This window comes from Cornus florida, unplaced genomic scaffold (genome assembly GCF_030987335.1).
Source record: "Cornus florida cultivar Cherokee Brave unplaced genomic scaffold, ASM3098733v1 CherokeeBrave_3.0.0_Hap2_Chr03, whole genome shotgun sequence".
Classification (NCBI taxonomy): domain Eukaryota; kingdom Viridiplantae; phylum Streptophyta; class Magnoliopsida; order Cornales; family Cornaceae; genus Cornus; species Cornus florida.
The window spans coordinates 56,482,282-56,626,460 of record NW_026775573.1 but is presented as its reverse complement, the minus strand read 5'-3'; the positions used below and the strand labels follow the sequence as shown (position 1 = coordinate 56,626,460).

Sequence of the window (144,179 nt, the reverse complement as noted above, 5' to 3'; positions counted from 1 at the left end):
TGTGCACAAAATAATGCACAACACTTTAGGTTTAGAAATAATATCAAGCGGGCACCATATTTTAAAATTTATAAACCGTTAGACACTTATACTATGTAGTATGAAGTGAGAAGGGATCGAACCCAAGAGATCTAAACAATTATAGGTCTTTCATAATTGAATTCTACTTTAGTGCTTATGTGATTGCTAAAAGGGTTTTGTTTGTGATTAAAACTAATTTTAAACTAAATGATTGCAATAAAGAAATAGAGTTTAAGAGATTGGAAAGAGACTTAGGGTGTAGGATTCACCACTAAGCACATTCCCTAACTCACTCACTTTCAACTAATTGGGGAAATAATACTATGTAATCTATATGTGGCTAACAAGTGCAATGAAAAGTGTGAACCATCAATTTCAAGCATGAATCAACTACCTAATGACAATTAAACTAAGTGTAGTGCAATTCACCCATTCAAAGCATGATTTATCAATCCAAGTTACAAATTTAACACACATTAATCTAGAAGATAATGCAATTGTGACAAAAAGTATGGAATTCAAACATAAGTATGGATGGTCTACTTACCTAATAATTGAATTGCAATTAAATTAATTGAACTTAAATTAAACTAATTAAACATGAATTTAAAACTAATTAGACAACAAATTAACCTAAACATGTAGTACCATCCATCAAATGGAAGCATTTTTCATCAATTTGAAACACAATTACAACTAAGCAATACCATGCATAGCCATCACAAGAATCAATTAACAAAGAATTCATGTGTAAAATTTGTTTATCAATCAACCATACATAAGACAATATGAGATTAATACAGATAATCAATTGGAAGAATTTAATTCATAATATTCAAGACTATACACTAATTACATAAATTAATCCCCAAAAAGTATGAAAAGAGAGAGAGAATAGGTTACATGCTTAGGGTTTATCCAACCCTAAGTAGAAGAATCAGCCACTCATGGTTGATGGAGTCGAAGACAGGACAATCCCCATCATCTACTTCATCTTCTCTGAACTTTTCTTCCAAACCCTAGCCTGTTCTTGCTTTTTCTCTTTTTTCGCGTGTTTTTCCAGAGAGAAAATACGATACTACGATACAGAAAAAAATAATAAAATAAAACTTAATTTCATTTCTCTAATAATCTTTACCTAAATAAAAACTAAAACTAACCCTAATCTAATGGCTCACTGGGCCTTAAGTAACAATCTCATTAAAGCCCAACAGTTCCCAAAATGAGCCCAAAAATTAAATAAAAACTGTAATGTTGCTAAGTCCTGGGGGATCGATCCCCCACCCTGGGGATCGATCCCCCCAGAGTTGACAAATTCTTTTAATTTCAAGAATGGGATTGATCTCCCAGTGTTTTTTTTTTTTTTTTTTTTTTTTTTTTTTTTTTTTTACAAAGGAAAAGAACATGTATATACAACCAACAAAATAAAATAAGAAAAATGGGCTAAGTTTAACGTCTCTAGCAAGACAGAATGTTACTGAAATTTTATTTTATTTTAATATTTTTTTATTTTTATCAAAAATAAATAAAGAAATAAATAACTAAAAACACTACTACAAATTCTACTTAGCTTTTTTTTTTTTTTTTCAAACATCAATGCTACTCTTTTTTTATTATTTTTTTTATTTTTTATCTACCTTTTTTTTTAATAAATCAATTCAAAAAAAAAAAAAATATATATATATATATATATACTTTTTAATTATTAAAATTTTTATGTTATGTTTTTATTTTTTTTATTTTTTATTTTTTTATTATTTTAATTTTTTTCTTTTCTTTTTTTATTTTTATTTTTATTTTATGTATCAATTGGAACGGCGAAGCCAAAAGCTCGCCGGAGAAGGATGAACAGCCGTGACCGCTGTTGGAAGAACCAACCGCCGCAAGAATTTGGCGATCCAAAAATTCGCCGGAAAGACGACGCCGATGCAGCCGTAAACCAGCCGCGATCGCTAGAAGAAAAGGGACGCCGATGAAGCCGAGATCGCTGGAATATGATACCGATGCAGCCGCAACCTCGCTGGAGAATAACGAGCTGCGAACCAACCAGCCGGAATTACTGGCTAACGAACCCAGAAAACGGCAAACGGCGTCGGAAAGACGAACCCAGATGCGACGCTGGAAAGCAACGAACAGTCGCGTCGAAAAATAAAAGGCGAAGCCAACGGCGAACTCAAACCGTCGGCGGAGAAGAACTCAGAACCATGGCGCCATTTTTAACAGCCGCGACACCGTGGAAGAGGAGAATAGATCAGCGGAAGATTGTGGGTTCCTGTACACCGTGAACGCCAAGAGGAAATTTAGAGTGGCGACTCGAAACTGGGAGAATAGAGAGGAATGTATTTTGGAGATTGAAGGTAGGGCACAGCAAAGCTAAGGGGCGATCGATCTGCTTTGATGGGGGATCAACAATTTTAGGCAAAAAATGTCCCCTTCACTGTTTAATGAGAAGGGAGAAACATAAGTAAAATGGGATCGATCCCTTTGGACGGGGGATCAATCCACTTGGCCTATTTTTTTGTTGCTCTCTGCCAAGAAAATGGGATCGATCTCCTACCCATTTTGGGGATCGATCTTTCTTTTTTCCTTTTTTTCAATTTTTCAATTTTTTTTAAAAAAATAAAATAAATAAATAAATAAATAATAATAATAAAAATAAATAAATAAATAAAATAAACAAAAAATAAATAAAACAAAGCAAAACTAAAAAGAATATATACACTAAAATGAAAAATAGATAAAAAATAAAATAAAAATAATAATAAATAAAATTGAAATAAGATCACTTATCAACCTATACTAATTAATACTTTTTAAAAAAAAAAAATTATGTTTTTGAATAAATCAAAACTAACATGAAATATATACAAAAATAATAAAAATAATAATAATAAAATAGAAATAAAATCAAACACCAACCTACATTACTCATCTACAATTTTTTTTTTTTTAAATTTTTTTTAAATTTAAAAATGCATAAATATACAAAAGGAAAAATAATAATATAATAATAATAAAATGAAAATTAAAATGCAACGAAGGAGAAACTCGATACAACTAGTGTTTAACGTCGCTAGAAAGACGTGAGATATTCTCAATCTTCAAAGTAAATGGGATCTACCAAGAGGGCAGATTCCACATTTCTTTGAAAATTTTGTCCATCAATGTATGGTTTAAGCCTTTGACCATTAACTTTGAAGGTCCCTTCATCTTTTAGATTTTTAAGTTCAACTGCCCCATGAGGTGAGACGGAGATAATTTGATAAGGGCCTTCCCATTTGGTTCGAAGCTTTCCAGGGAAAAATTTGAGCCCAGAGTTGAATAACCAAGCCTTTTGACCGGCTTCAAAGGACTTTTTCACAATATGTTTATCATGAAATGCTTTTGTCCTTACCTTGTAAATTTTTGAACTATCATAGGCATCATTTATTAATTCCTCTAGCTCATTGAGTTGGAGTAAACGGTCCTTTCCAGCCTTATCAAGATCAAAGTTGAGCCTTTTTATTGCCCAAAGTGCTTTGTGTTCTAGCTCAACCGGAAGATGACAAGGCTTCCCATAAACAAGTCTATATGGAGACATGCCTATTGGAGTCTTGTAAGCTATCCAGTAAGCCCACAAAGCATCGTTCAATTTTCTTGACCAATCTTTTCGGGTCGGATTGACAGTTTTCTCAAGAATATGCTTGATTTCCCTATTTGACACCTCGACTTGCCCACTTGTTTGGGGATGGTAGGGAGTGGCCACTTTATGTGTGACGAAGTATTTCAAGAAAAGTTGCTTCAAGAATTGATTACAGAAATGTTTTCCTCCATTACTTATCATAGCCTTTGGCATACCAAAACGAGCAAAGATATTTGATTTAACGAATGCAATTACCACGGAGTGGTCATTCGTTTTGGTAGCACAAGCCTCAACCCACTTTGAAACATAATCAACGGCAACGAGGATATATTGAAAGCCATAAGACATTGGGAATGGTCCCATAAAGTCTATGCCCGATACATCGAAGATTTCAACTACAAAGATTGAAGTTAAGGGCATCATGTCTCTCTTTGACATTGATCCCAACTTTTGACACCGAACACACACCTAACAAAAGTTATAGGCATCTCAGTGGATAGTGGGCCAGAAGAGCCCACTTTGAAGAACCTTCAAAGCGGTCTTTTTTTCCATTAAAATGCCTACCACAAGCAAGTGTGTGACAAAATGCAAGGACGCTCGGAACTTCACTTTCCGGCACACATCTCCTGATGATTTGATCTAGGCAATAACGAAATAGAATGGGATCTTCCCAATAGTATTTCCGGATGTTAGCAAAGAATCGATCCTTTTCTTGTTTTGACCAATTAATGGGAAGTTTGCTGGTTGCAAGATAGTTAACAATGTCGGCGAACCAAGGCAACGTCCCATTTGAGATTTGAAAGAGTTGTTCATCCGGAAATGATTCATGAATTTCAAGATTTGGAGAAGATTCAACCATTAATCTAGACAGATGATCAGCAACGACATTGTCGGAGCCCTTTTTATCCTTGATTTCAAAGTCAAATTCTTGAAGAAGTAGAATCCATCTTATCAAGCGAGGTTTGGTTTCCTTTTTCATTAAAAGATGCCTAAGAGCAGCATGATTGGAAAACACAATTACCTTGGATCCTAAGAGATATGATCGAAATTTATCAAGGGCATATACTACGGCAAATAACTCTTTCTCGGTGGTAGAATAGTTCAATTGGGCACCTGAGAAAGTCTTACTCGCATAGTATATAACATATGGTAGTTTACCTACCCTTTGCCCCAAAACAGCACCCATTGCGAAGTCGGAAGCATCACACATAATCTCAAATGGTAAGGACCAATTTGGAGGTTGCATGATAGGAACAGATGATAGAAGAGTGCGAAGTTGATGAAAAGCATTTAGGCATGCTTCATCAAAGACAAATGGAGTCTCCTTGGCAAGAAGGTTACACAAGGGTCTTGCAATTTTGCTAAAGTCTTTGATGAATCGGCGATAAAAACCGGCATGTCCTAGAAAGGAGCGGATTTCTCTCACCGTAGTAGGTGGAGACAATTCAGAAATTAGCTCAACTTTCGCTCTATCTACTTCTATTCCTCTTTTAGAGATGACATGTCCAAGCACGATTCCTTCTTGAACCATGAAATGGCTCTTTTCCCAACTTAACACAAGATTAGTCTCACGACATCTTTGAAGCACTTTTTTGAGATTTTGGAGACACGAATCAAATGAGGACCCAAAAACCGAGAAGTCATCCATGAAGACTTCTAAATACTTCTCCACCATGTCCGAAAAAATTGACATCATACACATTTGGAAAGTGGCAGGAGCATTACACAATCCGAAAGGCATCCGTCGATAAGCAAATGTACCAAAAGGACGTGTGAATGTGGTCTTTTCTTGATCCAATGGATCTAAGGCCACTTGATTGTACCCCGAATAACCATCTAGGAAGCAATAGTATTGTTGCCCAGCCAATCTTTCCAAGATTTGGTCAATGAAAGGTAATGGAAAATGGTCTTTCCCAGTGGCAGAATTCAGCTTTCGGTAATCTATGCAAACACGCCATGAAGTGGCGGTGCGTTTCGAGATGAGATTACCCTTAGCATTTTCAACAACTGTGATTCCTGACTTTTTGGGAACCACTTGAGTTGGACTAACCCATTTGGAATCAGAGATAGGATAAATGATTCCTGCATCTAGAAGTTTCACAACCTCCTTCATGACAACTTCCTTCATATTTGGGTTCAATCTCCTTTGAGCATCCCTAAATGGCCTTTCATCCTCTTCCATGTGTATGCGATGCATACAAATAGAAGGGTCAATGCCTTTTAGGTCAGCCACACTCCATCCAATGGCTTCTTTGTTAGCTTTAAGCACTTCCAAAAGATCATTCTCTTGGTCATTTTTAAGATTGGAAGCAATGATGACCGGAAGAGTCTCTTTTGGGCCTAAGAAGGCGTATTTCAGATTTTATGGAAGAGGCTTAAGCTCAAGAATAGGAGGAGAGATGAGAGATAGAACTGGTGGAGTACTAGAGAGTGAAGGAAGAGGTTCTTTCTTGCTTTTCCAAGGTGGGTAATCCAAAGTGGCCACAAAGTCCATCAAAGCATTCGCTTCACTTATGGATCCTTCTGTGTCAAAACCATAACTTTCAAACATTTCACAAAGGCACACCTCAAGAGGGTCCTTAGATAGAATAGAGGGAAGAGTCTCCTCTATGGTTTCATCTAAGACATCTACTAGGAAAGACTCGTCTTCATCTGTGGGATGTTGACTTGCATTGAAAACATTAAGTTTAACCATCATGTTGCCAAATGAGATATCCATAATGCCAGATCTGCAATTAATGGTGGCATTGGCGGTGGCAAGAAATGGTCTTCCTAGGATAACTGGAATGTGATTGGTAAGATTAGGGATTGGCTCAGTATCTAGTACCATAAAATCAACCAGGAAATAAAATTTATCAACCTTAATTAGAATGTCCTCAACAATTCCCCTTGGTTTTTTAATTGATCTATCGGCTAGTTAGATGACTACCGATGTTGGCTTCAAGTCCCCTAATCCTAATTGCAAGTAAACAGAGTATGGAATGAGATTGATACTTGCACCTAAATCAAGGAGAGCTCTACGAACCTCTTGGTTTCTAATAACACAAGAAATAGTCAGAGCACCCGGATCCTTGAACTTAGGAGGAATGTTAGAAAGAATGATGGAACTCACTTGTTCTGTTAAAAGCACTTTCTTAAGGTCCCTTCCCTTGCTCTTCCTCTTTTGTGTGCACAAGTTTTTCAAGAACTTTGCATATGGTGGAATTTGCCTAATTGCATCTAGAAGAGGAAGATTGATTTTCACTTGTTTAAACACTTCCATCATATCATGAATTTTTCCTTCTTGTCTCCTAAATGATGAAGTCTCTCTCAAAGCTTGAGGAAATGGAGCTTTTGGCTCATAAGGCTTCTCTAATTGGGGAGATGATGATGAAGATGATGGAATGTCCTTTTTGGAACCACTAGCATCCAAGGAAATTGGAATAGAATTTGGAATGGGATGGATGCAACCACTTGGTTGTGCCAATTCATTATCCTCCTTAGGTACCTCTACCTTATTATCCACTTTCCTACCACTCCTCAAGGTAGTAATTGCTTGAACTTACTCATTTCCAGAAAATTCTGATGAAGGACTTGCTTGCGCCATAAATTGCCCTTTAGGATTGGTCTCAGTTTGACTAGGCAACTTACCTTTCTCTCTCACATTTAAAGAATTAGCTAATTGCCCAATTTGAGCTTCAAGCTTTGCAATTGATTGAGAGTGAGAATGAAACAGTTGATTATCTTTTTGAAGATTACCTAAAGCTTGCAAGACTTTGTCCTCAAAAGCGGAACTCTTAGGAGGCGCTTGATTTGGATTAGAGTAAGATTGAGAATTTGATGCTTGAGGATGAGAGTAGGACTGAGGATTTGATGCTTGTGGATGAGAATATTGATTCACATTTTGAGGATAAAATGAAGGACGGTAACCTTGAGAATTCTAATTTTGATTTTGGAGATGTGGGGGAACATACTTTGCTTGGTAACCTTGAGTTTGAGGAGGGTTTGCACCGTCTCCTTGATTTCTCCATGCAAAGTTTGGATGATTTTTCCACCCCGGATTGTAAGTATTGGAATAAGGGTTGTTCCCTTGATGAATGAAAGCAGCATTTGCTTGTTCTTGAGACTCACTTGGTATAATTTGTCCAAGAGGGCAATTTGAAGTATGGTGAGTGTAACTAGAACAAGTCATGCACATTTCATTGGAATGGTGAGGATATAATTGAGTTGTCGGACCTTGATTCAAAAGGAATGTATCAAACCTTTGAGTAAGATTTTTGACCTCAGCGGCAATTTCCATGGAAGAGTCTATTTGATTTATAGCTTTCTTTCCTCCCATATGTGCTAGGTGACTACCCCTAGAAGATGAAGATCTATGCATTGAGTTTTCACTCATTTTTTTGAAAAGTTGCCAAATTTCATCTTCATTTCTTTCAATGTAGCTTCCGCCACAAGAAGCATTAACAATGCCCTTATTGGCATCGGATAAACTTGAAAAGAAACATTGAACTAATTGCCACTTAGGAATGTCATGATGTGGACACTTCCGTAGCAAGTCATTCAAACGTTCCCATGCTTCATGAAGGGGTTCTCCTTCTTGTTGTTTAAATTCACGAATGGAAGTTCTCATGGCATCAGTTCGACTTCCGGGGTAATACTTCTTTAAGAACTCTTGTTACAATTGTGCCCAAGAGGTAATTGTATTCGGCCGCAAGTTATTAAACCAATATTTAGCTTTATCCCGAAGAGTGAAAGGGAAAAGCTTCATTTTTAGGACTTCTTCCAGAACATCCGTGATTTTCACGGTGGAGCAGACTTCCAAAAACTCATCTAAATGTTTATAAGGCTCTTCATTGCTCAACCCATAGAAAAGGGGGCACATGTTAATGGTGGAAGCCTTAATCTCATAATGATGAGCACGGAAATTTGGCAATTGAATGCAAGTAGGTGCATTATATGGATTTGGAGTGTAACGATCCCTAAGGACCATTAGAGGATTGAGAGGATTGAGAGGAGGATATGGCATTTGACCTTGTTGATGATATGCCATTTGACCTTGTTGAGGGTATGCCATTTGAACATATTGTTATTGTTGCTCACCAATTGGGGGAACAACATTTGGCCTTGGCATCCCCAGATTAGGTTGTTGCACCGTATGATTAACTGGTTGTGGCATTCCCAAGGGTGGATGCACACCTTGAGGATCCACAATATGAACTTGTGGTGGGTGGTGCACACCATTATGATCCACATGACCAAGATCTACAATGGGATCTTCAATTGGATCTTCCATTAAAGGTGATGGAAGATCAAAATTTGAAAGATTAAGATGACTATCCCTAGTACTACTTCTTAAACGCTGAAGAAAAACTTCGAGATTTTGATTTACAGGAGCAAGAGGATGATTAAGTGATCTACGACCATGCATGCACTAGAACAAGTCAACACACCAAAATTTCAAAATTTCAACCCCCACATACGATGTTCCCAAACTCCTCAATAATATCAATGCACTTAAAACAAATAAATACCTCCACACGGGCCGATGCCTTCTACAAGAAGTTATGCTTGGACTTAAAAATAAAACAATTCAATTTAAGCCTCCACTTGGGCTGTCCACAGCATGCAAATTGGTATACAATTAAAGTACTAAAATTAAAGAGAACTTACAGATGGTCCTTAAGCAACTTCAAATTTTTTTAATTGCTTCTAAGTCTAGCGTTTGCTCCACTTTGCTTCAAGTACCTAATTGACAAATCAAATAAATAAATAAAAAATTAAAAATTAAAATGACTTAAAAGTAGACAATAAACAAAGAACTAATGTTTAATTCAATTCTTCAAAACCGTTAGATCCCCGGCAACGGCGCCAAAACTATGGTGCAACCAAGCGTGTGCACAAAATAATGCACAACACTTTAGGTTTAGAAATAATATCAAGCGGGCACCATATTTTAAAATTTATAAACCGCTAGACACTTATACTATGTAGTATGAAGTGAGAAGGGATCGAACCCAAGAGATCTAAACAATTATAGGTCTTTCAGAATTGAATTCTACTTTAGTGCTTATGTGATTGCTAAAAGGGTTTTGTTTGTGATTAAAACTAATTTTAAACTAAATGATTGCAATAAAGAAATAGAGTTTAAGAGATTGGAAAGAGACTTAGGGTGTAGGATTCATCACTAAGCACATTCCCTAACTCACTCACTTTCAACTAATTGGGGAAATAATACTATGTAATCTATATGTGGCTAACAAGTGCAATGAAAAGTGTAAACCATTAATTTCAAGCATGAATCAACTACCTAATGACAATTAAACTAAGTGTAGTGCAATTCACCCATTCAAAGCATGATTTATCAATCCAAGTTACAAATTTAGCACACATTAATCTAGAAGATAATGTAATTGTGACAAAAAGTATGGAATTCAAACATAAGTATGGATGGTCTACTTACCTAATAATTGAATTGCAATTAAATTAATTAAACTTAAATTAAACTAATTAAACATGAATTTAAAACTAATTAGACAACAAATTAACCTAAACATGTAGTACAATCCATCAAATGGAAGCATTTTTCATCAATTTGAAACACAATTACAACTAAGCAATACCATACATAGCCATCACAAGAATCAATTAACAAAGAATTCATGTGTAAAATTTGTTTATCAATCAACCACACATAAGACAATATGAGATTAATACAGATAATCAATTGGAAGAATTTAATTCATAATATTCAAGACTATACACTAATTACATAAATTAATCCCCAAAAAGTATGAAAAGAGAGAGAATAGGTTACATGCTTAGGGTTTATCCAACCCTAAGTAGAAAAATCAGCCACTCATGGTTGATGGAGTCAAAGACAGGACAATCCCCATCATCTACTTCATCTTCTCTGAACTTTTCTTCCAAACCCTAGCCTGTTCTTGCTTTTTCTCTTTTTTCGCGTGTTTTTCCAGAGAGAAAATACGATACTACGATACAGAAAAAAAATAATAAAATAAAACTTAATTTCATTTCTCTAATAATCTTTACCTAAATAAAAATTAAAACTAACCCTAATCTAATGGCTCACTGGGCCTTAAGTAACAATCTCATTAAAGCCCAACAGTTCCCAAAATGAGCCCAAAAATTAAATAAAAACTGTAATGTTGCTAAGTCCTGGGGGATCGATCCCCCACCCTGGGGATCGATCCCCCCAGAGTTGACAAATTCCTTTAAGCCTTATTCAGCTCCATTTTTGCCCCGGGCTATTTGGTTTGCTTCTCTATCTTTGGGAACATCATCAAAGGCCCGAAATTGACCGCTTTGTGCCATTATCTGAAAATCTTTGCTTAACTCCAAAAAGGCTTAATTGGACCGTTCTTAGCTCATTTTAACTTTATTGCCCTGAAATACACATAAACATAAATTAGGACTAAAACATAAAATTAAGATAGATGCAAAGACTGAAATACCTTAGCTTAGGTGCTGAAATGTGCAACATTTAAGCACTTATCAATGACTTCTCTGTTTTTGGGTCCACATTCGAAAACTATCTCCAACATCTGTCCCTAGTACTTCAGCGTTATAGGGAAACTAATCTTATTCTTAGTTGGGAGAAGAGCCATTTTATGGTTTAAGAGGGGATTGTTTTAAGACATATCATTTCAGAGAGAGGTATTGAAGTTGATAGAGTTAAAGTAGATTTGATCTCATAAATGCCTCCTCCTACCTCCGTAAGGGAAGTACGATCATTTCTTGGGCACGCTGGGTTCTATTGACGTTTCATTAAAGATTTTAGCAAAATTTCTCATCCCTTGTGTAATCTACTTGCAAAGGACGCTCCTTTTATCTTTGATGAATCATGCCTAGTAGCTTTCCATAAGTTTTGCTCTCTTCTTTCTTCAGCTCCTATCATGAATCCTCCAAACTGGGCTCTTCCATTTGAGATCATGTGTGACGCATCTGATTATGCTATGGGTGTTGTCTTGGGACAACGAGTAGATAAACTTCCTCATGTTATCTACTATGCAAGTAAAACTCTTTTAGATGTATAATTGAATTATACCACTACTGAAAAAGAATCATTTGCAGTTGTCTTTGCTTTGGACAAATTTAGGTCTTATCTGTTGGGTTCCAAAGTATTGGTCTATTCTGATCATTCTGCTTTGAAACATCTTCTCTCCAAAAAGGAAACCAAACCCAATTTGATTCGATGGATCCTCTTATTTCAAGAGTTTGATTATGAAATCCGGGATAAAAAAGGGTCAGAGAATGTGGCAGCTGACTATCTTTCTAAATCTTGATTGCGTATACCTCAACTTCACTTCTAGTTTGTGATTCCTTTCTGGATGAACAACTATTTGGGGTTTCCCAGATGGATTTGCGTTGGTTTGTTGATATTGTGAATTACCTCGCAATAGGCAAAATTCCTTTGTCTTAGTCAAAGCAGGAAAAAGATATTTTTTCCTTAGATTAAGATGTACTATTGGGAAGATCCTCGCCTCTTCAAGTATTGTACTGATCAAATAATTCGTAGATGTGTTCCTAAGAGTGAGTTTCATAATATTCTGACCTTTTGTCATACCTTGGCATGTCGAGGTCATTTCAGTGCAAAGAAAACTACAGCTAAAATTCTTCAGTGTGGTTTCTTTTGGCCTTCACTCTTTCGTGATGCATATTTATTTTACAGGTCATGCCTTCGATGTCAGTAGTTAGGATCAATTTCCAGAAGAAACATGATGCCCTTAACTCCGATCTTAGTCATTGAGGTTTTTGATGTATGGAGTATTGATTTCATGGGTCCTTTTGTTCAGTTAAATAAAAATGAATATATTCTTGTGGCTGTTGATTATGTGTCTAAATGAGTTGAAGCAGTGGCTACTAAAACTGCCGATTACGCATTCTGGTTGAGTTCATTCAAATGAACATTTTTAGTCGATTTGGTATGCCACAACCAACTATTAATGATGGGGGTGCTTACTTCTGTAATAAGTATTTTCATACTTTGGTACAAAAATACTCCATCACTCATAAAGTTGCTACTCCCTACCATCCCCAAACAAGTGGCCAAGTTGAAATATCAAATCGAGAGATTAAGAGAATTCTTGAAAAAACGGTTAAGCCAGATCGTAAGGATTGGTCATTAAGACTAAACGATGCTTTATGGGATTACCGGACAGCTTTTAAGACTCCGATTGGTATGTCACCTTACCGTCTCGTCTATGGTAAACGGTGTCATCTTCCTGTAGAATTAGAACACAGAGCTTTCTGGGTCATAAAAAAACTCAATTTTGATATGAACTCTGCTTGGTCTAACAGGAAGCTTTAACTCACTCAACTCGAAGAATTACATAATGATACTTATGAGAGTGATAAGGTTTACAAATCAAAGACTAAAGCATTTCATGACAAGCATATCTTGCATAAGACTTTTGAGCCCGGGAAAAAGGTTTAGTTGTTTAATACACGACTGAAACTTTTTCCTGACAAGCTAAAGTCATGTTGGGAAGGCCCCTACCTGGTTATTTCTATTACACCTTATTGTGCAATAGAGATACAGGATTGCAAGACTGGACAGGTGTCCAAAGTCAATGGACAGAGATTTAAACCCTAGATAGAGGGTAATGTGCAGAGAGGCACAATGGAGGCAGTAGAACATCATGATCATATTTACTTGGACTAGAGAGGTCAGTTTTCGTCCAGCTATCGACGTTAAACTTAGCATGCTGTCGAGCTATCGACATTAAACTTAGCATTTGTATATTATACTGTAGTTTCTTTTTGTTTTAGCTTTTTATTTAATTTTTAGGTTTTAGTTATTTTTATTGGTATTTTATTTCTAGTTTAGTTTAGGTTTAGATTAAATAAGAAAAAAAAATAAAAATTAAATAATTAGAAAAATACAAAAAACTGTCTCAAAGCTCAAGCTTGCACTTTGAAGCTCGAGCATCAACTATCAAAAGCTCGAGCTTGACCATGCTAAGCTCGAGCCCTACATTATCGCTAAAATTAGGGTTTTCAGCGGCTAAGCTGGAGCCTTATTGATAAGCGCCGAATATTGCATATTCAAGCGCCCTTAGCTGCATTAGTTAAATCCATTTTTTCGATTATTCGTTATAAATTATCTTTATTTGCACGCTTTTATTTATTTTCAGGTTCATTGGCCAAAAAGGAGCAAAAATGGTGTTTTATTCAATCTTTGAATAGCAATGCGCTCAGGGCTAAGTTCTAGCAGCAGCGGAATCTGACTTTGGTCACCATTTTTGACTGATCAAACTCGAGAACTGGACTTCCATTTAAGCATGACATATTTAGAGCTTCGATTTAACTTTCAAAATCTTCAAACGGTTTGTCATTCGGAGTTCGGAGCAGAAAGTTATGGCTGTTCTATCAAAGTTGTGCAAAGCAGGTCAAGAAGAAGGAGCTCACTGGACTAACTTCGAGCACTCGAAGTCCTTAGTTCGAGCGCTCGAAGTGCTAGTTCGAGCGCTCGAAGTCCTTAGTTCGAGCACTCTAACTCCGGGCAGATTCCTCTCCGGGAACCATCACTTCAGCTCACTTGTGCCTTGTTTCTCCCATCTCTGATTTCCATCTTTATGGGTTGGTTGGAGATGTCTTTTGGTGGTTTTCTGTGCCTTGTTTGGTGGAGAGAGATGTCTATACAAAGGAGGGGAACCACACAAACAAAATATATCTCATCTTTGCAAGATTTTTGGAGAGAGAAAGAGGAGGAGAAGATAGAGTTCTTGAAGCCAAGGAAAGGGAGCTCGAAAATGGAGGTTCCAACCAAGCTTCTTCCTTCTTCTAAAGCTTCTATAGGTAACTAAACCTCCATTTAGGGTGGTGATGAAGCCCCTCCCTTGTAAGCATGTCCTAGTATAGTTCTATTTTGGGGATTGCAATGTATAATCTTTGGTCTTTTCATGGTCTAGAGCATCTTGCCTCTTGTAATGGATCTTCATGTATTTAAATGATTAATGTTGAGTCAATTATCTATCTTTGATGGTTTTTTCTTTTAATCATGTTACTTGCACTCTCATGGTGACAATGGTAGTGAGATCATGAAATGGTTTAATGGCATGTTGATAAAGACTTTGATAGATCATTGCTTAGGTGAAACCTTTGATGATTTATGTTTATTTCTTACCTTCATGTGCTTCATCATTTTATCTAGGGCTTGATAGTCTTTCATTCAAGTAAATGTGGTTAAGCTACACCTTAGTTAGGTAGTCTAAACATGTTCACCTTTGATGGATCATGCTTGCTTGAGATTTAATGAACTTCTTGAGGATATTATAGCAACCAAGCGTGCTATGTATCATGACCATATATATATATTGTTTTTCCCCAATTTAGCTCTAGTCTAGCATGTGTATAGGGATGGAGGCGGATTCATTTCCCTAGTCCTCTTTACTTGTATTTCATCTCCCTTAAACTCTTGCAAACTTTTAATTTATGCACCTTAATTTCATAGCTTAAGTGACAACCAACAAATCCTCTATGAACACCCCTATCACTCTAAAAAGACACTAGACACTTAGGTTGCCATAGATTAGCGCAGTCCCAGTGGTTCGACTTACCCGACCAATAGCCCTATTTTACAATGATTGGTGCTATTGCGAAGGTTGATTTATAATTGTAATCGACTCAACCGATCAATTTTTGGCGCCGTTGCCGGGGACTGCAAACGGTTTAGCAACCGAAGTTCTAGGGTTAACTTTGGTTTGATTGTTAATATTGTGTTTTGTGAATATTTCCTTGTGTGGTTTTGACAATTGTTGTATTGTAAGTTATTGTGAGATTCCAGGGACTTAAGGCTCACTGAGGGAATGCTAGCAAATTGGTAAGTCTAGAGGACTCCCGGTAAGTTTTTCAGCTCTCTAGTTTCAAGTTTGTTAATATCGTGCATGTGTTAAATTTAGCGATAGTTAAGTCTTAAAGCCCTGGTTGAGGCTCTTATCTTGTTTAAATTTCGTGTACAAGCATCGGTCCTTGTCGTGGCCATTTAAATTCTGTCTTGATAATTGAGGAGAATGGAAACATTGTATGTGGAGTTGGGAATGATGAATAGTAGCATTGATAGCATTATATATTGTTGATGTTTGGCCGTAGATCGCTCTCCCTACCAACTCTTGACTCGCCAGTTGACATAAATTCACTTGAAAGAACGCTTAGACGAAACCTTAGGGAATTTTCTAGCGTAAGAGAGCTTGAAACTGAATTTAACACAATGGCTGAAAATGTAAGAGATGCCAGAAATGAGGGAATTAGGGCCGAAATTCCAAATGAAGAGCCAATGACTCTCAGGGACCATTTCATCCCTACTACATATGCTTCACCTTCATGCATAGTGATGCCAAACATTGATGTGGCTCAATATGAGATCAAATCAAGTACCATTCAAATGTTTCCATCTTTCCATGGCCTTGATAATGAAGATCCGTATAAGCATCTTGATGAATTCCTTGAAATCTGTTCGACCATCCGATTGAGAGGTTTTCCCTGAAAATGCACTCCATCTGCATCTTTTCCCATTTTCTTTAAAAGATAGGGCAAAGTATTGGTTAAACTCACTCACTCCAAATTCTATCACTTCTTAGGCTCAATTACAGCAAGAATTCCTTAAGAAGTATTATCCGGTGAGTAAAACCAACCAAATGAGGCATTCCATTCTTAGCTTTTCTCAAACGGATGGAGAACAACTCTACGAGACTTGGGAAAGGCTACAAAACCTTCTTAGAAAATGTCCGCATCATTTGATTCCAAAATGGCAATTAGTGCAAGCTTTCTATGCTGGCTTAACCGAACCCTATAGATTCATGGTTGACTCTTCTTGTGGCGGGATGTTCATATCCAAGAATGCAGATGAGGCTTGGACCCTACTAGAGAATTTAAGCGAAAATTCACTTCAACATAATTCTCGTAGGGCTCCGACCTCAACTAATGCAAAGAACACCAACCCGTGTTAACTAAAATCAATATGGGAGGAATCATCCCAAGTGGATGCCATAGCTCATAAATTCTATCAATTGATGGCACCACATCTCTCTCCTTCATTATCTCAAAATTCGGCAAGTTCGATATGCTCATCATGTACTAGTCCATTCCATCTCACGGAAGATTGTCCCACACCGGAGAAATATTCGAATCCAAATGAAGAACAAACTCATGCCATGTTCTCAAGATCGGGGAATAATCCCTATTCCAATACCTACAATCTGGGATGGCGAGATCACCCTAATTTTTCGTGGAGACAACAATCCTCACAAAATTCCCAATTCCAAAATCAAGGGCATCAAAATCAGCCCCCTCCTCAATTTCAAAATAGGCAATTTCCAGCCTCCTCAAGCTACCGTCCTCTATATAATCCAAATGTCTCTAATCAACCTCCAGTTTACCCAACTGATGAAATTGTGGCTACAAACAAGCAAATGATGGAGTCATTAAACAAGCAAATCATGGACTCCAACAAGTAACTCTTAACATCTTTGCAACCTACTCTTCAAATGGTTCACTCTTATACTCAATCCATAGCTAAGCTCGAAAATCAAGTGGGCCAAATAGCTAACTCTGTGAACCAATTGCTTCAAAAGGATAAGGGTAAGCTTCCCGCTCAACCATTTGAGAATCCTAGAGGGATGCATGCGATTGATGAAACCCTTCCATCGAGTGGGCCGAGTCATGAGCATGTTCAAGCTATTACCACCCTTAGGAGTGGTAGAGTGGTTGACAACAAGGTTGATGGAGACAAAAATGGAAAAGAACCTCCTTTGAGAAATCCAAATTCAAGCTCTTCCAATCAAATTCCAAGCTCTTCTTGTCCAAATACCATTCACGGAAATCCCACACATGTTAACCCAAATATAGAAACTACTTATGAGCCAAAAGCTCCGTTTCCGCAACGTCTTCAAGAGTCAACACACATTGGGAACAAGAATTGTAAAATTCAAGACATGTGGGAAGTTTTCAAGCAAGTGAAGATCAACTTGCCCCTCTTGGATGCTATTAAGCAGATTCCTCCTTATGCGAAATTTCTCAAAGACTTGTGTACTCAAAAGCGCACTTCTAAAAGTCATTTGCCAAAGAAAGTGAGGTTAACTGAAAATGTTAGTGCTATCATTCAGCACAGCACTCCTCCAAAGTATAAGGATCCGGGTGCCCCCACAATCTCTTGTGTCATTGGTGACAACAAAATCGAGAGGGCCCTCCTTGACTTAGGAGCTAGTGTGAATTTAATTCCATACTCAGTTTACTTACAGCTTGGCCTGGGAGATTTAAAGCCGACTTCCGTGGTTTTGCAACTTGCCAATAGATCGGTCAAGCATCCACGAGGCATTTTTGAGAATGTTATCATCCAAGTGGACAAATTCTACTTCCCAGTAGACTTTGTGGTTGTTGACACGGAACCGATCCACGATCCAAAAAAGCATATTCCAGTGATCCTTGGTAGGCCATTCTTAGCTACGGCTAATGCATCAATTAATTGCCGAACCGGGGTGATGGACATTGCTTTTGGAAACATGCAAGTCAAACTCCATATCTTTCATGCAACTGAACATCCTTCTAATGAGGATGATTGTTTTCTTGTTGATGTCATTGATGAAGTGGTTGAAGAATCTCTCCCCTTCATTCTAAGTAAGGACCCCCTTGAGACTTACATGTCTCATTTCGACTTCTTAAACTTTGATATTGACCAATCCATCCAAGAAGTTAATTCTCTGCTTGATGTCGACGCTATCATGGATTTTCCCCCTTGGAAAATTCCAAGAAAGCCGCTTCCCCAGCTTTCCACTACTCCTCCGGTTCCGTCTTTGAAATCTCCACCGCTACTCGAGCTTAAGCCGCTCCCGGCCTATCTCAAGTATGTATTCCTTGGTTCAAATCAAACTCTCCTGATCATCATTGCATCGGATCTTCTAAAGGACCAAGAAACCAACCTTTTAGCGGTGCTACAAGAGCACAAATAAGCTATTGGTTGGGCAGTGGCTGACTTGAAGGGAATTGACCCCTCCATCTGTATACACCGCATTCATATGGAGGATGATGTAAAGCCTACTAGAGAGGTTCAGCGCCGATTAAATCCTAACATGAAGGAAGTGGTAATGAAGGAAGTAATAAAATTGTTAGATGCGGGAATCATCTACCCCATCTCTGATAGCAAGTGGGTAAGCCCCACACAAGTTGTTCCCAAGAAATCCGATCTCACCGTTGTTGAAAATTCAGCGGGTGAGCTCATGCCACAACGAACCACCACTGGGTGGCGTGTGTGTATTGATTACCGAAAGCTTAACTCGTCAACTAGGAAAGATCATTTTCCATTACCATTTATTGATCAAATCCTAGAAAGGCTAGCCAGCCAAAGTTACTATTGTTTTCTCGACGGTTATTCCGGCTATAACCAAGTAGCAATCGCCCCTCAAGATCAAGAGAAAACAACATTCACATGTCCCTTTGGAACTTTTGCATATTGACGCATGCCTTTTGTGCTATGCAATGCTCCCGCAACGTTTCAAAGATGTATGATGTCCATATTTTCCGATATGGTTGAAAAATTCTTGGAAGTTTTCATGGACGATTTTTCTGTCTTTGGCTCCTCTTTTGATTCTTGTCTCAACAACTTATCTCTTGTACTCCAAAGATGTAAGGAGACAAATCTAATTCTAAGCTGGGCGAAGAGCCATTTCATGGTCCAAGAAGGCATTGTTCTAGGTCATGTCATCTCTAAACGGGGAATCGAGGTAGACAAGGCAAAAGTTGAGTTAATTTCTAATCTTCCTCCTCCGAATTATGTCCGTCAAATCCGTTTTTTTCTTGGCCATGCTGTTTTTTATCGCCGCTTCATCAAAGACTTTAGCAAAGTCTCACGGCCCTTGTGCAACCTCTTAGCCAAGGATGTTCCATTCGATTTTGATGAAGCTTGTATGGAAGATTTCATTAAACTTCGCACTCTCCTCTCATCTGCCCCAATAATGAAACCACCTAATTGGTCTCTTCCTTTTGAGATCATGTGTGATGCATCCGACTATGCCTTAGGCGCGGTTTTGGGCCAACGTATGGACAAGCTCCCATATGTCATTTATTACGCTAGTCAAACTCTTTCTGATGCTCAATTAAATTATACAACTACTGAAAAAGAGTTGCTAGCTGTAGTTTATGCCTTGGACAAATTCCGCTCCTATCTTCTAGGTTCCAAGGTCATAGTTTTCTCGGATCATGCCGCCCTTCGGCATTTGCTATCAAAAAAAGAGACCAAACCCCGCTTGATTCGAAGGATACTCTTACTTCAAGAGTTCGACATCGAAATTCGGGATAAAAAAGGGGCAGACAATGTTGTCACCGATCATCTCTCTCGCTTACTCATTGAAAAATCGTCCGATTTCGCTGTTGTCCGTGATTCTTTTCCGGATGAGCAACTCTTCCAGATCTCCCATGCAAATCTTCCATGGTTTGCGGATATTGTTAACTACCTTGCGGTAGGTAAAATTCCAACTCATTGGTCCAAACAAGAGAAGGACCGGTTCTTTTCCCAAGTCAAGCATTTCTTTTGGGAAGATCCGGAGCTATTCAAATACTGCCCGGACCAAATCATCCGGTGATGTATTCCCGAAGTTGAAACTACAAGCATTCTTAATTTCTCTCATACTCTTGCTTGTGGAGGCCATTTCAGTGCCAAAAAGACCGCTCACAAAGTTCTTCAAAGTTGATTCTATTGGCCCTCCTTGTTCCGAGATGCATACAATTTCTGTAAATCATGTGAAAGATGCTAAAGGCTCGGATCCACGTCCCAAAGGGACATGATGCCCCTCAATTCCATATTAATAATTAAAAATTTTGATGTGTGGGGAATCGACTTTATGGGACCATTTCTATCTTCTTATGGCTACGAGTACATCTTTGTAGCGGTGGATTATGTTTCCAAATGGGTGGAAGCCGCGGCCACCAGAACCAGTGATCATAAAGTTGTGATCGAGTTCATTTAATCTAACATCTTTAGTCGTTTTGGTACGCCCCGAGCAATCATCAGCGATGGCGGATCACATTTCAGAAATCGTTATCTTAAATCCGTCCTTTCTAAGTATTCCGTCATCCATAAGGTTGCTACACCTTACCATCCTCAAACGAGTGGTCAAGTAGAGGTGTCTAACCGGCAGATAAAGCATATTTTGGAAAAAACGGTTCGCCCGGACAGCAAGGATTGGTCACTAAGACTAGATGATGCACTTTGGGCTTACCGGATGGCTTATAAAACACCCATTGGCATGTCGCCATATCGACTTATCTTTGGCAAAGCGTGTCATCTTCCAGTAGAATTAGAGCACCGCGCTTTTTGGGCCATCAAAAGGCTAAATTTTGATCTCAAATAGGCTGGCTTTAATCGTGCTTTGCAACTGAATAAACTTGAGGAAATCTGAAATGATGCATACGAAAATGCCAAAATCTATAAGGCAAAGACTAAAGCTTTTCATGACAAGTACATTGTTAGCAAGTCTTTCACCCCGGGACAAAAGGTTTGGCTTTTCAATTCCCGCTTGAAACTCTTTCCCGGTAAACTCCGGTCAAGATGGGATGGTCCATACATCATCACTACTGTCTTCCCTCATGGAGCAATCGAACTCCAAGATCCGGCAAGAGGATCACTCTTTCAAGTTAATGGCCAACGGCTTAAGCCTTGCATTGACAGCATAGTCCCAACCCGAAAAATTGAGGAAGTCCTCTTGACAGACCCAATTTACGAGGATTGATGCCTGTTCTAGCTTCGTCTAGCTATCGACTTTAAACTTAGCACAGCAAGAGAAGCACTTCTTTCTATTTCCAAACTTCTCTACATTTTCATTGACTGGTCTTTGAAATTTTCTGGGAAATTGCTAAGGAAAGCCAAAATTTAACCTTATCTGGAATTATCTTAAATTGAGTCCAACAATTCAAACTGGTTCTCTTAGGCCTTCTTCAACCCTTGTTTTCATACTTGGAAATTTTCAGCTCCATCCGGCAATTTTATTGGATTGTTGGAATGTTTCACATGTGTATGACCTCTATTTTTTTTTTATGCATCATTGGAAAATTTTCTCCAAATTCCATTCATGCATTGAAAAGATGTTGGCAAATCGGCAATTTCAGTCATATCACCCAAGCTTTGCTCCCTGGTCAAATTTCAAGCACTCAAAGTCCAAGCTTCGAGCCCTTGCAACTTCCATTTTTCAGTTAATAGCCTACTGTCTCAAGTTCGAGCGCTCGAAGTGCACACTTTGAGCGCTCGAAAGTCCATCGAAGCTTACTGCCTCAACTTCGAGGCTCGAAGTGCACACTTCGAGCGCTCGAACCTCACTGCCTCAAGTTCGAGCGCTCGACGGCCTAACTTCAAGCGCTCGAACCCCCCTTTCCCTAGTTTTTAAATCTGATCTCTCCCTCTCCCGCGTCTTTCTAGCTCCCTAACCCACGACCTCCTCCCTCCATTTCCACCTTTTCTCTCTCCCATTACTTCTCTCCTACCTCCCCCACTCCCTCCATCACCCACAACCACAACCTTTCCACTTTCCTCTCTTCCTCCATTAACTCCTACCCCCCCGCCCCACTCCCTCCATCACCCACAACCTCCACCTTTCCACCTTCCTCTCTTCCTCCATTAAATCCTAACCACATCCCACTCCTCTCCTTCTTCTTCATCCATCCTTTTATATATGACCATCACCCCCATTATTCCTCCTCATTCCACCGGTGCCTTTCTCTACTCTTCTTCCAAGGTATGTCTCTTCCCTCTTTCTCTTCAATCTTTGTGTTTTCTTATTACATTTGAGGAGTATGGGCATTAAATCTTTGGAGTTTAATTGTGCTTGTTGCTATGCTCTATCATAGAGAGCATTGTGTCTATAATTTTTTGGGTTTCTTCATAGATTCCTCTCCTTCTCACATCCTTTCTTTCTTTATGCATACCAGGTGCTCGCTAAAATTCCCCAACCAAGTTCGCCTCTCCACATGTCTCGTGCCGGCCCTTCCCGTCGTCCTAGACCCTCTGAGGATGTTCCCGTCGTTCCTTATGAACAGCCCCGAGCCCCTTGGCTCGACAAAGAGCTCAATTATGAGCTTCTCTTTCCGCTCACGGGTGTCTTTGACACTCTTCCCACCACTTCATGGGCTATCGCGGAGCTAGTTAACCGGCGTCTTCAGCACATTTGCCAACCCGTTTCCAAGGTCACCTACCCCCGTGTGGTGCGGCTCTTCTTCCAGAATCTTAATTGCCCCAAAGAGCCGCCGGTCACTCTCACCATATCCATTGATGGCATCCCTTTTTCCTTCACTCTTGCGGACATGGTGGCAGTCTCTGGCTGTCCTCTGGAGTGTCCCGATGACATTGTCAATCGGGAGAATCTCCCTTTATATGAGGAGCCGGATACTTTAACTGTGGAACAGGTTGTTGCTGCCATTTGCAACGTGGATGACCCTCATCGCCCTCGGAGCTTTACCCTCAAATCCACCCTTCCGGAGTGAGTGTGGTTCCTTGACTCCGTTCTCAAGCATAATGTTTACCCTTTGGCGCACAGCACCGAGCGCCGAGGCCTGATGTTGTAAGCCTTGTATGCCATGGACCAAGGCAAATGGTTCTCTGTCCCCGAACTCATTTAGGACACATTTATGTGGTTTTGGGACGAGTGTATCAACGCACGGCAGCAGCGTCTTAAAAATCGGCCATTGCCATTGCCATTGCCATTCTTTGTTATCAAGCTCTTGAAGTACAAGGGCTTCATGGTTCCTCCTCATGAACCACGAGGTAAAAAGATTCAAACATTTACTCTCCGCCGGTGGACCAATGTTCTAAGCCATTCTCGAAACCCTCGGCTCGCTGCTCCTCCTTTGTCCCACTCTCCATCTCCTCCTTTTTCTGAGGATGACCCCATGGCGGAGGACGCTGAAAGGGACGAGCCTCCTGTTGATCTTCCGCCCAACTAAGCCTTCTTCCGGGCTAGTCTTGCCCGTCTTCATGAGCGGATGGATCGTTTTGAGATTTCTTTAGCCGACTACATTCGGACTGTGCGGGAGGACTACTTCCGTGCCGAAGAAGACCGTCGCCTTGCTGCCGACGACCGCCGTGTTGCGACGGAGGACCATCGCATGGCACAGGAGGACCGGCGTGAGACTCAATCCCTCCTCAATGCCATCCTCGCCCGTTTTCCCCCGGCCCCGTAGATAGCTGCCCGTGTTGGACTTTTTTATTTTGTTTCGTAATTGTGAATGTTTCCTTTCTGTTTTTCTTTTACTTTTCAACTTTAGGATTGTGCTATGCACAAGTTGCTCTGGTTCAACATGTTTGACTCTCAGTTCCTTTTGTAATCCTGTTTTTATGAATAAAAATCCTTTAGCATTTCTGTTATCTGTTTTTTTTCGACATTTTCTGTCCATATTTTACTGTTTGTTACTATTTTTGTCGTTATTCTGCTTTTTCTTCATGTCCCATTACAGGTGGCGCATTTCAAGTTTGGGGGACGCATTTTGCGCTTTTATATAGCTGGAAACCTTTGCATTCGTCACTCCACTGGGTATTTTTGTTCCTTTTATCCCCTTTGCCCTTTATTTTTTTCCATCTTTGTCTCCCACATTGAGGACAATGTGTCCTTCCAGTTTGGGTGTGCAACTTGCATTGTTAGTTCCATATTTTTGCTAAGCAATGACAGTATAATTTGAAACTGGGCGGAGATAAAGCATATGTTTAATACCGTAGATATAGAAGCAATTGTGAATTTTTGAAAAAAAAATATATATATGATTTTAAAATGATCATGTGATTTCAAATTAGTCTGTATAAATGTCTCAATTAGATTCTCGTTGGATTTTCCACTCCTTTATGATTCACAATGCACAGATGCACATTGGAAACTTAACCGTGAGGCATGTAACTTGATTAACCGTGATCTTGACCTAGTCAATCTGAACTGATGAACCTAATAGATGGATACCTTTGGTGTGAAAATATATATATATATATATATATATATATATATATATATATATATATATATATATATATATATATTTGACCAGTTTGAGTTTGTAGCCTTTCCAACTTAAGTTATTAAGCCCTAGGAGTGCCTCTACACTCAACACCCTAAAGCCATCTAGTTTGGGAGTTGTTGGCCTAACGCTTGCTATATGGGTTGGTCAGAAAGCTTAAAAGACTTAGACATTGCACGGTCATTCAAAAATATTTTTTTAAAACATGGTTCGTTGGAGTTCGTAGCCTTACCAATTCGAGCTATTAAGCCCTAGGAGTATCTCTACACTCAGCACCCTAAAGCCATCTGGTTTGGGAGTTGTTGGCCTAACGCTTGCTATACGGGTTGGTTAGAAAGCTTAAAGGATTTCAGCATTGCACAACCATTTTATGTATCATTTTTGAGTTAAAATAAACTGTCAACAAGCAACAAATTTGTTTGTAATTTAATTCATGCCTTAGGGACTCCATTTAAAAGGGAATTCAATGATTTGCAGACTGGTGTCTTGAAACTGGAAAAAGAAAGTAAAAGCCGCATGTTGTGAATCCAATCCACTTTCACTGAAGCTAAAGTTGATTTCCAGTCAAGAGATGACAATTGAGTTATTTATATAGACTAGGATGTTGATGCGTGTTTATTGAAATGTGTTTAACCATTTTTTTTGTTTCAATGCTTCATATATGCATGGTAGTCTCCTCAATGACCCCGTCTCCAGTCCTGTGTCTGTTTCGAGTTATATTCGAGCTATGTATATATTTCATTTTGCCATAGTTGATTTTGTGGTAGCATTTCCATTGTTGTCATTTCATTGAGTTTTTCATTTTAGTTTTGCTAAGGGACTAGCAAAATGTAAGTTTGGGGGTGTGATAAGCGCCGAATATTGCATATTCAAGCGCCCTTAGCTGCATTAGTTAAATCCATTTTTTCGATTATTCTTTATAAATTATCTTTATTTGCATGCTTTTATTTATTTTCAGGTTCATTGGCCAAAAAGGAGCAAAAATGGTGTTTTATTCAATCTTTGAATAGCAATGCGCTCAAGGCTAAGTTTTGGTAGCAGCGGAATCTGACTTTGCTCACCATTTTTGACTGATCAAACTCGAGAACTGGACTTCTATTTAAACATGACATATTTAGAGCTTCGATTTAACTTTCAAAATCTTCAAACGGTTCATCATTTGGAGTTCGGAGCAAAAAGTTATGGCTATTCTATCAAAGTTGTGCAAAGTAGGTCAAGAGGAAGGAGCTCACTGGACTAACTTCGAGCACTCGAAGTCCTTAGTTCGAGCGCTCGAAGTGCTAGTTCGAGCGCTTGAACTCCGGGCAGATTCCTCTTCGGGAACCATCACTTCAACCCACTTGTGCCTTGTTTCTCTCATCTCTGATTTCCATCTTTATGGGTTGGTTGGAGATGTCTTTTGGTGGTTTTCTGTGCCTTGTTTGGTGGAGAGAGATGTCTATACAAAGGAGGGGAACCACACAAACAAAATATATCTCATCTTTACAAGATTTTTGGAGAGAGAAAGAGGAGGAGAAGATAGAGTTCTTGAAGCCAAGGAAAGGGAGCTCGAAAATGGAGGTTCCAACCAAGCTTCTTCCTTCTTCTAAAGCTTCTATGGGTAACTAAACCTCCATCTAGGGAGGTGATGAAGCCCCTCCCTTGTAAGCATGTCCTAGTATAGTTCTATTTTGGGGATTGCAATGTATAATCTTTGGTCTTTTCATGGTCTAGAGCATCTTGCCTCTTGTAATGGATCTTCATGTATTTAAATGATTAATGTTGAGTCAATTATCTATCTTTGATGGTTTTTTCTTTTAATCATGTTGCTTGCACTCTCATGGTGACAATGGTAGTGAGATCATGAAATGGTTTAATGGCATGTTGATAAAGACTTTGAGAGATCATTGCTTAGGTGAAACCTTTGATGATTTATGCTTATTTCTTACCTTCATGTGCTTCATCATTTTATCTAGGGCTTGATAGTCTTTCATTCAAGTAAATGTGGTTAAGCTACACCTTAGTTAGGTAGTCTAAACATGTTCACCTTTGATGGATCATGCTTGCTTGAGATTTAATGAACTTCTTGAGGATATTATAGTAACCAAGTGTGCTATGTATCATGACCATATATATATATTGTTTTTCCCCAATTTAGCTCTAGTCTAGCATGTGTATAGGGATGGAGGCGGATTCATTTCCCTAGTCCTCTTTACTTGTATTTCATCTCCCTTAAACTCTTGCAAACTTTTAATTTATGCACCTTAATTTCATAGCTTAAGTGACAACCAACAAATCCTCTATGAACACCCCTATCACTCTAAAAAGACACTAGACACTTAGGTTGCCATAGATTAGCGCAGTCCCAGTGGTTCGACTTACCTGACCAATAGCCCTATTTTACAATGATTCGTGCTATTGCGAAGGTTGATTTATAATTGTAATCGACTTAACCGATCACTTATTCTTAGGGCTCGAGCCCTTGTACTTTAGTTTATATGAAACCCTCGTGTCTTCATCGTTCTAGCTTCCAAATCTTGGATGCCGAGGAGCGGGGGGTGCCATACGAGCTCGATTGACCACCTTATCCACCTCCACCTACTATTTTTTCAGCTGACCATGCAGATTCAGCGATGGCGGAGGAGGAGGAAGATGAGATTGATGATGAGGCCATAGAGGATGAAATGGATCACTCTGATGGCCGAGCCCCACTAGGAGGAGGCCAGTTCCTACAGCACAGCCTATTCTTCTCAGGCTGAGATTAGAGTTTTACAAGCCCAGGTGGCAGAGCTGCAGGATGGTTATACAGTGCTGAGACAGATACTGACTGCACAGCAGAGCATTCTTGAGGAGCTATTACGTCGTACTCCGTCTGGCGCTTCTACTTCTACTGATACTCTTCCACCTCATATGGATTAGCTATCTATGGCTATTCTGTATTTCTTTTGATATACAGGAAATTTAGTTGACTAGGGCAATATTTTTTATTATGTATTTCTTTATGCAGTATTTCTGCCCTAAGTCTATTATTTCAAAAGCATTGTACTGATCTTTATCATTTATATATATGTTTTTTGCCTGTCTTATAATTGTGTTGATATTCCATATACTATTACTCCATATACTTGATACTCTGATGTGTGTTGGACTTTGTTGATTTTGCCAAGTACTACAGATTAAGTATGGGGGTGATTTCTTTATTTTGCCCTTCTAAGCTTCAAATTTGGTATATCTTTGCTGGTCTGGTTGTATGTTAATATCTTTCTAACTCTATTCTGTTTTCACATATTGAGGACAATATGCACACTAAGTTTAGGGGTAAGGGAATTTAAAATTTTTGCTAGCACAAGGTCATGATTTTTTATGTTATAAGCATGAGTTTAAGTTTGTTAATTGTTATATATTCTGTTTGCAATCTGATGTTGGTTAGACATAGTTTGTATGCCAAAATACTGTGAAAAGGAATTCTTGAAAATTTTTGAAATCAGTTGATGGTTTGTGATCCACTTTGTTAGGATGATTATTATTTGATGATATTAATCTCTGAAATGCTACACTTTGCACATATTCACACTTGCATGAATTATGTGGGGTAAAAATTAGAAGTCTTATTTTGTTTTGAGTTAAACTGAGATGAGTAGGTGAATTTGATAATTTTGATAACCAAGGCGTAAAAATAAATAAATAAATAAATAAAAGAAAAGAAAGCAAAGGTATGTATGCTAAAAAAAAAAAAAAAAAGTAGAAAAGGGTCAAGTTCAAGTCTGTACCTAGATTGCTTGAGCAATTAAGTCTTTAGGGGTGTGTTCTGACACCTAATGCCTTAAGACCATCTGGTTTGGGAGTCATTGGCTGAAAGTTAGTTACATAAGGGGTTTAGATTGCCTATATTACTTGAACAATTAGGTCCAAAGGGGTGCTTTATCACTTAATGCCCTAAGATCGTCTGGTCTGGGAGTTATTGGCTGAAAGTTCATTACATGGGTGATTTAAAAAGCTTAATAGACCTGAACATTGCATAGTATCCTTTTTGAAAAATGCATACCAGTAGAAAACAAAAATAATAATGCCTTGGGAATTGGAATTTGAAAAGTTTGCATGTGAGTTGAGTAATAACAAAGAATAAATGTAAGTATAGACAGTAAGCCACATATTTGACTGTAAGTTCACTATTAAAGAGTTTTGGAGATTGAGATTGTTGAATAAATAATTAAATTGACATATGGGGACCATGACTGTTAAATTAAAATTAGACGTTGAAAGTTTTTCTGATTAATATGATTGGTTGTACTTGCGATATTTGACTGATTGATGAACTGCAGGGATGGTATGATTTGGAAACAGCTTGAATAAATTGATTGTGCAATTAAGGCACTGTTGAGATGTTTGTAAGTACCATCACTGGAAACCCTCACGAGACTACAACTCGTCCACTATGGGTAACCTAGGGGTTTAAAGGCTTGTTGCATAGGCTAAATGCAACAGTGATTCCCACAAAAGTGGCTCTTTAGTTCTGTATTGATAAGGGACTAGCAATATGTAAGTTTGGGGGTGTGATAAGCGCTGAATATTACATATTCGAGCCCCTAAATATACATATGTTAAGATCTAAAGTGATAGTTTTATCCATTGTTAGACTGATTTATGTTAAATGTGTGTTTATAGGTACTTTCCCAGAAAAACAGTTAAAATTGGGACTTTATGATGATATTGAAGCTTACAGAGTCGTTGCCGGTCATTCAAAGCAAGCCGAGAGCTTAAATGGTGAAGTTTAGAAGAATTTAGGAACCAAAGCTCGAGCCCAAGTCTTGAGGCTCGAGCCCTGCAAGAAAAAGAAGAAAAAATTAACAAGGCATTGAAGCTCGAGCCTTGTACCTTCAAAGCTCAAGCCCTACTCAGGGTGCTCGAGCCTGACCTTAGGGTGCTCAAGCCATGGCCCTCAAGCTCGAGCATAAGGCATCAGAATTTGAAGAGTTGATTTAAAAGAAGAACCAAGCTCCCAAGTCCTCGTGCCAGACCTCAAGGATCAAACATCATTATCCAAAGCTCGAGCCTTGAGTACCTAAAGCTCGAGCCTAGTACCTAGAGCTCGAGCCCATGAAGCTTGGATCTAACAATGTTAAAAGAGATGAATCCCAAAAATATTCTAAGTGTTGAAGGAAAAGACGTTTTGGAAAATAGTTAAAGAAATTTAGCTAAGTGTAAAAGTGAAGATCGAGCATCATTCCTTGAAGCTCGAGCAATAAATCAATGAAGCTCGAGCCTTGTTCCAAAAGCTCTAACCTGAACCTCAAAGCTCAAGCTCTACTTCCTTAAGCTCGAGCCTTCCATGACAGATCAGATATAAGTTACAGGATTATTCTTTTTACAGCCGTATCTCATTCCAGATGGGCCAAAAGACCTAAAAGCCCACTAGACCTTTATTTTCTTCTATAAAAGAAGGTGTAGACCTTGATAGAAGAAGTTCATTTTTCTTGTATTATTCAGAAGGCTAGTATTGTGGTGGCTGCTTTTAGGGTTTCCACAACCTTGAAAGGTGAAGATCCTGAGAAGAGAAGTGTCGTCCGTAATGATGAAAACAATAATAACATAGATGATATTCTGCATTGTCATGAGTATCTAATTCCTCTCTTAGGGCACTGATATAACCCATCTGATTACTATAGTTTGATTGTTTTAACTCAGGGATATTTTAATATATATTATATTTCTTGATTATATGATTATGAGCAATTGAGACAACTCGATTGGTTCTTTACAGTTTTAATAGTTATTAAATTGTTATTACCTTGTCTCAGATATAACTGATTCACTAACTAGACCCAACCCATTCTTATCAGACGGTATCTGGCGGAGCCCTACCGGTCATAAGAATGGAGATCATGTAATGGTGCTCCAATGTTTTTTATAAATGAATATTTTCATAATCTATGCTTAGGAAAGATGGATTATTTACAAATTAGTTAAAGTAGGTAGGGGGATAATCTTTGCTAACCGCAGATAGGTTATACTTAACTGCAATTTATAAAACATCCTTCTTTAAACCCTCGAATTGAATGAATGTCATTGAGTTTAATTCATTTGAAATATAATTTGTTAAATCCCCAGAGTTGAAATAATTAACCATGGTATGAAAGTTGTGGTGAAGTCAAGGCCCTAAGACCTCTCTTTCTCTGATCACTTTAGTATAACTTAGTTTAATTTTATTTTATGTTCGTGACAACCAACCAATCAACCAATTCAACCAGTTACTTGTAAACTAATAAAGATTAGTTAAAAACAAAACATAATAACTCATCTCCCTATGGGTTCGACACCTCTCTATAGTGCTATCCTACAAAGATTCGTGCTATTGTGACTGGTTATTTTTATTATTGACACACATCAGTCATCCATAAAAATCTCGAGAAACTTTTCAACCATGTCCGAAAAGATCGACATCATACACCTCTGGAATGTTGCTGGCGCATTACACAATCCGAAAGGCATCTGTCTATATGCAAAAGTACCAAATGGATAAGTGAAAGTAGTTTTCTCTTGATCCTTAGGATTAATGGCCACCTGATTATAGCCGGAATATCCATCTAAGAAGCAATAATAGCTCTGGCCAGCCAACCGCTCTAGGATCTGATCAATGAATGGTAGTGGAAAATGATCTTTCCTAGTAGCGGAGTTAAGTTTTAGGTAATCAATATACACACGCCATCCAGTGGTGGTGCGTTGTGGAACTAATTCTCCATCAGAACTCTCAACTACTGTAATACCTGACTTTTTGGTACTACTTGAGTTGGACTCACCCACTTGCTATTTGAGATGGGTAGATTATTCCCGCATCTAGCAACTTCATAACTTCATTCATAACCACCTCCTTCATATTGGGATTCAATCTTCTTTGAAGTTCCCAAGATGTTCGGGAATGGACGAGGCCGTTTATATACGCCAAAATAATGTAGTGAATGTGTGGTTCAAGAAAAGCCTTTTAGGTCAAGTTTAAATTTATAAAAACCACTACTACTAACGTAGCAAGAGTGAGTAAGGATCGTCCCTAGTGATTATACATGTTGGAATTTAACTTCGACTCTAGTGGATCGCAAGATTGCAAAGGAGAGATTGATTATTTGATTACACTAAAATGCAAACAAATTAAAATCCAATTAAAATAAACTAAGTTGAGTTAGGGATTTAAGAGATGAGAAGTGAGGTCTTAGGGTATATTGGAATTGCTACCAAGCTCGTTCACCAAACCACACACTTTCAACTAATTTAGGGAAAACCTTCTTGTGAACAAAATGTGACTACCAATTGCAATATTAAGCATAGACCATCAAATTCATGTATGAATTTGACCCATCAAACTAGTCACAATTGTAGCACACATCAATCTAGAGAATTATGGAATTTGCAATAATAAGTCATGGAATATCAAATCATGTAAAGATTGTCTACCTACCTACAAGTATGAATTAAATTATAGAACAACCCATCAAGTATAAGAATAATCTATCAAATTAATTGACAAACCCATCTAATAAAAACCATGTTTAGCCATCACTAGATTCTCAATCAACCACACATAGACATGCAATTAATATAGAAAAACTAGTGTAGAGATCAATTCCCAAATAATCACACATAAGACAACATGTAATCACAAAGAGAATCAATATGAAGAATTAAACCATATGAATCATGTAAGACATAATTCCTAATTTAATCACACATAGACATATAAATAAACTAGAGAATTAATAGGAAGAATTAAACCATAGAAATCATAGAAATATACCAAAATTCATTTTATTCACAAGGCTAAAACATTAATCACAAGATATTATTCCCAAAAAAGTATGAAAGAGATAGAGGTTTAGATTACAAACTTGGGGCTCATCCAAGCACCAAGGAGAAGTCTAGCCAATCATGGAGGAGGTGGATGTGATCTTGGAACCCTCAAGGGCAATCCTCAAACATGGCTCCATCTTTTTACTCTTCTTCTTTGTTGAATTCTAGAGAGAGAGAGTACGTAGAAGTTGAGATGTGTTCTTGGAGCCTCCACTCTTCTCTTTTTTTCTAACCCTAATCTATAATTTTCTAGAGAGAGAAAATAAAAATTACAATAAAATAAAATTGAAGACTAAAGATATTAAGATTTATTACAAAATGGTTCAATTCCCTTTAATATACAAAGCTCTTGGAGTAGGAACCAAGTCAAAAATATAGCCTATGATTGGTGGAAATTCGCAACTATACAAGTTAGGTAGAGATCGGCGCACTCAGGAATTAGACAGCACACTGCCAGCAGGCACTTCGATAGATCGAAAATTGTCGATCGATCCAACACTTAGCTTTGATCGATCGAAGCTGATATGGCATCAAAAATATCTTCTGGGCCTTGTCCACTTTGCTGAGCTGGCACCACCTTATTTTGATCGATTGTAAACATCTTCGATCGATCGAAACTCCTCTGGTGCATTTTTCTGGCTTCTTTCCAACCTTGCTCCTTAGCTCACTTAGCTCTAAAATTGAGCTAAATGGCTCTTATTAGCCTGTTTGAACTTTATTGATCTAAAATATGCAAAAACACAAATAAGTACTTAAGACATGAAAGTAAAATAGATGAATGGACTAAAATACCCTCACTTAGGTGCTAAAATGCATCATATTTGAGCATTCATCACACCCCCAAACTTAGATATTGCTAGTCCCTAGCAATAAACTACAAGGAAAATAAAGAAATAAGCAACTAAATAACTATGAACTAGGAAGCATTAAAATGATAGCGCCACTTTTTTAGGGAACACGATTGCATTTAACGTATGCAACAAGCCTTTTAAACCCCTAGGTTACCCCTAGTGGACTAGTGAAGTCTCGTGAGGGTTTCCAGAAATGATACCTACAAACATTGAGCTCTTTTTCACTAAAGAGGCACCAATATACAAAACAAGCATTGGGAGAAAATTACCTCAAATATGTAATTTTTCAACCCTTTTCAAGCAATCTCCCTAAATCTCAACTTCAAGCAAGCAAGTATGGTCCTCCACATATCAAGACAATGATCATGCAAATCAAAACATCTCTAGAATTCTTTTAAATGAACCAGCATCAAATATGTTACTATCTAAGCTAACTAAAGAAATGAGCACATTCTTACCCTCAAATTAGTACACAAATCTAGTCCCGATCATCAAAACAAATAGTGGACCTTTTATTAAAACTTTATTCATCTAGGTGCGCTTATTCTTTTTACTCAAATTTTTTTTTTTTTTTTACTATCCTAGAGGATCAAAGATGGAAGCATGGTCCAATGTGTTGATCTATTAAGCTTTCTAACGATCCATAAGGTCGAGCGTTAGGTCAATGACTCCCAAACCAGACGGCTTTACGGCATTAGGTGTTTAAACACCCCTAAGGACTTACAAGCTCAAATCAATTAGGCTACAAATCAAAACAACCTCCATCTAATCATTTCCCACTTCTCACCTTTTGGGAGAAGTTCTCACTTTTTTTTATTTCCTTTTGCAACTTCTTCTTCTTCTTCTTTTTTTTTTTTTTTCAAGTTCAATTATTAACCTAGAGTTTGGGCCCTCCACCTTTCGGTGCGAGAAATTCAGTGCTTAATGAGGTTAGAATCCCGGTTACTCAATGAAAAGGGTTTGTTATCCACCTTTGTCAAGATGAAAACTTTTAATGCACTAGTAGCTCAATTAGGATGTAACCAAATCAATAGTCAACAAAGCATGTACCCTACAAATGAATGCTAGTGTGCGCCTGTGCTAGTGTAGAATCCTAGAGTGAATCTTAAAACAATCACAAAATCAAGATGATGTGGACCACAAATGCAAGCAAGATACCAATCTTCCAAAAAATTTACTCCTAAATTATATCCATAAAGCATACAAGGAGTATTGAACTCCCAAGTCAAGCAATTTTTAAATTCTAAGTATTATGGTCCTCAAAAGATCAAAATCATAGCCCAAGAATTTCACATTTCAATCATGCAATTAAAGCTCCAACTTTAAATAGAATGCAACAAAGTCACCTTACCCCCAAACTTAAACCGCATATTGTCCGCAATGTGCAATGAGAACAATGGAAAAGATAGAAAGAATATACCGTGGTGGCAAAGACATGAAGCCCGGTAGTGATCCATTAGGAAAGAGTGCACCCACAAACTTGGAATAAACAACCTACTTGAATAACCACACTAGCAAAGTCACATCAAATATCAAATGGGATAAGATAAGTAAATCAAGCATTCTAAGACAATATAGCACAAGATGAAAGAGAGATATAAGATCAAGTCCAATAGAAAATATGAAAATGGCATGACTACACATAAGGGAACAATGGTGAATTTTTTTTTTTTTTTTCATTTAATGAAAGCAAGTATATACAAAATGCAAGAAATAAAATGCAAAGATGTATAAACAAAATGAAAAAGAAAAATAAAGAATGTAAAATGTAATGAAAGAATATGTACAATGAAAGAATATGTACAATGCAAGAAATGACAAACAAAAAGTAAGAAATGATGCAAGAATAAAATAAAGAAAAATGAAAATAAAAAATCTTTTTTATTTTTTTATTTTTTTTAGACATAACAAGTATGTACACACACAAAAAAAAAAAAAAAAAAAAAAAAAAAAAAAAAAAAAAAAAAAAACATACAAGGAAATAAGGGATGCAAAAAGTTTGCTTTTTTTTTTTTAATTTTTTTTTATTTTTATGAACAGTGCTCGATTGATCGAAATTTACTTCAATCGATCGAGCTGGGCCATGATCGATCGAAAACATGAACATTATTGCCCTAAGATCAAAAATTTTCCGACGCAATTCCGATCGATCGAAATTATTTTCGATCGATTGAGACCATGTTCGACCGATCGGAATAAGCGTTGATCAATCGAAAAAGTCTTCGATCAATTGAACTGCCTAGGCACAAATTGCTAAATTTTGAAAAAAAATCAAAGGCAGAAATTTTCTAGGGCCCAAAATGTATGAATATGGTCTAAAACCTGATTTTTGACAATGAAGTGCAATGGAACATATCTAGACGCCACAAGAAATGAAAAGGAAAAAGAAATGGGAGAGGAATAGAGTTGAAAACTCTACGAATGCTAGTATTTAATGTCTCTAGCAAGACGTTGGGTTGACTCACTAGGCGAAAGTATTAAAGACTGGATATGAAACATCCTTATTAACCCTCTTTTCCATTTTCTCATTTAATGCCTCACTTATAACAATGAAATCATCCTCCAAAAGAATGACTTGAAAAGAAATCAAAGAGATGATTTCATTCCTTTCATCCACGGTCTTGAAAATAAAATCAATGATGAGCGGCCTTGCACTTGGCAAGGCAAAGTCTTTCAAAGACTCAATTGGATAATCAAGAAACACCTTCTCTTCATCCTTTTTCTCTTCCTTAAAAGTCACCATCTTCTCATCTTCCAAGTTAGCTAAGGAGTCCATTAGAGAGTTCACTTCATTCAAAATCACAATTTTTATACATTTCAAAAAGACATGTCTCAAGAGGATCATTGGAGATAATAGAAGAAAGGCTCTCTTCAACAAATTCTTCCTCCTCCTCTCCTACCTCTATAGTGGTCAACATCTCCTCACTCTCTAAAGTATCAACGGCCAAGATAAAATCATGATCAAAACAAGGAAAGTCTTCATTAATCATGTTGTGCTCTATTAGATTAGACACTAACTCACTTGCCACTTCCTCCTCTATACAAGATAGAGTGTTAGGCATTAGCTCACTTGTTTCATCCTTCTCTTCACTCTCATCATCCTCATCTATATAAATTGAAGTTCTTGTAATTTTTTCATTTGCCTCTTCCTCCTCCTCTTGACGAGAAAGAGTACTTGCAATTTGCTCAACTTGAGCTTCAAGCTTGGCTAAAACTTGAGAATGTGAAAGGATAAGTTGAGTTTGTGAATTAAGCTCATCAAGTAGAGCTAACACTTTTTCTTGAAACTCGGGTGAATAAGGTGATAGAGGTGGTTCTTCATAAAATGGTGGGGGAGGGTAATAGTCATAATGAAGATTAAAAGAGTGATCAAGTCCATGATAAAATGATGCATGTTGAACATTGGACTCAATCTCATAAGGATTAAAATATGATGGAGGGGCATAAGGTGAAGGGATGTAATTTTCCCCCAAACTTGGATCAAACAATTCCTCCATTCACAGTTAAAATCCAAATGCAAGAAAATATTGGCCTTCACACGAGCCGATGCTTGGACAAAAATTTAAGCAATGAAATGAGCCTCAACAAGGGCTATCACAAGCATGTAAAGAAATGCACAATTAAAATACAAGAATTCCAAGAATTGCTCACAATGGTCCTTAAGCAACTTCAAATTCTAATGCTAGTTTTAAGCTCCAATGATTGCTTTAAGATCCAAAGTTCGCCTTTCTTGTAGTCAAGTACCTAATTGACAAATAATATCAAGAGTAAGAAAAGAATATACAATGGAAAATAAAATAAAAATAGAAGCAATCAAATGAACACTATTGTTTAGTCGAATTCCAAAAAAACCGTTAATCCCTGGCAACGGGGCCAAAATTTGACGAGGTCGCTTGTATACGCCAAAATAATGTAATGAATGTGCGGTTCAAGAAAAACCTTTTAGGTCAAGTTTAAATTTATAAAAAGCACTACTACTAATATAGCAAGAGTGAATATGGATCATCCCAATGGATTATACGTGTTGGAATTTAACGTCGACTCTAGTGGATCACAAGATTGCAAATGAGAGATTGATTGTTTGATTATACTAAAATGTAAACAAATTAAAATGCAATTAAAATAAACTAAGTTGAGTTAGGGATTTAAGAGATGAGAAGTGAGGTCTTGGGGTGCATTGGAATAGCCACCAAGCTCATTCACCAAACCATATACTTTCAACTAATTTGGGGAAAACCTTCTTGTGAACAAAATGCGACTACCAATTGCAATATTAAGCATGAACTATAAATTCATGTATGAATCGTCTACCTAACAGACAAATAATAACAAACAACTAAATTAAGTATAGCATAACCGATCAATTCTAAGCATGACCCATCAAACTAGTCACAATTGTAGCACACATCAATATAGAGAATCATGGAATTTGCAATAATAAGCCATGGAATATCAAATCAAATAAAGATTGTCTACGTACCTACAAGCATGAATTAAATTGTAAAACAACACATCAAGCATAAGAATAATCATCAAATTAATTAACAAACTCATCTAATAAAAACCATGTCTAGCCATTACTAGATTCTCAATCAACCACACATAGACATGCAATTAATATAGAAAAACTAGTGTAGAGATCAATTCACAAATAATCACACATAAGACAACATAGAATCACAAAGAGAATCAATAGGAAGAATTAAACCATTGAATCATGTAAGACATAATTCCCAATTTAATCACACATAGACATATAAATAAACTAGAGAATTAATAGGAAGAATTAAACCATAGAAATCATAAAAATATACCAAGATTCATTTTATTAACAAGGTTAAAACATTAATCACAAGATATCATTCCCTAAAAAGTATGAAAGAGATAGAGATTTAGATTACAAACTTGGGGCTCATCCAAGCCCCAAGGAGAAGTCTAGCCAATCATGGAGGAGGTGGATATGGTCTTGGAACCCTCAAGGGTAATCCCCAAACATGGCTCCATCTTCTTACTTTTCTTCTTTGTTGAATTCTAAAGAGAGAGAGTGTGTAGATGTTGAGATGTGTTCTTGGAGCCTCCACTCTTCTTCTTTTTTCTAACCCTAATCTCTAACTTTTCTATAGAAAGAAAATAAAAATTACAATAAAATAAAATTGAAGACTAAAGATATAAAAATATATTACAAAATGGTTCAATTCCCTTTAATATACAAAGCTCTCGGAGTAAGCACCAAGTCAGAAATATAGCCTATGATTGGAGGAAATTTGCAGCTACACAAGTTAAGTAGAGATCGGCGCACTCAGGAATTAGACAGCACACTACCAGTAGGCACTTCGATCGATCGAAGATTCTCGATAAATCCAACACTTAACTTCGATCGATCGAAGCTGACGTGGCATCAAAAATATCTTCTGGGCCTTATCCACTTTGCTGAGCTGGCACTGCCTCATTTCGATGAATTGTAAACATTTTTGATTGATCAGGATTCCCTTCGATAGATCGAAGCTCCTCTGGTGCATTTTCTGGCTTCTTTCCAACCTTGCTCCTTAGCTCCAAAATTGAGCTAAATGGCTCTTATTAGCCTATTTGAACTTTATTGACCTGAAATAGGCAAAAACATAAATAAGTACTTAAGACATGAAAGTAAGATAGATGAATGAACTAAAATACCCTCGCTTAAGTGCTAAAATGCGTCACATTTGAGCACTCATCAGGAATCCTCCTCCAAATGAATCTGATGCATGCAAATTGTGGCTCTAATTCGTTTCAAATCAGCCACACTCCACCCAATAGCCTCTTTATTTTGCACAAGAACTTTTAAAAGACTACTTTCTTAGGAACTTGTAAGATTAGAAGCAATGATCACCGGGAGGGTGTCATTTAAACCCAAGAAAGTATACTTAAGCTTGTCCGGTAATGGCTTAAGCTCAAGCTTAAGTGGAGACTCTAAAGAAAGAATAGACGGAGTACTAGAAAGTGGAGGAACAGGCTCAAGTCTAGATTTCCTTAGAGGAAAATCTGTGATAGGAGTGGAGTTGAGCAATAAATTCACTTCAGCTATTAAAGATTTGATATCGAAGTCTTCATAATTGAAGTGATTCAAACAAGCTTCTAAAGGATCATTGGATAGAATAATTGGGAGTGATTCCTCAACCAACTCATCAATGACATCAAGGAATAAGCATTTACTATCATCGTGGGGATGATGAATAGCATTGAAGATGTTAAGATTGACTTTTATATTTCCAAAAGATTAATCCATGGCTCTAGTCTTACAGTTAGCGCAAGCATTTGTTATGGCTAGAAAAGGATATCCAAGAATGACTATAATATACTTTTTGGAATCGTAGACCAGTTCTGTATCAATAACTAAGAAATCGACTGAAAAATAGAACTTGTCCATTTTTATGAGTACATCTTCAATAATACCTCGTGGTTGTTTGATAGATTGGTCAGCAAGCTGTAGAACAACCAACGTAGGTTTTAACTCTCCCAAACCTAACTTCTCATATACCAAGTAAGGAATAAGATTCACACTTGCTCTAAGATCAAGAAGTGCTCGCTCTATCACATTGTTTCCAATGATGTAAGAAATTGTAGGAGCACCAGGATCTTTAACCTTTAGAGGAGTGTTGTACTTAAGAATAGCACTGACTTGCTCGATGAGACAAATTTTCTTAGAAACTTAGCTTTTAGATTTTCTCTTAAGAGTACACAAGTCCTTTAGAAATTTGGAGTAGGCTAGAATTTGCTTTATAGCATCAAGTAGAGGAAGATTAATTTTGACCTGTTTAAAGACCTCCATCATATCTTGAATTTTCTCCCCTTGTTTACCAAAGTGGGAGGGTTCTTTGAGACATTCAGGATAAGGCACTCTTGGCTCATAAGCTGTCTCAAGGTTAGGAGCAGATGAAGAAATGACTCCACCTTCAACTCCTGTTGTTGTTTATGGAATAGAATTTGAGGAAACAGGATGTGGATTATGAATGATAGGAACAATGGGAACCCTAAGCCTCTCTTTTTCTTCCTTTCCTTTTTCAACTTAATTATCAACCACTTTACCACTCCTCAATGTAGTGATAACCTGAACTTGCTCATGATAAATACCTGAGGAATTGGTTTCATCAATTATGTAAGTCTGCCCTTTCGGGTTGGCTAATGGCTGACTAGGTAGCTTTCCATCCTCTCTTCGAGATAGAGTACTTGCTATTTGCCCAACTTGTGCCTCTAGCTTTACTATGGCTTGTGAATGAGAATTAAGAAGTTGGGTATTAGCTTTAAGATCAACAAGAGCATTGAGTACTTGATCCTCAAAAGCAGAATTTCTAGGAGGAAGTGAAAGATTAAGAGTTTGAGTGGGTTGATTCCTAAACTGAGGTGGACAATAAATAGCAGATTGGTTAAAAGAATTATTTTATGGCAGAGGGTTGGATGAATTTTGGTACTGTCCTTGTGATTATGGAATAGTGACTCATTGACTTTGATTACGCCATGATAGATTAGGATGATCTCTCCAGCCAAGATTATATGTAGAAACATATGGATTATAAGCTGGTTTGGAGAATGCAATATTCACTTGTTCCTGTGGGATCTCAGATGATTATCCCATAATAGGGCAAGTGTCAGTAAAATGGGAAGGATTAGCACAGATTGAACAAACTTCCTTTAACAAGGTAGTTTGTGGATTAGCAATAGGAACATAGCCAAATGATAAGACTTGATCAAACCTACGGTTCAAAGCTTCTATTTGAGTGGCTAACTCACTAGATTTTTCTAGCTCATAAAGTTTTTCAACCTTATGCATTCCAGGTGAAGACCTAGACCTAGAGGAAGAAGCATGTTGCATTAAATTTTCACTTCAGGCCTCAAACAGTTCCTAAGCGTCAGCCGGACTCTTTCAAAGAAAAGCTCCATTACTGGATGCATCAACCATATTCCTATGAGAATCAGAAAGACTATTATAGAAAATCTGTACTAAGTGCCATTTAGCAATATTATGGTGTGGACACTTTCTTAAAAGATCATTATATCTTTCCTATGAATCATGGAACTGTTCTCCCAGGATTTGGGAAAACGCCATGATATCTCTTCTCATTTGTGAGGTTTTACCCACTGTGTAGTACTTTTTCAAGAACTTTTCTTGCAATATGTCCCATGTAGATATGAAATTTGTTGGAAGGGACTGCAACCAAGTTCTTGCTTTGTCCTTGAGAGAGAATTGGAAAAGTTGCATCCTGAATGAATCATTGGTAAGAGTAGTTAACTTGGTAGTTGAACACAATTCCAAAAATACATTCAGGTACGTATAAGGATCCTCTGTTGCAAACCTATGGAAAGTAGGAAGCATTTGGATCATAGCAGGCTTGATCTTATAATGGGTTGCATCAGTATCAGGGAACACAAAGCACGAAAGGGAGGTATATGTGGTTGGAATAAAATGATCCCTCAATTGTGGTTGTGGAGGAACAGGTGGGACTCGTTCTCTATTAACATTACCATTACCATTGCCATTACCCAGTGTATCACGATTATCAGTCATGTTATTAGAGGAACTTCCTATTGAATTTAAATGCTTTTTAAGTTTTCTTAATTAACTAAGAGTTCTCTCTATTTCAGGATCATGCACTAAAGGTTTTGACTGAGTATGGCGAGTTAACATGCATTAAATCCACTAACCCTAATAGTAACAAAATAAAATTTTCCAAGTAAAAGAAAACAGCAAAAACTCACAGAAGGTTTTGTAAACTGAAACTTTTTATCCCTTAAGCGTCTTTGTCTTCACTGTTAATTTCCTGCACTTGAAAAGAAGAAGAATTAAGGTGAGATATCAGAAAGTCCGAAGACTGGTAAACCAAAAATAAACTAATTAAAAACTAAACAAATAAACAAATCTCCCCGGCAACCGTGCCAAAAATTGATGTGTCCTCAATTTTTTACCACTCGCAATAGCACGAATCTTTGTAGGATAGTACTATATAGAGGGTGTCGATCCCATAGGGAGAGGAGTTTTCTTTGATTTGTTTTTAACTAATATTTGGTTTACAAGTAAATGGTTGAATCGATTGATTGGTTGGTTGTCATGAGCATAAAATAAAATTAAATTAAATTAAATTAAACTAAAGTGATCAGAGAGAGAGTGGTCTTAGGGCTTTGACTTCACCACAACTTTCATACTATGGTTAACTATTTCAACTCTGGGATTTAATAAATTATATTTCAAATGAATTAAACTCAATAACATTCGTTCAATTCGAGTTTTAAAGAAAAATGTTTTATAAATTGCAGCTAACTATAACCTATCTGCGGTTAGCAAAGACTATCCACCTACCTACTTTAACTAATTTTGTAAATAATCCATCTTTCCTAAGCATAGACTATGAAAACATTCATTTAAAAAAAAACATTGGAATACCATTACATGATGTCCATTCTTATGTTCTGCAGGGCTCCGCCAGATACCGTCCAATAAGAATGGATTGATTATAGTTAATGAATAGTTATATCTAAGACAAGGTAATAACAATTCAAAAACTATTAAAACTTTAAAGAACCAATTGAGTTGTCTAAATTGCTCATAATCATGTAATCAAGAAATATAATATATATTAAAATTATCCCAGAGTTAAAACAATCAAACCATAGTAATCAGATGGGTTACATCAGTGCCCTAAGAGAGGATTTAGCTACTTATGACGATGTAGAATATCATCTGTGTTGTTGTCGTCTTCATCGTCACGGACGGCACTTCTCTTCTAAGGATCTTCACCTTTTAAGGTTATGGAAACCCTAAAAGCCGCCACCACAATACCAGCCTTCTGAATAATATGAGAATAAGGAACTCCTTCTATCAAGGCCTATGCCTTCTTTTATAGAAGAAGATAAAAGTCTGGTGGACTTTTAGGTCTTCTGGCCCATTTGGAGTGAGATACGAGTTAGAAAAGAATAATCCTGTAACTTTAAATCTGATCTGTCCTGGAAGGCTCGAGCTTAAGAAGTGGAGCTCGAGCTTAATAATCCTGTAATATTTTGGGATTCTCTTTTTTTAACATTGCTCGATCTCTGCTTCATAGGGCTTGAGCTTTGGGTCCTAAGCTCGAGCTTTTGGTGCTCAAGGCTCGAGCTTTGAATGATGGTGCTCGATCCTTGAGGTCTGGCACGAGGCCCTGGAAGCTTGGTTTTCTATTAAAATCAACTCTTCAAATTCTGACTCCTCATGCTCGAGCTTAAAGGCCAAGGCTCGAGCACCATTGGTTAGGGCTCGAGCTCTAAAGGTACAAGGCTCGAGCTTCAATGCCTTGTTGATTTTCTTCTTTTTCTTTACAGGGCTCGAGCCTCAGGACTTAGGCTCAAGCTTTGGTACTTGAATTCTTCCAAACTTCACCATTTAAGCTCTCAGCTTGCTTTGAATGACCGGCAACGACTCTGTAAGCTTCGATATCAGTCTTTTCATTATAAGGTCTCGGTTTTAACCGTTTCTCTAGAAAAGTACCTATAAACACACAATAAACATAAATCAATCTAACAATGGATAGAACTATCATTTTAGGCCTTAATATATGTATATTTAGGGGCTCAAATATACAATATTTATCGCTCATCAGTACTGTTATGATGATGATGTTGACGGTGAGTCAGCGTTTTTGTTTAGTTTTGTGGCTCAGCCCACTCTTGTCGGACGAGTGATTGAGTTACAGAGACAAGATCCGAAGTTAAATACCATTCACACTTTGATCTCCAGTGGTGAGATAGTGAATGATTGGACCTTACATACAGATGGAGGTCTACAGTTCAGGAGTTTGTTGGTTGTTCCCACAGTTTGTCATGAGGACGTCTTACGGGAGTTTTATATTTCCCGATTTGTAGTACATGCAGGTGATACCAAGATGTATCACAACTTGAGGCGTCAGTATTGGTGGAATGGTATAAAAAAGGATGTTATGCAATTTGTGGCCAGATACCTTACATGTCAGCAGGTGAAGGCCGAACACCAGAGACTAGCTGGTTTGTTACAGCCACTGCTGGTAGCGTAGTGGAAATGGGAGCAGATTGTTATAGATTTCGTGACAGGTCTCCCTAGATCACAAAGAAGGAATTAGGCCGTATGGGTCATTATTGATAGATTGACCAAGACGGCTAACTTACAGATGACGCAGAGGCACTTGGTGTGCTATATGTAAAGGAGATTGTGAGGTTTCTTGGAGTTCCGGTGTCTATTGTTTCAGATAAGGATGCCAAGTTCACTTCGAAGTTCTGGGAAGGACTTCATGCAGCGTTTGGCTTACCGTTCCATTTCAGTACGGCATTTCATCCACAGACGAACGGCCAGTCGGAGCGTACCATCCAGATCTTGGAGGATATGCTTCAGGCCTGTGTTTTTGTTTTGGGAGGTAGTTGGGAGAATCACCTTCCCCTTATTGAGTTTGCCTACTACAATAGTTATCCGGCGAGCATTTAGATGGCTCCATTTGAGGCGTTGTTTGGTAGACCTTGTAAGTGTCCTATTTGTTGGACTGAGGTAGGCGAGACAGCCGCCTTAGGACCCGACATCATACTTGAGACTACCGAAAAGATTAAGTTGAACAGACAGAGATTGCTTACAGCTCAGAGTCAACAGAAGAGTTATGCGGATAGGCTGAGATGGCCACTATCCTTTGAGGTGGGTGACCACGTCTTTCTTCGAGTTTCTTCACGGAAGAGATTAATGAGGTTCAGAAAAAGTGGCAAGTTGTCGCTATGCTTTGTTGGATCTTTTAAGATCTTGGACTAGGTAAGAAAGGTTACCTACAGACTTGCTTTGCCACCACAAATGGATAGAGTCCGCAATGTTTTTCATGTGTCGATGTTATGGAAGTACAAGCCAAATCCGTCTCATGTTTTGAATTGGGTTGACGTGGAGTTGGCCACCTTATATACCACATAATCATAAAACCAAACATTACATATTCAGTTCATGCCTTCAATCGATTTATGCAACAACCGCGAAAGCCACACCTTTTCATCGGCTTTTGCGTTATTTAAAGGGAGCTTTGGGCCAAGGTCTGTTATTTCTATCTAAAGGCTTATTAACTAGTTTCTGTGATGTACACTAGGGTGGCTGCCCCACCATAACGAGGTCAATTATAAGTTATTGCATTTTTCTTAGAGGTGCACTTGTATCTTGGAAATCCAAGAAATAGTCAACTATCTCTCGGTCTACCGCTGAAGCTGAGTATCGATCCATGGCATCAATCACAAACGAGCTTACTTGGATAAGATATCTCTTACAGGATTTGAAGGTTCGCCATTCGAAACCTACAAATTTACATTGTGATAACAAATCAACTTTACACATAGCTGTCAATCCTGTATACCATGAGGGCACCAAACATATTGAGCTAGATTGCCATACGGTTTGTGAACAAATTCAATCTGGTGCTATCAAAACAACCTATGTACCAACTAGACAACAGATTGCTAACATGTTTACCAAACCACTTGGACAAGCTGTGTTTCATTCTCATCTGAGTAAGTTGGGCATTCTTGACATTCACGCTCCAATTTGGGGGGAGTATTAAATGATAGAATATCTATGATATTCCAGCCCATCTAATGCCATGATTGCAGGATCGGATTTTTGTATATTAAACAAGAAATCCCTGGCTGGAGTCAAGGCTTAACTTTAGGATCAAGCATATTGATTTTACTTGTATAGCTTTCAAAATTTAGCATATATACCATTGTACAGAAACATATAGAAAAAAAAGATGTTTTCTCTACAATTTCATCTTTCCCATCTTATATTTTTACAGTTTCAATGTCAAAGGAGAAGGAGTGTTCTCCTATTTGACTATTAATTAATCATCCAAATATATGAATTTCTTTTAAAGATTCTTGAGGTGATAAAAGATCACGTTGTTAAAGATCATGGAATTTTTTATGACCTCTTCCGTTTTGCCTTCAACAACATATTCTGGTTTCAGAAAAAGTTGTTTCTAGGTGTGATCATTTTTGTCCGTCATTCAGATCAACAGTAAGAAATGATCATTAATTCGACATTCTTACCGGATATTACGAGAAGTTTTTTCTTAGATATATATTTTTTTCATTGGCAAAAAATACACAAACCACTCACACATTCACTATGTTCCTTTGTGGACTGAAGCTCTTATCATCCACTTTTGGAGGTAGAATAGATATCACTAGGCCACAAAAGCCTTTGATAAGTTTTTCCTTAGATCATGGAGCTAGAATTGCTTAAATTGATATCAATGGAAGTGTACGAGTGGAGATAGAAGGTGATGTATTTGGTGAGAGAAAGGGTGATTACTAACGGGGGATAAATATGAATTTTTATAATTTTTTTTTAAACCACTAAAATAATTAATTCAAAGGTTATGAAGTATAATCTACATTGTGGCTACTAGATGATTTTGTGACCTAGGGCAAATTAATTATTATTGCAAGTAAATGTATCAACTTTATTTATTTATTTTTATATGTCACTTAAGTGATTGAAGGAGACCATATAACCCGTAAACATCTAATAATTTATTCATTAATTATTAAGTTATAATATTCAAACCGTGAAAAAAAAAAATACATCTAATAATTTATTCATTAATTATTAAGTTAAAATATTCAAACCCTGCAAAAAAAAAAAAAAAAAAAAAAAAAAAAAATTCAAACCAACACTTCGTCTCAATTGGATGCATGCAACCTATGGCGATGCATTTGGCCCAATCTTGTAACACTCTTATGACATTGGAGACCGGCAAATAGGGCTCACTCTGGTGATAGCATTTCTCTAGCCTAACATCACATACCATTTTTGTCTTCCATAGGAGAGAGTACGTTCGCCCAGAGAAGCGGGAATGAAGATGGAAACGAAAGCGCATTGTGCGGGTACCAGAAATATGAAGCGTTTCTCTGTATCAATTCTGAACCTCCCACAGAACGAACGGTACGTCTCTTGATCGATCGATGGATTGAAGGATACACGCAAAAATACACACACAACAATGTAGTCAATTGTCCCCTAACAAACAAAAAAAACAACGCAGTCAATTGTCTTTTGTTTTGTAGCTTTTGTAGTATTGTGAATCAATAATGCCTGTTGTTTTTGGGTAAATGTATGTTATGTGTTTGAATAAATGTCCAGGTTCACCACTTGTTTCATTTTTGTAATTTTCTGCATAATAATGATTGACGTGATTGGTTTGGTCCCTCGCCTTTTGTCAGTTGCTGTTATAATCCGGCATACGTGGGCAATGATGCAATTGAATTTGTAGTTGGGTCCAATGAGTGTAAAGAACCAGAGCTGTTGTATCTTGTTGTTATACCCAGAAGATTTTGAAGTTCTCATTTTCCAGTATTTGATCTATCCTAAGCATTTTGAGCTGAATTTGTAGTTGGGTTCGGATAAAATGGCCAATGAGGGTAAAGAACCACTGCTGAAGAAATATTACTATGAGAACTGCCCTGGTTGTAAAGTCGAACAGCTTAAAGAGATGCATACAGGTTTACCTATTAAGGAATTGGTTTCTATATGGATTGTGGTGCTTGGCACAGGTGAGCAATTTCTTCTCATGCTAGTATCACTTGAATTTCTACAGCATTTCTTATTGCCTTACCAATTATTATGGCTGCATAGTTTTCAGTTGGATTTGGTTTTCTGTTGTTGTTGTTTTTATTTATATGTGTGGAGCGGATCTCTGTGCTTGTTTGTGTATGTTTAGGAGGTGGGGTGTTTGAAAACTACAATTTTCAATAAGAAGTAACTACTATTGAAATGCTGAAATGGCGGTAGTATTACAATAGAGGTGTATAAGAGAGTTGATATGATGACACATCAGTAAATAGTTCACCATGTGACTTGCATTTTATAAGATTTACAAATAAAATATGTTTTTGAGCAGTGATGGAGCCAAGAATTTATTTGGCGGGCATATTTGACATAATAAAGTTTTTTTATTTATTTTTTCTGCAACTAACATGACAACTAACAGTACAGCAAAACCGTAAGCTGATAGGTAGAAGTGCAGAAACGGTGCAATAATAAGATTTAAATAGTGTTTCACTATTTGCAAAAATTTATAGGAAAGAAAATTTCAAATTCTAAAATACAGACATTAATTTCATAAATTTGTTTAAATAAGAAGAAGAGAGGAAAAAAGAATAAGAAGAGAAAAAAAAAAAAAAAATGTTACAACACCTACATCATACTTGAGTACAACAAGAAGAAATTTTAAGAAGAGAAAAAAAAAAAAAAAAAAGAGAATTCTGAAGGGGAAAAAATAGGGGTTTGATTGAAGAAGAGGAATACAATTTTTATTTTTATTTTTTAGGGAATCAAAGGAATTTGAAGAGTAAAAGAAAAAACAAAGAATTAGAAATGTTTTTAGAAAGGGGAATATAATTTTTTTTTTTTTTGGGGGGGGGGGGGGGGGGGGATTTTGTAAAATATCACAAATATATATACATAAAGGTATGGGAAAAAAAAATTGTTGAGGCAGAGCCTGGGCAGCTGCTCTGATGGCCGTCCATGTTTTTGAGACCAGTAAACATATGAGAAATTTATCTTTGATGTGTCCAAAAAAAAATGGAACTTGATCAATTGGTGCCATAAAGATGAAAAATGGTATGGGCGTGAAAGAACAACAATCTGGTATGGTTCAAAAGAACGAAATTCTATGTAAGGCTGCTAATCAGGTTGCAGACTAGCAGCCCGAGCAAAAACAGCCTAAGATCTATAAGAGGCTAAGTCCCATTGGGGACCACAAAGAAAACATTGGAAAGGAACCTTGTTATATTATTAGATTATACAATGCAATTTTTTCCGACAAAGTGTATGTTAGAAATTTGTCAGTGCGAACCAAATAATATATTTAATTTCTTTTTTCCCTGAATGGAGTTGTATTAAATAAAAGAGAAAACACAGAAGAGTACAAGGATTAATGAGGGCATACCCCCATGGACAACAACACCACTATGGAGCAGAATCACTTTCAATAGATAGCCAAAACAAAAACAAAAACCCAAAAAAAAAAAAAAAAAAAAAAAAAAAATGAAAAAGAAAATTACTACTGAAAAATCAAACAACAGTATCAAGTAAAATTTAAACATTGCAAGTCCTGCAAATTCAGGCCAAGGAGCTGCAAACACTCCCATAAGCAAGCAAGAGCCACCTCTTGCGAAGATTTCCTAACGACTTTCATGCATAACTGAATTCCTTTGTCTCCAAATAGCCCAAATAACAGTAGGCAGAATACATTGAAGTAATTTGGACTGTATAGAATTACCGAATAATATATTTAGTTAACTATATTGCTGCAGTGGTTTTGTTTTTGTGTCAGATTTTTCTCTCTTGTAGGTGATGCAATTTTTATTCAGAAGATTCTTCTGGTTTGGAATTAAAAAAATAAGCTAACATCATCTACTTTATACAACATTCAAAACCCTTAAATATTGATTAAATTTGGTGCTTTGTTGAAAGTAAGATCATTGAGTTCTTCTTTATCTATTTCCATTATCTGCCGTTTTCGTTCTTCTTTTGTATGATATAAATTTGGTGAATTTGTTTTAGTTTTTTTGCAAACTTTGTAGCATTTCAATATCATATTGGATTTTGTGCTCCCTTATAAGTTTTCACACACACACACATATATATATATATATATATATTTCTGCATCACTTGTCTGAGAAACTGTATTCTTCTGCTTAGTAATGAGTTTCTCTGTCATATATTGATGCTCTAATATCTGTTTTTTCCTTTACCTTTTCAGCACTGCCAATATCTTCTCTTTTTCCATTCCTTTACTTCATGGTGAGTATATAAACGTCTTGGATTTGGTAATTGTTACCTTAGACACGAGTTTCAATATAAAGAGGACTAGATTTAATTCTTAAATTTTTCACAGTTAAGCTCATAATCGTTTTCTTATAGATTTTTTGAATTTAAATACAAAATGGTCACGATTTAATTTTCTGTTTTTGTAATTTATTCACATCCCAGCTACTTGTGCCTTCAATTGCGTTATTCTTGTGTTCCTTTATATTAACTAGCTTAAGAACCCAAGTTGTCTAGTCCAAGTTGACTGTGCTTGTTGGATATAAAAAACACAATTTTGGCTGCCAGGGATCTCTGAACATGCTCAAATTAGTAAAAATAGGATTAGGATTTTTGTACAATTTCCGTTTTACATTTTTTAAAATCCTCTATTTGGACTCTTGTTTCTTCACATCTTGAAAGAAATATTGCCACGTCAAGGTTGGCATACAGGATCGAACAAAAGTATGGTCTTGTTGCAGTAATGGGATCCAAATATGTTGTCTTGTGTTTTTCTTCAAAATGAGGTAGGAGTCACTTGTTCTTTAGAGGGGAATAAAGGTATGGAGAATAACACATTCACATGTAATGAGTAATGTGGCCAAATGGAAATATTGACATATCTATGGAGAAAATAGAATGTGTTGAGCAAGAAATGTGGCGATTGTGTGTCTTGTGGTCACTTCACGTTTCTCTATCTTTAGGATAATTTAACCCATAAACCACAGAGGAAGTAAAACATTGACCAACCATTGGTTTCAACTGTTAAGACACATAGCCCAGGATGCCAAGTGAACCACGACGCAACCTAGAGGTTATGCCATGGCCAAGCATCGAGCTAGAGGAGTTCCCTTGACTCTACTCTGGACCTAGTTAGGCATAAGATGCATCTAGGTAATACATGCTGAGATGACTCTTGATGGGGCAGAGCAAGGTAATGGATAAACTTTCGGAGAGAGCCAACTGAAGGTGTATATAGGAGAATGCATCTGAGGTGGTGATATGACACCACGTAGCTGAAAATTCCCTGATGTGAACCACTTAATGAAAAACCAACAACGTACCCAATATTGGGGTTCAGAGGTATTTTGTGTCGATGTTGAGCTCTGTATGGAGAAACTTGGATTTGAATATTTGATCCATTTTTGCGAAATCAAGCTGAGGCATCGAATGTATTAACTATGGAATAGATATAAGTAGAGAACACTATGGTGATTCAATACATTTTGTGTCCTAAGGATCACATGTCTATGGAGATGTCCTAAGGATCACACGTCTATGCTGATGTGAGGTCAGATTCCCTTATTTAGCACCCAACCTGACAGAGAGTTGTTGTTTGTTTTGGAGTGTCTCAACTGCATTATAGGAAATAAGTGCATGTTAGTCTTGTTAGAGATGTGATTGGGAAAAGGTTTTATTTGATGTTGTCGCTAGAGATGTGATTGTCCAACCATTAAGAATATGGATTTGTTATGGCAATAAATCCTAAATGGCATAAAGAAATGAGTCATCTCAGAGTGGGGGACAACATGCCTTGGACATGGTTGTGCAATAGCTGACAGTGGTTGAATGAGTAGGGCACGACCCCAAGGGCAGGCGGCACATGGGTTTACGCTCCAAGCCAAGGGGCATGGCACGCCAATCACACATGGACACTTGGTGGTGGCTACTTGCCTTGGGCAAGGTCGTGACTTGACGGTATGTGGGATAGACGAGACATGGTGGCATGGCAGACCCAAGTGTGGCTGCTGGTGGCAGCACATGTAGAACAAACTTTTTTCCACCTACAAATTTCTTCTTGTACCTTCTAATTATTTTTCTACGTGCAGCTGAACTAACTTTGGTACCTTCTAATTATTTTTCTACGTGCAGCTGAACTAACTTTGGAGGCCTTGAACTTTGAATGTACACCAGAAATATTAGTTTTCAGTCCTCCTTTATGTTCAAGCTATGTCGGTCATGAAATAGTTATAATTATGCTTCTATTTATCAACGCTGTCCACGAGAGCAATTTAACGTCATTTAATTTTTTTTTTTATGCCACCGTTTTATGATGTCAGGATATTATTGTTAGTGCATTTCTGGGTGCCAATTTTATTGAGTTGAAGAATCAAGGAAGTAATGTTTTTTCATTTAATCTTGGTTTCTAATTCTTCTTCTATGTAGCCTGTCTTAAAGAACTCAAGAAATTTATCCATAAATCATCAGAAATTTTGATCAGCTGACAATAACAAATTTGTTTATGTTGTCGTATTTGTAATACTTATATTATTTGTTTGCCCTGTAAGACAATTAATTTATACATAACTCTTTATGCATGCATATTGCTGTATAATTAAGTTTGATTTTTGTTCCAGATAAGGGACTTCCATATTGCAAAAAGAGAAGAAGACATCGGTTACTATGCAGGTTATGTGGGTGAGCTAATTCTCTTCTCATCTTTTCAGCATTGATGATACACATCTTAATCTTCACTTTTGGGGTTCTGTTCAAAGTAGTCCTAATAAATCCCTTGATAACATGAAGGGTCCTCATTTATGCTTGGAAGAGCTTTGACATCTGTTTTCTGGGGCATAGTTGCTGATCGATATGGTCGAAAACCAGTTATTATTATAGGGACTTCCACGGTGTTAGTATTTGAACTTGTGTGAATATTAGCAATTCACTTTGGCTATTTGAGATTCTGGAACTATTTATTTTATATTTATTTTATGTTTTGTTTTAGGGTTGTTTTCAACACTCTCTTTGGTCTTAGTATAAACTTTTGGATGGCAATCTGTACAAGATTTCTTCTCGGGAGCTTTAATGGATTACTTGGACCAATAAAGGTATCCCTTATTGAATATCCATTTGACTGCTTACACTTCCCTGTAAAATTTCAGATAACTAGGTTTATTTTACTTTTTGCTAATTTTTAGTTCTATTTAATCAGGTTCATCTTGTATAACTAGGTTTGTGTTATTTTTTTGCTGCTTTTTTTTTTTTTTTTTTTTTCTATTTAATCCAATTTTATCTTGAATTGTTAAACGTACCTCCATCACCAGGCCTATGCATCTGAGCTATTCCGGGAAGAGCACCAAGCTTTAGGACTGTCAACAGTAAGCTTTTATGGTCTTCATATGCTAAGATTTCTTAAAATTTTATTACATCCTAGCTTTTATGGTCTTCATAGACTAAGATTTTTAAAATTTTTATTACATCCTAGCATTTGACAATGATAATTTTTATGTCAGGTTAGTACTGCATGGGGTATAGGACTGATCATTGGCCCAGCTCTGGGAGGTTTCCTTGCCCAGGTACATCTACTTACCTATTTTGTTTGCAAGGAAGCAATTCCATGGTCCAGAGTTTCATTTTCGGGATGAGCATCATTTTATTTTTATTTTTATTATTATTATTATTTTAATAGATACATAGGCTCTAACCAAACTCAGAAGAGGAGGGCCAATCGAGGTCCTTCGAGGCTTTAACCACTAACTATGATGAAAAGCTGGGCAGTTCGACACCTAATTTGATTCCCATAAATGATCAACTTTTTTGTTTTTGTTTTATTTATTTAGTTGTGGATCAAAATTGTTCTGCATTTGGAAGTCTCATTGAGTGAATAAACATTTTCAGTTTTCCTCAACATGAATAATGTTGAGGACCTTCTCTTATTGTGATGCTAATGCCTTCCCTTGATCAATTACATTCAGCACTTATCACTGTCACAAAAGATAAAAGTTTATAAACATGTTAAAACCCTTAAAATGTAATATAAAAATTATTTAGACATAAGGCTATTTTAATGATCTTTAATAACTTGGGTTTGGGATCATTTGTAAAATACATATGCTTGTGACAAGGAGGATATCACAAAAAATCTGTGAATCTTCATTATCATTACAAATATTATAAGGTGACTTTTTTATAGTGGAAATGAAGTGAATTATATTTTAATTTCTTTTATTGATAAATACATTTACAATAATGCAACAAATCAAGAAAGATTTGTTAAAAGAAATTACTTATCAAAAAAAAAAAATTTCTTTTAACAATTCTTTCTTGATTTGTTGCATTATTGTAAATGTATTTATCAATAATCCTATTTGTTGATGCAAGAAAAAGTTGTGTATTGATTCTGGGAATATAAATGATATATACAAAGATATCCATATAGAGTATATTACAGATTATTTACCACATAGCTAGACGATGATGTGGAACGAAGAAAAGTTGCCGATGCACACCAACAAATGTGAACTCTGTTAATGATCTTGTTGTTATCCCAACATAAAATGTTCTTTTATGAGTTGAAGCTTTAGATGTCATATACAGAACAACTAAAACTATGACATAAAAAGAAGGAACAAGAATAAGTAAAAGAAAAAAGTTAATACTGGTATATGCATGCAGCATGCAACGTCTCACTTGAAAACTGATCTGTGTTGTTCATTTGATGATTAATAAATAATTAAACAAAAGAATCGAGTATATTGCACCATTTCTAATTGGTATGATAACACTAATGTACATGCTTTCTGTAGCTGTTTAAGTTGTCTACTTGTCTCTCTGTGTGTGTTTATATCATCCAAATGTATCAGTTATGAAGCTGTTAAAAATGATTCATTTAACAATCTATATAAATGGAGTAAAAACCAAATGTAGTCAGCTATGAATCTGGGGAAAAAATGACTTATTTAACAATCTATATCAATCATGTAAAAACTGTTGGTAGCCTAGAATAAAGCAGAAGCAATTTTCAAAAGTAGTTTTAGAGCGCACAAGATTGTTTCAATTAGCTTTAACCTTGAACTCAACTCACTTTCCATACCCTCAAACCTACGCAGAAGCACATATCCAACTTCATCAAACAAGAACCCGATTTGATTCAAAAAAGAAAGGGAAACAAAGGATGATCAAACCCGAATCCGATCATCCATATTCACACTCCACGTTAAAGATCACAACCACACTTAAGGAACCTAACGATCAACATCCTCACAAACAAGCGGAAGCAATCACACAAACGCCAACCCATATGGGTCAACGTAACCACGAGCATCACTTTTGCAATGCGAATTGACCAATCTCAACCCCAATGGAAGGAAACATTCCCCTCCCTCCTGGCCACCCCTTCCCCTTCCCAACATCATTGAATAAGGACCCTGTTTGCATGAGAAAGGGAGGAAAAGAAAAAGAAAAGAGATTCAAATAAACACCAAAAGAAACATGGATTTTCTAATCAAAATGGTCACATAATATCCTATATTCATTTCTGAATGCAAAAGACAACTTCGGCACACAAAAGCAAGGTTTCAAACAAATTTCAGCAAAGTGCGACTAGTCCGACTTTTGCAGCCAAAAATTAAAAAAGTGTGACTAGTCCGACTATTTACGACCAGTCTAACTTGTTCAACCAAACGCAAGTTTTTTACTTCAGTTGTTCCTAACTATATTCCAACATCTAGGAAGCACGGACATGCCTAAAAGGGCAAAGAATCCATGTCGGATAGGGACACGCGCTGGTCACGCCCCGACACGTGTCGGACACGCCATGTATATGTGTCCGATATGCGTGTCCCATTCTTGGGGAATTTTTTTATTTTTGAGAAGTAAGGCACTTGGGGATTTTAAGAAAGTTTTAGAAAGAAAGCTAGGTTGGAGTGTAAATTGAGGAGGGTCATTACATACTTACTTAAAAAAAGTTGTTTTCTAAAACAATTTAACATTAAACAATCAGATATTTATGCTTATATTTTAGTTCAAGGCTTTGTTTGGTTAGGTAGAAACAGCTAGAAAAGAAAGGAAAGAGAAAATTTTTAATTTTTTTTAGAGTTTGGATAGATAGAAAGAGAAAACTAATGGAAAATTTAGTTTCCCCTATTGAGTATTTTCCCTCAAAATTTTTCCCACAAAAAACACATGAAAATTTTATTTTCACGTGAAAGAAGCGCTTATTTATTTGCAGTTCCTATTTTACCTAGTACTTAATCATCAAAGTTCCTATTTTAAGTTCGCAAGGCAAATTATACAATTATATATGCATAATATCAATGATAATTTGGGTAAAATTACTCAAAATAGATCGTGCTTCTAAATAGAATTTTTTATTTTTTCTAATCGTCTGTTTTATGTTGTAATTCTAGCCACTCATAATCCGGTATGGATATATATATATATATATATATATGGTGAAATATTTGATTTTTCTCCCAAGCAGTAGTATTGCCTCTTCATCTCTAATTTTTTTATTTTTTATTTTTAATTTGTTTATCTTAAACTAATAATTAGTTTTACCTAAGGAAATATTATGAAGCCTTATTGTAAATATAAATAATACAAATGAATATAAGCAATTATATATTTGAATTTAATAATCCATCATTTTACTTCATAAGGGTAGTTTTGGTATGCATAATCACTTTCTTTTCACTTTCATGCTATCCAAACTAACAAAATAATATTTTTCTATAATTTTCTTGGATAAATTTTCATGCTAACTGTTAGAATGTTTATGTATATATATATTTATGTTGGGTCATTATGTAATTACCTATAGTTGTTAGGATTATTGTGTAATTAGGTAACCTTGTATAATTAGGTTATTACTTTTCCTTTACATAAGCCACTGTAGGCTTAGGGTTACGATATATACAATACATAGTTTTGCTCTCTCTCTCTCTCTCTCTCTCTCTCATGAATTCGTACATGGTATCAGAGCAATATGAATTCATGGGTGTGGGAAACGGCAAGTGTGTTATTCTTGTATAAGATTGGAATCGCGATCGGAATCATGATTGTGGTGTTGTTCTCTCTGCCGGAAGTTTGGTCGCCGGTCGGATTGAGAGCTCCTCATTCATCGTCCTCAGATCTGAAGCCTCATTCGTCATCGTCAAACTTGAAGCCCGTTTGGCTGCTCGTGTTGTTGCCGTTTTGGTTGTTAGCAAGCTCGCCGACATCTACCATCGTTATTTGCAGAGCCTCTGCTGTGTTGCTCCCCGGCATCCGTGAAGGTGTGAAGAAGAAGAACCGTGTTTGGCTACATGGTTATGCTATTCCAACCCTAGTTTACTAAAACCGGGATAGCAGAGATCCGACCCGTTTGACCATATCCGGCCCTTTTGACCAAATCTGGCCAGAATACAAATTCTGCGTTTTTTTCCAGGTTCATTTTTTTTTTTTTTTTCTTCTCCATGGCTGCCAGTTCAGACCTGTTATCCTTTGCCTCCTTCAATCCTCCCATGACTTCAGTTAAGCTCAATGGCAAAAATTACATTTTATTGGCCAAGTCAGTAGCCATTTTCCTGAAAACCAAAGGCTTTGGCACTCATTTGGTTAAGGATAAACCTAAGGATAGTGATGCTGATTTCAGTTCATGGGAACAAAGGGATGCTCAGATCATTTCTTTAATGCTGAATTGTATTGAACCTCATATTAGCTCCCACTTGTTGTATTTGGACACTGCCAAGGAGATATGGACTAGACTCCAACAGTTATATTCGGGTACTGGCAATATAACCAGAATTTATAAGGTGTGCAAACAATTCTTTGACCTCCAGCAAGGTACTCACAGTCTAGAAGAGTACCTCTCACGGGCAATGGGACTTTGTGAAGAAATGAACTTATATCAACCCATCACCTCTGATGTGAAGAGCATGCAACAACAACGTGAGGATTTTAATGTTGTTCGGGTTCTCACCGGGTTGTCACCAGAGTATGAACCTGTTCAAGCACAGATTTTGGGTAGCCCTGCACTTCCCTCTCTTCTTGATAAGTTATTAAGACTCCAACGTGCTACTTTATCAAGTGGCGCTTCAGGGGGTTCTTCAAGTGGTGTCATTGCTCCTCCTAGCAGTGAATGTTCTGCCTTAGTTGAGAATCAGGGTGGCTTTCAGTCTTCTCGTGGTAGTGGCGGTCGTTTTACTCGTGGTCATGGTCGTGGTCGTGGCAGAGGTCGAGACTCGAAACTTTGCACTCACTGCTGTCTTACTAATCATATTGTCAATTACTGTTGGGATCTTCATGGGAAACTGCAACCTTTTTCCTATGCACATCAAGTTACTTCTAATGAAGGGGATTCTTCTTTCTTTGCCACACCTCCTGCTCCACACGTGGCTGTTAAGCCTGCTATGGTTACGATTCCCCGCGATGAATATGCTTAGTTTCTGTCTCAACAACGGCCTTCCACCACATCTTCCATGGTTTCCTTTGCCCAATTAGGTAGTGCCCTTGCATGTCTCTTGTCCTCTCGTCAGAGTCCCTGGATTCTTAACTCTGGTGCATCCGATCACATGACTGGTAGTTCTCATCTCTTATCTGATTTTCAGTCTGTTCCTTCCTCTCAAAGTGTTAGTCCTGCTAATGGCTCATCAACTACAGTTTTGGGTTTGGGAAGTGTTCATCTCACCTCTTCTATGTCCCTTTCCTCTGCGTTATATGTTCCTCAATTCCCTTTTAATTTGTTGTCCATTAGTAAAATTACTAAATCTCTTAATTGCTCCGTTACATTTTATCCCACATGTTGTATTTTTTAGGATCTCAAGACGAAGAAGAAGATTGGTACGGGACATGGAGTAGGTGGCTTGTATTACTTCAATCTTGCACCATCTCCCACGGCTCTTCAATCATCTTTGTCTTCTTTCCAGTGGCACTGTCGTCTCAGTCACCCATCCTTATCAGTTTTGCAGCGTCAAGTCCCCTGCCTTAGTCGTGTTGAGTCCATGTCTTGTGAAGCATGCCAGCTTAGTAAGCATTGTTGTATATCTTTCAAACCGAGAGCTAGTAATCGTGTTGCTAGTCCTTTTCAGTTAGTTCATTTAGATGTATGGGGACCAATAAAACATATTTCTATTAATGGATTTTGTTATTTTGTGACTTTTGTGGATGATCATTCTCGTATGACTTGGTTGTTTTTAATGAAAAATCGTTCTGAGTTGTTCTCTATTTTTCAAATATTCCATAAAGAAATCAAAACTCAATTTTGGTGTTCCATTAAAATTTTACGTTCTGACAATGCCAAAGAATATTTCTCGGACCCTTTTGAGATTTATTTCCATGCTGAAGGCATCATTCATCAATCCTCTTGTACTTATACTCCTCAACAAAATGGAATGGCTGAACGTAAAAAAGTCATCTCCTGGGAGTCTGTCGTGCCCTTTTATTTCATATGCATGTTCCTAAACCTTTTTGGAGTGATGCTGTTCTTACGACATGTCATCTTATTAATCGGATGCCCTCGGTAAATCTTCTCATTCTGTTCTATATTCCGACTCCGCGTCGTTTAATCTTACTCCTTGGGTCTTTGGATGTGTGTGTTATGTCCATAACCTTAGAACCGATCTTGATAAACTTGACTCTCGTGCCACTAGGTGTGTTTTTCTTGGCTATTCTCGCACTCAGAAGGGTTATCGTTGCTATAGTCCTCATTTTCAACGCTATTTTACTAGTGCTGATGTCTCCTTTTCTGAGTCTCTCCCATATTTTTCTGATTCTACTACTCTCGATATTACTCCTGAGCCACCTATGCCAATGGTTCCCTCTCTGTTTCCTACTTCCAAAACTCCTCGCTCCGTTGCCCCATTGAAGGTTTATACTCGACGACCTCGACCGCCTACTTCGCTCCTTCCATCTCCTTTAGAGTCTTCGGATCCGACACCTTTGCCTGATGTTTTGCCTATTGCTCTTCATAAAGGTATTCGGTCGTGTGTTACTGCACATCCCATTTCTAACTTTGTCTCTTACTGTCATATTTTATCCTTTTTATCTTGTTTTTTATCCAAAGTGTCTGCTACTTTTGTTCCTAAGACTTTGTAGGATGCTCTCTCTGATTCGGACTGTCGCCAAGCCATGGTAGATGAAATGGATGCCCTTCACCGTAATTGCACATGGGATCTTGTTCCCTTACCTCCAGGCTCCAAAACGGTTGGTTGTAAGTGGGTTTATACAGTTAAATACCTTCATGATGGGTCTATTGAGCGGTTGAAGGCTCGTTTAGTGGCAAAAGGGTACACTCAGACTTATGGTGTTGATTATGATGAGACTTTTTCCCTTGTTGCTAAGATTTCTTCTATTCGGGTACTTATTTTCATTGCTGCCAATTGTAACTGGCCGTTGTTTCAATTGGATGTCAAAAATGCCTTCTTACATGGTGATTTGGTTGAAGAAGTTTATATGGAGCAACCACCTGGGTTTGTTGCTCAGGGGGAGTATCGTCACAGTGTTTGTCACCTTAAAAAGGCCTTGTACGGATTGAAATAATCTCTACGGGCTTGGTTTGGAAAATTCTTTGAGGCAGCATTAGAATTTGGCCTTAATGGATGCCAAACCGATCATTCAGTATTTCACCTGCGACTAAAGCTGGCTTCATTTTTCTTTTGGTGTATGTAGATGATATTGTGGTCACATGTGATAATTCTGAAGGCATTGCTAAGTTGAAGTTGTTTTTGCAAAATCGATTCCACACTAAAGACTTGGGTAAACTTAGGTACTTCTTGGGTATTGAAGTTGCTAGATCCAAGAAGGGTATAAGTTTATCTCAACGAAAATATGTGTTGGACTTGCTAGAAGAAAAGGGTATGTTAGGTGGTCGTCCGGTTGATGCTCCTATGGATTTAAATACAAAACTTGTGTTTGATGAGGGTGATCTATTTAATGACCCGGGCAGATTTCGTCGCCTTGTTGGAAAATTAATTTATCTCACTATCACTCGACCTAATATTTCATATGCAGTTAGTGCTGTAAGTCAGTTCATGGGAGCTCCTAGAATGCCACATTGGATTGCTGTTCTTCGGATTATCCAATATCTCAAGCAAGCTTCAGGTTTTGGGTTACTATACAAATCAAATGGTCATCTCAGGGTGGAAGGTTTTACAGATGCTGACTGGGCTGGTTCTCCTTCAGATAGGAGATCTACTACAGGCTATTGCACATTTGTAGGAGGAAATCTTGTTACATGGAGAAGTAAAAAGCAAACGGTGGTAGCTCGATCTAGTGCTGAAGCTGAGTACAGGGCAATGACCCATACCACTAGTGAGTTGACATGGATACAACATTTTTTAAAAGAACTTGGGTTGACAGTTGAAGGTCCTACTCTATTGTTCTGTGATAATCAAGCAGCTGTTCACATTGCATCGAATCTTGTGTTTCATGAGAGGACCAAACATATTGAGGTTGATTGTCACTTCATTTGGGAAAAAATATTAAGTGGGAGCATTTCTACTCCATTTGTGAAGTCTAAAGATCAACTAGCTGATATGTTTACGAAAGCATTGGGTCATAACCGGTTAAGGACTATCTGTTCCAAGCTGGGATTATTTGATATGTATTCTCTAGCTTGAGGGGGAGTGTTAGAATGTTTATGTTTATATATATTTATGTTGGGTCATTATGTAATTACCCATAGTTGTTAGGATCATTGTGTAATTAGGTAACCTTATATAATTAGGTTATTACTTTTCCTTTATATAAGCCACTGTAGGCTTAGAATTAAGATATATACAATACACAGTTTTACTCTCTCTCTCTCTCTCTCTCTCATGAATTCGAACACTAACCAAATGCATGCTAGAAAATCTCTTTTCTTTTCATTCACTTCACTTTTCTTTCACTTTCTATTTCTTTTCTTTTCTAGCTTATTTCCATCTAACCAAACGGAGCCCAAAGGTTCAAACTCTTGCACGACCATCTTTGACTCTCTCTTGTTCTCCCACCAACCAAGCTTCGCTTCCGGTGGATGCTCTCTCTCTCTCTTTCTCCTCTTTTCTCTCTTATTCTTTGTCCTCCTTTTTTCTTTCTTCTTATTCACAAACCCTAGATACTTTTTTTTTTCTTTCCCTTTCACAGCAAAATTCTTTTTATCTCTCTTTTTCCTTTTTCGTCTTGTTTCCATGAACTTTTTCTCTTCTATGAATTTTTAGTAACTAAGCCCTAATTTTTTTCTATCAAAACCCTATTCCTTTTTGTTTCTTTGTTTACTTTTCTTTTTTAACCCTCTTTCTATCATTCTCTCTTATTAGGTTGATAAAAAATAATATTACTCTTACTTTCTTAAAGTACAACATCGTATAAATATATATTTATTATTCTCCGTGTTCTCGCCCTACCCGTATCCTAATTTTTTTTGGATTTGCCGTGTCGTATCCGTATCCCGTATTTGTGTCCGTGCTTCTTAGTCCAACATTAAGGGCCATGAAAGAATTCTTTTAAATGACCTTAAAACAATGTAGAAACATGCTACCAACGAGCCAATGGCCTAGCAGTATCAAACCTTTACTCTCCAAAGGGAGATCAGGGGTTCAAGCCTCCGTGGAGGCATGTGTGCGTGAGTACCAACTACGAAAAAAAAATGTAGAAACATGCTTGAACATAATTGATATCTGTTTCACATAAAATAATTCCAATCACCTACATTAGACCATGAAATTTTCATTTCAAATATCACATTCATAGCCCCTATCTTGATCCAACATTAGGGCTCATTAGTGAGTAATTCCTGATGAACCGAGGGGGGGGGGGGGATAATACTGATGACTGTTTGAAGAGATTTACAAATAACCAGAGGTACATAGTGCATTTACAAGGAAAACCTTCCCAATAGGGAAAAATCTTGGTTCTTAGCCTCAGCCAATAAAAGCTCCACTAGTTGTATGCAAGTAGTTACACACTTAGCTGTCTCACTCTCTGCACACACCATTGTATAAGATAAAACACTAGTTTTCATAGCCTCTACACACACACTAGCACTACAATGTGCACATAACACTCCCTCTGTCCACAACACCTTTGCTTGGACCCCATGAGCACTCTTAGCTCACAAACAATACAAGAGAAAGGTTACAATCAACAATACTCAAGCTGTAATACAAGATACAAGTGGAAAACCAGCTCAAAGTATCAACACAAACACCCTGCCTTCATTCTGCTACAGCTAGGGTTTGAGGGGTAAAATTGGAATTTCGTGTCCCACAAACTCAAAGATGAAAACCACAGCCTTAAAACTTCAGTATAAACATGCTCAGATGATGATCATGATGAATATAGCATGAGTATAACAAATCTACACCAAACAGACCTTAACAACAAAAAAATATGAAGAACTAGGGTTTGATAAGGCCTCAACCACAAATGACCACAGTTCTGCTCAAAGTTCAATTTCAATAGCCTTGATTTAACTATAGAAACTTGCTAGAATGTAGATCAATTGTAAACAATGTGTGTAATTGACTTAATCTATTAATGAGACTAACCACTCTTTATATACAAATAGATGGAGTACATCAAGCCTTAAATTAAGGAGTAAAGCATCCTTAATTTAAGGAGTAAAGCAAGCCTAAAAATAAGGGGGAAAGCAAGCCTTAATTTAAGGAGTAAATTAGGGGGAAAGCAAGCCTTAATTTAAGGAGTAAAACAAGCCTTAAATTAAGGAGAGAAGAAAGATAAAATAAAGGAAAAATAAAGACTAAATTATATCCAACACTCCCCCTCAAGCTGGAGCAAATATGTTGACCAAGCCGAGCTTGACTATGGAAGATTGAAGAAGAGAATGCCCAAAAGATTTTGTGAACACATCTGCAGTCTGTTCTAAAGAAGGCACAAAAATAGGACTAACAATACTTGACCGAACTTTTTCTCGAATGAAATAAATATCAACCTCAATATGCTTTGTCCTTTCATGTAACACGGAGTCAGAAGCAAGCATAATGGCTGATTTATTGTCACAAAACAGCCTTGAGGAACCTTTCTTTACAAAACCCATCTCCCACAGAATCGATCGAAGCAAAAGGAGCTCACAAATACCTTGAGCCATAGCTTGGTACTGAGCTTCAGCAGAGGATCTGGAGACAACAACTTGCTTCTTACTCTTCCATAATATGAGATGATTACCATAGAAAGTACAGAAGCCAGAGGTAGACCGTCTATCTGTCTTACACCCAGTATAGTCTGCATCAGGTAAAGCACGAGAGTTCGAACTTATTCCCAGAGGCATAAAACAGACCGAGGCCGGGGCATGACTTAAGATACCTCAAAATATGATAGATTGCATCTATATGAGCTGAGCGCGGGGCATGCATTAATTGACTAACCATACTAACAGCAAAGGTCAAATCAGGCCTTGTGTTAGTCAAGTAGATAAGACGACCTACTAGACGTTGATACACAGACGGATCTGGAAGTAATTCTCTTGATTTAACATGAAGTTTGAGATTGGGGTCCATAGGAGTAAAAGCGGGTTGACATTCAAGCATGCTAGTATCTTGAAGAAGATCCAAAGCATATTTCCTTTGAGATAAGGAAATCCCACGACGAGATCTAGCAACCTCAATTCCAAGAAAATACCGAAGGGGACCTAAGTCTTTTACATCGAAGGACTTTTGAAGATGAAGTTTCACCTGAGAAATCCCTGAAGTATCATCACCTGCATATACTAGTAATATAATGCAGCAACCATCCGAGTGATGTCGAATAAAGCAAGTATGGTCTGAGTGGCAATGCACAAAGCCTATGGATAGAACAATGTCACTGAAACGACTAAACCATGCTCTAGGAGATTGCTTCAGACCATAAAGAGACTTTCGAAATTGACATACCTTCCCAGCATACTCCCCCTAAGCTCGAAATCCAAGGGTTGGATCCATATATATAGTCTCAAGTAAGGTTCCATTAAGAAACGCATTCTTGACATCTAACTGGTGAAGAGGCCAAGAATAGGCAACAACAGCTAAGGAGATAAGTAGGTGCACAGATGTCAATTTTGCCACTGGAGCAAAGGTAGCACCAAAGTCTTTACCCGGGATCTGAGTAAAGCCTTTTGCCACCAACCGAGCCTTATACCGCTCAATAGAACCATCAGCTAAATATTTCACGCTAAAGACCCATTTGCAGCCAACTGTCTTCTCTCCAACAGGTAAAGAAACAAGCTCCCATGTATCATTACGTTGTAAAGCATTCATTTCTGCTGTCATAGCAGACACCCAATTGGGATCTTGCAGGGCCGCGGGCATTAATTGAGGAATAGATACAGACCAATCTTGCCTAGGAAGGCTTTATAGGCACCTGAAAGACCATCATAAGAGATAAACTGGGAAATAAGGTGGTCAGTACTACTCGAGAAACCAAACCGAGTAGGAGGGTGACGAACACAAGTAGGATAACGGGAAGTAGTATCGGGAAAGATAGGAGCCTCAGGAGAAGGGGAGTTACCTGGACCCGGTTCTGAAGATGATTCTGGCAGAGGAGGTTGAGTATGATGGCGACGAGAGTATACCAGCAAAGGAGGAGGGGAACCCTGTATGGGCGGAGAAGGAGCATCCAGGACAACGGGATTGTTAAAGATAGGAACAGGACGGACAATAGGAGAGATCTCCTTCTCCAGAGCACAAGAGAGAGAATCCTGTATCACAAAATTAGTATGATAAAAAGGAACAGTTTCATGAAATGTTACATCAAGAGAATGGTACATGTGTTTGACCACAGGGTCATAACAACGATAACCTTTTGACATAGCAGAATATCCTAAGAAAATACACCTAACAGATTTATCATCAAGCTTAGTGCGAGAAGGGCTACAGTTTTGAACAAAACAAGTACAACCGAAAACACGAGGCAGAAGGGGAAAAATGTACAACCAGGTTGGAGAATTTGAAGTAGGGCATGTCCGCCCAAAACTCGACTGGGAGTATGATTAATCAAAAAAGTCATTGTAAGAACAACCATAAGCCAATAGAATTAAGGTACTTGCATACCACTTAACAGACAACGGGTCACAGACATAAGATGACGGTTTTTGCATTTAGTTATGCCATTTTGTTCAGGAGTATAGGGGCAAATGAGTTGATGTAAAATCCCTTTTTTATTAAGTTCAGACCGAAACTCATTAGAAACATATTCACGCCCATTATCAGAATGAATATGACGAACAACAGTGTTATACTGGGTTTTGATCATTTGGAGAAATTGAGTAAATAAAAGAAACACCTCAGATTTCTTTTTTAGTAAATACACCCAAGTGCAACGAGAATAATCATCAATAAATGTAACATAATATCGATGCACAGAGAAAGCTGTAATTGGGGAAGGACCCCAACCATCAGAATGGACAAGATAAAAAATACTAGGAGCATGACTCATATGAGAAATATAACTAGTTCTAGTATGTTTAGAAAGCTCACAAACCTCACATTGAAGCTTATGGTCTTTACATGGCCTTTTAAAGGAAGGAAATAATAAACAAAGGTACTGGAAGTTTACTTGTCCTAAACAGGCATGCCATAGACCTAAAGTGCCAGAAGAAACATCAGAAGTACTAGAATCGGGAAGTGCAGAAGCTTGAAGACTCGTTCCTGGTGGGTCCCCAAAGTAGTAGAGCCCATTACGCTCATAACCCTTGCCAAAAATCGTCTTCGAACGAAGGTCTTGCAAAAGACACTGATCTAGTAAGAATATAACTGCACATTGAAGGCTTTTTGCAAGCCGGCTAACAGATAAATGGTTAAAGGCAAATTTAGGTACATGAAGGACAGATGACAGAGTAATATCAGGAGAGAGACGAACATCACCCTTACGGTGAATGTAAGATGTAGAGCCATCCGCAAGACACACAGATTGAGTAACAAGTATGATATTGGAAGAAAAAACTGATAACTCACCAGTCATGTGATCATTTGTTCCGGAATCTAGAACCCGAGTAGGTTGCCTTGCCTTAACATGAAATGCAGTAGGAGTACCTGTAGTAATAGTGGCAGTGGAAGTGGATGGAGGAGCACCAACTTTTAAAGTAAAAGAACCAAGTTGGTCTTGTATCTGCACAAGCTGAGACTGGAGTTAACTCAATCCAGGAAATACAGTAGGCCCACTAGTAGTAGTGGCAGTCTCTGCAACGGCGGCAGTAAGAGAAGAGCCAGTTCCAGAAGAACGATTCCTAGCAAATTTTTGTTTGAGTTCAGGATGAAGTTTAAGCAGCGAGCCTTAATATGTCTAACTCCCCCACAGTGGTGACAAATAATCTGACCTCCAGTATTATGTGATCCAGAGTTGGCGGCAAAAGCCATATTATCCACAGCAGGCTCAGACACTGGTGGAGGAGCAAGTGAGGGCTGAAGTAAACAGTGCCGATGTTCTTCACTATCAATAGTAGCAAAGGCTACCAACAAGGATGGCATTGGTGATGCATTCAAGATCTGAGACTTCAATGATTCAAATGATGGGCGTAGTGCCATCAAAAATTGATAGGTTTGCTGACGGTCAAGACGTTTGACAAGAAGGGAAGTTGCCTCAGAAGAAAATTCACTTAGGGGCTCATATTGAGCTAATTCCTCCTAACGAGATCTTAAATACCCAAAGTAATCTGCCACACACAAATTCAGGCCTTCTTGCGAGGCTTTAGCAATATCCTGGTATAACTCAAAAATACGAGCATCATTTCTAAAATGAGCATACATTTGAGTTAAAGCCGTTCACAAGTCAGGAACAGATTCATAAAACATGAATGCTATGTTTGGTTGGAGGGATGGATTGGGGAGGGATGGATGAGAGGAGGGATGGATGAATGCTTCATCCCTCCTTGTTATACATTTTTCTATCCGCCCAAATTTGGGGGGAAGAGTGGAGAGAAAAGAGGATAAGTACCAAAATTTGTTATAATTTTCATTTTTATCCTTCCTAAAAATTTATCAAAACCCTGTTGCATTAAACAACTATAGTGATTATTAAATAAATTTAAATTAATTAATTGTTTGGTATGTAAAATATATATATATTCATTTTAAAAATAAAAAAAATAAAAAAAATTGTTTGGTATGTAAGTATAAAACATTCATTTTAGACAACTTAGTAGAGCTCACTATTATTAAATAATTTTAAACTAATTAATTTTATAACTTTATATAGTAAGGGTATATTAGTAAAAAATATATAAAAACTATCATTTGCTTCCTTCCAACCAAACAAAAAAAACTAGCCTTCCATCAATCCTTTCTCCCGTCCCTTCCATTCAACCAAACAAAAAATGAATGAGACACTTTCCCTCCCTTAGGGATGACTTATCCACCCCTCCCCCTCTCCCATCCATCCATTTTTCCATCCCTCCAACCAAACGGAGCAGAAAAGATTATAAATCCGTTCCTCCATGGAAGTAAACATCCATCCGAGAATAGTGCAATTGTCCATATCCCACTGAGCATATTTAGGATCTTTGGAATCTGGCCTTTTTTCAGTACCCAAAAGCCACCCACCTTTGCCGTTTCCACCAACATAGAGACTTAAGGATCGGGACCACGAAGCAAAGTTTCTCCCATTCAACAACACACCAGTAACACGTTGAGCAGGAGTGTGTTGAGTTAGAGAGAAATCGGTACGTGCAACAGCCTTATCCTTTTCAAAAGAATCACCCATGTTATCAAACAAGCCCCAAAAATATCACAAAGACTGAAATAACAGTCAAAAAAGGCTGAAAAATAGACGAATTGATATCTAGAACAGGTCTGAAAAATTTTGGACAGCAATGATGAACAAAAGAAAGCTGGGCAGCAAATGAAATTTGGACTACAAAAGGTCCAATAAGGCTGGTAAAACAGTTTAATAACTCCAGAACAAGTCTGAAAAAAAAAATCTGGACTGCAATGAGCAGGAAAAGATAACTGGACAGATTCAGTAAGTTCAATACGTACTGAATAAAATTTTCTGGAGACACGACAAACGGGAAAAATGCTACCGAACACACCGGCAGCCCAAACAAGTTATCAACAGCAACAAGAGACCCTTAGCACATTTCAAATGCTAAGGGGATACACCAAAAGAGGGGTCTGGACCTGGGAGAAGAACCTCCGTACGCTGTCACAGGAAGTCGCAGGAAGAAAGAAGAAAAAAACGAAGGTAGAAAGAGAGGTTTGTGGTTTGTGGGCTGCTGGAAATTTAGAGAGGAATATTTGATGCAAACAATGACTTGGCTCTGATACCAAATTGTAAACAATTAGTGTAATTGACTTAATCTATTAATGAGACTAGCCACTCTTTATATACAAATAGATGGAGTACATCAAGCCTTAAATTTAGGAGTAAAGCAATCCTTAATTTAAGGAGTAAAGCAAGCCTAAAAATAAGGGGGAAAGCAAGCCTTAATTTAAGGAGTAAAACATGCCTTAAATGAAGGAGAGAAGAAAGATAAAATAAAGGAAAAATAAAGACTAAATTATATCCAACAGGATCAATGAAAGTATAGCAAGATATAACCAAAGTATGCATGAATTAGAAGGTTAAACCAGAAAATAGCTTCAAATCAAGGTCTGAGATATCAAAATCACTAGCAGCAACAAACAGCTCAAGAACAAGTGCCCAACAAGTGTAAAATAGCAAAGTATACCTGTTTTAGTCTTGAGAGTGCACCCCATCAAGCTCAAATCAAATCAAATTTATTTATTTTTCATGCATCATTTTGCGCGCCATGTGGGACCCAAAGATTTTATTGCATTAGGTGTTATATATATATGTGTGTGTGTGTCTATTGGGTAGTGGAAGGAGATATTTTCATGGCATTGTTGTGGTTTCAATGAACATTAGGGGGTATTCTTGTCATTTTGTGTAAATGGGACTTTGACCCCAATGCTGGCCATGACTTAGATGACTTTGGGGTCTCATTTTGGACCACCAAATTTCATCACTTCCATCTCTCTCTTTTGGCACTTTTTTTCTCTCTTTCCTCCATTTCCTTTTTCTTTTCTTCCTCTACCTTATCTCTAAGATCTAGCACACATGAGTGAGATTGAAGGGAGCCATAGTTAGAGAAAGTGTAGAGCTTGGAAAGTGCTACGTTTTGGCATCGGTCTTGCATCATTTTGGTAGGATTTCATATTTGGATCATAAGCTTGGATTTCTTCATTTGAGGTAGGGAAGTCTAAACTACAATGTCTTGGTCTTTGTGAGTTTTCTACTATATGAATTTGTTGAAAATCATGATATATGTGAAAGTATTGTTAATTGCAAATTGACGTTCTTGAGATGGATTTGCTTCACATGATTTCATGCTATTTCTGTATGTGATGATGTGTTTAATTTGGGCTAAAGCATGCTATAAGGTTGATTTAAATACATATAGTTGAAATATAAAAAGAAGAAGGAGAGAATTGTGTAAAGGCTTGAATTAGATGAATTACTTATTCACAGCTCTATTATTTAAAAATAAAAAGAGCACATGCTCATATTATAAGAAAGGAAACTAAATCAAATCACAGTATATTCTAAAGCATATTCTATGGCATATTCCATAGCACAATCAAATCTCTGCTAATATGGTAAGTCATTCCATAAATCGTGGCTATCATATATGCTAACATATGCATAATCAAATCTCTGCTATTATGATAAGTCATTCCATAAATCGTGGCTATCATATATGCTAACACTCCCCCTCAAGTTGGTGCATGGATATTTGAAACGCCTAACTTGGACAATGCATTCTCAAACACAATCTTGCTGACGCCCTTTGTAATAATGTCTGTAAGCTGTTGAGAGCTTGTGACAAATGGAGTGCAAATTTGAACAGAGATGATCTTCTCTCGAATAAAGTGACGGTCCACCTCTATATGCTTAGTCCTGTTATGCTGAACGAGATTTTCTGTTATGCTAATGGCAAACTTGTTATGGCAGTAAAGTGAGAATGGAAGCGACACTGGAAGGCACAAGTCTGTCATCAAGGTTTTCAGCCATAGCAACTCACATACCCCAAGAGTCATAGGTCTATACTCTGCCTCTACACTAGATCGAGAGACAATATCCTGCTTCTTACTGCGCCAAGTAACTAAGTTACCACCAATAGTGGTACAATAACCCAAAGTTGACCTCCTTTTTGAAACTAATCCTGCATAATCAGCATCTGTCCAAGCCTCAACACGTAAGTGACCATGATTGGCAAACAAAATACCACGGCCCGGAAACCCTTTTAAGTAGCGAAGGATCCAAATAGTTGCATCAAGGTGAGGGGTACGCGGAGAGTGCATACTCACAACATAAGCAATGTCAGGTCGAGTCATGGATAAATAGATGAGCTTCCCTACAAGTCGTTGATACTGACTAACATTTAAAATCACCTCCCCCTCATAATCAGCCAACCGATGATTCTGCTCAATCGGAGTATCAGCAGGACGAGCGCCAAGTTGATCAGAAGCAGAAAGCAAGTCAAGAATATACTTGCGTTGAGAGATGAAAATGCCAGCCTTGGAGCGAGCCACCTCAATGCCCAAGAAGTACCGTAGGGGACCAAGATCCTTAATCTCAAACTAACAGCCAAGATAGCTCTTAACCTCAGCAATTCCGGTAGTATAATCTCCGGTAAGAACAATATCATCAACATACACAATGAGAGCAACTGTCTTACCGCTTGAATAACGTAAAAACAAGGTATAATCAGCTGCACTTTGATGGAAACCAAACTTGAGCATGGTAGTGCCAAAGCGATCTGACCAAGCTCGAGGAGACTGCTGAACGACAAAGACGACAGACCATACCAGAATGAGCTGGAGAACAAAAGCTTGGAAGAGGAACCATGTACACCTCCTCCTGCAAATCACCATTGAGAAAGGTATTCTTGGCATCTAACTGAAATAGAGGCCAAGATCGAATCGCAACAACGGAAAATAATACGCGGATGGTATTCATCTTGGCAACAGGGGCAAAAGTCTCCTGATAATATATGCCATAAGTCTGAGCATAAGCCTTGGCAACCAACCGGGCCTTGTAACGAGCAACTGACCCATCTGGATTATGCTTAACTGTAAACACCCAACGACAACCCACAGCTTTTCGTCCAATAGGAAGCGAAACCATGTCCCAAGTCTAATTTTTCTCAAGTGCTTGTAGTTCTTTTGTCATAGCATCACGCCATTGAGGTTGTGCTAGTGCATCTGCAACACTAGACGGAAGAGGAACCGAGGCAATAGAAACAAGAAAACTCTGATAGGAGGGTAAGAGAGCACAATCAGAAACAAAATTAGAAATAGGGTATGTACAAGAACGTTTACCCTTTCGAAGAGCAATGGGGCGATCATCAAGTGAAACAATAGCTTGAGAAGGCAGAGTTAGTGCCGAAGGAATAGGGCAGTCGATTGTGGGAGTAGAAGCTTGTACCAATTGTCTCCGACTATAAACCTGTGGAAAAGGAACAATACCCCTTGCTAGAGGGGTATCACGAGGAGGAATCATAGAAGACAAAACAGGTAAAGGTAGAGGAGTTGAAGACGGAAGAAGGTGATCATCCATTATATTAAATGGGGACCATTCACTTTGAGAACCAACTGAACCACTATAGTATGGTGTATGCTCAAAGAAAGGAACATCCATGGATATAAATCGCCGACGACTGGGAGGATGGTAACTCTTATAACCTTTTTAGAGAATAGCCCAAAAACATACTTCAAAGCCTTAGTGTTAAGCATTGTACTAGTCTGCCCCAACTATTGAACAAACCACACATACACGAAAACTCGCGGAGGAATAAAAAAAAGAGATGAATTGGGATGTAAGATTTAGAGTGGGGCAATAAAGTTAAGAACCCTAGAAGGAGTCCTATTAATGATGTAAACAACTGTAAGAACTACATCTCCCCAAAATGACCGGGATACATTCATACAAATGCAAATTACTCTGGCTAAGTCAAGGATGTGGCGAATCTTTCTCTCAGAACGGCGATTCTGTTGAGGAGTTTTAACATTAGCCATCTGATCCTCAATCCCAAATTCTGTACATAACCGCTGTACCTCCCTATAAGTGTACTCCATACTCTGGTCAGATCTGAATTTTTTTAATGGTAAGACCATATTTAGTCTGAACCATTGTCATAAAATTTTTAAAAAATGGTGTACGTCTCATTTTTGGTTTTCATAAGATAAACTCATGTAACACGACTATGATCATCAATGAACAACACGAAATATCGAAATCCAATACTAGAAGTAACTGGGCAAGGACCCCACATGTCTGAATGAACAAGATCAATAGGTGATAAAGCATATTTATTACTACTAGCAGAATAATTGGAACGAACATGTTTAGCCATATGACATGTCTCACAGGATAAATCTAACACTGCCACGTTACAAAATAAGGAAGGAAATAAATGTTTTAAATAACCGAAAGAAATATGTCTTAAACGCATGTGCCAACGCGCTGGGCTTTATTAAATGAAACAAAATTAGAAAATGAAGCTGAATGTGCTTGAGGTGATAAAGGAACATCCAACAGGTATAGACTGTCCACTTCACGCAAAGGAGCATCCAACAGGTAGAGACCATCCACTTCACGCCCACTGCCAATCGTCCGTTTCGACACCAGATCCTAAAAAATACAATGAGAGGGAAAGAACGTTACATTATAATTTAATTGTTTGGTAATGCTACTAATAGAAATAAGATTTGTAGTTAACTCTGGAACATGAAGTGTATCTGACAAAGTTAATAAAGGAGTAACTGATATGTGACCCTTCCCAGCAATGGAAAATGGAGAGCCATCCGCAAGGCATACCTTGTGATGGCATTGGAAGAATGAGGACATACTAGTCATATTGTCTGAAGCACCAGAATCAATGATCCATGGTGTCGAAGATGTAGATACGCTATGTGCAGATGTATTAGTATCTAAGTGGGCATAAGTAGAGGTTGGCTAAGATGATGCCTCCATTTGGTTGAAGAATTGTTTGAACTTGTCCAAATCAGCTTGAGTCAAGGTAACTGTGGCAGAAGTTGTAGAGGCAGAGTTGTCAGGAGTTGACAACGAGACTGGTTGTGTAACAGAATGTGCAGAGGATTAAGGTTGTTGTTTCTGTTGCGTTGGGCATCCATGTAGAGCATAACAACGAGATTTGATGTGACCAATTTTTCCACAATGGTCACACCGTCCACGTTGTCGTCCCAGAGGAGACCGGTGGTAGAGCTCTGAACTGACTGGGACGGTGTAGTTCCTGAAAGGTTGGGAACCCAAACTGACAATACATAGGAGTATGCATCCTCAAGAGTAAGGAATGAAGATAAGGCCAATAAATGAACACGAGTATACTCAAACTCGTCGTTCAACCCGGTAAGAAACTAAAACACTCTATCTTCTCCACAATCCCTGCATATAAAATTGCATCATCTGGATCCAAGAGTGGAAAGAATCATAATATGACATCTCCTCCCAAATAGTACGAAGATTGGCGATATAACCTGAAACTATCAAGTCACCCTGAGAAATCCTGATGATATCTCGCCCCAGCTGGAAAATCCGTGCATTATTCTGCCTCTGAGAATAAGTGCATTGAACTGAATCCCAAATCTACTTAGCAGTCTTCATAAACATATAGCCAACAGCTATGTTTGGTTGCATCGAATTGACTAGCCAAGACATAACCAAGAGTTGTCTGCAAACCATTGTGGATTTGCCTTCTCTGACTCAACTGGCTCTTTCTCACAACTAGTAATATAGCCAATCTTGCCTTTGCCACCAATGAACATCTTGGCAGACTGTGCCCAAATCAAATAGTTGGAACCATCCAACTTCACTGTGGTGATTTGGAGTCTTGGATTTTCTGATGAGTTAGTGGGGAAAAAAGCACCACCACCCACAGAACTTGAGCCAAGAGAATTAACAGTCGAGGACCTTGAATCTGCTATAATCTGTCACACGATAATAAAAAACTCCAAAAACACCACAAATTATGTTTATAAATCAAAGGGTCTCCTCAGACCATAAACAGTAACAATTTCTCGTCAGACCATTCCCGAAAAATCCAAATACATACTTTTTTTAAGGAGTGCTGCCCGCTTACATATAGACAACCTCCTTCTTAATATCCGGAACCTCTTTGTAGACTAAAGTTTTTTTTACCCAAGCCCTTCTAGGTGTTGTAGACCAACTATCTCAATTTACCCCATCCTAAAAGAGTAAAAGAGAAATTGTAAAACTTAAAAATACCTGTTTTCGATCACAAAACAACAACACCGAACAACATGTGTAGGCAACGTCACACGATGTCACAAATAGCCTAAGGTGGCTGTCACACAAGTAGTAAGGCTGCTGAAAGGTGTTGGCTCTGATACCAAGTAGAAATATAAAAGAAGGAGAGAATTATGTAAAGGCTTGAATGAGATGAATCATTCATTCACAACTCTAGTATTTATAGATAAAAAGAGCACATGCTCATATTACAAAAAAGGAAACTAAATCAAATCTAAATCAAATCACAGCATATTCTATAGCATAATCAAATCTCTGCTAATATGGTAAGTCATTCCATAAATTGTGGCTATCACATATGCTAACATATGCATAATCAAATCTCTGCTATTATGGTAAGTCATTCCATTAATCGTGGCTATCATATATGCTAACGCATATGTTGATTTCTTGAGAATTTATGAAGATGGTATATGTATATATTTGTTTTCTTGAGAAATGCTATGATGATGGTAAAGTATGTTGAATTCTTGAGAAATATTGATGATGGATATAGCATGCATTTCATGGACATTGGTTGGGTTCATGGGTTGGAAAGGATGTTTAAATGGTTTCCAACGATTTGTAAAAGTTGATTTTGAAAGCTTTGAAAGTTTTGAAAAGGATTTTTATTCGGAAAGGTTTTGTGAAAACGGACGCCATGGAGTTGTCATGTAATCCGGGTTCGAGATGGCTTGGACTTGTATAATTGAACTACCTAGGCGCCAAATGACGCTAGGGAGATGTCCTAGGTCAGGGATAGCTAGTCAATTCCCTTCGTGACGCCAAGGAGACGCCTATGGTCGGGTTGTGTTAACATTTTCGGTGTGGGTTGTGTTATGATGGATATAGTTTTGGGGAAATGGTGAGAGTGCATTCATGACATTCATTTTATCATTGAGAGGCGTGAAAATTCAATGTATGATGTCTGATTATTTTTCCCCATTATATGATCCCTCTTTCTTGTATCCTTTGCTTTGGTTCGATTCACGGGATTACAAGAGGTGTATTCTAGGCTATCCTTATTGAGCTGTTGTGCTCACCCTATATTTTAACATTTTCAGGAAAAAGAAACAGAATTGATGGAAGCTGTATCTTCATGGCCTTAGACGGGACTAGATATTTTGATGATTTGTATATGATTAATTCATGGTAGATGACCATTTTGTTTAAAGTTATGTATTCATGGCCATGGTGGCCTCATTCTTTGTAATTAATCCTGTAGACGTTGTATAAAAAGGATTTGTATAAATGGATCTTCAATGATGTATAAACGGCATGATTAATGGATGTAATTGCATGTTAATCTTGTATCTTTGATGATTCAATGCGATGTTTTCATGCTAAATGATGTTTATGGGGTTTAATTTTTCATGTTGGTTGCCTTGGGATTGCATTGGAATGGGTTTGGGAAGCAGACTTTTCGAACATTTCATCTTTGGGCATCATCTAACCGGTTAGATAGGGGTATTTACCCGATTAGATGAATGGCAGTATGTGGGCTTGATGGGATTCTCCCATCTAACCAGTTAAATGGGTATATCTAACCGGTTAAAAGGCAATCTACTCAGTTAGATGAATGGGCAGTAAGGAGGGGTGGGGGGGTTAGATGGCTCCTTCCATCTAACCGGTTAGAAGGGACCATCTAACCGGTTAGATGGCTATTTACCCGGTTAGATCGACCCTCCATTTTGACATGTACACTGGACTTGTCGTCTAACCGGTTAGATGAATTCATTTACCCGGTTAAATGAGCTGATATTTACTGTTTAACCCCATATTTCTGTATAATTACCCAATTACCCCCAGACTTCAACCAAAACATAGAATGATTATAGAAAATGACAGTTTTACTCCTGATGAGTTGTGAAGCCATAATAAGTGTAGTAAATGAGTATTTTGCCCCTTTGGGTTTTAAATCCTTAAATGACCATGGTAAAGGACTATTTTACCCTCTTTGGGTTCTAAGGCATTATCTGACCATGTCAAATGACCCTTTTGGGGGCTCTAGACCCACTGTGATGTTGTGAAATGACCTTATTACCCCTGGACTTCATATTAACCATTGGATGACTTTGTTAAATGACTGTTTTACCCTTGATGGGTCTTAAAGTATTAATTTAAGGTGAAATAATCATATTACCCTTGTGTGTCCTAGGGTTCGGGTGAGGACCCGGTTAGTGATCCAAATCCCCAGATTTGGGTCATTACACATAGGTTAATGATATAATTTATAATAACATATAAATATCTCAAAAAACAACAGTAGGCAAGGAATGTGATTTCATAATATAACATATTATTTGGGTGTCTTTTAGAACATTAAATCAATTTAGGGAGGTTGGTTTGGTCACCTACCTTTGAAGGATGGGAGCCCTTCCACTACATAACTTCTAAAGTCCAGTTGATGGGTCGCATTGCTTGGTCAATCACTCTCAATGCTCAAGGTGTTACACTCGCGCTTGAGAACCCAAACTCATACTGTTGATCCAGGCAACAACCTTTATTTTACAATTACTATGTGCATAATATGCTCTTTTTTAGATGTGAAGAACTTCTAAAGTGAATTCCTCCTGAATGTGTAATGTCGTTATTCATTTGTTTCCTCTTTATGCATGGTTTCCCATCACTAACTAAATTATGTTTTTTGGTGTTTGGTTTTCAAGCCTGCAGAGAAATATCCATCTATATTTTCCAGGGATTTTGTTTTTGGGAGGTAACTTTACTTCCACTGCTTTGTATTGTAATAATGCATCTTAAATATCTCATTTCAAAACTTCCTGTGTTCTAAATCTTTGTTGTTTCAAAAATTCACTTGTGGTGCAGATTTCCTTATTTCTTACCCTGCCTCTGCATATCACTTTTTGCATTAATTGTGACTATTGCTTCTTGTTGGCTTCCGGTGCGCTTCTTTATTAATCTAATATTGATGCCATTTATGTTATTATTGTATTTCTGATGCATCTTGCTCATCCTTGTCATTATTTCATTTCAACTTTTGCTACTTGGGATCTTCTTTAAATTGAACAAAGCTTACTCACTAAATTTTCTAGGGTAGCAAAAAATAATAATAATAGAAGAAATACTAGAGAAATATATAAAGGCTTGAATGAGAATTATCACTTATTCACAACTCTAGTACACTAAAAGAGCACATGTTAAAATTACAATAAAGGAAACCAAATAAAATAACTGCACATTCTATGACTAAATATATGCATAAATAAAGTCAAATTCCATGATTCTAGGTTAACATATCGCGGTTAATATTGTAAGTCACATCCCATCGTTCTAGGCTATCATATCTTAGTTAACACTTCTTCAAGTTGGTGCATGGATATCTGAGACGCCCAACTTGGACAATGCATCCTCAAACATGGTCTTGTGCATCCTCAAACACGGTCATGCTTACGCCCTTTGTAAGAATGTCTGCAAGCTACTGAGAGGTAGTAATAATAGTTGTGCAATTCTGATCGAAGATGATCTTCTCTCGAATGAAGTGCCGGTTAACCTATATATGCTTAGTCTTGTCATGCTGAATGGGATTTGTTGCAATGCTAATGGCAGACTTGTTGTCATAGTAAAGTGAGAATGGAAGTGACACTGGAAGGCACAAGTCTATCACCAACGTTTTCAGCCATAGAAATTCACACACTCCAAGAGCCATAGCCCTATACTCTGCCTCTACAATCGATCAAGATGCAACATCATGTATCTTACTGCGCCAAGTAACCAAGTTGCAACAACAATAGTATAGTAGCTAGAAGTTGACCTCCTATCCGAAATTGATCTTGCATAATCAGCATATGTCCATGCCTCAACCCCTAAGTGACCATCATCTGCAGACAAAAAGGCTGCCTGGACACCCTTTCAGGTGACGAAGGATCTAAATAGCTGCATCAAGGTGAGGGGTGCGAGGAGAGTGCATGAATTTACTCACTACACTCACAGCATAAGCAATGTCAGGTGAAGTCATGGATAGATAGATGAGCTTCCCAACAAGCTACTGATACTATTGATACTGACCAACATTCGACAATAACTCCCCCTAAGAATCATTCAACCGATGATTTTGCTCAATCAGAGTGTTAGCACGGCAAGCGCTAAGTTGGTCAGAAGCAAAAAGCAAGTCAAGAACATAATTGGGCTAAGAGATGAAAATAGCAGCCTTGGAGCGAGCCACCTCAATACCCAAGAAATATCGAAGGGGACCAAGATCCTTAATCTCAAACTGGTGGCCAAGATAGCTCTTAACCTCAACAATCCCGATAGTGTCTATCTCTGGTAAGAACAATATCATCCACATACATAATGAGAACAAATGTCTTACCACATGAATACCACCTGAATAGTGTAACACTAAGGTATGTCCAGCTGCACTTTGATGGAAAAACTTATGGTAGTGCCAAAGTGATCGGACCAAGTTTAAGGGGATTGCTTGAGGCCATACAAGGAACTACGAAGATGACAGACCATCTCGGAATGAGCAGGAGGCGAAATCTCGAAGGGGGAACCATGTACACCTCCTCATGTAAGTCACCATTGAGAAAGACATTCTTGACATCTAACTGAAATAGAGGCCAAGAACGAATTGCATCAAGGGAAAATAATATACGGATGGTGTTCATCTTGGCAATAGGGGCAAAAGTCTCCTGGTGACCTATGCCATAGGTCTAAGCATAACCCTTGGCAATTAATCGGGCCTAATAGCAAGCAACTAAGCTGTCTGAATTATGCCTAATTGCAAACATCTAACAATAGGCCACAACCTTTTGTCCAAGAGGAAGCAGAACCATGTCTCAAGTCTGATTTTTCTCTTTTAGAATGTATATATGTAATTTATATTCCTTCTAGGGACAGATTGGTCTTTTTGGTGGACTTCCAACTTTTATATTATACATATACCTACACAAGTGAGAGAAGAAACGAGATAACCTCACACAAAATTCCCCAAACAGTATCATCAAGTTCTTTTTTCTTTGAACCCTAATTTTAACATGGTATTAAAGAGGGTTGAGATCAATGCCATTGGCATTTGAGCTGCAAATGAGCCGAAATGAGCTTTAGGCTGCTCGGGCTCGTCTCACCTAGGCCAAAGAGCTGCTCAGTCTCGGCTCGAGCTCAAGCGAGCTCGGGCTAGCCAAGCTTGAGCTCGGGCTCGTGTGTGGGTGTGGCTCGAACATACGTGTGGGTGTGCGTATATATATATATCATGGTCTCCTATTCATTAACCATCTTCTCTGATTGTGTATATATATATCTATATATCAAACGAATCAACATACTGAGACAAAAAAAAAAAAAAAAAAAAAAAAATTCTCCACCAATCTTATTCAAATTGACTTCCAATTTCACCAATTAATCACCCATCTTCAGCAATTTTCAGCATCTTCTCCGCAAACTTCAAATCTTCATCAAGGGAATTTATATATATATATATATATTGAGATAGGGGGAGAGAGAGAGGGAGATAGAGAGAGAAAGAGAGAGAACGAGCCCTAATGTTGCCTGTAGAGTCGGGAAGGATTGCTGTTGTAGAAGCTTCGTTGCCACTTGCTGCTGTGTTTCAGGGTTTTCTATTTAACCCTTTATTCCTTTAACATGCTGATACTATACGCAGCACTATATTCAATGGCTGAGATGAAGTATGATTTGGGCTAGTGGGCTTTTTAGTTAAATGGACTCTATTTGTCAAATGGATTTCTAACTAATGTATTAATTGGGCCAATGAAATATGTATGAATTTGGACTACACTTGTATATATGGGTTAGGCTTTTTTTTTTTTGATAAGTAATAATAACATAAAAAAGGCGTTCAAAAGGGGAACACGTCCCTTATACAAAAATGGAACCGGGACTAAGGCCCCAAAGAATCCAAAAAAATAATTAAATCATCAGAAGAAGAGCAAGAACTCCTCTTCACATAATTAAAAAGAGAACGAAGAATGTGATGTTTCACCATTGCCGTAGACGACTCTTTATCTTCAAACATTCTACTATTTCTCTCCTTCCAAATGCACCACCAACACAATGTGGGACAACTCTCCAGAAATCGCGTACATCCCTTCTCACACGACATCCTCTCCATACATGAATCAATTCCTTAGTAGATTGTGGCATTACCCGACACATGCTAAACAACCCAAAAATAAGATTCCAATAGTCATTCGCCACAGGGCAATGCATAAGGAGGTGATCAACAGACTCCCCATCTTTCTTACATAGACAACACCGATTAACAATACAATTGCCCCTTTTCCTTAAATTATCAATTGTAAAAATCTTTCCCCAAACAGCAGTCCAAACAAAGAAAGCCACCCTAGTTGGAGCCATGGATTGCCAAATAGTTTTCCATGGGAAATCATAATTAACAAAATGAGATAGACATAAGAACAGGGATCTTACTTCGAAACGACCGTGGGAAGAAGGAACCCAAATCAAATCATCATTTTCTCTGCCAACACCCTCCTGCCGATACAGAAGATCCAAAAAAACACATACCTCATCCATCTCCTAATCTTGATAAGAGCGCCGAAAGTGCACATCCCACGTAATCCCATTGCTATCAAGACGATAACAATCAGCTACAAAGGCGTGTTTATCAACTGCAATACTAAATAATCTAAGAAATGAACGAGATAGTGGCTGATCACCACACCAATGATCTTCCTAAAACCGAATGCGACGTCCATCACGAACTTTGAATCTGATATGAGCAGAAAAGGCGTCCCAATCCTTCCGAATAGACTTCCACATCCCTACTCCTCCCACAAGAGTAACCGGACGTGTAGACCAGCCTCCATCTTCTTCCCCAAACCGACAGGAAACTAACCTGCGCCAAGGACGGTGTCTTTCCCTTCCATATCTCCATAACCATTTACCCAGGAGGGCTTGATTGAAAGGAACTATTCGTCTTATGCCAAGTCCACCCAAATTCACAGGCTTGCAAACTTGCTCCCATCTGACAAGGTGATACTTGAACTCATCTTCCCTTCCTCCCCATAGGAAATCCTTTTGGATTTTTTCAATCCTATCTGCAACGGAACAAGGAATTTGAAACATAGAAAGAAAATAAGTGGGAAGGCTTGATAACGTACTCTTAATAAGAGTAACTTTACCCCCCTTGGACAAATATTGCTTTTTCCATCCTGCTAATCTCTTTGCATACCTGTCAATCACTGAATCCCAACTCCCCACTATCCTTGAAGAGACCCCTAAGGGCAACCCCAAATAAGGAATAGGAAAAGAACCCACCCTACATCCAAGAATTGCAGCTAAGAAGGAGATATCGTGAACGTTCCCTACTGGGACAAGCACACTTTTAGCCACATTGACCTTTAGCCCAGAGACCGCCTGAAAACAAGTTAGGATGCACCTCAAATAACGAAGTTGAGACACATCAGCATCACAAAAAACCAGGGTATTGTCTGCGAAAAGTAAATGAGAAATCTCCATCTGATAGGCTAAATCTCTACCCACTCTGAAACCCTTAATAAAGCCAAGGTCCTCTGCCGTGCGCATAAGTCTGCTTAAACCCTCCATAACAACAAGAAAGAGGAAAGATGACAAAGGATCACCTTGTCTTATGCCCTGGGTGTAACCAAAGAAACCAGCGGGAGAGCCATTCACAAGAATAGAAAACTTGACAGATGAAAGACAAGTCTCGATCCACTTCCTCCATTTGCTTCCAAACCCCATTCTTTGTAACAAATAGAGTAGGAAATTCCAATTCACATGATTGTATGCTTTCTCAATATTAAGTTTGCATAAAACTCCAGGAATACCGCTTTGCAATCTGGAATCCACACATTCGCCAGCAATAAGAACTGAATCAAGAATTTGTCGTCCTCCAACAAAGGCGTTCTGGGAGTCCGAAATAATCCCATCCATTACTTCCCTCGTCTTTAGAGCAAGCACCTTAGCAATAAGTTTGTAAATACAACCCACCAAACTAATTGGACGAAAATCCTTTATGTCAGAAGCGCCTCCCTTCTTGGGGATAAGGGCAATAAATGAAGCATAAAGCGACTTCCCAAAGACGCTAGAAGAATGAAATTCTTGAAAAGTACCCATTACCTCATATTTTACTATCACCCAACTTTCTAACAAAAAACGCATAGTAAAATCATCAGGCCCCAGAGCTTTATCCCCATTACAACTTGATAAAGCCTTTAGAACTTCTTCTTCAATAAAAGGATTCTCAATCCTATCTTTGTCCAGCTCAGATATAGCCTCAAAATGGAGACCATCAAGTTTGGGTCTCCAAACTAAAGGCTCAGTGTAAAGCTTATGATAAAAAGAAGCAATCCCGTTACGCACCTCCTCTTCTCTCCACAACTCCACACCTTCCACCCGAATTCTTCCAATATGATTACTCCTCCTATGAGCATTAGCTAATCTGTGGAAGAATTTTGTGTTCCTATCCCCTTCTTTTAGCCAAAGAGCTCGAGATTTTTGTCTCCACAAGATCTCCTCCATATAAGCAATCTCAGTAAGAACCGCCTGACAGGAGACTCTCCTAGAACGTAGAGACTCCACATCCCCACCTGCCTCCTCAAGATAGTCAATCTTGGAAAAATCAGCAAGGAATCTGTTCTTCCTCCATTCCAGATTCCCGAAAACATCCTTGTTCCACTGCTTAAGAGTGAATTTGAGAGCTCTTAACTTCTTTGTTATTATGAAACTGGGCGATCCTGAAACACTGACTCCCTCCCACCAAGATCTGACTTGCTTTTGGAAATCCTCTGCACGTAGCCACATATTCTCAAATCTAAACGGGGTTCTTCGAGAACACAAGCCCCCACAATCCAAGACCAAAGGAACATGATTAGAGATGACCCTTGCTAACACCGCCTGAACGACATCTGGGAATTTCTCTTCCCACGTCCCAGAAATTAGAAATCTATCCAGTCCTAAAAGAGTGATTGGATCCTTACCATTCAACCAAGTATAGGCTGCACCTTCCATTGGTAAGTCAACTAGAAGATGCTCATCAATAAAATCAGAAAATTGATCCATTTCCAGTGACCTTCTTCCCCCTGTAGACCTCTCTGACGGGGACCTGACAGAGTTGAAATCTCCTCCCAAACACCAAGGGAGAGACCACATTCCTTGGACATGACTAAGCTCCTCCCAAAAGATGGGTCGCTCATCATCAATAACCGGTCCATAGACTCCAGTAAAAACCCATCTGAAATTGTCCTCTTCCATATTAAATAGACAAGACACAGAAAATCTCCCATCCACACGTCCGTTCTTGATAACCATTTGCTGTCCCACATGATTAAGATCCCACCCGAAGTACCTATGGCATTCAAAGCCTCCCATTCCACAAACCTTCCTCCCCACAAACTCCTAACCACCTCGTTAGAAATAGATGCCAGCTTGGTTTCTTGTAAACAAATAACTTGGGCACCCCACTTCCTTAAAGCTACCTTCACCACCCTTCTCTTGTTCGGATCATTGAGACCTCGAACATTCCATGTAATGATTTGTAGCTTCATTAAAAACCTGATAAAAATATCTCCCCTCCACCCTTCTGAAGACTCCTACTCCTGGTCCTTCCCCTTTCCTTCACCACTTCTCTTTTCCCTTCATAGTTGACTTCAGAAATAAGATTCTTTATCTCCTTTGCTCCTTTCCAAGACGATAAAGGCCTCTTGTTCATAACTTCATTGGTCATTGCGATCTCTCTCCCTTCCACAATTGCTTGAAGGATAGATAACGTCTGATCTTCATTACCTTCTGAAGAGACTCCCAACAGCTCATTAGTGACTCCAATATTGTCAACAACCCAATCTTTCCCCAAATCAGCAACCTCTTCATCAGGTCGCACCATGGCCAATGGTTTGTCCTCTAGAATTTTAGAACCATTCTCCATCCAGGGTGCAAGCTCTTTGGAATTGACCTGTTGGAGAAGTTTGGAATCATCAACCGCCTCCTCTGCAAACTCTCTATCATTCTCATAAAAAGAATCTGAATCTGTAGCAAAATCATTCCCCTCAACCGCTGCAGAAGGCTTGCAGTTGAAGCCTTTCAAAGCTGCATTTAATTGAAGCTCATTGAACAGAGCTACAGCCTCATCATTGGATAACTGAAAATGCAAATCTTTGCCCACACAGACTGTAACCCCTTCATAAAATTTCTTAACTGCACAATCAGTGATTTCCATCTACCTAGAAACACCAGAAACACTGTCTTCTTTTCCTTCTGTATTCAGCCCATGCATAAGGCCATTTCCACAGTCCATTACCGATAGCCCACACCTCTTTTCCACTTCAGTCACAACGCCGACACTCCTCAACACCTCACTAGAAGGGGTAGAAGAAGAGGATGGAATATTAAAGCTGTGAGAATGTGAAGCTGAAGGTATACCTGGAACGAGAGAAGAAGTCCACTTCTGTTTTTCTTTTCGGGACCATCTAACACCACTGTGAAAGTCCCGAGATGAAGATCTGAAAATTCGTCCCTTCGTCTATGTAGAATTAGAAAGGGATGAAGATGAGATGCCTGCACAACACTGAGAATGACGCGATCCCTTCTTAATAGGACCTCCACCAATGCGGCAACAAATAAATCCCTCCATCTCTTCTTCTCCGATGAATTCCAGAAAGTTGCAAAGGTTTTGTTGGAACGACGGCTTTGTGAATGGCTTATTTCAGTGGAAGTAGGTGGGCTGGGCTTAGAGTTAATAAGAGAAACTAAGATTTTATTATTGGCCCTTGTAAAACCTTTCTCTTCAAGTTGCTTAAAGAATGTGGGCTGGGCTTGTTTTGAAAGGAAACAGGCCATCGTTGAACAGCCTTCTTAAACTCCTGTGGGCCATGATTAACTAGCGGCCCACTTGTCATGTTTGGCCCATAGACCTTTGTAGATCCACATTTTGTCCCAGCTAAATCCGTAACATAAAAATCATCTTCAATGCCATGATTGTGGCCACGTGTTTGGTATCTGTTAGCGCAGATATTACGAGGGAACAAAAGGCGATGACTGAGGGCTTGATTGACACGAGTCTTGGAACTATCTCGTCTATGTGCTTTTGGCACGTGAGAAGGCAGTCGCCTCTTTCCTTCAACGCCTTGGTGGTTCAGTGGTTTCCGGCGGCTACCTGTAGTTGCAACAACCAGGATGTGAGGGCCTTCTCCAAGACCATAGTAGGATTTCGGAAGGATGCGAGGTGTGATTTTCTCTGTCAGATTAACCCTGAAGGCCACAAGTTGGTCCTCAACAAAAACATACTCAGGTATCACTTTTCCGACGGAGACATTGAGGAGGATTCTCTGTCCATTCGCCGAGACGTCTGCCTCGACACCTCGAAATCCACCACATAAGTTCCCAATTGCTTCAAATAGCTTGTTACACCAGAGATGGAGAGGCAAACCAAACAAGATCACCCTTCGTATTATTCTCTCTTTTACAGCAGAACATCCAGTTGTGAAGGACCAAATGTCGATGGATAACAAAGCTTCACCCCATCTCTTCCTCCCTTTATCCAAAACCCTTAAGGCCTCAACTTCCGATGGAAACTTGAATAAAAGCAGATCGTCGGGCAAAGGAGAAACTTTCACCCCGCTTGATACCTTCCAAGTTTTCGACGCCCAAGCCTCAATCCCGTCAGTACTCCCCACGTCTCTATCAAAGCGACCTACTAGGCATGATCGCAAGGCAGATTCTCGCTCCTTGATGCTTTGATGATCAACCCTAAAAACCAGATCATTGCCTATAGAGCAGCTTTTGATTTCTCCATGAAGGTTGAGACGTGGTAAAGTCACAACACTGAGATAGGATCGATGCATATCACGGTTCCTTACCAACAAATCGGAGAACCAGTAGCACAACTCGAACGTAAACGGCTGACGCCAGACTGAAAGACTCCGACGTCAAAAAGAAAAAAAAGAGAAGAGAGAAAAGTCAAAAACGAGGTTAGGCTTTTAAATATTATAATTTAAATATAATATTATTTTTATGTAAATGAGCCTGCTCACGTGCTCACAAGTCGAGCTTAACATTGTTCATGCTCGGCTCGTTTACTAAACGATCCTGGAAAATGAGCTTAAGCTCGGCATATTTACTAAACGAACGAGCTAGAGCTGAACTTTTAACGAGCCGAGCTCGAGCTGTAAATGAACAGCTTGATTCATTTCCAGCCCTAATTGGCATGTGAGATTGAAATCCTGTTTTTGTGTTTATGATCTCAGTCATTGTTCTAGTCATCATTCTCATCCAGATCGTGATTTAAACAGTTGGATTGTCGACGTCCACCATCACTGGTAGTCGTCGTTGTCACTTTCCCTACCATCGTTGTTGTCGCCTCAGTCCATTATTGTCGTCATCACAGTCCATCTTCATCACTGTCGTCATCAATGTTATACATATATATATACACAGTAGTTGAAGATCGTACAGAGTTTTTGAGGGAGATTGGGTGTCTTTGGTTCTGAATAATTGTTGTCCCAAGTCAGAATAAAATTTTGGTTTTGGTTGTGCTTTGGCCCACCTAGTATGACCCGATTGCAGCAGCCCAATCTAACGACACTTTTGAGGTAACTGATCCAACTCAAACAGATCAGTTTAAACAACTCAAACGTTGTTGTTGTTAATTTTTTTTTTTTTTTTTCTTGGCTGGTTCACTCAATTTTCAACCAGTTCAGGGATTTTTCAGTTGGTTCAGGTTAGTTTGTCGGTTTATTTTCACCTATGCAGTGCATTTTCTGCTGGTTCAGTTCCCCTTTTCCATCTTTTCGGAATGTCCACAATGGTATTGCTGCACTTAGTAGGGATTCTACATCTCGCTTGTGGGAATTATAGTCCACTGTGGAGCGGACTTTCTTTGAGTTGAATTTTTAACCAGTTCAGTGCATCGCGTGGCATCTCTTTTCTCTTCATTTTACCCTTGAATCAATTTCATCCTTTGCTCTCTTGTTTTTTATTTATAGACCAATTTGTGCACAAATGAGGGAAGTGTTGACATATATAGATAATTAGCTGTATTGTTGACTATATAATTGTTAACATAAATAGATAATTAGTTGTACATGTGCTGATTAGGTGTTGATTAGCATAGGAGCTGATTTTTAGTCTTTAATTTCTTTCTTTGTAATTATTTCTGTACTATTTAAATCCTCCACAAGGAGAAGAATAAATACGGAGAATTATTCTATTCCTTTATCTCTAGAAATATCTTCATGGTATCAGAGCCATCTAGAAAGGAATTTTAAAATCCTATTTTTCTTTTAGGGTTTTCTGCAAATACATCTTATTACCCAAACACCAATTTTTTTCTATCACCCCAGAACCTACCAACAACCTTGCCCACCACCACGGACCAGGTATCCTTATTTGACTTCATGGCAGACAAGATTGAAACCTCTGTGACTTCTGAGATTGATTCTCAGACTCTAATGATTCCTCCAACCGCATCTAACCCGCATCAAGATCTGATGAATGTCTGGTTGATGCCTCATAAACTTGATGGCACCAATTATCTAGCTTGGTCACACTTTGTGAAGCTGTATAGTACCGGCAAAGGCCGGTTGGGGTATTTAACTGGGAAAAACCCCAACCTGCGATCAATGACCCAACTTTCACGACTTGGGTTGCAAAAGATGCAATGCTCTACTCTTGTCTCCTCCAAATTATGACCTCTGATCTTAGTCTTGGGTATATACGGCTCAAGTCCAGTAAAGATATTTGGGATGCAGTATCTCAGACTTATTCTGTGGGAGGAAATGAGGCATAAATTTATGAGTTGAAGCGCAGTATTCAGGCTACTACTCAGCAGGGAAGGACATTGGAGGCATATTACAATGCCCAAGCTTTGTGGCAAGAACTCGACTATTATCAGCCTTGTGAAATGGAATGTGTTGTTGATACCGCTCTGTTGAATAAGTGGATTGAAAAAGAACACGTTTTTAAGTTTCTTGCTGGTCTTAACCTAGATCTGGACCAAATAAGGACTCATGCACTTGGAAAAGATCCGTTTCCTTCTTTACGTGATGCCTATGCTTATGTGTGTACCCAGGCCCTTCGACTATCTACTATGCTCATGCCACCTTCTCCAGAAGGATCTGCTTTGGTTTCTACCACAAGTCAATCACCTCGGGTATCATCAGCACATCAACCCGATCGTCCACCAACTGCAACATCTGGTAATGTCGCTAAAACTACTAAATCTGATGACAAAGATTGTTTGGTTTGTGATTATTGTAACCAGACTAGACATGTGACAAAGGTGAAGGCAGTAATGGCAGAAAAGGGAGTCGTTCTAGCTCCAAGGCTCATTATACCTCTTCCAGTAATAAGAACAATGACCAATCTGCTGCTAAGTTCTCTTCTGGTCAGATGGAACAAATGATTGAGGAGTGTGCTCATTTGCTCTCTACTAAAGGGTTCAGTTCTTTAGCCACGTCCTCAGGTAACCTTGGTTATTGTTTTAGTGTATCCGGTAAGTCTTCCTCAGAATCTTGGGTTATAAATATAGGGGCAACTGATCACATGACCTCTACATCTCATTTTTTCTCATGTTATTCCTCACCTACTAAAACTTGTGTTAAAACTGCTGATGGTTCACCAACCCCTGTGGCTGGTGAAGGTTGAGTCACTCTTTCTGATTCTTTGTCCTTTTCCAATGTTCTTCATGTGCCTAGATTGTCCAATAATCTACTGTCTATCAGTCAACTTACTAATACCTTAAATTGTTCTGTCACGTTTTTTGACACTCATTGTATATTTCAGGATCTCCGGACGGGGGCGAGGATTGGTCATGGTATTGAACAAGGTGGCCTTTATCTCTTAGATGTACCAGCTGCTTCAACCTCAGTTCATGCTGTGCAATCCACTACTGGTTCATCCTATAACATTTGGTTATGGCACAAGCGTTTAGGACATTTGTCATCTTATTATTTAAAAAAATTGTTTCCTTCTTTATTTTTTGCTGTTGATGTTTCTTAATTTCAATGTGAAACTTGTGAACTTGCTAAACATCATCGGGTACCTTTTCCATTAAGTATTAATAAAAGTGCATTTCCTTTTGCTCTTGTTCATAGTGATGTTTGGGGCCCTTCTCGTGTGACTAATCTGTTAGATGCTAAATGGTTTGTCACATTCATTGATGACTACTCCCGAGTTACTTGGGTTTATCTGATAAAGGAAAAAAGTGAAGTTTTCTCTATTTTTAAGTCCTTTCATCAAATGATCCATACACAGTACAATTCAAAGACAAAAGTCTTCCGCCCTGATAATGGGGGGTGAGTACATTTATTCGGGTCTTCAATCATATTTTTCTAACCATGGCATTATTCATCAAACTTCTTGCACTGATACCCCTCAACAGAATGGAGTAGCTAAACGGAAAAATCGTCATCTTCTCGAAGTAACCTGTTCTCTGCTTCTATCCATGACAATATCAAAGTCATATTGGGGGGAGACTGTCCTCACAGCAGCCTCTTTGATCAATCGGATGCCTTCCAGAGTTCTTCAATACCAAACTCCACTTCAGGTCTTCACTATTTCTTGCTCGCCATCTACTATTAATCATCTTCCTTCTCGAGTCTTTGGTTGTATAAGCTTTGTCCATGTACACCACAGTGGTAAGCTTAACCCTCATTCCCTCAAATGCATTTTTCTCGGTTATTCTGCTACTTAGAAGGGTTACAAGTGTTATTACCCTCCGTCAAAAAAATTCTTTGTCTCTATGGATGTTACTTTTCACGAGGAACGAGCCTATTTTTCTAGTCTTACTTCTACGACTTCTCTTCAGGGGGAGACCTTGAGTAGTGAAGAAAAGTTTTATATTGTGCCTATGTTTGAAATAGAGAGTGGAAATGAAACAAATGAAAAAAAAATGAAAAAGCAGAAGGTGGTTCTTTGACTCTCCCTCCAAAAGGTCATCATATGTCTCCATTTGAGCTGGTATATCTAAGAAAAGAAAAGGTACCTCTGGAGCAAAATGATCAGTCTGCCCCGACAGCAAGTAATCCTGAGGTAGAGTCTATTGAATCTCCATTCTCTTTTGTTGATAATAGTTCTGTAGATCCTAATGCTTCAGATGATTCTAATGTTGTTAATGACTTAGAATTGCCTATTGCCTTGAGAAAATCACATCGTACTTGTCAGTCAAAATATAAATATCCTATTTCAAGTTTTATGTCTTCTTATCGTCTCTCACCATCCTTTAAGGCTTTTTCCCGTCAATTGTCTTCTGTATCTGTTCCTAAAAAATTACAGGATGCACTTGACAAACCAAGGTGGAAAGAGGCAATGGTTGAAGAATTGAGAGCTCTCCGAAAAAACTCTACGTGGGAGTTAGTGGAGTTACTAAAAGGGAAGAAAACTGATGGCTGCAAATGGGTGTTTACCATAAAGCATAAGGCAGATGGGTCGATTGATCGATATAAGGCAAGATTGGTGGCAAAGGGCTATACTCAGACATATGGCATTGACTATCAGGAGATGTTTGCTCCAGTTGTGAAAATGAATACTATTCGGGTTTTGTTATCTTTAGCAGCTAACCTAGAGTGGACTCTCCATCAGTTTGATGTTAAGAATGCGTTCCTCCATGGCAATCTAGAGGAGGAAGTGTACATGGTTTGGTAGATTAAGAAAATCATAGTGATGAAAGTACCAATAAAGGGAAAGTATGCAGACTAAGAAAATCATTATATCGCCTGAAACAATCTCCTAGAGCATGGTTTGGTAGATTTGCACATGCTATGCAGACGTATGGATATCATCCCAGTCAAGCAGATCATACATTATTCCTTTGACACTCTCGGGGAGGTAGAATTACAGTTGTTATTGTCTATGTGGATGATATCATCATCACTGGGGATGATACCGAGGAGATTAGGAGACTAAAGATACATTTGGCCAAGGAATTTGAAATTAAAGACTTGGGTGTCCTGCGGTATTTTCTAGGTATTGATGTGGCTCATTCAAAGTAGGGAATCTTTGTTTCACAGAGAAAGTATGTACTTGATCTTTTAACTGAGAGAGGAATGTTAGCCTGCAAGCCTGTGGATACTCCTATTGAACAGAATCATAGATTAGGTGAACAGACTGATGATACACCAGTTGACAGAGAGAGTATTAGAGGTTGGTTGGAAAACTAATATATTTGTCCCATTCACGACCTGATATAGCCTATGCAGTGAGTGTTGTCAGTCAGTTTATGCACGAGCCACATGAAGTTCATATGTAGGCAGTAAAGAGGATACTTAAATACTTGAAATCAGCACTTGGTAAGGGTCTTTTGTTTTCAAAAGATGATCACTCTGCAGTAGAGGCCTATACAGATGTTGATTGGGCAAGTTCTATTTCAAAACGAAGATCAACTACGGGATATTGCACATTTGTGGGTGGCAATCTAGTTACTTGGCGGAGTAAGAAGCAATCGGTTGTGGCCAGGTCTAGTGCCGAGGTTGAATTCAAAGCTATGGCCCACAGTGTGTGTGAATTATTATGGTTGAAGATCCTATTGGGAGAATTGAGGATTGCTTGTCAAAGTCCCATGAAGCTATTTTGTGATAACAAGGCGGCCATCAGCATTGCTCATAATCCTGTGCAACATGATCGGACTAAACATGTTGAGATTGACAGGCACTTTATCAAAGAGAAGTTAACTGAAGGTGTGATTTGAACTCCCTATGTGAGGACCGAGGATCAACTTGCTGATATTTTGACCAAGGGAGTCTCTAGCAAAGTGTTCAATTCTGCTCTTGCCAAGCTGAGAATCCGGGACATGTATTTTCCAGCTTGAGGGGGAGTGTTGATGTATATAGATAATTAGCTGTATTGTTGACTATATAACTATTAACATAAATAGATAATTAGCTGTACATCTACTGATTAGGTGTTGATTAGCATAGTTATAGGAGCTGATTTTTAGTCTTTAATTTCTTTCCTTCTTTGTAATTATTTGTGTACTATTTAAACCTCCACAAGGAGAAGAATAAACATGGAGAATTATTCCTATTCCTTTACTTATAGAAATATCTTCAGGAAGGACATGATCAAGGTAGGGAACCACAGAGGTGCACGTATTGTGGTCATACAACTCATACCATCAATAACTGTTGGGATCTTCGTGGCAAACCGTCTGGCAATGCAAATCTACCTTCCTATAAGGAGAATGTTTCCTACATAGCTGGTTAAATAAGAGAGTGTAGACTTAGGTGGTATGTACATATACAATGTAAACCCATAGTTGCACCAATCACAAAAATGTTAGAATGTATATATGTAATTTATATTTCTTCTAGGGACATATTAGTCTTGTCAGTGTAATTCCAATTGAGATATATATAGATATACACAAGTGAGAGAAGAAAAGAAATAATCTGTCACACAAAAATTCCCCGAACAGTGTGTTCATCTCTTTCCTTTGAACCCTAATTTTAACAAAAAAGAAGACTAAAGGTAAGAGACAAAGAACCCGACCGAAACTAGCATGGGATGAAGTAATTAGAAATGATTTAGAAAAATATTAAATTCCTTTTGGAGAAATGGCTTGTAAATTTGTAATAGAAGAGAATGAAAGAAGAGAATTCTTGCAGCCGATCCCATTATATGGGATAAAGGTAAGGATGAGATGTGTTACATAAATTGTGATTTATTATTTATTCATGATAGTATTTTTGTTTAATATATCTTTAGCAACTGTTGTGTACCTTCATCATTTACTCACATTGCATTGGAAAATCTTTTCTCTCAGTTTGCCCACAAAATTCCTGCCTCTTTATTTAGTCCAAATTAGATAGGAATGCAACTTGGAACAATTAAAGTCTTATTTATAGCATCTTCCTTCGTTTACTGTTTATAATTTACTCGTAAATGACTTGATTTCACCAAACCTGACTATTTCACTGCAATTTGGTTTCAAAATATCTGTAAAAATGCAGGAAACTTTGCACATGCACCATAAATCACGTGATAACTCATGTGAAGCTCTTGAGTCTGCTTGTTATGAATCTAATGCAAAAGAAATAAAGCAGGATATTGAAGGAAGAGAACCTATTTCTAAAGAAAGCCTGATCAAGAACTGGCCCTTAATGTCATCTATCATAGTTTATTGTGTTTTCTCACTTCATGATATGGCTTATACAGAGGTAGGTTCCATAGTCAAACTTTGGTTTCTGAAATATGGTTTGATCTGCATATTGTGTTAACAGATATCTTCCATTCTTATATTTTGGTGTACCACTTTAATTGACTAGATCACTATGACCTATGATTTCTACCCCTTTGTGATTTAGCCTTTTGTTGCATGCTCATACTCTAGCAATAGCTCATATGTAACTATAATATGACAAAATAATTTTTCTTGGGAACATACAGACAAGCAATCTGTCCCCACACCATATGTCGAGGAAAAATCTAACACACATCCCACTCCTCAGTCTGAAGCGAATATGTTTTGAAAACTCAGCCCATCCTTTTCGGATGAATTTCCAAATGCCCATACAAGCCAGGCCCCTCGCCTCGAAGCTATGCCAGCCGCATCTAGAATCGCCATATTTGCAAGAAATCACCCTCCTCCACAAGCTGAGTCTCTCAACTCCTTGCTGCCAAAGCCGCTTGCCTAAGAGCACTTTGTTGAAGACATCCAACCTAATCACATAACATGAAACTATAGCCAGTGCAATATATCAGTGCGTGTTGGAAGCCAAAAGATTAAAGAGAGAAACTAAACATGAACAACACAAGAATATAACGTGGTTCAATCACTACGGCCTACATCCACATCATACAAAGCCCAAAGGGCTACATCTCTTTCATTATTTTCTCTCTTAATTTTGTTTACAAAAATCACCTCTATATATAGGTGAAAGAATACATACATGTGATAAAAATGAAAAATATATTGATGGAGGATTCCTAAAATCACTCTCATGAATCCCTCCTATCAATATTATATCAAGGGCTCAAATCACTCCTATAGTAATATTCTCCAACAACGTGTAAGATAATCATAAACAAAACATAAAGATAAACAAATAAATATAAACTACCGTTTTCTCCCCCTTGATTTATGCCTAATCATATAATGTAGATAATCAAACTCATTAAGCAATCAAGGTTAAACAAATAATCAAGCAGGTGTAATTAAGCTACATGTATGCATTCTCCCACTTTTTATCACAAAATTGACAAAATAAAATCGAGCTGCAGATCGAAGATGGAAAACATGTACCTCAAAGAAGAGGAAAAAGGAGATTGCAGAGAATAAATATAGCTTCTTGGTCGGCCGTTCGCTCCTTGTTGTAGAATGAAATGACTTTTCTCCATTCAACAGGCCCCACATTCTGAATTATCTCCTTAATAAGAACCTCACAGGTCCTATATTCATCTTCTTTTGTTTGCATAAATCCTCGCAACTAACCCATTTCATCTTTGTGGATTTGGTCTTTTTAAAGCAAGAAGAACAGAGGGCAGCAGTTGGCCAGCCAATCACAGAAATGACTTAATCTTAGAGTAGGAGAAAAACAGTGTAATAAATTGCACACTACATTACTATAAAGAGATCCATTACTCTTAGTTGATGAAAATAAGAACCCCAACTAAGTCCTATTGATTTATACAAAATTGTTGGAGGATCAGGTCCTAAAAGCATAAAGAAATCTGAAAAAGTACCACCAAATCTTAAACAAATAGATAGATAGAACCACTGTAATAAAATTGTAGAGAGAATCACATCACACATCCCCTTGGCCACCACCACCACTGCCACTAGCTGCATCCTTAGAACCTGTTATCCTGTCTTTAACATTACCAATGTCGTACTGTACATTTTGCATGCGTTGGAGTAGTTCTTATCATTTGCGGCTTGTTGAGCAGCCAATGCATCCATGTGAGCATTGTATTCTGTATTGACATTGAGCAAAAAAATTGTCATTCTTTGCTCAAGTTGACGGATCTTACCATTTGTAACACAGCTAATGTTTTGTACGGTTATGCTTGAGGTTCTGCGGGTGCTTCTTCCTCATCTCCATCACCACCACCAAGTACATCCTCTTCTAAGTTGTAAATCATTTGTTCATGACATAGTTCCAAAGAGAGATTAGAGACAACCTTTTAAATCGATGTTTCACCCAAAATATCATTTCGTTTTGCCATTTCTTCTCGAGGATCAAATTCATCTCTAAAATAGCTCTTGAGGACAGGAAAAACAAGGCAGGGAGGTAAGGCTTTTTTTCCAACCAGTGAGAATCATAAGTAGCAAAAATAAGCATGTGTATTTTCTATGAGCAATGGCTGTACCTCAGTTAGGGTGACAAAGTGAACTGTTGGGCTAGCTACGCAAAAGGTGCGCGTGGTTAGATCATGGAGACTGCATCAGTGGTTGCCATTGAATCTGATGGTGCCACAGAAGAAAGGTATGTTCTGGGTGGTGCAGAGGGATTAAAATTGTCTGGTTGAAGAGTTGGCTTGAAAACTCATACAACGGATTATGGCGCTTGAACTTAATGCACATTCGATGCCTCTAATATAACTTGCCAAGTATGTTGCGTATTGTTTAGGGTGTTCATCAGTGTGCTTGGTCCTGTTAGTTTGAATTCTTGAGAGTTGAAGGATTGACTTCAGGACTCACTTCTTATTCATGATGTACACCACTTCAAATTGTCGCTATCAAGCATAAATACTCCCGTTTTAGAGTCACAAAAATGTTGATGGTGATTGGGGGTTCTTAGACAAGAAGGTAATGCATGTAGGATAGTCGCTTATGAGTTTGAACTTAGTTTGATGGGTTTTGGGGATCTAGAGAGGGAAAGAAGGTTAGCAGTATCATGCCTATGGACTTGCTGGTTTTGCATGAGGGACAAGAGAACATAGAGTTGATGGTTTTGCAACACCCCCATCTCTTCGCATGCAAGTTTTAGTTCCCTTGTACTGTCACTGAATTACCATTATATTTATCTTACCACCTCATTTTAAAATAAGTCTCCATGCTTTTTGTACATTGATATACACTGTCTCAAGTTTTCCCTTTCAGTCCTGAACTTCTCCTTCAATTTTAGGAGAAGATAATTTTTTTAATTAACTTCCTGTGATATATTTTTTTCTTTTCTTTTTGAAATTTCATCTACTTCTGTGCGAAGTGGAAAGAAAAATATTGAATGAATAGAATAGTGAAGATTTTTCTAGTCAACAGACTTTAAAGATGAACATATTTAAAATCTATTGAACAATTAATTAGTGTAGGCATATTGACATGCACATGAACAGTCAATAATAAGTTTTTTTATTTTTATTTTCAATTTTGAAACTTACGCACCCATTTTGCCCTTGGGGTCGACCATCTACTTTGGATGTGAGAAAGTGCCACTAGGCTACAGCCCTTGGTAGCAGTCATTGATTGATGGCATTTATATCCTAATCTAAAACATAACAATGTCACTTAATCTAATATTGGCATCACCAACAAAGTAATTATTTTTCTTTTTTCACTATTTTTTCATTCTAATGCACATGATTGTGTTGCTGTGAATTTCTGGCAAACAATGTTTTTTTTACAGATATTCTCATTATGGGCTGTGAGCCCCAGAAAGTATGGGGGCTTGAGCTATACAACTGAGAATGTTGGTGAAGTTCTTTCAATATCAGGTACAATAATGGATGGTATCCCATCCATAACTTAATAATTATGTTCAAAGAAAACTTCATTCAGCATAAAAATGTCACGGGCTTGAGAATTGATTTCTTCTATTGCATTTATCATTTTATTTCTCTTTTCTCATTTATATTCAAACATGAAGGGAATGAAACTGTATTGAATTTAGCCAGTTCATAATTTCCTAAGCGAAATTCAACACCACTTACTTTAGAAGATAGAGATGGAAATTGCATTTGTATCAGAAAAATGTGGATGCTATTATTAATGATGCCATAGAAATGACCTTCTAACTGTTATGGAAAAACTTTCAGACTTGTCACTAATGTGATTTCTTAATTCGAAATCTCTTAGCAGTCTACAGACACAGTTTTTTTAGGTTATCCCTCTCCATGTTTCTTATTGCCCTCCTAGCATTTAAATCTGAAAAGACACAATGGGGAAGGAAGAAAGATGTAATTTTAGTTTAAGCCCTTACTGGTACTGCTATAACAGTGACATGTAGAACAGACGGTTTGTCCTTTTCCTCTTTAGTGTAATCAAACCTAAGTAAGTTGTTGGTCCTGGATTGCTTGAGGTAGTAGGTCTATTATAGAACAATAAGATCAAGGTCAAAGTTGAACTTTTTGAGTCGCTATCTGTCCTTCTTGAAGGACCCTGCAAAATCGGGGACTCTAGTGAGCTGAGATTTGATACCATCATCACATACCAATTTAGGGAGGGGTGACCTCTGGAAGCTTTGACCCAGGAAGAAATGTAGTGAGCACTGTTGGAACTGGGAAGCCATTAGGGCACAGGGAGAAGGTATTAGTTAAGAAGCTGCTGGTTGAGCTGTGATGGATTGAGAGACAACAGGGAGAAACGGCTGAGATTTTCAACTCTTGAGTCAGAAGATTTATAGAAGAAGAAGGGCCCACCAAGTTAAAAGGACATCAACTGGCAATAGAATCTTTTCTCTTTTGCCAGAGGCACATGTCCTGGAAGAAGAGAAAAGGGATATCAGTTAGTGCACTACCTGATGGAGCAGGAGTTTCCAAGAATTTGTTGCAATGGAGGCAACAATATTGGTGGAAAATTTCTAATTTGTTCTTATTACTATGCGTCACCTCAATTTGTCTAATTATGTTTATGGCTTTCCAATTTTTTTTTTTTTTTCTTTTCCATCATGCTTCCATAAATGTCCATTGATGAGTCCATTATTATGTTAGGTACTTCTATACAACTTTGACATTTTCAAATGTTGATTTCTTTTTCCTAAATATTATTCATGTTATCTTTCAAGGTATGCATTTGTTTCGAAGTGTGTGCGAGACACAAAAGATGAAGTTAATTAACAGAAACGCAAAAAAAAAAAAGAAAAGAAAGACCTTAATCTTTTTGGGTCAAACTAAAATGTATTTGGTACAATAACTTTGTTTTTTTTTTTTGTACATAAATACTGCAACAAGAATAGACAATACAATAGTGTGTAAACTATAAAAATGAAAACTGAAATGTATTAGGTAAAATATCTGTGTTTTTTTTTTTTTTTTTTAAAAAAAAAAAATTCTTTATTGTCCTATCATGTATTGCTTAATATACATCCAAGACCTTGTGTTGCTAACCACTCGTTCAATTTTCAGGTTTTGGCCTTTTAGTCTTTCAACTTTCTCTATTTCCCCTTGTGGAGAAGATTATTGGCCCTATCATGATATCTCGCTTCGCAGGAGTAAGCAATCAAACCTTGTAAAATCCAATGTACTCTCCATGTTTCCAAATTTTATTTTAATATGTTTTTTTTTTTTTTTTTTCCTTTTTCTTTCCTTGTTGCATAAATGACCATTATTTAGGTTGTATCAATACCTCTTTTAACAAGCTACCACTATATAGCCATGCTATCTGGATTCAGCCTCTCATTGGCGTTAAATTGCGCATCTGTGATGAAGAATGTTTTATTCGTAAGTGCAGCTAAAACTTCAAGACTCTACTATCTAAACCACTCTATGGGGTATGTTATATATATTTATATATGTATTGCTAGTATTTTAGCAATTGTAAAGATATAGTCAATGATCTTAATTCTTTTTCATTAAATATATTATTAAAAATTAAATTGCAAGCTCCATTTCTGATGCTTTTGCCAAGATAATTAGCTAAGAAGCATGGACACGGATACGGGACACGGATACGACACGACACGGACACGGCAACACGGCAAATCCAAAAAAATTAGGACACGGACACGGCGAATAGTTATATATATATATATATCAGCATAAATAATTTTAAAAAAAAAACACTGATATGTTTAGGTTAGAATATATATATATATCACTGATATGTTAGTATATATATATATCAGCATCTTTAGGACACGGACACGGCGAATTGTGGCATCTTTAGGTTAGTATATATATATATCAGCATCTTTAGGGTAGTACAAAACAAAAAATAGAACATATCAGCATTAAAAATTAAAAAAAAAAAAAAAAAAAAAAAAAAAAAAAAAATTTAACATATCAGCATTAAAAATTAAAAAAAAAAAAAAAATTCCAGAAAAGTGTGTCCGAGCCGTCTGAGCCGTGTCCGTGGCGTGTCCGAGCCGTGTCCGAAAATTAAAAAAAATAAAAAAATTCCAGACACGTTTTTTGGCGTGTTCGACACGTGTCGGGGCGTGTCCGTGTCCGACACGTGTCGGACACGGATTCTTCGCCCATTTTGGAGTGTCCGTGCTTTTTAGCCCGCAACACCCCCAACACCCCCCCCCCCCCCCCCCCAAAAAAAAAAAAAAAAAAAAAAAAAAAAAACACAAACATTTTCTGGAAAGGAGAATACATTTGTGAACGAAAGACTGCATACAAGTGCTCGTACAGTTGCCATATGAGCTTCCTATCCTACTACTACGGCCATCTAACTTTGATTGAATTTTATAGTCATATCATCAGAAATGGTGATTTTCAGTCTTCTCCTTTTCAAGAATGAATGTTTCTCTTGTAACTTTTAACTGTCACCAGGTGTCCATTGTAACTGGCTTGTTCATTCTGCAAAACAATGCTGTGGTAAGTTTTCTTTTCTTCTTGATTTAATCCGGTTTAATTCCCTTCCCATTCTTTTCTCTTCTGTGTCAAACAACCTTTTCTGACCCGTATTTTGTCTTTTCTTGACCTGAACTGATAAAATGCCAACAGGATCAACATCAAAGAGGTGCTGCTAATGGCATTTCTATGACTTTGCAGTCACTTTTTAAAGCAGTAGGTCCTGCTGGAGGAGGAGTTCTGTGAGTGCTGCTTTATTTTTTTTATTCTTCTTTTTCTTGAGTTTTTGAGAAATTTGTAGCTATGTAAGACTATTTGTAGTGAAATTTCAAAGTGTCAAATGATCTGCAATACATCAATTATAATATATTATGTGCATGAGGAAATATCTAATTTCTTTTAAAACAATTTTACATCGAACTTAGTATATTGTCATAATATGGATATTGATATCACAGTTTTTAGGTGTTTGGAGTATCTGAATTTGAATAAGTACAATACTATCTCAGTTAAACTAGAGGGCACATTAGCCTCATTTATAATGGGTTTGATTTTAGCGTAGAGGGAAGGAAACCATTTAATTGTTTGAGCAGTCTGAGTGGGAGTTTGATTACCTTGAGGTAGTTGTTGTTGTCCCAATGAAGATGTGCCAATTATTATTATTTATTATTAATATTTTTTTAATTAGTAAAATAGTTGTTGTTCATAGTCAATCTTATTTCCGATAGGGGCAGTTGACAATTGAATCAAATTTTTCCCATGAAAAGAAGGCCTGGCTCCAAGTTGTTCAATAATAGTGGCGTTGAGTTTCTCAGCGGTAGAGTGTCACAGCAACAACAAAAAGAATATTGTTGTTGTTATTTTTGTTGTTGTTGTCGTCAAGTCTTGAATAAAATTTAAGAAAGAGTTTAAAGAATCTGAAAACACTCGGGTTGTGAAAATGAGAAGTGTTCAACATCATTCTTAAGGTTATGAACTGTCAGCTCCATGTGCTAAAATGTACACCTATTTTGTTCTCTCCACAAACACCACACAAGACATATACCCGGCCGCCAAGCTGTGTGAACTGTTTGGTAACACAATCTCTGACCCTATAGCCAAGAAACTCCTTCACTTAATGACCGAGACGCACCAAAAAGACAGGACACACACCACGTATCCCTATTCACTATTTAGCACGTTATTGGAAGGAGATGATCTATATCTTCTTTAGCCTTCTGACACTTGTGAATCATTTTCTCTGGTCGTCCTTAATTATTCATAGGCAATATTGCCTCCTGTTAGAATGTTATATATATATATATATATATATATATAAGTGTTGGGCCATTATGTAATTACAGAAAGTTGATAGGGGCCCTTGTGTAGTTAAGTAAGACTTGTACTCTTTATATAAGCCTTGTACACTTTATTAGGTTTTTTCAAGTATAATGAATATAGACAAGTCTGAAACTTCTCTCTCCCTCTCATATATATAACTGTGAACATGGTATCAGAGCGTACGATCATGGGTGTGAGAATCTGTAATTGGGTTCTTCTTGTCTAAGATTCGAATTGCAGTTGTGGTGTTGGTGATCTCTACCATCGGTTCATCGGTTCCTTGTTTGTCGTCATCAGCAGCGGCTTGTTCATCGTCGTCAGATCTGCGTCGTCGTCAGATCTGGGAGTTGCTCTTCGTCGTCTCTACCGTGTTCGTCATCGCCGGCAGCTTCTCTTTGGTTGCCAGCGAGCTCATCGACCTCTGCAATCTTGATTCGCAGAGGTGAGGTTCATCTCTGTTGGCCGGAAGTTGCAGCGATCGCTGCTTATTGGTTCGGCCATTACTTGTGATTGGGTCGCCGTCGTTGCCGCCGTGTTATTCCCCGGTGTCCGTGAAGGTGTGAAAAGAAGACCTCTGTTTGGCTACACGGTTATGGCTACTTCAACCCTGGTTTGCTAAACCTGGATAGCCCAAGTCAGTCCAACCCGTTTGACCAGGTCCGTTGACCAGATCCGACCCGGTTCCAGATCTCACCCGGTTCCCCAGGTTCGGTTAGAATACAGAATCTGTTTTTTTTTCTCTCCCGCATTTTTTCTTCTTTGTTTTGCTGGATTCAACATGGCATCTAGTTCAGATTTACTGTCACCCACGAACAGTCTTCATTCTCCCATGACTTTAGTTAAACCGAATGGGAAGAATTACATATTGTGGGCTAAATCTGTTGCTATTTTCCTCAAAGGCAGAGGTCTTGGTTCTCATTTGACTAAAGAGAAACCCAAGGCAGCTGATGCCTCCTTTGATGCATGGGAAAAGGAAGATGCTCAGATCATCTCTATGATGATAAACAGTATTGAACCCCAAATTAGTTCAACTCTACTTTATTTGGATACTGTCAAGGAGATATGGGACAGATTGCAGCAATTGTATTCTGGGACAGGTAATATCACTCGTGTTTATGAGCTCTGTAAGCAGTACTTCAATCTTAAACAAGGTACTCAAAGTATAGAAGAGTATTATTCTAAAGTTATGGGAGTCTGTGAAGAGCTGAATATGTATCAGCCCATTACAAGTGATGTTCGCAGTATGCAACAACAGCGTGCGGACTTTAATGTTGTCCGTTTTCTTACTGATTTATCATCAGCATATGACCCTTTTTCGTGCACAGATTATGAGCAGTCCAACACTTTCATCTCTTGCTGAGGTGTTTTCTAGACTTCAGCGTGCTACACTTGCAAGTGATACCTCAAATTTGAATACTGGACAGAGTGGTGAGCGTTCAGCATTAGTGGTCTCAAAGGGTGAACATAATACTTACCGTGGAGGTCGTGGGGGACGCTCCACCCGTGGCGGTCGTGATTCACGTGGAGGATGTGGCCTTGGCAAGGAATTCAGAAAGTGTACCCATTGTGGTCTTTCTAATCATACTGTGAACTTTTGTTGGGATCTTCATGGGAAACCATCTAATTATGCCAATCAAGTTTCCTCTTCTCCGAATGATGTTGCTTTTGGATCACACAACGTAGTTTGAATCAGATACAGTTCCTGTTCCACGGGATGAGTATACCCAGTTTTTGTCTTATAAGCAAGAATCTAATTCATCTTCCACGGCTACTTTTGCCCAGTCAGGTACTGCACACATATGTCTATTGTCTTCCACTCGCAGTCCTTGGATCATAGACACTGGAGCATCTGATCATATGACCGGATGTTTTTCTCTTCTATCTGATTTTCATTCTGTACATCCTTCTCAAAGTGTTACTCTTGCTAATGGTTCATCCATTTAAGTTTGAGGTTTGGGGACAACTCCACTTAGTGATTCATTATCTCTCTCGTCTATTTTACATGTTCCGCAATTTCCCTTTAATTTAATGTCTATCAGTAAGCTTACTAAGTCTCTCCAGTGCTCTGTTACATTTGATCCTACTTCTTGCTCGTTTCAGGATCTCAAGACGAAGAAGACGATTGGTACGGGGCATGAAGCTGGTGGCTTATATTATTTTGATTTCGAATCTTCTCCTGTGGCTTTCAGTCTTCTTTGTCTCCATTCCAGTGGCACTGTCGCCTTGGTCACCCGTCACTTCAAGTTTTGAAGCGTCAAGTTCCTAGTCTTAGTCATTTGAAATTCTTGTCATGTGAAGTTTGTCAACTTAGTAAGCACCATCATGTGTCTTTCAAGTCTAGGGTTAATAATCGTGTCTCTAGTCCTTTTCATTTGGTTCATTCAGATATATGGGGTCCAATAAAACATTCTTCAATCGATAAATTTCATTATTTTGTGACATTTGTGGATGATTATTCTCGCCTGACTTGGTTGTTTTTAATGAAATATCGTTCTGAGTTATTTTTAATTTTTCAAAAATTTCGCAAAGAAATCAAAACTCAGTTTGGATGTCCAATTCGTATTCTACGTTCTGATAATGCTAAGGAATATTCTTCAACTCCATTTGATACATATCTTAGTGATAAAGGAATTATTCATCAAAATTCATGTGTTTATACTCCACAACAAAATGGCGTTGCAGAACGTAAGAATTGACAACTCTTAGAAGTAACTCGTGCTCTTTTGTTTCATATGCATATGCCTAAACGGTTTTGGGGTGATGCTGTTCTTACTGCCTGTCATCTTTTTAACCGTATGCCGTCATCTGTATTAGATGGCAAATCTCCACATTCTATTTTATTTCTTGATTCTCCCTTGTTTTCTCTTCCTCTTAGGGTTTTGGATGTGTATGTTATGTCCACAATCTTGGTCCTGGTTTTGATAAATTAGACCCACGTGCCACAAAGTGTGTATTTCTTGGCTACTCTCGCTCTCATAAAGGTTATCGCTGCTATAGTCCTGTTTCTCAACGGTACTTTATTAGCGCAGATGTAACGTTTTCTGAGTCCATCCCATATTTTCAGATACTAATTCACTTCTTGATATCACTCTTGAGTCGCCTCCTTCTACCGTTCCTCTTCCGTCACTCTCTCTTCAACCTCGATCTCTTGTTCCTTCATCTGCCCCGTTACAGGTGTACACTCGAAGACCAAAGCCATCGGTTGTCGTGCCTCCTCCATTGTCTTCAGAGTCCTTGGATCTGGCGCCTTCCACTGTGTCTAATTCCTTGCCTATTGCACTTCGTAAAGCTCCTTGCTCATGTGTTACTAACCATCCCATTGCTCATTATGTCTCTTATAATTCTTTATCGCCATTATTCTCCTGTTTTTCCTCTCAGTTGTCTACTACATTCGTTCTTAAGACTGTGCAGGATGCGTTATTTGATTTGGGCTGGAGGAAAGCAATGCAAGATGAAATGGATGCTTTGCATAAGAATGGCACGTGGGATCTTGTTCCATTACCACCAGATGTCAAACCTATTGCTTGTCGCTGGGTATAAACTATGAAGTATCTTCCAGATAGGTCTGTTGAGCGTTTAAAAGCCCGTCTTGTTGCCAAAGGTTATACCCAAACTTATGGTATTGACTATGACGAGACATTTTCTCCCGTTGCTAAGATTTCTTCTATTCGTGTTTTGATTTCTCTTACTGCTAATAAACATTGGCTTCTGTTTCAGTTAGACGTTAAAAATGCCTTTTTGCATGGTGACTTAGCAGAAGAGGTTTATATGGAGCAGCCACCTGGGTTTATTGCTCAGGGGGAGTATCTTCACACTGTTTGTCGCCTTAAAAAGGCTCTGTATGGATTGAAACAATCTCCACGGGCTTGGTTTGGAAATTTCTCTGAGGTGGCGTTAAAATTTGGTCTTAAGAGATGTCAGACCGACCATTCGGTGTTTCACCAGCGCACTAAAGCTGGCTTCATATTTCTTGTGGTGTATGTAGATAATATTGTGATCACAGGTGATGATTCTGAAGGCATTGCTAAGTTAAAGTTGTTTCTGCAATATCAATTCCACACTAAAGACTTAGGTAAACTTAGGTATTTCTTGCGCATTGAAGTTGCTAGATCCAAGAAGGGTATAAGTTTGTCCCAACGCAAATATATGTTGGATTTATTAGAAGAAACAGGTATGTTGGGTGGTCGTCTGGTTGATACTCCTATGGATTCAAATACAAAACTTGTATCTGATGAGGGTGATCTATTTAATGACCCGGGCAGGTTTCGTCGCCTTGTTAGGAAATTAATTTATCTCACTATCACTCGACCTGATATTTCATATGCAATCAGTGTTGTAAATCAGTTCATGGGAGTTCCTAGAATGCCACATTGGATTGCTGTTCTTCGGATTATACGATATCTCAAGAAAGCTCCAGGTTTAGGGTTACTATATAAATCAAATGGTCATCTCAGGGTGGAAGGTTTTACAGATGCTGACTGAGCTGGTTCTCCTTCAGATAGGAGATCTACTACAGGATACTGCACATTTGTAGGAGGAAATCTTGTTACATGGCAAAGTAAAAAGCAGACGGTGGTAGCTCGATCTAGTGCTGAAGCTGAATATAAGGCAATGGCCCATACCACTAATGAGTTGACATGGATACAACATTTTCTAAAAGAACTTGGGTTGATAGTTGAGGCTCCTACTCCATTGTTCTGTGATAATCAAGCAGTAGTTCACATTGCATCAAATCCTGTGTTTCATGAGAGGACCAAACATATTGAAGTTGATTGTCACTTCATTCGAGAAAAAATATTAAGTGGGAGCATCTCTACTCCATTTGTGAGGTCTGAAGATCAATTAGCTGATATGTTTACCAAAGCATTGGGTCATAACCGGTTAAGAACTATCTGTTCCAAGCTAGGATTATTTGATATACATTCTCCAGCTTGAGGGGGAGTGTTAGAATGTTATATATATATATATATATATATATATATATATATATATATATATATATATATATGTAAATGTTGGGCCATTACGTAATTACAGAAAGTTGATAGGGGCCCTTGTGAAGTTAAGTAAGACTTGTACTCTTTATATAAGCCTTGTACACTTTATTAGGTTTTTTCAAGTATAATGAATATAGACAAGTCTGAAACTTCTCTCTCCCTCTCATATATATAACTATAAACAACTCCAAAGAAGCAGTCAAAACAAGGAAAGAAATGTTACGAGACGCTTACACCTTTTGTTTCTTTCCAGTGGAATTTGGACTGTCCCTCCGCATGCCAACCTACAAGGTGATCTCACATTGAATCAGTCCTTGTCAGGATACCATTAAGAAACATTCTATCTATCCACACCACACACCAATGAACCATATAGAACCTTAAAAAAATCGCCACAGATTCCAACTTCCAAACATGAAGTCATAAAGAGTTGCTCCAAAATAACTCCACTCTTAGTGAGCTGAAAATAATTCCAAGGATCTCCTTTATCTGCAACAATTGGAAAGGGTTTAGAATCTGACTATCAGGGTAATTCCCCGTTCCAAGTGCCATCCCAGCTCACTTAACTGCCATCCTGTTGGCATTACCACGAAACTTACATATTTGGAGAATTTCCTTTTCTATCCCCCTTTTTTTCGGGAGCCGAGTCCTACAATGGCATGTAACCTACCTGGAACTCCTATCCTATTCCGGCTCCCAATTTTCCGTCCGCCACTACATTCATATACCATTTACTTTAACCACATACCTCCAGAACCATTGCTAATAACTCTTTATTGTATTGTTTCAACTTTCTTACTCCAAGCCCACCAACATGTAAGGAGGTACAAACAGATTCCCAAGCCACAAGAAGATATTTGAACACCTCTCTCTTACATGCCTACAGAAAGTCCCACTAAAGCTTTTTATGCGTTCTCCCCAACAGAGAGGCTTGAAAGCAAAGATAGAGACGAAATGAGTAGGCAAGCGTGAGAGGTACTCCTTATAGGAATTGGTTTACCCCCTTACGAAAAATACTGCCTCTTCACCCACACAATTTCCTAACCTCTGACAATTTCCTATTAATCCTTTCCACCATCGAGTTTCACACCGAATTTGATTTTAAAGATGCACCAGTAAGTACTAAGTAGCATGAAACATTAGGAAGTAAGAAGTTCCACTGCAGCCTAGTTTTCCAGTCAAACCATGGATGTAATCAATGCTGGAACAATTTGACTATTTGCTAGAATAATCCACAGATATGGCACCGTCTCAAAGCGTCAAACAATACACCCAAGACATGTAGTTGAGATGACTTTGGCACATCTCATCCTCTTGAGTTGAGGGGAAGATACAGATATGTGATGTTGTGGCCCAAATTTTGCTTCTGCCCAGGTCGCCCTGCAATGGACCAGGTTCTAGAATTCTCTTGTAGCCCAGTATATAAGGGCGTTTAGGGTCGTGTGTTAAGAGAGAACACTGATAGCCCATTTGGAGAGCGTTTGGGAGCTAAAAACATGTAAACTCTGAGTTTCACATGGTGAAATCTTTTGGATCTTCACCGTGGACGTAGGCACTTCGCCGAACCACATAAATCTTTGTGTTCGTTGTGTGGCGTGTTTACTTTGTTGGGAAATGGAGTTTTTAAATTTGTGGAAGCATGAAAAACACCAAGGTTCTTTTTCTTGTGTAGAGACCCATTTAGGAAAATAGATGTAGTTCATATATGTTGTGAGGGACTTATTTGTTATTACTTATATAATGTAGGGTGCTTCTGTGTAATATGTGAAACTTATGGGTATAAATAGAATGTGGTGGAAAGATGAAAATATTCTTTCATTCTCTCTCTCTTTCCCCATCTCGCTCTCTTTCTCTCCTCCTCTGCCTTCTCTTCTTCTTCTTCTTCTTTATCTTCTTCTACTTTACTCTTGTTTTGATCATCTCTTTAAGTCAACATGGCATCAGAGCATGGTTTGTAAAGCTCTAGGGTGTGTAGTTGAAACCCCAGGGCAAGTTTGTGTAAGCCCTAGTGAGTGTAAATGGTCCAATGTATGAATAAGAAACCTTCTATATACGTTTAAGGAAAGTATATATATATATATATAAGAGAAAGTTCTAGAATCTCATTCGTAACATATATAATATATGACGTGTAAAAACACCTTTTTCCTAATTTTATATGCGGACTAAAATTAAACAGAATTTAGGTTCGAAATGCAATTTTCAGATTCTAATCATGTAACATATGTATGCATGAACCTAGAAATATATATATATATATATATATATATATATATATATATATATTTTATAAGTAAAATATATATATTTTATAAGTAAAATTGTATAAAAGCGCTTAAAAGGGGAGCGAAGCCCAAGAGAATTACTGAAGGCCTAAAAAAGGCCTCTAAGCCTTCAAAGAGTCCAAAAAATCAACAGTCTCCTCTAAAGATCTATAATTTCTCCCTAAAGCCCAACAAAAAAGAGTGGAAATAATTGATAATTTAAGCATAGAAATAGGCAACTCCTTTCCTTCGAAATGTCTTTTATTCCTCTCGAGCCAAATACACCACCAAACACGCAGAGGCGTAGCCCTCCAAGCATCCTGAACATGTGCCCCAACTAAACAACCTCTCCAAGCCTCAATCAACCCTCTAGAGGATCTAGCCATAACCTGCTGAATCCCAAACAAACCAAGCATCAAATCCCAACAGTCCCTAGCCATGGTGTAGTGCAAAAGAAGGTGATCCACCGTCTTCTCATCATTAGGCACATGTAACAACAGTTGACCACCACCTGATTCCTTCTCCTCAAATTATCCTGGGTCAAAATCTTCCCCAAGACAGATGTCCAAGCAAAGAAGGCTACCTTGAGGGGGGCCTTGGAACACCAAACAGTCTTCCATGGGAAAGGAAGACTGTTTGGTGATAGATGATATCAAATGTGATTCTTACCTTTTTAAGCTCTGACTTGAGAAGATGACATCCTTGACCTTCTAGATGAAATTGGAGTGTTTTGCCCTTTGTAGATGATCTTGTACCTTTTTGCCCTTTTTATGTAGCTTTTTTCAACAAGCATAGTCTTCACACATAATCTCATCTAACTAACTATTTCTAGTTCACTCGCTAAAAACATAAACATTGAATTACCATTGAGTTTTGTTCTACGAAATTTCCCAATCACATTATGCTAGAATCCTAAAAATGCTAACACCAAATGTCTGAGATGTGTCGACTAAGTGTCCAAGATGTGTCGGCCAAGTGTCTGAAATTATAAAATTTATTTTTAAATAATGGACATGGCCATGATGTGTCAGACACGTATCTAGGAGTGTCATTGGAGTGTCAGTGTCCGATATGGTGTCGGACACGGACACCGTACCTTCATAAAAGTGTCCGTGCTTCTTATCTCTAGATTATTCCCTTGCTCTCCTAGGCTGAGCTGGCAAGTGTTGGCTTTCCAGCAAGCTTCCACCTGACTGATAATGTTATTCATGTTTATTTGATCAAACCTTTTTCTAACTCAGCGTACTTTAGAATATATAGAAGCTTAACAATATATGGACTGGTTGTAGCATTAGTACTTTGATTTGTTAAAAATGCATTAGCACTTTGTTTTGTTAGAAAAATGCTGGTTATGATAATACCATGAGATGAAAGATCTTCTTTTCACCTAGCCAATAGAAGGCATCCCACCTCATTCCAGGCAAGAACAGTATAAGATTTGGGGATCTGACCCCTAGTTCGCCTCATGTTGGAACTCACAGCCCTTGGCCCATACTGCCTCTTCACACCATCCTATTCACACCTTCCCCCACCCCATCCCCCCACCCCACCCCCCCACCCCCCCCCCCCCCCCCCCCCCCGCGCGGCGCTCTCTCTCTCTGTTCTCCTTGGTTTTCAACCAAGCAGAGCCTCCATTCATCCCTATATCCATCGTACATATATATGTGAGAAACTACCACCATCTACTGTTATTATGAAATGCAGAATTTATAACAACAGAAACATACTATAAGGATTAAAACAATTCTGGCATGGTTTTAGTTCTCTGAACAGTATAAGATTAATTTATTGGCACGTCCTTTCAAAATAATGCTAATGTACTACAGTCACTATACTTTTTGCGTACACCATTTTTAGTTTGTCAAAATATATAGCACAAGTGCTATATAATAACAAGTTATGTTGCAAATTATTGATCTTTTTATTTCTTCAATATTAATCATTCATTTATTTAGTTGAATTTGGTTGATGCAGATTTTCCTGGGCACAAGCACGTCAATATGCTGCATTTCTTCCAGGTAATTTCTTCACAGTTGTTGTATAAATTTGGAGACCTTTTTGTTATCATGTCCATAACTTACTACTTGAAGGTTCCCCCTTCACATAGTGGGTTTAACGAATAGATGTACAAAATTAATCCTAAACATTGCCATTAGAGAAAGTTCTGAACAATGGGGAAGTTGTTCTTCCTTTTTCCATATCTCTTGTACAAAAAAGACTTGTGTTTACAAAGCATTTCCATTGGCAATTATCTTTTTTTCTTTCATCGGTTTCAAAACATGGCATCGTATGTGGATGCATCAAGTATCACATTCTATTCTGTTTCAGTAAATCTATCCTAAGTCGACTTTCCCCTTGTAATGCCAGATATTCATTTTTTGACTTTTGCTGATTACCTATTGGTATCTAAAGTAATGTTGGATCACCCAAACAATTATAATAGATCTATGAAGTACGCAGCCAATGTTTATTTCTATATGATATTTTATTATTCCATTTTCTGTACCGGGCTAGCATTCTATATCCATCTGATAACTATACTAATTATCATCTATGCAGGTGACCAGATGATTTTCTTCATCCTGAATGTCATTGTAGCAATTGGAGTGCTGATGACGTTCAAACCGTTTCTAGTTCAACGAACGAATAGAAATAGATGATTATTATCTTGAACTTCAAGCACCGGTCAGGATGCAGGTTTCAAGAGTATCTTCAACATGATCCTTTTGCAGTCGTGTTTTTGATTGCATACGCTTTGGTGATATAAACCAATAGACTATCAAAAACAGTGTACTCTTTCCCAATGCTTTTAGGTCATTGAATAATCTGTAGTTATGAAATCAGAACTGTGACTTTAGGATTCAATGTCAACTAATTCAAGTATGTGAATCATTAGATATTTGCTTTTGGACAAGATGATGTTCTTCTTTGGTGTGTTGTTGGCTAGTTTTTCTTCTAAATTTATGGCACTGCAGTTGATGGATGCTTTTTCTAACAAGTAGATTTCTTCTCTTGCCCTAAATAAGGCCACAGCAAAAGGTAATTGAGTCCCATTTTGTATAATAGATATATGGGGACTATAATAATATTATTATTATATATGTGTGTGTGTGTGAAGATATGTTCTGTTAGTGACTGGCAAATATGGAGATAAACACCTAAAGACAATAGAGAATTAATTTTTATCCATAAGTGAGGAAGAGTCCTTGTTGGATAGTGTTAAATGAAGTCTTCAAAAAGAAAAACTGACCAGTTCTTGTAACATTACTCTTTGAAATATAATTAAGAAATAATGATTATGTATTTTCTTTTCTTTTATATGGATTTGAAAAACAATTTGATTTAAGAAATTAGAATATAACCAGAAATATTGTCTTCTAGTAAATTTTCCACTAGAATTTGACGAGGATGCTCACTAAAAATTGATTGTTAACCATGTTGCACCCCTCCAAAAACAAAAAATTATCTATCCATCCATCAATATAAATATAACATCTTCAAGTTAGTTCAAAAGTTTACAATTTCAACTGTTGTATATTGATTAAAAATATTCTCGAAAATTGGTTGGTGTGTCTGTTTCCTCAATTGTGTTTGGCTAAATTGACAGAAGGAAAGGAGAGGAAAGAGAAAGGAAGAGTAGTGGCTTTTTTTTTAGGCTTGGAGTGATTCATCTTTCAAGACCATGGATTACTTTAATGTTCAACTTTTTTTCTAATATATTAATTGTTAAAATAGTCTTTCCAATTATTATTATTATTTTTAAATTAAGACACTGCTTCGAATCATCTCGTTAGTAAATATTTTTTTTTTTATTTTTTATTTCTTTATATTATAAGGTTATAAATTTTTTACTTTTTCTATTATTTGACTCCAGCCAATAAAAATGCTCTAAATTTTTTTATTTCCATATATTATAACCTCCCTATATAAAAATACCTTATATTATTAGATCCTAACCAATAGACATTTAATAAATTTCCCTTCTATTTTTATACCCTACCAATAAACATTTAATAATTATCCCATTCAGGAAAAATAAAATAAAATAAAATAAAATTTAATAATAGACCCAAACGATTTCTATCTTTATATCACCTTTTTTTTTTTTTTTTTCCGTCATTCTCCACTCCTCATTCACGTTCGTTTTTTTTTTTTTTACTTCTATCATTACATTACATGGCCCTTACCCCTTATTATTGAATATGCATTTACATGCTCTTGTAGTGTTGTGTGAATTTGTTAAACATCCCTTATTCTTTTTTTATACTTGTATCTTCTTTATTTTTTAATTTTACTTTATTTCTCACATTTTTTTCCCTTCTTTTTCATTACTTGTAGGAAAAAAACAATTTTACAAGAATGCAGATGATAATCCAAATCAATTAGCCGAATAATCTTTTAGGATCCATTATTTTATATATATAGTCAACCAAGTTACTTCTTCATTTCATAGTAGGTTTGAACAATTTAAAATATATAAAGATATTTTTTGTTTTTGTTTTATTTTAAAAATTAAAATTATTAGATGATGATAAGTTGAGAAAATATTGTCTTAATTTAAAACTCTTTTTAAACCACCATGAGTGCTTTTAGTTACAAAAATAAAAGTTTGAAAAGAAATTTTATGAATAGAAACAAACACTGTTAAAGTACACCAGAAGACTAGATTCTTTTCTTAATACATGCATTACTTACAAAATATTATTGACAATGCAACAAAATGGAAATTTTTAAAATTAAAGTTGATACAATAGTATCTAAGATCAATTATGTTACAAGAAAGATTAATTGGATTCGATTGAATTGACTATATTATATATTGAAAAAGATAATTTAACAAAATTTGATTACAAATAATCTATTAACATGTAATATAATAAAAGGCTGCTATTATATTTTTCGCCTAAGATCTCAAAATATATTGAGGCACCTCTTACTACACTTTTATTCTTACTTAAACTAATAATGGATTGGATAACTAAAAAATCTCACGCTTTTGAAATGAAATAACTTAATACTTAGTACCATATTACGGTAGTAGTGAGCAAACATTTGATGGACATATTAGGGACAGGACTTTTTGTTACTACTAACAATTGTTATGTATTTAGAAATGTATTGCAGAAATCTATCGATGAAGGTGTATTGAAATTCCCTGAAAAGAAGCCAGATGTAATGGGGGTCGATGGCGATCCATTTCCTAATATTGTCAGTACCAATATAATCAGCCTGGCAACTGAAAAAGCCGCTGATAATGGTAGACAGGAAAGATTACCAAAAGTTCTTGGTAGTTCATCGGCCAGTAATGATGAGCAGAAAGTTATGGACTTGGAAATTCAGTTAAGAGAAGCTCAAATTGCCCTCATCAACCATGGTTGTTGTCCAAATTGCAAAGGCCAAAGGAATGACTCAGACAAGAGGGGCTATTTCCAATCAACCAGAAAGCACAGTGTCCATGAAAGGTTAGGCCATCAGCCTAGACAGAATCACGAAGAAATTAATCGATCAATATTTAGAGAAAATGGGCCGAGGGAAGTGAGAATCATTCAGTCATCGGTGGCCTATAGAGTCCTGCCAGAACAATATTTTTATCCTAGTTTCAAAAGGAAACCAACAATTCAGTCAGAAATATGGGTTCAAAAAGGAGAAGAATCTAGCCGTGTAAGAACGGTTAGACCTCCTTTGGTTGACCATGGCAGATGGACTCGAGTAAGTCACCCAAAGTTTCCTAAGCAGCCTCCCACACGTACCCAAAAAAGGAGGATGCAAAGGAAAAATGCAGAACTCAAAAGGAAGGAGGACAAGATCGACCATGATCAACTAGAAAGGAAAAATGAACCAGTGGTGGCTGAAGACATGGAGGTCGCTACATCCTTTGAGAATAAGGCATGCTTTTATGAAGAAAAAGATGATCAGCCAGACCAGGATCCAAAGCATGCGGCCAAGTACAGAATTCGTTTTGGTTCTCTCCCGGACAAGGTAAATTGTAACATGGTATTTGTTTTGCCGTCTGTGTTTGAAGCAAGGATAGAACCAACGATGAATAGGGATGTTGAGTCAGCCAAGCAGGAAGAAAAGGCTGAATCTTCAGAAATTAAGGACGATTCGACAAGTTCATCGGCCGGGATAGGATTGATCTCTCAGGATCAGCCATCTAAGGCCGATAAAATCATTTTTGAAAAACCACCTTTGTCCATGACATAGCAGTTGAGGCCGTTGTATGTTAAAGTATGGGTTGAGGGTCAGCCAATCAATAGGGTTTTGGTTGACAATGGTTCGGTGGTGAATGTCATTCCATCAACTACTTTGAATAAATTGGGTAAAACCATGGATGATGTAGTTCCAACCGACGTGGCCATCAGTGGTTTTAATGGAGGATCTAGTAACACCAAAGGTATTCTACCTTTGGAAATTACTATTGGCGGTAAGACATCCTTTACGGCTTTCTTTATCATTGATTCAACCGCGGCCTATAATCTCCTTTTAGGCCGAGATTGGATTCATCCTAACATGTGCATTCCATCAACCTTGCATCAAATGTTGATTTTTTGGGACGGAAATGAGGTAAAAATTGTTGAGGCCGATAACAAACCCTTTATAGCTAGGGTGTATTCGGCTGAGGCTGCACTTTATGATGAAACTATTGTACCTATCAAATTTATTGGCATTAACAGGATGGGACGACCAGCAGCGGCAACAATGAAGAAGAATTTAATTAATGCTGATATTAAAGAATTATTGTCAGAAGCAGCTCGGCCGAAAATTGATATTTTCAGGTCGACCATCAAGGACATTGAAGATGTTACTGATGGATCATAAAACCAATGAAGAAAAGAAGCGGCAAGCTTTCAGGGCCGCTTGCATCAGACTGAAAGCATATCTGGCTGAGAAGAGACTGGCCAGAGAAGAACAACTATATGAAGAGGTATCGGCCAGCACGGCCGATATAATTGAAGAAGGTTTCGAAAAACTGGATGTAATCCAACTTGAAGATTTGGAGTCAGCCCCTTCCAGGATGGAAGATAATAAAGCAGAGGTGCAAGATCCTTTATTGGAAATAAATGTTGGTACTAAAAAAGATAATCGGCCATTATTTGTTAGTGCTTTGCTTGAGCCTAAATTCCAGGCCGATTTGATTAAATTATTAAATGAATATAAGGATTGCTTTGCTTGGAGTTATGAAGAGATGCCTGGCCTGTCTAGAAAATTGGTAGAACATAGATTACCGATCAAGAAAGATTTTCAGCCATATAAACAACCACCAAGAAGGATGTCTTCGGAAGTAATGCTCAAAATTAAAGAAGAAATTGAAAGACTTCTTAAGGCAGGATTTATTCGAACAGTTAGGTATGTTGAATGGTTGTCTAATGTTGTTCCTGTAATGAAGAAGAATGGCAAACTTAGAGTTTGTGTGGATTTTCACAATTTAAATAATGCCACTCCAAAAGATGAATATCCAATGCCTGTGGCCGATCAACTTATTGATTCGGCCGCTAAGCATGAAATATTGTCTTTTATGGATGGCCATTCAGGTTATAATCAAATCTATTTAGCCGAGGAGGATGTTCATAAAACGGCCTTTAGATGTCCTGGGTCAATTGGTACTTTTGAGTGGATTGTGATGCCATTTGGCCTAAAAAATGCCGGGGCTACTTATCAAAGGGTAATGAATTCTATCTTTCATGATATGATTGGCCAATTCATGGAAATTTATATAGATGATGTGGTTGTGAAATCATCAGCCAAGAGACAGCATTTGGAACACTTGAAAAGGGCCTTTGAAAGGATGAGGATTCACAAATTGAAAATGAACCCATTGAAGTGTGCATTTGGAGTTTCAGCCGGGAATTTTTTGGGGTTCTTGGTACATAAACGAGGTATTGAAGTTGATCAGAACAAGGTCAAAGCTATTATAAATGCTAGGGCCCCAGCCAACAAAAAACAAGTGCAAAGGTTCCTCGGCCAGGTAGGTTTTCTTAGAAGATTTATTTCTAACCATGCTGGCCGAGTGCATGTCTTTTCGACTTTAGTGAAATTAAAGTCACATGAGAAATTTCATTGGGACGAATCCCATCAGAAAGCCTTTAACAAAATAAAAGAGTATTTGGCAAACCCCCCGGTTGTAATGCCTCCAAGAAAGAAGTGGCCGTTAAAGCTTTATTTATCGGCTGCAGAAGAATCAATTGGTAGTATGCTTGCACAAGACAATGAACATGGAAAGGAGCAGGCTGTCTACTACCTGAGTAGAATACTGACTGATGTAGAATGCAGATATTCCTCAATTGAGAAGCTTTGTTTATCTTTGTATTATTCGGCAATGAAGTTGAGAGTATACATGCGGCCTGTTGATGTTTACATTCTTTGTCAGACTAACGTGATCAAGTATATGCTATCAAGGCCATTGATCACTGGCCGAGTAGGTAAGTGGGCTTTGGCTTTGATGGAATTCAATTTTATCTACGTCTCACAAAAATCAGTAAAAGGAAGGGTTCTGGCTGATTTTTTGGCCGATCATCCTTCAACTGATATTGATCCATGGGTTTATGATGAATTGGAGTCATCAGCTATATTCTTGACTCCTTGGATCTTGATGTTTGATGGATCAAGCACGGCTGATGGAGCAGGAGCAGGTATTGTTATTATTTTGCCAGCTGGCAGAAAGGCTTCATTCTCTTTCTTTTTAGATTTTAAATGTTCAAATAACCAGGCCGAATATGAAGCGCTTATAATCAGCCTGGAGATTTTAATTGAAATGGCTGTTAGAGATGTAAAGATTTTGGGAGATTCAAACTTAGTCCTTAGCCAAATTTCTGAAGATTTTAAGTGCCTAAGTTGGCAATTAAGGCCGTTTCATTCTCTGGCCACTTCATTAATCAATCAATTTGATAATGTTCAACTTAAGTTTTGGCCGAGAGGGCAGAATAAGGAGGCCAACAGCATGGCCCAAGCAGCCTCAGGAATAAGAGTACCAGTCGGAATAGAAGAGCAGTTGATAAAGATAACACGAAGATCTTTGCCATCGGCCGAATTGAGAAATACTATGTTTGATACTTGGACAATTGATGTAGAAGATTTGGCCGACGATGACTGGAGGATACCATTTATAATGTTCCTTCGAAATCCAAACATCAAGGCTGATAGAAGTATTAAAAGAAAAGCGATCAACTTTGTGCTTCTAGATGGGGATCTATACAGAAAAGGGTTAGAAGATGGGCTTTTACTACAATTCATAAGCAAGGAGGAATCACTTCAGGTTATGGCCGAGGTACATGAGGGCAGCTGTGGGGCTCACCAAGCTGGGATTAAAATGAGATGGCTGATTCGCAGGTATGGATATTATTGGCCGAGAATGAGGAAAGATTGCATAAATTACTCAAAAGGTTGTCAAGCTTGTCAAAGACACGGGCCGATTCAAAATGTACCAGCAAAAGAATTACAGCCAATAATTAAACTTTGGCCATTCAGAGGTTGGGGCCTTGACCTTATTGGTAAAATTAATCCACCATCAAGCGAAGGCCATCACTAGGTGATTGTTGCCACAGATTATTTTACTAAATGGGTTGAGGCCAAGGCTTACAAAGCGGTTGATCAGCAAACAGTGATTAATTTCATGAAGCAAAACATCATCCACAGATTTGGGATTCCAGAAACACTTGTTTCAGACAATGCAACAGTATTTAGGGCAACTGATGTACTACAATTCGGCCACAACATGAATATTCATATGTCAGCCTCTATGCCATACTATGCTCAAGCAAATGGCCAGGCCGAATCTTCAAATAAGATTCTAATTGAGATCATTGAAAAAATGATCAAAGATAAGCCAAGAAGGTGGCATGAGACTTTGTCTGAAGCTTTATGGGCCTATAGGAACTCAAAAAGAACAGGCACAGGAGTTACACCATACATGTTAACTTATGGTCATGATGTTGTTCTGCCTATGGAGATGAAGGTTAAATCAGCCAGAGTTGCTTTTCAAAATAATCTAACTCCAGCTGATTATACTCAAGCAATGTTGGTAGAATTGGAAGATTTGGATGAATTTAGAAGGGATGCCTTGGATCATATCATAGCTCACAAGAAGAAAGTGATGAGGATCTACAACAAGAGGGTAAAACCTAAGTCTTTTGCTGAAGAAGATTTGGTTTGGAAAGTTGTTTTGCCAGTGGGTAAAGTCGATAGGAAATATGGGAAGTGGTCCCAAAAATGGGAAGGGCCATACTTAGTCCATCAAGTCTTAAGTGGAGGAGCATATAGGCTGAAGTATTTCAGTGGCCGATTACATGACTATCCCATTAATGGCAAGTACCTCAAGAGGTACGTACCGGCAATCTTTGAAAGGGAAAATTAGTGTTAGCCAGTACTTATGGCTGACCATGTATACCTTTATGTAATAAAAATCGGCCTATTTTTCTAGGCTAATTTGGTTATTTTAATAAATTCTTTCTCGCTAAAATGTTGATGCTTGTTTGGAGTAACAAAAGAGGCCATTTATTCATTGAAGTGTAAAAGATTACATCATTTAAAGATCATACATTAAGATGGCCACAAAAGGAAGCTAATATAAAAAAAATTCATATGTTTGCAAATTTTTCCTTGAAATCGGCCCAAATAACTAAGGACCGATTGAAGGCCACCATGGCCTGCCTCTTTGACTCTTCCAATTGAGGTAATTCTCCACGAAGATTTGCATGCTCGTGAGCAAGGTCTTGAGCTTCAAACTGCAATGTGGCAGCTTCAGCAGACAAGATGGCCTTACGAGCATGGATCTGGTCAATCTCTTTCTGAAGGACATGTTCTCTTTCCTCAAGGCCGATGAACTCTGTATTCACTCTTTCAAAGGAGGAAGCTTGAATTAACAATTGGTTAGCAAGGGTATCCTTCCTGTTTTTACTCTTGTTGAATTGGTTGATTGATTCATTGGCTTGGAAAATATCATCGGTCAGAGTTGGTAGCTGGCCTTTAAAGGTAGTAATAGTGGCTTGAAGATCAACTGGAAAGTCTGGGTACTGGCTGAGTGTAGAAAGCACTGTTGTGAGCTCACTTTCAAAATTAGGAAGATCAGCAGCATCTCTTTTCAAGATCTCAAGTAAAGATTTTTTGGTCTCTTCTAAGGATTGTATAGGGATATTGGTTGAAGTGACTGGGGTGGCTCCAGAAGATTCACTTTCTTTCTCTTTGGTCACTGAAGCCACCACATCCTTAAAAAAATTGCTCAAGGCCAATAGAGATGAAGCAGGAACTTTTTGTGGAGGAAATAAAGGAATAATTTGAGTTTTCTCATACACAACCTGACAAAATGAGGAAAGATTAGTCTTAAGTTTTGTTTTTTTTTTGGGACATGAGATAGTCAATACCTTAGATGATTCGGCTATGTCTGTCACTAAGAGTGGCTGATGACTGGTTTCTGGAGGAGGAAATTCTGACTGAACCGCTGTGCTATCTCCCTGGGATGAAGTTTTAGCAGGAGTGACATGAACATTGAAGGGCACCTCAATGGGATCATGAAAATCCTTCAGAGGGCTGAAATTTCTAACTGGGCTATAGACCAAGTCAAGAAGAGGAGATTGCTGCAAAAGAGAAGAAATTAAGGACCATATTAATTGAAAAGTTTGGAAATTTCAAGTACAGTTATCTTTACCTCTTTTTCATCTGAGGAATAATCAGAAGGAGTGTCAGCCACATTAATTACGGGATCATCGGCCACGTCTTCTGTAGGATGAAGGCTTTCTAGATTTTCTTCCACTTCATGTTTCTTACGTTTGCTCAATCTTGTTCTTTTTAAAGTGCCATGAGCAGTTGATTTCTTTCTTTTTCCCTGGAGATGGAAGCTTTATTAAAGTTTGTCTCGGCCAATAATAGTTGTGGCCGAGAATTAGAAATCAATATTGGCTAAGTATTTTAACAATTGGGCCGATATGATTATCTTTGTATGTTAATAGATAAAAAAAAAAAAAAAAAAAAAAAATTTTACCTCTGGAGGAATTGGAGGAACATCAGGGATGATGGCTGATTCAGTTATTGAAGGCTGAGGAGGTTGGCTGGAGGAAATCTCATCATCTTGGGGCTCAACGTCTTCTGGATTAAGCGAGGCTGATAAAGTTCCACTGTCTGAATCTGCGAAAAAAAGGGGGGGGGGGGGGTAAGAGAATTTCAATTAAAAGTTTATATATATATATATATATATATATATATATATATATATATAAAGGAAGATCGTACCCTTGAGGAGGCTAACAGTGGCTTTGGCCTTAGCTTTTCTCTCTTTATTGGTCCTTGTTGGAGCATCTGTTGGCTGAGAGAAAGGGAGTTTCTTGGCCGTTTGTTTTTTATCTTTGGGAGGATCTTTTTGAGGCATCTTCTTTGGGGTAACGGCCCGGGAAATTACGAATGCCCCTTCAAAGGCCACAGATATGAACTTGAAAGATTCCAATATTTTAACAACAAGGGACTGGCTATCAGCCGTCCTTGTAGAAGTAATGTAAGAAGACCACCATTGATCAAAACTAGAATCTGAGGCTGGATTTTTGATGAAGGGTTGGAATTGGAATCCGGCTTGCAGATTTGAGAACCGGGAGGACACGTTCTTTACATGGGAGTCATCTGGAAATACCACACGCCTATGGAAGTTTTTGTTGAAAGAGAAATAAGGGGGCATGGGGATCATTTGAGTCAGACCAAATTGCCTAGCAAGTTGGTTTGGATTGTAGAACTCAACTCCAACTTTTGAGTTTACTGTGCCTAGAGGGCCAGTGTTGAAGTGAAGGTCTCTTGAAAGTAAGAAACTAGCCCACATGGCCGAATGCTTATCAGCTGATTTTTTGGTAGACACTCCTTGAGGAGGAGTTAGCCATCGAGGTGCTTGTGAGCAATGAGAAAATGGAAGGAATTGGCTGATAGTCCTCTGTTCACAACCGGAGTAAAAGAAATTGAAGCAATTTCCAAACGAATGGGATTTAGGTACGGCTGATGCGTAACTTACAGAAAGTAATGGGTCATTGGCCGAAGGCCTTACCACAGGTCCGAGCTCAGGAAAGTACACTTGAAGCCAAATTTGAAATAACCAGAGGGGACCACCATAGCGTCCGAAGTTGGAGGTAAGCAAGTCATAAATCCCTCTATATAAATGAGAAAGCACCAAGGGGGCAAGAGCAAGGTGTTTACCTCTTGAAAGGGCAACAGCCACATGAATGAAATCCTTTGTGACTTGAAAGGCCGGTATGCATAGAAGAAACTTGTTCAGCCACGCCAACAAGAAGGCAATATATTCAGCATCATTCACAGGGACGCGAGGATCCATGGTGGAAGTTAAGTATTTACCATAAGAGGATTCAGATGATTTGGTTCCAGTTTGCTTTGAAGGGAAGATGAAAGGAGAATCATTTTCTACCAATAAGGTACTTACATCAATCCCAAAGGGTTTGAGGCCGGTTAGATAGCACACGTCTTGAATGGTTGGAGCCATCATGCCACACTTCAAGTGTAAGGAGTTGGTGGTGGTCGACCAATTAAACTTGGCTGCTATCATCAAGGCTCTGTCTTGGGCGATGTTAGTTTTACTTAGCTGAATGGCATCATATATGCCACAATCCTTCCATATTTCTCCCTTCACAGCTCCAACTCGGTCGACCCAATTGATCCAAGCATCATTTGGGCTATGCCATGTTCTGAAATGAAAGTGTGGCAAACTGCCATTTTCATTAGGAGGGAAGGTTTGAAGGAATGGAAGAACGTCGGCCGAAGGATAGAAAGGTGAGATTGATGAAGGAGCTTCATCAAGGAGAGCAGGACCTAAGCCTTTGAAGTCAGTACGAAGATCGATAAGGGTATTGAGACAGTATTTGTAAGGAGATAGAGTTTTTAGGGATTTTTCTATGATGTTGCCATGAGTTGAAGGATCGGAAGGTTAAGGGATAGAGGTGGAATCAGTTGATTTAGTTTTCTTAGGAGCCATAGAGGACGTCAGGAACGATTTCGCCGAGAAAGAATTTCAGAGATAGAAAGTTTAAGGAAAGAAGAATGATTTTAGGGATTAGAGGGTATCAAGCTAAACACTTGTTGGATGTAATAGCGGATTAGTGTAGTCGCCACTTTAATTGGGAAAGATAACCATTAAAGCAGGTGGTTGGGAAAAGGATTTATTACTAAAATTTGAATTACAATTTTAGGCCGATTCAAATTCCAAACGCTTTGTATCATAAGTGATAAAAAGCCTTTGAAATTCAGGGGGCATTTGTTGGCACCAAAACTTGGCAGCCACTTCAGCAGCGACGTGGACCAATGGGAAGCTGATAAGGGTTGAGCATGTCCAAGAATGGTCGGCCAATGGAGAAATAGTAGGAGAAGATTTAGGAGGATATCTATATATTCAGCCACCTCACCAAAAGGGTTGTTACTAAACAACCGAGATTTGTGTTAATTTTAAAAGGAAATTTCATCAGAAATAGAACATTGGGAGAGGTTGGCTGAGGTGATATAATTAAGTTCCTAAAAGATAGGGATTTAGTTATAAGAAAGGAAATTGAATCCTTATGGAAATGAAATTCAAAAAGGAAGGGGCAGCCACGTGAGCGTATGGGTCAAGGCTATAAATGGTTTTCCAGCCATTTAAAGGAATATTTCAGTCAAAACTTGAAGAAAGAAGTTGCTAAAAATCAGCAACTTACTAGCAATCTTCCAGCAGCTTTCTACCGACTTCTTAGCAATTAATATTTTCTTCAACAAAGGTATTTTATTTGAAGTAAGACGAAACAAGAGGAGAAGAGATGTGAAAGACTACTGGAATACGACTTATTTTCAGCAACAAAGTGAAGCAAATCAAGGAAAAGAGAGATTTCAGTAAAGACTTTCCCATTGAAACTGGAGCATCGATATTGAAGGCGAGGAATGTTGGGCCGTAGCTCAGTTTGAATTTCAAAAGAAAATGATTGAAGCAAAAGAGATTTTCTAGCAATTAATTAGGAGAATAGGTTGAGATAGAACTTCTATAAATAGAAGTATTGTATTCCATTCCAATCCGTCCAGCACCACCACAAAACATGCATTTCAACTAAAAATGTTTTCAATTGACTCTACGTCATTTTTCCTATCAATTTCTTTATTTCAATTTAATGGCAATTGATTAGATCATTGTCAACTATTTCGATTCAGCCATTTACTTTCTTTCAATTTCAATTATGCCAATTTAATTACGCAATTTTAGTTAGGCTTTCAATTCAATGGCAATTGATTAAATTCTTGCTATCACGTTTCAGTGGCGATCGATTAAATTCTTGCCATTGTGTTTGGCTGATGGCGATTGATTAAGTTCTCGCCATCACGTTCGGCCGGCGATCGATTAAGTTCTTGCCGCCTGTCTTCACTCGGCCATTCCATCCATTCAAACATTCATCAGCCGTTACATTTCTTTAGACACTCTAAAAAGTCCTTGCTACAAACAAGGCATAAAAGAACCTTGCTGGGAGTTCTTACTAGTCTCTCTCCCACACAATCGCTTGAGAGTCAGCCATCGAAAAAAGGGATAGGCTGGTGTTCAATTACATATTTTGGGTATTTTGTACAAATACTCTGGCACGCCCGCGAAGAGTCCATCGACCGGCGTAGGGAACAAAAACCGCGCGAACAATAACACATGACTATAAAAGCATTGACCTTATTTTCTTATCGATAGGTTAAATAAAGCATTTCTAAGTGTTAAAACTACACATATTTTTATGTTTCGGAATACAATATAGAAATAAGGTTGTCGTGTCTCATAGATATTTGGGGTGCGTAACATTTTCCCTATGCATAATCAAACTCCCGAGCCTATTAATCTGGTTTACAAAGACTAACGGATATCAAAATATACTAGGGCCCACATTAGACCTCTCATGTGTCAAAATAATTACATATTGTCTCAAAACCGTTAGACATCATAGGTGACCTAGCACACCATAATCTTTTGATAAGTGGCGACTCCCAATATTAGTAAATTGGCCCTACTCCAATTAAATAATCATCGGCCACATTAAGTTGATCATTTTCTTCTCATAAGTGACTTTGCTGGGGACAAGTTTATGCTTAAGTGGATTTAAGCCTAAAATTATTTCTCTATTGCATTCCTTTTATGGCATGGTATTCCATTTTATTTAATTTTATGATAATATGATCATATTCATTTTTTTTTTAACATAATGTCTTCTCATATTATTATTACGTTTCTTACATGCATGTTTCACATGTCCATACTTAAAAGCTTTGAGATACTAAAATCTCAAGAATAATTTTTATTCATATTATTGACTTTTTTTTCTCAGAATATTATTGATTTTTTTTTTTTATGCTTTAATAATTATATTATTATAAAAGCATAAAAAAATATTTTTTTTTTCTACAAGGAATTTAATAATTATATTATTTTTAAGGCATAAAAATATTATTTTTTTAAGAAATATTATTATTAAAGCATAAAAATAATTCAATAATATTCAAAGAAAAAAAATATATTCAATAATATGAATAAAAATAATATTCTTGAGATTTTAGTTTCTCAAGGCTTTTAAGTTTGCACTTGTGAAATATGTAAGAAACATAATAATAATATGAGAAAGACATTATGTTAAATGCCTCGTAGAAACAAAAATGAATATGATCATATTATCATAAAATAAAATAAAATGCAATATGATGCCATAAAAGGAATGCAATAAAGAAATAATTTTAGGCTTAAACCCACATAAGCATAAACTTGTCCACAGCGGAGTCACCAGTTATCGCGCTTGGATTTTTTTGCCCTCACCATAAGGGGTTATATTAAACACTTATGGGGAAGAAAAGAGCTTAACGCGGCGAGTGGCTACGGCTGATGATTATTTTTTGGAGTCGGGTCAATTTACTAATTTTCCGAGTCGCCACTTAGACAATATCTAATTATTTTGACACATGACAAGTCTAATGTGGGCCCTAATATATTATGACATCTGTTTAGTCTTCGTAAACCAAATTAATGGGTTATTATGCATGGGGAAGGTATTAGGCACCCCACACATCTATAAAACACAATGAACTTATTTCTATATTACAATACAAAAGATAAATATATGTGTAGTTTTAACACTTAGAGATGCTTTATTTAAAATATCTATAAGAAAATAAGATCAATGATTTTTATAGTCATGTGTTATTAAGAAAAGAAAAAAAAAAATGAATCTAATAAATATATATATTTAATCATACGAGTTTTGTAGTTCAATGTGCACTCAATAATTATCTTAGGAAAAATGTTTATAAGGGAACTTGTATGTTTTAGGAAGCTAATATTTAAAGAAAGCATTTTTTCTAGGAAAGTATATTATTTTTAGAAAAAATATGATTTAAGAAAATATGGTTTTAGGAATCGATTTTCAGAAAATATGATTGGCAAGTAAAACATGATTTTTTAGAAAATAGGTCTTTAGAATAAATAATATTTTAGAAAATATAATTTCTTTAGAGAATATAAAATATAAAATTTCTTATGATTAAGTCCTAATTTAATTTAGGAATCAATTATCTATATAAAAAAGTAAATCTTGGATTATTTTAGAAAAATAGCTTTTTGGAAAGCTTTATTTTAAGAAAAATTTCTTTTAAGAAAGTTTTATTTTAAGAGAAAATATTATTGTTTGGAAAATATATGATTTTAAAAAGGATATGATTTTACTATTATTTGGCTTGTAAGAAACTTTTGATTTGTAGAAAATATTATTTATGAAAATATATTAATCTTGATTTTAAATAAAGTATTATTTTAAAATAAATAAATACATATATATATGTCAACAATATTTTATTTGGAAGGATATGACCTATAAGAAAAATATTTTATTTAGAATTTTCAAAAAATGCTATTTATTTGGAAAATATTATTTTAGAATAATATTGCTTTCAGACATGATTATTTTAAGAACATTGATTACAATTTTTTACTTAGTGAATATGATACTAAGGATCACTTAACATTATTATTTTTGAAAATATGATTTCACTGCCATTATAAGAATACAATGCTAAGATAAATGATTGCTCAGAAAATACATATTCATAAAATATTACTCTTTGTATTAGATAAACATGATTCTAGGAATAATATATTTATAGTTTAATGACCCATATAAATATAAAATTACCATATTAGATGATGAGAGATGTTACATAAAATAATATGATGATACCATATTTATATCTCCATCCATGCATTTTTTTATCAACAACCAAATAAGAAGTATTATACATGCATACATATGAATTTGTTAAGACATTAACATATGCATATTTAACTACTCGAATATGCAATATTCATCTCTTATTACAAATCATTTCACACAATAAACTCTAGAGCGTAGAAAATTTCTACCCATATTTTGGTATAGCCTCCAACAGTCTCCAAGTGTACAATAGAAGTCGGGACTCTGCTTGCGAGTCTCCCAACATCCAAAGAGGAGCCGATCGAAAATCCGTCCAAAAGCTTCTAAGGATCAGACAAATGCAAGTCTCATTGAAAGAAAAAAGAAAGCACAAAAGGTATCTTTTTTAAAAAACTTTTTCTTTGAATTTGTTAGATACCTTTTGTGCTTTCTTTTTTCTTTCAATGAGACTCGCATTTGTCTGATCCTTAGAAGCTTTTGGACAGATTTTTGATCGGCTCCTCTTTGGATGTTGGGAGACTCGCAAGCAGAGTCCCGACTTCTATTGTACACTTGGAGACTGTTGGAGGCTATACCAAAATATGGGTAGAAATTTTCTACACTCTAGAGTTTATTGTGTGAAATGATTTGTGATAAGAGTTGAATATTGCATATTCGAGCCGTTAAATATGCCAGTTTAGGATTCAACGGGGTAGATTTGCAAAAATTCAGTCCTCAGAGCTCGTGCAACTGCCTAGTGCTCAAGCACAACTCTTTAGTGCTCGAGCATTGCTTGAAGAAAATAAGGAAAAAAACTAAGTGTCAAAGAAAAGATGCTTCGGAAATTTCAGAAGTTAAAGCTCGAGCACAAAGCTTAGTGCTCGAGCACTGGAAACTTGTGCTCGAGCACTGAGACCTAGTGCTCGAGCACAAACATCCTGAAAGTTTCCAAAAGTTGCGGGAATGATGGAAAACCTCTTTTCTTTGCTTCCTTATGGGCATAATTGTCCCCAAAAGTTGTAAAGCCTGTCCAAGGGGGATTGAGACTTGTTCTCCACTATAAAAGAAGATGAGAAGACACATTGAAATCTTCTTCTTGCTTAGTTATTGGTGACTAGGGTTTGAAGACACCATTAAGGATTGAAGAAAAAGATCATAAGGAGTTTTTGGTGGTCCATGGAGAAGATTTGTACAACAATGATGATATCCTCCTTCTCCATGAGTAACTAAATTCCTTCTTAGGGAATTGATGTAACCTTATGTCGAATGTAGATTTGTGGATTTTGTGGTTGGTTCTCTACAATTCTGGCAAAAATAACAAAAACTTGCAAATACTTAATAAAATGTGGTATAGGATAAGTAAGGTTGGACCACTCTCAAGTTAGATTCTGAACTCAAAGTCAAAACCAAAATCTATAGGATGAAAAGAATATTTTAAAACAATTTATTGAATTTTTTAATAATGAAATTAAATAAAACAAATAAAAATAAAATTAAACAATATTTAATCAAATAATGGAAAAGTCTCGAGAGATGAAAATCCACAACCACGGATCCATATAAACAAATTTCTTTTGTTCTTATCAATTTTCCTCTTGTAAGCAATTCACTTCATCAATCCAATTTCAACTTAGAAAGATGAAGAAAATATAGAGTTAAACAATACTTGCTTATATACAAGAGAACATTATGTTTTTTTTTTTATTTAATCGGGTATATCTTTAGTAAATAGAAGTAGGCATTCTACGAATTACCAGTAATTGGCAATCACGAAGAATTCTCCCTCTAATTTTTTTTGTTAATTTAAGAACATAGAATAAAAGACATGTTCTAAAAGAAAAATTAAAACAAGACATGAAAGAAATTCAACTAGGGTGGCTTTAACGGATAAAGAACTCTGATTTATATACTCAATCCATGTACCAGAAGAGGATGATGTAGTCTTGTGCAGACAATGCAATGGGCATTTTCCTTACTTTGGTCTCTTGCGTAAGGCCATATGAGGTTTTGAAGCCCGTTCTTGGGCCATCAGATGGGATGACAACATATCCTAGGTATCTACAACGTCTATGAGACTGTCTGTCTTCATATTTCCCTGGAGAATAGGTGTTTTAGCTAACATATTAACAATAAAATAAAACATAGAAATAAAGATGTTTTTCATTGAATAAAAGAATGAAGTATAAGGAAAAAGAATCCAATGTAATATAAAATCTCTAACTCTCGCTCTCTTTATTTTGTAACCCCTTACCTCCTCTACATATGTCCTTATTTATAGAGTGTATAAAGGAGGAATTAGGAGTGAAAAAGAAATGAATTTGAAAATTAAAATCAAAAATCAAAAATAGGAAAAAGAAAAGAATTTGGAAATTAAAATAAAAAATACATAAAATCTTCCTACTTTCCAATTTGAAATGATTTTCGCTGATTTGATGGAGCGCCAATTTTGTGTATAAAAATAAAGTAATTGTGTTAGAATCAAGTCTTGAACTTGAGACCTCTTTCAAAGTTGGTGATCCACTAGAACATCTCTCCTACAACACTTCTAGAGTTCTTCTTTAGCAATAAATACACTCTTATCTCTTTGCAACCATAATTTCTCACATTTTTGTCTCTTCTCTTCTCATTTTGAAATCAGCCCCTACAAAACATAAAATGCAGGGATAAGAACATTTATTTAATAGAAAATATTAATTTAATATTTATTAATGAGTATAAAATAGTAAGTTTTGTGCACTTATCACCTTAATATGATTTTGTGGTAGGAAATACTTCATGTTATTCGCAGTTAAACTCGAGGATGAGTTTTTTTGAAGTAGATGGATTGATGTAGGATAGAATTCTGCACAGTTTGACAAGCAGTTTGATAAGTCTATTTTTGCTAAACCAATAGTGTTTTTTGGGTAGAAACGACGCATTGAGAAAAACCCATGAGCTTTATCTTGTGGGACATGCTGGTATTTGGTTGAAAACCATCGTTTAGGGCTCCAAAATCACGTTTTCTTATCTGTTAGGAGGCCTGTTAATTATTTCCAGATTTTTATTCGAGGCCTAAACGAAGTCTGATTGCTCTCAAATTTTAGATTTAGCATATTTTATTGGGAAAAGTGCAGAAAACCCCCCCTAAACTACTGAAGTGTTCAAGTAACCCCCCAGAACTATAGCCCCTTAAACTATCAAATGATTTCATTTAGCCTCATCAATTTAACAAAAGTTACCAGAAAATCCAAAAGACAACATTACCCTCAATTAAAACGACATAGTTTAAAGTATTAGTCATTTAAATTGCTTAGTTGTAAAGTGAAATCCAATGGGCAATAAGAATTCAATAACACAACTTTGAAGATAGGGTTATATGATATCTGTTATCCCGTCAATCGTGCCATTATATAACCCACAACCAAGAGGCCTCATAAACACACCATTATCAGAGCTCTGCAACTTAGTATTCTCTCAACCGTAACCACTAATTTGTGTTGCTACAAAGACCAATGATCTGTGTTGATGCGAAAGCTAGTACTTTGAATCAGTAAAGCTCTTACCCTTATTCCATAATTTTTTTAGTTTTATTGTAAATGATTTATATTGAGACAAGATTGTTGTGATAAAGTGTAATACCCTAATGATTTGTGTTATTTTCTTGCTTTTAACAAACTATTAGTCATCATTTTCAAAGGATGGGACAGACCTGAGGCATATGTTGTGTTTTTTTTCATTTTTTGATGCTTTATTTATGCCTTTTATGTGTTGTACTTTAGTGTTGAAAGGTAATATGTCGTACAATATGTTTATATGTAGTCTCCATCAGTAAATGTTGTCTCCTTTTGCTTCTGGAAAAAAAAATTATAAATGTTGTTTGCAGGAATCACTATAAAGTAATTTCTATCATTGGTGGTCCCTCTATTTTACTTAAATGTTGTCAAATGTTGTATGTTCTGTAGTAGTCCTATTATTTATTGAATTTTCAAATTGGTACTGTTGAATAATTGATTTTGTCTTTCTGTTATTAAATTATATTGTCTCTGCATTATTTAATTAATTAGTGTAGTGCTTGTTCCTACTGAATATTTGGTATTATTTCTAACTGTTACCACTGTTTGATTATTGCAATTTCTTGTTGTAGATGGATGGTTTGTACACAATTGAACTTCATCATGGGGGCGTTTTTGAGAAATCACGCCCTATGACATACCTAGGAAGAAATATCTCTCACTTTGATAAAGTTGACCCTGACAAGATGTCATTTATTGAGATTCAAGAGATGACAACTAAGTTAGGTTATGGGGTGATCATTTAAGTTTTTTACAAAGTACCCTATGAGTGGCAAGACTTTAGAGAAGTAAAGTGTGACTTGGATGTGTTCAGAATGTTTTGTGAGCATGATGACCATAGGGAAACTAATAAAGTGAAGTTGTACATTGTTGCACCTTTGTTAAATAGTGTAGGAAATAAGGAAGGCTTAGATAATTATTTAGTTTGGTCAGATGATGAAGGAATTAATAATGGTTTTATATACCAAGATTACATTCCTGCAAAGGATTTAGGAGAAAAGGAAATAGAAATAGCCATGAGGTTTGCGTCAACTCAAGATTTAGGTTGGCATTGAGGGGAAAGTTTGATATAAAGTTTACAAAGAATGATGGAGATAGGGTAAGTATAGTTTGCGAGGCTGAATGTGGGTGGAAGATCTATGCAAGCAAACCAGAAGATGAAAATTGTTTGATAGTAAAGACTTATGTTCAAGAACATACAAATTGCCTTTGATTTCACACCAATGCACAGGCCTCATCTTCCTACATTGCAAACCAATACTTAGAACAATTGAGATTAAACCCAAAGATTCCTTTAGGCACACTTAAGAGCACTATTGCTTCTGATATAGACATTAATGTGTCCAAACACAAAGTGTCTAGGCCAAAAGGAAGGTATTAGAAATGATTGAGGGAAATGAAGCAGACCAATATGAGAAAATGAGAGATTGTTGTAATATGATATTAAGAACCAAACTAGGCAGTGTTGTCAAACTAGAAACTGAGCCAAGTACTGTTGAGAATGTTAGAAGGTTTCAAAGAGTCTTCATTTGTTATGCTGCAATGAAAACTGGTTTTAAAGAAGGGTGTAGGCCACTAACTGGTGTAGATGGTTGCTTCTTAAATGGACCATATGGTGGACACCTATTGAGTGCAGTTGCCAATGATGGGAATGGCCAAATGTTCCCAGTAGCATTTGCAGTAGTGGAGTCTGAGACAAAAGACTATTGGGAATGGTTTATTGGAGAATTAATGGATGTAGTTGGACCTTACCATGGTATAACCTTTATATCTGACAGACAAAATGTACAATTTTATAGTGTATTTAATTATTTAATTCATGTATTTAAGTATTCAATTTTTGTATTATTTACTTAATATTTGATTCTACTATTTTGTCTTATATACAAGGTTTAGGGGAAACCTTTGATAATGTGATGGAAGGGTCAGACCATAGATTTTATGTTAGACATTGTTATGAGAATTTCAAGCTCAGGTTCAAAGGATAACAATTAAAAAATCTATTATGGGAGGCAGCAAGAGCATTTACAGAGGCAAATTTTGAGCAACATATGAAGAAAATAAGGGAATTAAATGTTGAAGCTTATGAGTAGTTGAAAAAGGTGCCAATTGAATTGTGGTCAAGGTCAGGTTTCACACACATTTTAAGAAATGATGTTGTCATTAATAACATGTGTGATAGTTGGAATGCAGTCATCCTTTAAGCAAGGGATAAACCAATAATATACATGTTAGAATGGATTAGAAGGCACTTAATGCTAAGATTTCAATGTAAGAGAGAGTGGATGCTATCACAGGGTGGCTTGTTATGTCCAGAAATACAAGAGAGTCTCTACAAAGTTAAGTAACAAGCTAGAATGTGTAAGGTGCATTATGTTGGTGATCAAAAGTATAAGGTTGAATGTTATGGTATTAGTGAGGCAGTTGACATTGATAAAAGAACATACAGCTGTAGAGTGTGGCAATTAACTGGTATCCCTTGTAGGCACGTTGTAGCTTGGATATTTATCAAAAGAAACTCCCTTGAAGCATATGTTCACCCATTTTATCACAGAGAGACCTACCTCATGTCTTATACTGGTATAATCCTGCCTATTCTAATGGGAAGGTTGATGAAAATAGAACCCATTAACCCATTGCTATTACCACACTTTAGGAAATCCACTGGTAGGCCAAATGTAATGACCCGGTCATTTTTCTTCCTGTCCTTTTTCTCAAATTTTACGAATATTTTTTTTTTTTCGTTGTCTTTTCTTTTCTGAGTTCGGTTTTTCGTCTCATAGTGTCGTCTCAAGTGCTTAAAAATGGTTTCCGAGACTCTTTCATTTGGATTGACAACTTCCTTATTAAGACCGCGTTATTTCCACACTTTTGTTTTTCGACACTATTCAATTTTCGTCTTTTTCTTCATTGTCACTTTTTTGGCACAACCTCACTTTTCGTGTTTGGAGTTGGTTTTTAACTTCACATACCTTCATTCTATGCAGTTTCCACGAAGTATGTATCTTTACTTTTGTAGAAAAGTACTCTGGTTGCTCTCGGTGTCCATAGGGACATGGATGTAAAGATTCTTCGGAAACCTTCTTCTTTCTTGGGGTATTTTTCATAAATATCTTTTGAAGATATTTTATTTTGAGGGTTTCTAAGAAATTATCTTTTGGAAGATATTTTCATTCTGGCCAGTTTTGCAGTTACCCTTTCTTATAGGGGCCATTGTGTAATTAATGAAAATTATTGCAAAATGTCTCATTTTGAGCCTGGATCCTCCTACAGGATTCATTTTCACATTTTGTCAAGTCATGTACTCTAAGAATTCCCTTTTGGTCGTTTTCCCCAATTTTAGGGATTTTTTACCCCGGTTGCCGCCAAACTTGTTCGGGGCGTATCTCTCTGCATAGGACTTAGTTTTCGACACCATTTCTTTCGTTGTTCTTTTTTTTTTTCATTTTGGTTCTTTTTTGTTCATGGTGTTTTACCATTTAAGCGTATCTGAGCAAATGCCATTTTTTCGTACCTGGCAGGGCCCGTTCGGAGCACTTTTAGGTAGGGATGGCAATGGGGCGGGGTGGGGTGGGGATTCCATTCCCCAACCCTGATGCATTTTTCATTCCCCATCCATGCCCCCATCCCCGCTTAAAATTTAGTTAGAATCCCTTACCTGCCCCGCCCCCGACACCTTATACCCGTCCCCGCCCCGCCCCTGCCCCCGGCCTCATAATTTTTTTTATTAAAAAAAAAAACATATTTTTTTTATTATTTTCATATATATGATAAATCTAATTTAGTAATAAATTATTATATGTAAGAGTATATTAGTAACTTCACACTTAATTGGGACGGGGCGGGGCAGGTTTACTCCATCCCCGCCCCCGCCCCGGGCCCCAGCGGGGATTCATAACTTGCCCCCATCCCCATCCCCGTTTAGCTAAAAGGATCCCCATCCGCGCTATAAACTGGATGGGGCGGGGTGGGGCCCTGGCAGGGATGGGGAATTTGCCATCCCTATTTTTAGGGTTTTACTATAAATAGGATGCCCTAAATGAAAAAGTCAACATTTTAGCCTTCTTCCTCCCTCTTTGGCTAGTAGCCATGGCAGCCCCTTGGGCTGTCACCATTTTTTCTTCTCCTCCACTCTTTTCCCTTAGTTATTTGCTTCGAGTCTTAACGTTTATCGAAGGCCTTGGCGAGGTGCACCTTTCCCCCTTATTAGAATCCATTTCTGACCATTTTTTAGTTCGGGTTTCGAGTTCGGGCTTGGATTTTCATGGTACCTCAAAGGTCAAAGTTGTTTCCCTCGTTGTCCTCGGCATAACCTAGGAGTATCGTCAGATTCGGAGCACTTTCCTTTCGGTAGGGAATTGAGATTTTCATCTCAAATTGAGGTAGGAGATGTCTTAGGTTCATATGTTTATTGTATTGAATGTATTTCATGCTTATACAACCTATTTATATGCCTTTGTATCAAATCTAGAAACTTTAATTAATTATTTATTTGTGTAAGATTTAATTCTCCCAGTTGGTTATAGCTTGGATTAAACTTGTAGCATGCTATTAAATTAGACCTTGATATGTTTATTAGCATATATCAAATTGGGAGCATTTGGACAAGTATTGAAACTTTTATTTAATTATTTTCTTAAATGAAAATTTAATTCATATGGTTGTATCAAGCTTGAAATCAACATGTAATGTGATATTAAATTAAGTCCTAGCATACTCTTTAACATATGTGAATTTGAGAGTATTCAGAGATATATTAAAATCTAGTAATAATTAATTAATTAGATTAATTAATTTTATTCCAAGTGTATTATTCACTTCATTAGATTTTTGACTTGATATTGTTGATGAGCATGCCATATACTTTCATATATATTAAATCAAGAATATTTTATTAGGTTTTGAAACATTTCATTTAATTATTTTCTTGTATGAAGGTTTAATCCTCATGATTGTATCTTTTATGGAATTCACTTTTATTATGCTATTAAATTACGTCTTGACATGTTCAATAACATACTTTAATTTGAGAGCATTTGGATGAGTTTCAAAATCTAGAGATTTTAATTAAATGAATTAATTAAAATCTATTCAACGGTTCCATGGACTTGATTAAGTTTCTAACTTGATAGTTTTGATTACCTTGACAAGTTCTTTCACGTGTATCAAATAGAGAATAATCGGATAAGTTTTGAGACTTATATTCAATTATTTCCTTTGTATGGAATTTAATTCACATGGTTGTATCTTGTATGGAATGAACTTGTAACTTAATATTAAATTAGTCCTTGACATGACCTTTGACATATCTTGTTCGTAGAACATTTAGAATTGCCTTGTAGTCTTGAGAATTTAATCCTTTAAGTTGAGTAAATTCCCTTTTATGCTTTCATCAAGTTAATTATGCTTTGATATTGAATTCTAGCCAAATTTATAATTTAGACCTTGCTTTATGATCACATGATAGTATTATATGAATTGAAGTTATGATTTGACTTGTTAGTATACACATTTACTTATATGATATTTAATATGCCATCATAGCTTGAATGCCTAAGGCATACCTTATGTGACTTCCATGACTTGTTTGTGCATGGTACTTGGCTAAGTGCATTGAATATATATATATATATATATATATCTTGATTTTCACAACTTATTGATTTTGGGACTTGGAATATCAAAAAAGAATTGACATGGCTAGGACTTGGTTCTAGTACAGGAGATAGAGAGCTCCCTACAATGAGTACAGTTTTAATTCGGGCGATATCCGAGTATCCACATTGTTTGATTTTTTCCTTAAATTTTAAGTGTTATTCCTTAAAGATTTAAGAATCTTTTCGTGTCATTGGTTTCATCCTTAAGTTTCAAGGGTCATTCCTTGAAAACTTAAGAATCTTTTCGTGTCATTGATTTCATCCTTAAGTTTCAAGTGTCCATTCCTTAAAGACTTAAGAACCTTTTTGTGTCATTGATTGTATCCTTAAGTTTCAAGTGTCATTCCTTGAAGACTTAAAAATCTTTTCGTGTCATTAATTTCATCCTTAAGTTTCAAGTATCCATTCCTTGAAGACTTAAGAATCTTTTCGTGTCATTGATTTCATCCTTTAAATTTCAAGTGTTACATTCCTTAATGATTTAAAACATTTTCGTGTTATATAGAATGATCCTACTTAAGTATCTTGACTTAAATTCTAGGTGGCATGAACCGTTTCGGTTATTAGCGCATTCTAGGTTACAATTTGACAATTTTGGATACCTATGTTCTATTGCGTTACGCCATATGCTCCTATATTTTTTACTTGCATAAACATTATGGTTTATGCTAGAAATGCTTTAAAGTAACTTTGAATGATCCATGAGTCTCATCTTGACATAGACGTCAGGTGACATGAGCCCATTTGACATGTTTCACCTTAAGGTGATAATATTGTAAAATGCTAGGTCTATACATGCTCATTCCCTACGAGTACCACAGGATACTCACCCCTCGTTAAACACGACCTGTTTTAGGTATGAAGACTTGGTTCGAGATGCACATCATTCCTTGGATGACTTATAACTTTTAAGTTTTCATTTCATGTAAATGTTAGCATGAAATGTCATTTTGTAGCTTTATATGTCAAAACTTGTATTTTTGATTCCATATATGTAACATGTACAAAAGTACACCTTTTATGATGTATTTAACATGTATGAGATGAGACCGAAAGCCAATGACTATTATTTTGTATCCTATGTAACTTTTGACTTCATGAAATATTATGAAAATATTGAAAAATGACAAGTCATTGCTTCACCATGTTTGCATCGGGTGTGGGAATTTCATTTTTATTCTTTCATAGGGTTTCCTTAATCATGTATGAAGTGTGGCCAAGGGCCAAACGGTAATTTGAAATCATTTGTTAATTTTGGTTTTCAAATTTTCCATTTCTAGTTCATTTTTGCCATTTTTTGCCGTCGGGGGGTCGTATTTTGCATTGGCCATTTCAGGAGCCGCAGACCATTTTCGTGCGTCCAAAATCACTATTTACGTTTGCGTGCATGATAGTTTTTAGGTTTAGAGTCATATTTCACAAAATGAGCACTCTGCGAATTTATTTTTGATGTTTTCTGCACAATCTGATCTAGGGGCATTCTAGACATTTCACAGCATTTTTATTTTTTTCTTTTGACATCGTCAGATAAAAAACGTGATTTTAGGGGGAGTTTCTTATTTGTATTTTTCTATAAAATGTTGTCTTGGTACTAGAAATCCCTTTCGAAGTTTAGTTTTTTATTATGCACGTAGCAGCTTTTTAACCTTCTTGACCTATTCTAATCTAGGGGCATTCTAGGCATTTTGTAGCGCCCTTTTTTTTTTTTTTTTTTTTTTTTTCTTACGCGGTCGGGTAGCAAACTCGATTTTAGGGGGGTTTCTTCTTTGTATTTTTCTAGAAAGCATCATCTTCATATCCATTTTCGCTCTCAGTTCTGGATATTGCAGAAAATCACACAGCAGCTTTTTCAAGGCTCCTTTCATGCCTTGTGCCCCCTTTGCCTCTTCGACGTCCATTCTTCATTCTCTCATTTCTCTTTCGTCCAAACTCCAAATCGAGTGAATTTTTTCTTGAATCTTATTATTTTTTCATTATTTATCCAACGGTATACTTGGTTACACCTGAATCTTCCTAGATAATTACTAGTTTACCCTTTTAGCTTTATTGCTCATTTTTTTTAATTTTTTATTTTGCCGTTTCTTCTTCGTCTGGATTCTGAATCATGTGATTCTTGAGTCTATCTTAATTAGTTTTTTTGTTATCTTTCCAGTGGTGTGTCCGGTGGCACCCGAATTTATATTTTTTTAAAATTACCATTTTGCCCTTGGGGCTAAATTTGTCCAGTTTTCATTTTAATTCGCTTCCACTTTGTTTTCTTTGACTTCCATGACTTCATGGGAAGTCACGCATGTGTCTTGGGAATGATGTACATTCCAAGAGACGTCACTTCATGTAAAAAGACGATTTTGCCCTTGGGGGCTTGTTCGGTCTTTTTTTGACCTTTCGCTTCCGCATTCGGATTCGTTATCGGGTCAAACACTGGTTCGTCACAGGATGCACTGGCTTGAAAAAAAAATAAAGCCGTCACACCAAAGAAGGCTAGGAATAAGAAGAATGATGACTCCAAGAGTGCAACCTAGCTTAGCAGGTCTAAAGACAGTTTAAAGTGTTCAGAATGCAAGGAGAGTGGTCATAACTCAAGGACGTACAAATTACCTAAGGCATTGGTGATAGAGAGACCTCCACCAAGAAGGGGAGGTAGACTACCCATCCTTGGAAGAAGGAGAGTAAGAGGACCTGATGGGATGATAGTTAGAGGAAAAGGATGAAGGGATGGAAGAGGAAAAACAAGAGGACTTGAAGTTCCAGTTGTAATACCTTCAAACCAAGAGGTACTTATAATTTAATATAACTTATTTACAATCTGTTCTAAATTAGTGAACTTGTTAATACTACTTACAATCTATTTCAAATTAGCTAACTTGTTGATACTAATTTTAGGTTCTAAATATACCATTTTTTTAGTTGTCACAGACACAAGCATCAACTTCTAGGTTGTCACAGACACAACCATCATCATCTAGGTATGATGAAAACAATCCCTTTTGTTTACTGTATATTAGTAATGAGTGCAAGTAACTGATGTATAGTTGCTTGGATGATTGATAGGTCAATAATGGACAGTGAGTATGCATATTGGTAGTGAAAATAGTAGCTACTATTGGTGGTTTTTTTTTTTTTTTTGTTTTTTGTTTTTTTTTTTTTTTTTTTTTTGGGTGGATGTCCAGTTATTACAACTTCTATTTTTGGTTTTGTTGGTGGAATAATGGACTGTGAGTATGCATGTTGGTGGTGAAGATAACAACTACTGTTGGTGGATTTTTTTTTGTTTGGGTGATGGCCAATTATTACAGCTTCTGCTTTTGGTTTTGTTGGTTAATGGACACTTGTGTCTATGTACTTCCTATAGTCAATGGGTTTTTTGTCACTAATTGTTGTTGTAATGGCTTATGCTGACCTTAACTGAGCCCTCTTTTTGGTGATTGTCAGTGTTAACTTGAAGACTAGTTATGTTCATGGGATGTAAAATCTTTATTTTTAGTTACCTATTGTGGTGTTGATGTTCAGAATGTTAAGTGATATTTTATACTATGCTATGTTATTAATTCATATTGTTTTTTATTTAACATGTTTAACATTTAGTGCCATAATTTGGTGTTACTTGTTAAACAAGTTTTCATTTAACAGGTTATGATCGATGAGATATTATATCATTATCTGGTGTCACTATGCAGTGACATTTGGTGTCATTGGACAACTTTATCATTGAACAAGTTTTAAATAAGTGATCATTGGACAAGTTTATCATTGAACAGGTTTTAAAGAAGTGGTCATTGGATAAGTTTTGTTATTGAACAAGTTTTAAATAAATGATCATTGTGAACAAGTTTTAAAGAGGTGGTCATTGGGCAATTTTATCATTGAACAGGTTTTTATGTCATATTGTCAATGACGTGTTATGGTTTTATGTTTCTAGTGTAAGAGAATTGCAGGTCATAGTGTATCAAAATGCGGTGACTTTTACCGTCAATGCAAGTAATTGAATGATGTTGTTGAGCAGTGTGTGAAACACTGCATTAAATTATAGGTCTTTTATGACATTACAATAACCACAATAGGACTTCAACTACAACTGAACTGCATTGACCACTAAATCACTTATCAATAACACAAATATACAAAGCACTGAACATGACTCCAAAAAGTGCATTAATCAAAACATAGCATTTCATTTGTCAACTCCATTACTATAACTGGATAGGCCCCATCTTCCTACACAGCATACAACCATACAACCTAAACTTCCAAAATATCATACAACAACCCCACACCTTCAAAATAGTCCTAACTACAACTGGATAGGGCTCATCTTCCTACAAAGCATACGACCATTCAACCATACAACCTAAACCTCCAAAACATCATACAACAACCCAAGACCTCCAAAATTGTCCTAAGTTACATTGTTTCACTTAATAGTAAGAGCAACAAATAAATTTAAAACAGAGAACCTAAACAAAAGAAGGCTTCCAATAAACATAACACTTGTAACTAAATTGAGAGCTATTGGATGAGCTTCTTTTGGCAAGGGATAAGTTGCACGAGGCACAAGATGAGCAGCTAGAGGAGCTAGAGTTCGAGTGTTATTTTGGGTAGCAGGAGGAGTCCCCCATTCAAAGTATTTGCAAACCTTTCTATTGCACTTAAAATTTAGCCTACGATGATTGTCCGCGGACTCAAAAATGAATACGGAAGCTCTTTGGCCACACAACACCTCTTATTCATTATTGGAAACTCAACATTGTCCATTTCAAACACCTTAAAAATTCATGACATACTGAGCCAAATAAATAAGAGATCTATATTTACACAACCTCTGTATGTATATATAAACTGATATGTTGAAATTTTACGAATAGAAATCCCATAAAATTTTATGAATGACAACTTCTCTGTTTTCTCTCTCTTCGATTTTTAGAAATCCAACTAAGACACTCCATTATTGAGGAACGAGACCAGAGAGCAAGAAAGGAGGAGGAAGAAGAAAAAAGAAAAGAGAGGAGAGAATGGACTTCCTATCATTATATATATATCAACACACACTAATATATACCCAATAACAGAGACGGGATTACCTTTCACTAGAGTACGAACAGAGGGTTAGAAGGAGGAGTAGACCACGATAGAGACTAGATTTGACTTGATTCGATCACGAACAGAGGTGGAAGAGAGGGGATCTAACCACGAATAGATGTATAAGGTTGATATGGGAAATTAATTTACTATTTTTTTGAGTTTAGGTTAGCTATGATTTTAACAATTTGGGGTGTTTATATAACGATTTGGGGGTGTATATACTAGTATATATTAGGCTTGTTTGGCCCTAACAGTCATAAAATGGCAATTTCATCTTTTCAAATTTCAAAGGGCATTATTGTCCATAAATTTCACTTTCTATCTTATGTGCTTCAATAACAGTAAATTTTTTATAGACGATGGCCGGAAGGGGCAATCTATAACAAAATTGCATAGTTCAGGGGATTATTTGCATAATTTGTAGTTCAAGGTGATTTTTTGCACTTTATCCTATTTTATTTATTAGAATTTTTAGAGAAACTTTATTTTTAGGCTTATTTTTAGTATTATTTTCTTTATGTTTCTAGTTTCCTTCTAGTGTTAGGTTTTCTTTTATTATAAATACATGGACTGCCAAGTGCAGAATTGACTTTTATTCATTCAATTATCAATAATATATCAGATTTTTCTAAATTATCTCTCATTTTGTGGATTCAAAACACCTACATTGTGGATTCAAAGTAAACTGTTCCTTGTGACTAACTTTATTGCTTCCGCTTACATCACATGGGAGATAATACTACAAGGAAAAGAGAGAAATTTTCAAACTGTAGCAATGACAAAATATTAAACCAGATATATATTTGAGAAATGCTCAAATGCGACGCATTTTAGCACCTAAGTTAAGGTATTTTAGTCCATTCATCTATATTACTTTCATGTCTTAGATACTTATTCGTGTTTTTGCCCATTTCAGATTAATAAAGTTCAAACAGGCTAACAAGAGCCATTTAACTCAATTTTGGAGTTAAGGAGCAAAGTTGGAAAGAAATCACGAAAAAATGCACAGATCGAAGGGAAGTCCCGATCAATTGAAGAGGTCTACAATCGATCTAAATGAGGCGGTGCTAGCTTAGCCAATTGGATAAAGCCTGGAAGATATTTTCGAGCCAAGTTAGCTTCGATCGATTGAAGCTAAGTGTTTGATCGATCGAGAATCTTCGATCAATCGAAATGCCTACTGGCAGTGAGTTGTCTAATTCTCGAGCGCGCCGATTTCTACCTAACTTGGGTAGCTGCGAATTTCCTCTAGTCATAGGCTGAAATTCTATCTTGGTCCTTACTCAAAGGAGTGTGTAATTGATTTATTGAACATTATTGTAATAGATAGATAGATAGATATTACCAATTATAGAAATAATAATTTTCTCTCTCTAGAACTAGGGTTTTTGGGAAGAAAACAATGATGAAGATGATAATGCCAACCTCCAAGCTAGCCCTTAAGGGTTCCATGACCACTACAATGAGTGGCTAAATCCTTCTCTTGGAACTAGAGATAACCCCTATACTTGCTTCTCAAATATAGCTTTTGTGTATTTTTGGGGATTTTAGTTGTAACAGATGTTTTAACCATGAATAAATATAGATCTTGTAATTTTTACTTGATTTGTATGGATTAATGCTTTTAATTGATCATTTGGCTCTAGTCCTATGTCTATGTATGAGAATTAATGTTCATAATTTTGTCCCTAGATTTAATGAAGTTGATGCATGTCTATGTGTGTTGATGATGTTGATCTAGTGATGGTCAAATCATGGTACTTAATGGAACACTCTTGTGATTTATTTGATGGTTCACACTTGTTTCTTAATTGATTATATCATATCTCTAGTTTAATTAGTTTAATTTCATGTCTCTAGCCTAGTTGTAGTGTAATTGTTTTAATTTCTTAGGTAGGTGAACAATCCATTCTTGTTTCTTGATGTTCCACACTTGTAAATGCAAAGAGTGCATGTCTCTAGATAATTGTGTATGCATTAATTGTGATTTTATTGAATGGATATTGGTCTCATTTGATAGGTTATGCTTTTCATTAAAATTGGCTAGGCAATCTATACTTATTTGCCATCCATGCTTAGTTTCAATTAAATGTCACACACACACAAGTTGCAATTTAAATTTCCCCATTAATGTACAATTGCTAGTGTTTGATGAAGTGAAGCTTAGTGGTGACTCTAAGCCCCAAGACCTCTTTCCGATATCTTTTTCCTATTTTCTAGATTGCTATTTACTTGCGTTAGTTTTAATTGCATTGTAGTTTAATTAAACAATCACCAACCATCTTTGATCATTCGACATACTAATCCGACATTAATTTCCAACACAAATATACCTATTTTCCCTTGGGACGATCCTTACTCACTCTAGCTGTATTTTTAGTTGGAAGTGGTAGTGGCATTATATAAATTTAAACTTGGTCACACTATACATTTCTTTTGCATCCAATTTGCATGCTTCAGTCTTGACCACACCAAGTTTTAGCGTCGTTGCCAGGGATTGGCACCGTCGT

At 37.3% G+C, this 144,179-nt stretch overlaps 2 protein-coding genes and 1 non-coding gene across 5 annotated transcripts; all 3 read left to right on the top strand.

Annotated features, from left to right (window-relative positions):
- Positions 1–8,148: 8,148 nt before the first annotated feature.
- On the top strand, positions 8,149–8,255 carry LOC132301898 (small nucleolar RNA R71). Its single transcript, XR_009480670.1, has one exon. It is a non-coding gene; the product is annotated as a small nucleolar RNA R71 (small nucleolar RNA).
- A 38,686-nt stretch (positions 8,256–46,941) lies between these two features.
- Positions 46,942–112,150, top strand: LOC132300583 (protein ZINC INDUCED FACILITATOR-LIKE 1-like). Of its 3 annotated transcripts, XM_059797741.1 has the most exons (18): positions 46,945–47,233; positions 47,512–47,841; positions 50,056–50,096; positions 52,457–52,517; positions 52,626–52,728; positions 52,825–52,927; positions 53,144–53,197; positions 53,333–53,395; positions 77,702–77,751; positions 77,862–77,937; positions 93,932–94,138; positions 97,547–97,634; positions 99,264–99,349; positions 99,471–99,578; positions 100,635–100,679; positions 100,809–100,897; positions 111,211–111,254; positions 111,796–112,150. In XM_059797741.1, the coding sequence occupies exons 2-18, from the start codon at positions 47,697–47,699 to the stop codon at positions 111,894–111,896; spliced, it is 1,464 nt and encodes a 487-aa protein (XP_059653724.1). In that variant the 5' UTR covers positions 46,945–47,233; positions 47,512–47,696; the 3' UTR covers positions 111,897–112,150. The 3 variants fall into 3 exon arrangements, with proteins under 3 accessions (XP_059653725.1, XP_059653726.1, XP_059653724.1); XM_059797742.1 differs by lacking the exon at positions 99,471–99,578 and having other exon boundaries at positions 46,942–47,233; XM_059797743.1 differs by lacking the exons at positions 100,635–100,679; positions 100,809–100,897 and having other exon boundaries at positions 46,943–47,233.
- Positions 112,151–116,044: 3,894 nt separating this feature from the next.
- On the top strand, positions 116,045–119,587 carry LOC132301632 (uncharacterized). The gene is made up of 4 exons (XM_059798871.1): positions 116,045–116,303; positions 116,421–117,994; positions 118,139–118,563; positions 118,870–119,587. The coding sequence occupies exons 1-4, from the start codon at positions 116,045–116,047 to the stop codon at positions 119,585–119,587; spliced, it is 2,976 nt and encodes a 991-aa protein (XP_059654854.1).
- The last annotated feature ends 24,592 nt before the right edge of the window (positions 119,588–144,179 follow it).

Bases quoted from the DNA above. Each gene is read 5' to 3' on its own strand.
- LOC132301632 (XM_059798871.1), top strand. From the start codon at position 116,045: ATGGATCATAAAACCAATGAAGAAAAGAAGCGGCAAGCTTTCAGGGCC. The intron at 116,304-116,420 runs GTACTAAAAAAG...GGAGTTATGAAG, and splicing joins TTTATTGGAAATAAATGTTG to AGATGCCTGGCCTGTCTAGA. The intron at 117,995-118,138 runs GTTAGAGATGTA...GTTCAACTTAAG, and splicing joins AGATTTTAATTGAAATGGCT to TTTTGGCCGAGAGGGCAGAA.
- LOC132300583 (XM_059797741.1), top strand. From the start codon at position 47,697: ATGGCCAATGAGGGTAAAGAACCACTGCTGAAGAAATATTACTATGAG. The intron at 94,139-97,546 runs GTAGGTTCCATA...TTTTTTTTACAG, and splicing joins ATGATATGGCTTATACAGAG to ATATTCTCATTATGGGCTGT. The intron at 111,255-111,795 runs GTAATTTCTTCA...TCATCTATGCAG, and splicing joins ATATGCTGCATTTCTTCCAG to GTGACCAGATGATTTTCTTC.